A 144,179-nucleotide genomic window follows, 5' to 3' on the forward strand; every position below is an offset into this window, starting at 1 on the left:
TCAGAAATCGCATCGGAATTAAATACAAAAGGCACAATGCCGCCTGAAGTACAAGAATAGAGACTCTTCTTACAGTCGGTGCTTTGAGCATTCCCTGTGAGACCAGTATTAGTTTCCGCTACACCTCTGCAGGTTCAGATTATTCCTTGGACCTTCACATTGACGATGAAACACAGAAATGGCATCGGAAGTAAATACAAAAGGCACAATGCCGCCTTAAGTACGAGAATGGAGACTCTTCTTACCGTCGGTGCTTTGAGCATTCCCTGTGAGACCAGTATTAGTTTCCGCTACACCACTGCAGGTTCAGTTTATTCCTTAGACCTTCACATTGACGATGAAACACAGAAATGGCATCGGAATTAAATACAAAAGGCACAATTCCGCCTTAAGTACAAGAATGGAGACTCTTCTTACAGTCGGTGCTTTGAGCATTCCCTGTGAGACCCGTATTAGTTTCCGCTACACCTCTGCAGGTGCAGTTTATTCCTTGGACCTTCACATTGACGATGAAACACAGAAATGGCATCGGAATTAAATACAAAAGGCACAATGCCGCCGTAAGTACAAGAATAGAGACTCTTCTTACAGTCGGTGCTTTGAGCATTCCCTGTGAGACCAGTATTAGTTTCCGATACACCACTGCAGGTTCAATGTATTGCTTGGACCTTCGCATTGACGATGAAAGACAGAAATCGCATCGGAATTAAATACAAAAGGCACAATGCCGCCTTAAGTACAAGAATAGAGACTCATCTTACAGTCGGTGCTTTGAGCATTCCCTGTCAGACCAGTATTAGATTCCGATACTCCTCTGCAGGTTCAGTTTATTCCTTGGACCTTCACATTGACGATGAAACACAGAAATGGCATCGGAATTAAATACAAAACGCACAATGCCGCCTTAAGTACAAGAATAGAGCCTCTTCTTACAGTCGGTGCTTTGAGCATTCCCGGTGAGACCAGTATTAGTTTTCGATACACCACTGCAGGTTCAATGTATTCCTTGGACCTTCACATTGACGATGAAACACAGAAATCGCATCGGAATTAAATACAAAAGGCACAATGCCGCCTTAAGTACAAGAATAGAGACTCTTCTTACAGTCGGTGCTTTGAGCATTCCCTGTGAGACAAGTATTAGTTTCCGATACACCTCTGCAGGTTCAGATTATTCCTTGGACCTTCACATTGACGATGAAACACAGAAATGGCATCGGAAGTAAATACAAAAGGCACAATGCCGCCTTAAGTACAAGAATAGAGACTCTTCTTACCGTCGGTGCTTTGAACATTCCCTGTGAGACCAGTATTAGTTTCCGCTACACCACTGCAGGTTTAGTTTATTACTTAGACCTTCACATTGACGATGAAACACCGAAATGGCATCGGAATTAAATACAAAAGGCACAGTGCCGCCTTAAGTACAAGAATGGAGACTCTTCTTACAGTCGGTGCTTTGAGCATTCCCTGTGAGACCCGTATTAGTTTCCGCTACACCTCTGCAGGTGCAGTTTATTCCTTGGACCTTCACATTGACGATGAAACACAAAAATGGCATCGGAATTAAATACAAAAGGCACAATGCCGCCTTAAGTACAAGGATAGAGACTCTTCTTACAGTCGGTGCTTTGAGCATTCCCTGTGAGACCAGTATTAGTTTCCGATACACCACTGCAGGTTCAATGTATTCCTTGGAACTTCACACTGACGATGAAACACAGAAATCGCATCGGAATGAAATACAAAAAGCACAATGCCGCCTTAAGTACAAGAATAGAGACTTATCTTGCAGTCGGTGCTTTGAGCATTCCCTGTGAGACCAGTATTAGTTTCCGATACACCACTGCAGGTTCAATGTATTCCTTGGACCTTCACATTGCGATGAAACACAGAAATCGCATCGGAAATAAATACAAAACGCACAATGCCGCCTTATGTACAAGAATAGACTCTTCTTACAGTCGGTGCTTTGAGCATTCCCTGTGAGACCAGTATTAGTTACCGCTACACCTCTGCAGGTTCAATGTATTCCTTGGACCTTCACATTGACGATGATACACAGAAATCGCATCGGAAATAAGTACAAAAGGCACAATGCCGCCTTAAGTACAAGAATAGAGACTCTTCTTACAGTCGGTGCTTTGAACATTCCCTGTGAGACCAGTATTAGTTTCCGCTACACCTCTGCAGGTTCAATGCATTCCTTGGACCTTCACATTGACGATGAAACACAGAAATGGCATCGGAATTAAATACAAAAGGCACAATGCCGCCTTAAGTACAAGAATAGAGACTCTTCTTACAGTCGATGCTTTGAGCATTCCCTGTGAGACCAGTATTAGTTTCCGCTACACCTCTGCAGGTTCAGTTTATTCCTTGGACCTTCACATTGACGATGAAACACAGAAATGGCATCGGAATTAAATACAAAAGGCACAATGCCGCCTTAAGTACAAGAATGGAGACTCTTCTTACAGTCGGTGCTTTGAGCATTCCCTGTGAGACCCATATTAGTTTCCGCTACACCTCTGCAGGTGAAGTTTATTCCTTGGACCTTCACATTGACGATGAAACACAGAAATGGCATCGGAATTAAATACAAAAGGCACAATGCCGCCTTAAGTACAAGAATAGAGACTCTTCTTGCAGTCGGTGCTTTGAGCATTCCCTGTGAGACCAGTATTAGTTTCCGGTACACCTCTGCAGGCTCAGTTTATTCCTTGGACCTTCACATTGACGATGAAACACAGAAATGGCATCGGAATTAAATACAAAAGGCACAATGCCGCCTTAAGTACAAGAATAGAGACCCTTCTTACAGTCGGTGCTTTGAGCATTCCCTGTGAGACCAGTATTAGTTTCCGATACACCACTGCAGGTTCAATGTATTCCTTGGAACTTCACACTGACGATGAAACACAGAAATCGCATCGGAATCAAATACAAAAGGCGCAATGCCGCCTTAAGTACAAGAATAGAGACTCTTCTTGCAGTCGGTGCTTTGAGCATTCCCTGTGAGACCAGTATTAGTTTCCGATACACCACTGCAGGTTCAAAGTATTCCTTGGACCTTCACATTGAGGATGAAACACAGAAATCGCATCGGAATTAAATAGAAAACGCACAATGCCGCCTTATGTACAAGAATAGAGACTCTTCTTACAGTCGGTGCTTTGAGCATTCCCTGTGAGACCAGTATTAGTTACCGCTACACCTCTGCAGGTTCAATGTATTCCTTGGATCTTCACATTGACGATGATACACAGAAATCGCATCGGAATTAAGTACAAAAGGCACAATGCCGCCTTAAGTACAAGAATAGAGACTCTTCTTACAGTCGGTGCTTTGAGCATTCCCTGTGAGACCAGTATTAGTTTCCGCTACACCTCTGCAGGTTCAGTATATTCCTTGGATCTTCACATTGACGATGAAACACAGAAATCGCATCGGAATTAAATACAAAAGGCACAATGCTACCTTAAGTACCAGAATAGAGACTCTTCTTACAGTCGGTGCTTTGAGCATTCCCTGTGAGACCAGTATTAGATTCCGCTACACCTCTGCAGGTTCAATGAATTCCTTGGACCTTCACATTGACGATGAAACACAGAAATGGCATCGGAATTAAATACAAAAGGCACAATGCCGCCTTAAGTACAAGAATAGAGACTCTTCTTAGAGTCGGTGCTTTGAGCATTCCCTGTGAGACCAGTATTAGTTTCCGATCCACCACTGCAGGTTCAATGTATTCCTTGGACCTTCACATTGACGATGAAACACAGAAATGGCATCGGAATTAAATACAAAAGGCACAATGCCGCCTTAAGTACAAGAATAGGGACTCTTCTTACAGTCGGTGCTTTGAGCATTCCCTGTGAGACCAGTATTAGTTTCCGATACACCACTGCAGGTTCAGTTTATTCCTTAGACCTTCACATTGACGATGAAACACCGAAATGGCATCGGAATTAAATACAAAAGGCACAATGCCGCCTTAAGTACAAGAATGGAGACTCTTCTTACAGTCGGTGCTTTGAGCATTCCCTGTGAGACCCGTATTAGTTTCCGCTACACCTCTGCAGGTGCAGTTTATTCCTTGGACCTTCACATTGACGATGAAACACAGAAATGGCATCGGAATTAAATACAAAAGGCACAATGCCGCCTTAAGTACAAGAATAGAGACTCTTCTTACAGTCGGTGCTTTCAGCATTCCCTGTGAGACCAGTATTAGTTTCCGATACACCACTGCAGGTTCAATGTATTCCTTGGAACTTCACACTGACGATGAAACACAGAAATCGCATCGGAATCAAATACAAAAGGCGCAATGCCGCCTTAAGTACAAGAATAGAGACTCTTCTTGCAGTCGGTGCCTTGAGCATTCCCTGTGAGACCAGTATTAGTTTCCGATACACCACTGCAGTTTCAAAGTATTCCATGGACCTTCACATTGACGATGAAACACAGAAATCGCATCGGAATTAAATACAAAACGCACAATGCCGCCTTATGTACAAGAATAGAGACTCTTCTTACAGTCGGTGCTTTGAGCATTCCCTGTGAGACCAGTATTAGTTACCGCTACACCTCTGCAGGTTCAATGTATTCCTTGGATCTTCACATTGACGATGATACACAGAAATCGCATCGGAATTAAGTACAAAAGGCACAATGCCGCCTTAAGTACAAGAATAGAGACTCTTCTTACAGTCGGTGCTTTGAGCATTCCCTGTGAGACCAGTATTAGTTTCCGCTACACCTCTGCAGGTTCAGTATATTCCTTGGATCTTCACGTTGACGATGAAACACAGAAATCGCATCGGAATTAAATACAAAAGGCACAATGCCACCTTAAGTACAAGAGTAGAGACTCTTCTTACAGTCGGTGCTTTGAGCATTCCCTGAAAGTCCAGTATTAGTTTCCGCTACACCTCTGCAGGTTCAATGTATTCCTTGGACCTTCACATAGACGATGAAACACAGAAATGGCATCGGAATTAAATACAAAAGGCACAATGCCGCCTTAAGTTCAAGAATGGAGACTCTTCTTACAGTCAGTGCTTTGAGCATTCCCAGTGAGACCAGTATTAGTTTCCGATACACCACTGCAGGTTCAATGTATTCCTTGGACCTTCACATTGACGATGAAACACAGAAATGGCATCGGAATTAAATACAAAAGGCACAATGCCGCCTTAAGTACAAGAATAGAGACTCTTCCTACAGTCGGTGCTTTGAGCATTCCCTGTGAGACCAGTATTAGTTTCCGGTACACCTCTGCAGGTTCAGTTTATTCCTAGGACCTTCACATTGACGATAAAACACAGAAATGGCATCGGAATTAAATACAAAACGCACAATGCCGCCTTAAGTACAAGAATAGAGACTCGTCTTACAGTCGGTGCTTTGAGCATTCCCTGTGAGACCAGTATTAGTTTCCAATACACCACTGCAGGTTCAATGTATTCCTTGGACCTTCACATTGACGATGAAACTCAGTAATCGCATCGGAATTAAATACAAAAGGCACAATGCCGCCTTAAGTACAAGAATAGAGACTCATCTTACAGTCGGTGCATTGAGCATTCCCTGTGAGACCAGTATTAGTTTCCGCTACACCTCTGCAGGTTCAGATTATTCCTTGGACCTTCACATTGACGATGAAACACAGAAATGGCATCGGAAGTAAATACAAAAGGCACAATGCCGCCTTAAGTACAAGAATGGAGAATCTTCTTACCGTCGGTGCTTTGAGCATTCCCTGTGAGACCAGTATTAGTTTCCGCTACACCACTGCAGGTTCAGTTTATTCCTTAGACCTTCACATTGACGATGAAACACAGAAATCGCATCGGAATTAAAATACAAACCGCACAATGCCGCCTCATGTACTAGAATAGAGACTCTTCTTACAGTCGGTGCTTTGAGCATTCCCTGTGAGACCAGTATTAGTTACCGCTACACCTCTGCAGGTTCAATGTATTCCTTGGATCTTCACATTGACGATGATACACAGAAATCGCATCGGAATTAAGTACAAAAGGCACAATGCCGCCTTAAGTACAAGAATAGAGACTCTTCTTACAGTCGGTGCTTTGAGCATTCCCTGTGAGACCAGTATTAGTTTCCGCTACACCTCTGCAGGTTCAGTATATTCCTTGGATCTTCACATTGACGATGAAACACAGAAATCGCATCGAAATTAAATACAAAAGGCACAATGCCACCTTAAGTACAAGAATAGAGACTCTTCTTACAGTCGGTGCTTTGAGCATTCCCTGTGAGACCAGTATTAGTTTCCGCTACACCTCTGCAGGTTCAATGTATTCCTTGGACCTTCACATTGACGATGAAACACAGAAATGGCATCGGAATTAAATACAAAAGGCACAATGCCGCCTTAAGTACAAGAATAGAGACTCTTCTTACAGTCGGTGCTTTGAGCATTCCCTGTGAGACCAGTATTAGATTCCGCTACACCTCTGCAGGTGCAGTTTATACCTTGGACCTTCACATTGACGATGAAACACAGAAATGGCATCGGAATTAAATACAAAAGGCACAATGCCGCCTTAAGTACAAGAATAGAGACCCTTCTTACAGTCGGTGCTTTGAGCATTCCCTGTGAGACCAGTATTATTTTCCGATACACCACTGCAGGTTCAATGTATTCCTTGGAACTTCACACTGACGATGAAACACAGAAATCGCATCGGAATCAAATACAAAAGGCGCAATGCCGCCTTAAGTACAAGAATAGAGACTCTTCTTGCAGTCGGTGCTTTGAGCATTCCCTGTGAGACCAGTATTAGTTTCCGATACACCACTGCAGGTTCGAAGTATTCCTTGGACCTTCAAATTGACGATGAAACACAGAAATGGCATCGGAATTAAATACAAAAGGCACAATGCCGCCTTAAGTACAAGAATAGAGACTCTTCTTACAGTCGGTGCTTTGAGCATTCCCTGTGAGACCAGTATTAGTTTCCGGTACACCTCTGCAGGTTCAGTTTATTCCTAGGACCTTCACATTGACGATAAAACACAGAAATGGCATCGGAATTAAATACAAAACGCACAATGCCGCCTTAAGTACAAGAATAGAGACTCGTCTTACAGTCGGTGTTTTGAGCATTCCCTGTGAGACCAGTATTAGTTTCCAATACACCACTGCAGGTTCAATGTATTCCTTGGACCTTCCCATTGACGATGAAACTCAGAAATCGCATCGGAATTAAATACAAAAGGCACAATGCCGCCTTAAGTACAAGAATAGAGACTCATCTTACAGTCGGTGCATTGAGCATTCCCTGTGAGACCAGTATTAGTTTCCGCTACACCTCTGCAGGTTCAGATTATTCCTTGGATCTTCACATTGACGATGAAACACAGAAATGGCATCGGAAGTAAATACAAAAGGCACAATGCCGCCTTAAGTACAAGAATGGAGAATCTTCTTACCGTCGGTGATTTGAGCATTCCCTGTGAGACCAGTATTAGTTTCCGCTACACCACTGCAGGTTCAGTTTATTCCTTAGACCTTCACATTGACGATGAAACACCGAAATGGCATCGAAATTAAATACAAAAGGCACAATGCCGCCTTAAGTACAAGAATGGAGACTCTTCTTACAGTCGGTGCTTTGAGCATTCCCTGTGAGATTCGTATTAGTTTCCGCTACACCTCTGCAGGTGCAGTTTATTCCTTGGACCTTCATATTGACGATGAAACACAGAAATGGCATTGGAATTAAATACAAAAGGCACAATGCCGCCTTAAGTACAAGAATAGAGACCCTTCTTACAGTCGGTGCTTTGAGCATTCCCTGTGAGACCAGTATTAGTTTCCGATACACCACTGCAGGTTCAATGTATTCCTTGGAACTTCACACTGACGATGAAACACAGAAATCGCATCGGAATCAAATACAAAAGGCGCAATGCCGCCTTAAGTACAAGAATAGAGACTCTTCTTGCAGTCGGTGCTTTGAGCATTCCCTGTGAGACCAGTATTAGTTTCCGATACACCACTGCAGGTTCAAAGTATTCCTTGGACCTTCACATTGACGATGAAACACAGAAATCGCATCGGAATTAAATACAAAACGCACAATGCCGCCTTATGTACAAGAATAGAGACTCTTCTTACAGTCGGTGCTTTGAGCATTCCCTGTGAGACCAGTATTAGTTTCCGCTACACCTCTGCAGGTTCAGTATATTCCTTGGATCTTCACATTGACGATGAAACACAGAAATCGCATCGGAATTAAATACAAAAGGCACAATGCTACCTTAAGTACCAGAATAGAGACTCTTCTTACAGTCGGTGCTTTGAGCATTCCCTGTGAGACCAGTATTAGATTCCGCTACACCTCTGCAGGTTCAATGAATTCCTTGGACCTTCACATTGACGATGAAACACAGAAATGGCATCGGAATTAAATACAAAAGGCACAATGCCGCCTTAAGTACAAGAATAGAGACTCTTCTTAGAGTCGGTGCTTTGAGCATTCCCTGTGAGACCAGTATTAGTTTCCGATCCACCACTGCAGGTTCAATGTATTCCTTGGACCTACACATTGACGATGAAACACAGAAATGGCATCGGAATTAAATACAAAAGGCACAATGCCGCCTTAAGTACAAGAATAGAGACTCTTCTTACAGTCGGTGCTTTGAGCATTCCCTGTGAGACCAGTATTAGTTTCCGATACACCACTGCAGGTTCAGTTTATTCCTTAGACCTTCACATTGACGATGAAACACCGAAATGGCATCGGAATTAAATACAAAAGGCACAATGCCGCCTTAAGTACAAGAATGGAGACTCTTCTTACAGTCGGTGCTTTGAGCATTCCCTGTGAGACCCGTATTAGTTTCCGCTACACCTCTGCAGGTGCAGTTTATTCCTTGGACCTTCACATTGACGATGAAACACAGAAATGGCATCGGAATTAAATACAAAAGGCACAATGCCGCCTTAAGTACAAGAATAGAGACTCTTCTTACAGTCGGTGCTTTCAGCATTCCCTGTGAGACCAGTATTAGTTTCCGATACACCACTGCAGGTTCAATGTATTCCTTGGAACTTCACACTGACGATGAAACACAGAAATCGCATCGGAATCAAATACAAAACGCGCAATGCCGCCTTAAGTACAAGAATAGAGACTCTTCTTGCAGTCGGTGCTTTGAGCATTCCCTGTGAGACCAGTATTAGTTTCCGATACACCACTGCAGGTTCAAAGTATTCCATGGACCTTCACATTGACGATGAAACACAGAAATCGCATCGGAATTAAATACAAAACGCACAATGCCGCCTTATGTACAAGAATAGAGACTCTTCTTACAGTCGGTGCTTTGAGCATTCCCTGTGAGACCAGTATTAGTTACCGCTACACCTCTGCAGGTTCAATGTATTCCTTGGATCTTCACATTGACGATGATACACAGAAATCGCATCGGAATTAAGTACAAAAGGCACAATGCCGCCTTAAGTACAAGAATAGAGACTCTTCTTACAGTCGGTGCTTTGAGCATTCCCTGTGAGACCAGTATTAGTTTCCGCTACACCTCTGCAGGTTCAGTATATTCCTTGGATCTTCACGTTGACGATGAAACACAGAAATCGCATCGGAATTAAATACAAAAGGCACAATGCCACCTTAAGTACAAGAGTAGAGACTCTTCTTACAGTCGGTGCTTTGAGCATTCCCTGTGAGACCAGTATTAGTTTCCGCTACACCTCTGCAGGTTCAATGTATTCCTTGGACCTTCACATTGACGATGAAACACAGAAATGGCATCGGAATTAAATACAAAAGGCACAATGCCGCCTTAAGTTCAAGAATGGAGACTCTTCTTACAGTCGGTGCTTTGAGCATTCCCAGTGAGACCAGTATTAGTTTCCGATACACCACTGCAGGTTCAATGTATTCCTTGGACCTTCACATTGACGATGAAACACAGAAATGGCATCGGAATTAAATACAAAAGGCACAATGCCGCCTTAAGTACAAGAATAGAGACTCTTCCTACAGTCGGTGCTTTGAGCATTCCCTGTGAGACCAGTATTAGTTTCCGGTACACCTCTGCAGGTTCAGTTTATTCCTAGGACCTTCACATTGACGATAAAACACAGAAATGGCATCGGAATTAAATACAAAACGCACAATGCCGCCTTAAGTACAAGAATAGAGACTCGTCTTACAGTCGGTGCTTTGAGCATTCCCTGTGAGACCAGTATTAGTTTCCAATACACCACTGCAGGTTCAATGTATTCCTTGGACCTTCACATTGACGATGAAACTCAGTAATCGCATCGGAATTAAATACAAAAGGCACAATGCCGCCTTAAGTACAAGAATAGAGACTCATCTTACAGTCGGTGCATTGAGCATTCCCTGTGAGACCAGTATTAGTTTCCGCTACACCTCTGCAGGTTCAGATTATTCCTTGGACCTTCACATTGACGATGAAACACAGAAATGGCATCGGAAGTAAATACAAAAGGCACAATGCCGCCTTAAGTACAAGAATGGAGAATCTTCTTACCGTCGGTGCTTTGAGCATTCCCTGTGAGACCAGTATTAGTTTCCGCTACACCACTGCAGGTTTAGTTTATTCCTTAGACCTTCACATTGACGATGAAACACCGAAATGGCATCGGAATTAAATACAAAAGGCACAATGCCGCCTTAAGTACAAGAATGGAGACTCTTCTTACAGTCGGTGCTTTGAGCATTCCCTGTGAGACCCGTATTAGTTTCCGCTACACCTCTGCAGGTGCAGTTTATTCCTTGGACCTTCACATTGACGATGAAACACAGAAATGGCATCGGAATTAAATACAAAAGGCACAATGCCGCCTTAAGTACAAGAATAGAGACCCTTCTTACAGTCGGTGCTTTGGGCATTCCCTGTGAGACCAGTATTAGTTTCCGATACACCACTGCAGGTTCAATGTATTCCTTGGAACTTCACACTGACGATGAAACACAGAAATCGCATCGGAATCAAATACAAAAGGCGCAATGCCGCCTTAAGTACAAGAATAGAGACTCTTCTTGCAGTCGGTGCCTTGAGCATTCCCTATGAGACCAGTATTAGTTTCAGATACACCACAGCAGGTTCAAAGTATTCATTGGACCTTCACATTGACGATGAAACACAGAAATCGCATCGGAATTAAATACAAAACGCACAATGCCGCCTTATGTACAAGAATAGAGACTCTTCTTACAGTCGGTGCTTTGAGCATTCCCTGTGAGACCAGTATTAGTTACCGCTACACCTCTGCAGGTTCAATGTATTCCTTGGATCTTCACATTGACGATGATACACAGAAATCGCATCGGAATTAAGTACAAAAGGCACAATGCCGCCTTAAGTACAAGAATAGAGACTCTTCTTACAGTCGGTGCTTTGAGCATTCCCTGTGAGACCAGTATTAGTTTCCGCTACACCTCTGCAGGTTCAGTATATTCCTTGGATCTTCACATTGACGATGAAACACAGAAATCGCATCGGAATTAAATACAAAAGGCACAATGCCACCTTAAGTACAAGAATAGAGACTCTTCTTACAGTCGGTGCTTTGAGCATTCCCTGTGAGACCAGTATTAGTTTCCGCTACACCTCTGCAGGTTCAATGTATTCCTTGGACCTTCACATTGACGATGAAACACAGAAATGGCATCGGAATTAAATACAAAAGGCACAATGCCGCCTTAAGTACAAGAATGGAGACTCTTCTTACAGTCGGTGCTTTGAGCATTCCCTGTGAGACCAGTATTAGATTCCGCTACACCTCTGCAGGTGCAGTTTATACCTTGGACCTTCACATTGACGATGAAACACAGAAATGGCATCGGAATTAAATACAAAAGGCACAATGCCGCCTTAAGTACGAGAATAGAGACCCTTCTTACAGTCGGTGCTTTGAGCATTCCCTGTGAGACCAGTATTATTTTCCGATACACCACTGCAGGTTCAATGTATTCCTTGGAACTTCACACTGACGATGAAACACAGAAATCGCATTGGAATCAAATACAAAAGGCGCAATGCCGCCTTAAGTACAAGAATAGAGACTCTTCTTGCAGTCGGTGCTTTGAGCAATCCCTGTGAGACCAGTATTAGTTTCCGATACACCACTGCAGGTTCGAAGTATTCCTTGGACCTTCAAATTGACGATGAAACACAGAAATGGCATCGGAATTAAATACAAAAGGCACAATGCCGCCTTAAGTACAAGAATAGAGACTCTTCTTACAGTCGGTGCTTTGAGCATTCCCTGTGAGACCAGTATTAGTTTCCGGTACACCTCTGCAGTTTCAGTTTATTCCTAGGACCTTCACATTGACGATAAAACACAGAAATGGCATCGGAATTAAATACAAAACGCACAATGCCGCCTTAAGTACAAGAATAGAGACTCGTCTTACAGTCGGTGTTTTGAGCATTCCCTGTGAGACCAGTATTAGTTTCCAATACACCACTGCAGGTTCAATGTATTCCTTGGACCTTCACATTGACGATGAAACTCAGAAATCGCATCGGAATTAAATACAAAAGGCACAATGCCGCCTTAAGTACAAGAATAGAGACTCATCTTACAGTCGGTGCATTGAGCATTCCCTGTGAGACCAGTATTAGTTTCCGCTACACCTCTGCAGGTTCAGATTATTCCTTGGATCTTCACATTGACGATGAAACACAGAAATGGCATCGGAAGTAAATACAAAAGGCACAATGCCGCCTTAAGTACAAGAATGGAGAATCTTCTTACCGTCGGTGATTTGAGCATTCCCTGTGAGACCAGTATTAGTTTCCGCTACACCACTGCAGGTTCAGTTTATTCCTTAGACCTTCACATTGACGATGAAACACCGAAATGGCATCGAAATTAAATACAAAAGGCACAATGCCGCCTTAAGTACAAGAATGGAGACTCTTCTTACAGTCGGTGCTTTGAGCATTCCCTGTGAGATTCGTATTAGTTTCCGCTACACCTCTGCAGGTGCAGTTTATTCCTTGGACCTTCATATTGACGATGAAACACAGAAATGGCATCGGAATTAAATACAAAAGGCACAATGCCGCCTTAAGTACAAGAATAGAGACCCTTCTTACAGTCGGTGCTTTGAGCATTCCCTGTGAGACCAGTATTAGTTTCCGATACACCACTGCAGGTTCAATGTATTCCTTGGAACTTCACACTGACGATGAAACACAGAAATCGCATCGGAATCAAATACAAAAGGCGCAATGCCGCCTTAAGTACAAGAATAGAGACTCTTCTTGCAGTCGGTGCTTTGAGCATTCCCTGTGAGACCAGTATTAGTTTCCGATACACCACTGCAGGTTCAAAGTATTCCTTGGACCTTCACATTGACGATGAAACACAGAAATCGCATCGGAATTAAATACAAAACGCACAATGCCGCCTTATGTACAAGAATAGAGACTCTTCTTACAGTCGGTGCTTTGAGCATTCCCTGTGAGACCAGTATTAGTTACCGCTACACCTCTGCAGGTTCAATGTATTCCTTAGATCTTCACATTGACGATGATACACAGAAATCGCATCGGAATTAAGTACAAAAGGCACAATGCCGCCTTAAGTACAAGAATAGAGACTCTTCTTACAGTCGGTGCTTTGAGCATTCCCTGTGAGACCAGTATTAGTTTCCGCTACACCTCTGCAGGTTCAGTATATTCCTTGGATCTTCACATTGACGATGAAACACAGAACTCGCATCGGAATTAAATACAAAAGGCACAATGCCACCTTAAGTACAAGAATAGAGACTCTTCTTACAGTCGGTGCTTAGAGCATTCCCTGTAAGACCAGTATTAGTTTCCGCTACACCTCTGCAGGTTCAGATTATTCCTTGGATCTTCACATTGACGATGAAACACAGAAATGGCATCGGAAGTAAATACAAAAGGCACAATGCCGCCTTAAGTACAAGAATGGAGAATCTTCTTACCGTCGGTGATTTGAGCATTCCCTGTGAGACCAGTATTAGTTTCCGCTACACCACTGCAGGTTCAGTTTATTCCTTAGACCTTCACATTGACGATGAAACACCGAAATGGCATCGGAATTAAATACAAAAGGCACAATGCCGCCTTAAGTACAAGAATGGAGACTCTTCTTACAGTCGGTGCTTTGAGCATTCCCTGTGAGATTCGTATTAGTTTCCGCTACACCTCTGCAGGTGCAGTTTATTCCGTGGACCTTCATATTGACGATGAAACACACAAATGGCATCGGAATTAAATACAAAAGGCACAATGCCGCCTTAAGTACAAGAATAGAGACCCTTCTTACAGTCGGTGCTTTGAGCATTCCCTGTGAGACCAGTATTAGTTTCCGATACACCACTGCAGGTTCAATGTATTCCTTGGAACTTCACACTGACGATGAAACACAGAAATCGCATCGGAATCAAATACAAAAGGCGCAATGCCGCCTTAAGTACAAGAATAGAGACTCTTCTTGCAGTCGGTGCTTTGAGCATTCCCTGTGAGACCAGTATTAGCTTCCGATACACCACTGCAGGTTCAAAGTATTCCTTGGACCTTCACATTGACGATGAAACACAGAAATCGCATCGGAAGTAAATACAAAAGGCACAATGCCGCCTTAAGTACAAGAATGGAGAATCTTCTTACCGTCGGTGATTTGAGCATTCCCTGTGAGACCAGTATTAGTTTCCGCTACACCACTGCAGGTTCAGTTTATTCCTTAGACCTTCACATTGACGATGAAACACCGAAATGGCATCGGAATTAAATACAAAAGGCACAATGCCGCCTTAAGTACAAGAATGGAGACTCTTCTTACAGTCGGTGCTTTGAGCATTCCCTGTGAGACCAGTATTAGATTCCGCTACACCTCTGCAGGTGCAGTTTATTCCTTGGACCTTCACATTGACGATGAAACACAGAAATGGCATCGGAATTAAATACAAAAGGCACAATGCGCCTTAAGTACAAGAATAGAGACCCTTCTTACAGTCGGTGCCTTGAGCATTCCCTGTGAGACCAGTATTAGTTTCCGATACACCACTGCAGGTTCAATGTATTCCTTGGAACTTCACACTGACGATGAAACACAGAAATCGCATCGGAATCAAATACAAAAGGCGCAATGCCGCCTTAAGTACAAGAATAGAGACTCTTCTTACAGTCGGTGCTTTGAGCATTCCCTGTGAGACCAGTATTAGTTTCCGATACACCACTGCAGGTTCAGTTTATTCCTTAGACCTTCACATTGACGATGAAACACCGAAATGGCATCGGAATTAAATACAAAAGGCACAATGCCGCCTTAAGTACAAGAATGGAGACTCTTCTTACAGTCGTTGCTTTGAGCATTCCCTGTGAGACCCGTATTAGTTTCCGCTACACCTCTGCAGGTGCAGTTTATTCCTTGGACCTTCACATTGACGATGAAACACAGAAATGGCATCGGAATTAAATACAAAAGGCACAATGCCGCCTTAAGTACAAGAATAGAGACTCTTCTTACAGTCGGTGCTTTCAGCATTCCCTGTGAGACCAGTATTAGTTTCCGATACACCACTGCAGGTTCAATGTATTCCTTGGAACTTCACACTGACGATGAAACACAGAAATCGCATCGGAATCAAATACAAAAGGCGCAATGCCGCCTTAAGTACAAGAATAGAGACTCTTCTTGCAGTCGGTGCTTTGAGCATTCCCTGTGAGACCAGTATTAGTTTCCGATACACCACTGCAGATTCAAAGTATTCCATGGACCTTCACATTGACGATGAAACACAGAAATCGCATCGGAATTAAATACAAAACGCACAATGCTGCCTTATGTACAAGAATAGAGACTCTTCTTACAGTCGGTGCTTTGAGCATTCCCTGTGAGACCAGTATTAGTCACCGCTACACCTCTGCAGGTTCAATGTATTCCTTGGATCTTCACATTGACGATGATACACAGAAATCGCATCGGAATTAAGTACAAAAGGCACAATCCCGCCTTAAGTACAAGAATAGAGACTCTTCTTACAGTCGGTGCTTTGAGCATTCCCTGTGAGACCAGTATTAGTTTCCGCTACACCTCTGCAGGTTCAGTATATTCCTTGGATCTTCACGTTGACGATGAAACACAGAAATCGCATCGGAATTAAATACAAAAGGCACAATGCCACCTTAAGTACAAGAGTAGAGACTCTTCTTACAGTCGGTGCTTTGAGCATTCCCTGTGAGACCAGTATTAGTTTCCGCTACACCTCTGCAGGTTCAATGTATTCCTTGGACCTTCACATTGACGATGAAACACAGAAATGGCATCGGAATTAAATACAAAAGGCACAATGCCGCCTTATGTACAAGAATGGAGACTCTTCTTACAGTCGGTGCTTTGAGCATTCCCAGTGAGACCAGTATTAGTTTCCGATACACCACTGCAGGTTCAATGTATTCCTTGGACCTTCACATTGACGATGAAACACAGAAATGGCATCGGAATTAAATACAAAAGGCACAATGCCGCCTTAAGTACAAGAATAGAGACTCTTCTTACAGTCGGTGCTTTGAGCATTCCCTGTGAGACCAGTATTAGTTTCCGGTACACCTCTGCAGGTTCAGTTTATTCCTAGGACCTTCACATTGACGATAAAACACAGAAATGGCATCGGAATTAAATACAAAACGCACAATGCCGCCTTAAGTACAAGAATAGAGACTCGTCTTACAGTCGGTGCTTTGAGCATTCCCTGTGAGACCAGTATTAGTTTCCAATACACCACTGCAGGTTCAATGTATTCCTTGGACCTTCACATTGACGATGAAACTCAGAAATCGCATCGGAATTAAATACAAAAGGCACAATGCCGCCTTAAGTACAAGAATAGAGACTCATCTTACAGTCGGTGCATTGAGCATTCCCTGTGAGACCAGTATTAGTTTCCGCTACACCTCTGCAGGTTCAGATTATTCCTTGGACCTTCACATTGACGATGAAACACAGAAATGGCATCGGAAGTAAATACAAAAGGCACAATGCCGCCTTAAGTACAAGAATGGAGAATCTTCTTACCGTCGGTGCTTTGAGCATTCCCTGTGAGACCAGTATTAGTTTCCGCTACACCACTGCAGGTTCAGTTTATTCCTTAGACCTTCACATTGACGATGAAACACCGAAATGGCATCGGAATTAAATACAAAAGGCACAATGCCGCCTTAAGTACAAGAATGGAGACTCTTCTTACAGTCGGTGCTTTGAGCATTCCCTGTGAGACCCGTATTAGTTTCCGCTACACCTCTGCAGGTGCAGTTTATTCCTTGGACCTTCAAATTGACGATGAAACCCAGAAATGGCATCGGAATTAAATACAAAAGACACAATGCCGCCTTAAGTACAAGAATAGAGACCCTTCTTACAGTCGGTGCTTTGGGCATTCCCTGTGAGACCAGTATTAGTTTCCGATACACCACTGCAGGTTCAATGTATTCCTTGGAACTTCACACTGACGATGAAACACAGAAATCGCATCGGAATCAAATACAAAAGGCGCAATGCCGCCTTAAGTACAAGAATAGAGACTCTTCTTGCAGTCGGTGCTTTGAGCATTCCCTATGAGACCAGTATTAGTTTCCGATACACCACAGCAGGTTCAAAGTATTCATTGGACCTTCACATTGACGATGAAACACAGAAATCGCATCGGAATTAAATACAAAACGCACAATGCCGCCTTATGTACAAGAATAGAGACTCTTCTTACAGTCGGTGCTTTGAGCATTCCCTGTGAGACCAGTATTAGTTACCGCTACACCTCTGCAGGTTCAATGTATTCCTTGGATCTTCACATTGACGATGATACACAGAAATCGCATCGGAATTAAGTACAAAAGGCACAATGCCGCCTTAAGTACAAGAATAGAGACTCTTCTTACAGTCGGTGCTTTGAGCATTCCCTGTGAGACCAGTATTAGTTTCCGCTACACCTCTGCAGGTTCAGTATATTCCTTGGACCTTCACATTGACGATGAAACACAGAAATCGCATCGGAATTAAATACAAAAGGCACAATGCCATCTTAAATACAAGAATAGAGACTCTTCTTACAGTCGGTGCTTTGAGCATTCCCTGTGAGACCAGTATTAGTTTCCGCTACACCTCTGCAGGTTCAATGTATTCCTTGGACCTTCACATTGACGATGAAACACAGAAATGGCATCGGAATTAAATACAAAAGGCACAATGCCGCCTTAAGTACAAGAATGGAGACTCTTCTTACAGTCGGTGCTTTGAGCATTCCCTGTGAGACCAGTATTAGATTCCGCTACACCTCTGCAGGTGCAGTTTATTCCTTGGACCTTCACATTGACGATGAAACACAGAAATGGCATCGGAATTAAATACAAAAGGCACAATGCCGCCTTAAGTACAAGAATAGAGACCCTTCTTACAGTCGGTGCTTTGAGCATTCCCTGTGAGACCAGTATTATTTTCCGATACACCACTGCAGGTTCAATGTATTCCTTGGAACTTCTCACTGACGATGAAACACAGAAATCGCATCGGAATCAAATACAAAAGGCGCAATGCCGCCTTAAGTACAAGAATAGAGACTCTTCTTGCAGTCGGTGCTTTGAGCATTCCCTGTGAGACCAGTATTAGTTTCCGATACACCACTGCAGGTTCAAAGTATTCCTTGGACCTTCAAATTGACGATGAAACACAGAAATGGCATCGGAATTAAATACAAAAGGCACAATGCCGCCTTAAGTACAAGAATAGAGACTCTTCTTACAGTCGGTGCTTTGAGCATTCCCTGTGAGACCAGTATTAGTTTCCGGTACACCTCTGCAGGTTCAGTTTATTCCTAGGACCTTCACATTGACGATAAAACACAGAAATGGCATCGGAATTAAATACAAAACGCACAATGCCGCCTTAAGTACAAGAATAGAGACTCGTCTTACAGTCGGTGCTTTGAGCATTCCCTGTGAGACCAGTATTAGTTTCCAATACACCACTGCAGGTTCAATGTATTCCTTGGACCTTCACATTGACGATGAAACTCAGAAATCGCATCGGAATTAAATACAAAAGGCACAATGCCGCCTTAAGTACAAGAATAGAGACTCATCTTACAGTCGGTGCATTGAGCATTCCCTGTGAGACCAGTATTAGTTTCCGCTACACCTCTGCAGGTTCAGATTATTCCTTGGATCTTCACATTGACGATGAAACACAGAAATGGCATCGGAATTAAATACAAAAGGCACAATGCCGCCTTAAGTACAAGAATGGAGAATCTTCTTACCGTCGGTGATTTGAGCATTCCCTGTGAGACCAGTATTAGTTTCCGCTACACCACTGCAGGTTCAGTTTATTCCTTAGACCTTCACATTGACGATGAAACACCGAAATGGCATCGGAATTAAATACAAAAGGCACAATGCCGCCTTAAGTACAAGAATGGAGACTCTTCTTACAATCGGTGCTTTGAGCATTCCCTGTGAGATTCGTATTAGTTTCCGCTACACCTCTGCAGGTGCAGTTTATTCCTTGGACCTTCATATTGACGATGAAACACAGAAATGGCATCGGAATTAAATACAAAAGGCACAATGCCGCCTTAAGTACAAGAATAGAGACCCTTCTTACAGTCCGTGCTTTGAGCATTCCCTGTGAGACCAGTATTAGTTTCCGATACACCACTGCAGGTTCAATGTATTCCTTGGAACTTCACACTGACGATGAAACACAGAAATCGCATCGGAATCAAATACAAAAGGCGCAATGCCGCCTTAAGTACAAGAATAGAGACTCTTCTTGCAGTCGGTGCTTTGAGCATTCCCTGTGAGACCAGTATTAGTTTCCGATACACCACTGCAGGTTCAAAGTATTCCTTGGACCTTCACATTGACGATGAAACACAGAAATCGCATCGGAATTAAATACAAAACGCACAATGCCGCCTTATGTACAAGAATAGAGACTCTTCTTACAGTCGGTGCTTTGAGCATTCCCTGTGAGACCAGTATTAGTTACCGCTACACCTCTGCAGGTTCAATGTATTCCTTGGATCTTCACATTGACGATGATACACAGAAATCGCATCGGAATTAAGTACAAAAGGCACAATGCCGCCTTAAGTACAAGAATAGAGACTCTTCTTACAGTCGGTGCTTTGAGCATTCCCTGTGAGACCAGTATTAGTTTCCGCTACACCTCTGCAGGTTCAGTATATTCCTTGGATCTTCACATTGACGATGAAACACAGAACTCGCATCGGAATTAAATACAAAAGGCACAATGCCACCTTAAGTACAAGAATAGAGACTCTTCTTACAGTCGGTGCTTAGAGCATTCCCTGTAAGACCAGTATTAGTTTCCGCTACACCTCTGCAGGTTCAATGTATTCCTTGGACCTTCACATTGACGATGAAACACAGAAATGGCATCGGAATTAAATACAAAAAGCACAATGCCGCCTTAAGTACAAGAATGGAGACTCTTCTTACAGTCGGTGCTTTGAGCATTCCCTGTGAGACCAGTATTAGATTCCGCTACACCTCTGCAGGTGCAGTTTATTCCTTGGACCTTCACATTGACGATGAAACACAGAAATGGCATCGGAATTAAATACAAAAGGCACAATGCGCCTTAAGTACAAGAATAGAGACCCTTCTTACAGTCGGTGCTTTGAGCATTCCCTGTGAGACCAGTATTAGTTTCCGATACACCACTGCAGGTTCAATGTATTCCTTGGAACTTCACACTGACGATGAAACACAGAAATCGCATCGGAATCAAATACAAAAGGCGCAATGCCGCCTTAAGTACAAGAATAGAGACTCTTCTTGCAGTCGGTGCTTTGAGCATTCCCTGTGAGACCAGTATTAGTTTCCGATACACCACTGCAGGTTCAAAGTATTCCTTGGACCTTCAAATTGGCGATGAAACACAGAAATCGCTCGGAATTAAATACAAAAGCACAATGCCGATTTATGTACAAGAATAGAGAATCTTCTTACAGTCGGTGCTTTGAGCATTCCCTGTGAGACCAGTATTAGTTTCCGATACTCCTCTGCAGGTTCACTTTACTCCTTGGACCTTCACACTGACGATGAAACTCAGAAATGGCATCGGAATTAAATACAAATGTCACAATGCCGCCTTAAGTACAAGAATAGAGACTCATTTGACAGTCGGTGCTTTGAGCATTCCCTGTGAGACCAGTATTAGTTTCCCATACACCACAGCAGGTTCAATGTATTCCTTGGAACTTCACATTGACGATGAAACACAGAAATCGCATGGGAATCAAATACAAAAGGCACAATGCCGCCTAAAGTACAAGAATAGAGACTCTTCTTACAGTCGGTACTTTGAGCATTCCCTGTGAGACCAGTATTAGTTTCCGATACTCCTCTGCAGGTTCACTTTATTCCTTGGACCTTCAAATTGACGATGAAACACTGAAATGGCATCGGAATTAAATACAAACGCACAATGCCGCCTTAAGTACAAGAATAGAGCCTCTTCTTACAGTCGGTGCTTTGAGCATTCCCTGTGAGACCAGTATTAGTTTCCGATACACCACTGTAGGTTCAATGTATTCCTTGGACCTTCACATTGACGATGAAACACAGAAATCGCATCGGAATTAAATACAAAAGGCACAATGCAGCCTTAAGTACAAGAATAGAGACTCTTCTTACAGTCGGTGCTTTGAGCATTCCCTGTGAGACCAGTATTAGTTTCCGCTACACCTCTGCAGGTTCAGATTATTCCTTGGACCTTCACATTGACGATGAAACACAGAAATGGCATCGGAAGTAAATACAAAAGGCACAATGCCGCCTTAAGTTTAAGAATAGAGACTCTTCTTACCGTCGGTGCTTTGAGCATTCCCTGTGAGACCAGTATTAGTTTCCGCTACACCACTGCAGGTTCAGTTTATTCCTTAGACCTTCACATTGACGATGAAACACCGAAATGGCATCGTAATTAAATACAAAAGGCACAATGCCGCCTTAAGTACAAGAATGGAGACTCTTCTTACAGTCGGTGCTTTGAGCATTCCCTGTGAGACCCGTATAAGTTTCCGCTACACCTCTGCAGGTGCAGTTTATTCCTTGGACCTTCACATTGACGATGAAACACAGAAATGGCATCGGAATTAAATACAAAAGGCACAATGCCGCCTTAAGTACAAGAATAGAGACTCTTCTTACAGTCGGTGCTTTGAGCATTCCCTGTGAGACCAGTATTAGTTTCCGATACACCACTGCAGGTTCAATGTATTCCTTGGAACTTCACACTGACGATGAAACACAGAAATTGCATCGGAATCAAATACAAAAGGCACAATGCCGCCTTAAGTACAAGAATAGAGACTCTTCTTACAGTCGGTGCTTTGAGCATTCCCTGTGAGACCAGTATTAGTTTCCGATCCACCACTGCAGGTTCAGTGTATTCCTTGGACCTTCACATTGACGATGAAACACAGAAATCGCATCGGAATTAAAATACAAACCGCACAATGCCGCCTCATGTACTAGAATAGAGACTCTTCTTACAGTCGGTGCTTTGAGCATTCCCTGTGAGACCAGTATCAGTTTCCGCTACACCTTTGCAGGTTCAATCTATTCCTTGGACCTTCACATTGACGATGATACACAGAAATCGCATCGGAAATAAGTACAAAAGGCACAATGCCGCCTTAAGTACAATAATAGAGACTCTTCTTACAGCCGGTGCTTTGAGCATCCCCTGTGAGACCAGTATTAGTTTCCGATACACCACTGCAGGTTCAATGTATTCCTTGGACCTTCACATTGACGATGAAACACAGAAATGGCATCGGAATTAAATACAAAAGGCACAATGCCGCCTTAAGTACAAGAATAGAGACTAATCTTACAGTCGGTGCTTTGAGCATTCCCTGTGAGACCAGTATTAGTTTCCGATTCACCACTGCAGGTTCAATGTATTCCTTGGAACTTCACACTGACGATGAAACACAGAAATCGCATCGGAATCAAATACAAAAGGCACAATGCCGTCTTAAGTACAAGAATAGAGACTCTTCTTACAGTCGGTGCTTTGAGCATTCCCTGTGAGACCAGTATTAGTTTCCGATACACCTCTGCAGGTTCAGTTTATTCCTTGGACCTTCACATTGACGATGAAACACAGAAATCGCGTCGAAATTAAATACAAAAGGCACAATGCCGCCTTAAGTACAAGAATAGAGACTCTTATAAACAGTCGGTGCTTTCAGCATTCCCTGTGAGACCAGTATTAGTTTCCGATACACCACTGCAGGTTCAATGTATTCCCTGGACCTTCACATTGACGATGAAACACAGAAATGGCATCGGAATTAAATACAAAAGGCACAATGCCGCCTTAAGTACAAGAATAGAGACTCTTCTTACAGTCGGTGCTTTGGGCATTCCTTGTAAGACCAGTATTAGTCTCCGATACACCACTGCAGGTTCAATGTATTCCTTGGACTTTCACATTGACGATGAAACACAGAAATGGCATCGGAATTAAATACAAAAGACACAATACCGCCTTAAGTACAAGAATAGAGACTCTTCTTGCAGTCGGTTTTTTAAACATTCCATGTGAGACCAGTATTAGTTTCCGATACACCACTGCAGGTTCAATGTATTCTTTGGACCTTCGCATTGACGATGAAACACAGAAATCGCATCGGAATTAAATACAAAAGGCACAATGCCGCCTTAAGTACAAGAATAGAGACACATCTTACAGTCGGTGCTTTGAGCACTCCCTGTCAGACCAGTATTAGTTTCCGATACTCCTCTGCAGGTTCAGTTTATTCCTTGGACCTTCACATTGACGATGAAACACAGAAATGGCTTAGGAATTAAATACAAAACGCACAATGCCGCCTTAAGTACAAGAATGGAGCCTCTTCTTACAGTCGGTGCTTTGAGCATTCCCTGTGAGACCAGTATTAGTTTCCGATACACCACTGCAGGTTCAATGTATTCCTTGGACCTTCACATTGACGATGAAACACAGAAATCGCATCGGAATTAAATACAAAAGGCACAATGCCGCCTTAAGTACAAGAATAGAGACTCTTCTTACAGTCGGTGCTTTGAGCATTCCCTGTGAGACAAGTATTAGTTTCCGATACACCTCTGCAGGTTCAGATTATTCCTTTGACCTTCACATTGACGATGAAACACAGAAATGGCATCGGAAGTAAATACAAAAGGCACAATGCCGCCTTAAGTACAAGAATAGAGACTCTTCTTACCGTCGGTGCTTTGAACATTCCCTGTGAGACCAGTATTAGTTTCCGCTACACCACTGCAGGTTCAGTTTATTCCTTAGACCTTCACATTGACGATGAAACACAGAAATGGCATCGGAATTAAATGCAAAAGGCACAATGCCGCCTTAAGTACAAGAATAGAGACTCTTCTTACAGGCGATGCTTTGAGCATTCCCTGTGAGACCAGTATTAGTTTCCGCTACACTTCTGCAGGTTCAGTTTATTCCTTCTACCTTCACATTGACGATGAAACACAGAAATGGCATCGGAATTAAATACAAAAGGCACAATGCCGCCTTAAGTACAAGAATAGAGACTCTTCTTACAGTCGGTGCTTTGAGCATTCCCTGTGAGACCAGTATTAGTTTCCGATACACCACTGCAGGTTCCATGTATTCCTTGGAACTTCACACTGACGATGAAACACAGAAATCGCATCGGAATCAAATACAAAAGGCGCAATGCCGCCTTAAGTACTAGGATAGAGACTCTTCTTACAGTCGGTGCTTTGAGCATTCCCTGTGAGACCAGTATTAGTTTCCGATACACCACTGCAGGTTGAATGTATTCCTTGGAACTTCACACTGACGATGAAACACAAAATCGCATCGGAATGAAATACAAAAGGCACAATGCCGCCTTAAGTACAAGAATAGAGACTCTTCTTGCAGTCGGTGCTTTGAGCATTCCCTGTGAGACCAGTATTGGTTTCCGATACACCACTGCAGGTTCAATGTATTCCTTGGACCTTCACATTGACGATGAAACACAGAAATCGCATCGGAATTAAATACAAAACCCACAATGACGCCTTATGTACAAGAATAGAGACTCTTTTTTCAGTCGGTGCTTTGAGCATTCCCTGTGAGACCAGTATTAGTTACCGCTACACCTCTGCAGGTTCAATGTATTCCTTGGACCTTCACATTGACGATGATACACAGAAATCGCATCGGAAATAAGTACAAAAGGCACAATGCCGCCTTAAGTACAAGAATAGAGACTCTTCTTACAGTCGGTGCTTTGAGCATTCCCTGTCAGACCAGTATTAGATTCCGCTACACCTCTGCAGGTTCAGTATATTCCTTGGACCTTCACATTGACGATGAAACACAGAAATGGCATCGGAATTAAATACAAAAGGCACAATGCCGCCTTAAGTACAAGAATAGAGACTCTTCTTACAGTCGGTGCTTTGAGCATTCCCTGTGAGACCAGTATTAGTTTCCGATACACCACTGCAGGTTCAATGTATTCCTTGGAACTTCACACTGACGATGAAACACAGAAATCGCATCGGAATTAAATACAAACCGCACAATGCCGCCTTATGTACAAGAATAGAGACTCTTCTTACAGTCGGTGCTTTGAGCATTCCCTGTGAGACCAGTATTAGTTTCCGCTACACCTTTGCAGGTTCAATCTATTCCTTGGACCTTCACATTGACGATGATACACATAAATCGCATCGGAAATAGGTACAAAAGGCACAATGCCGCCTTAAGTACAATAATAGAGACTCTTCTTACAGCCGGTGCTTTGAGCATTCCCTGTGAGACCAGTATTAGTTTCCGATACACCACTGCAGGTTCAATGTATTCCTTGACCCTTCACATTGACGATGAAACACAGAAATGGCATCGGAATTAAATACAAAAGGCACAATGCCGCCTTAAGTACAAGAATAGAGACTCTTCTTACAGTCGGCGCTTTGAGCATTCCCTGTGAGACCAGTATTAGTTTCCGATACACCACTGCAGGTTCAATGTATTCCTTGGAACTTCACACTGACGATGAAACACAGAAATCGCATCGGAATCAAATACAAAAGGCACAATGCCGTCTTAAGTACAAGAATAGAGACTCTACTTACAGTCGGTGCTTTGAGCATTCCCTGTGAGACCAGTATTAGTTTCCGATACACCTCTGCAGGTTCAGTTTATTCCTTGGACCTTCACATTGACGATGAAACACAGAAATCGCATCGAAATTAAATACAAAAGGCACAATGCCGCCTTAAGTACAAGAATAGAGACTCTTCTTACAGTCGGTGCTTTCAGCATTCCCTGTGAGACCAGTATTAGTTTCCGATACACCACTGCAGGTTCAATGTATTCCTTGGACCTTCACATTGACGATGAAACACAGAAATCGCATCGGAATTAAATACAAAACGCACAATGCCGCCTTAAGTACAAGAATAGAGACTCTTCTTACAGTCGATGCTTTGAGCATTCCCTGTGAGACCAGTATTAGTTTCCGCTACACCTCTGCAGGTTCAATGTATTCCTTGGACCTTCACATTGACGATGATACACAGAAATCGCATCGGAATTAAGTACAAAAGGCACAATGCCGCCTTAAGTACAAGAATAGAGACTCTCCTTACAGTCGGTGCTTTGAGCATTCCCTGTGAGACCAGTATTAGTTTCCGCTACACCTCTGCAGGTTCAGTATTTTCCTTGGACCTTCACATTGACGATGAAACACAGAAATAGCATCGGAATTAAATACAAAAGGCACAATGCCACCTTAAGTACAAGAATAGAGACTCTTCTTACAGTCGGTGCTTTGAGCATTCCCTGTGAGACCAGTATTAGTTTCCGCTACACCTCTGCAGGTTCAATGTATTCCTTGGAACTTCACATTGACGATGAAACACAGAAATGGCATCGGAATTAAATACAAAAAGCACAATGAAGCCTTAAGTACAAGAATAGAGACTCTTCTAACAGTCGGTGCTTTGAGCATTCCCTGTGAGACCAGTATTAGTTTCCGATACACCACTGCAGGTTCAATGTATTCCTTGGACCTTCACATTGACAATGAAGCACAGAAATGGCATCGGAATTAAATACAAAAGGCACAATGCCGCCTTAAGTACAAGAATAGAGACTCTTCTTACAGTCGGTGCTTTGGTCATTCCTTGTAAGACCAGTATTAGTTTCCGATACACCACTGCAGGTTCAATGTATTCCTTGGACTTTCACATTGACGATGAAACACAGAAATGGCATCGGAATTAAATACAAAAGACACAATACCGCCTTAAGTACAAGAATAGAGACTCTTCTTGCAGTCGGTTTTTTAAACATTCCATGTGAGACCAGTATTAGTTTCCGATACACCACTGCAGGTTCAATGTATTCTTTGGACCTTCGCATTGACGATGAAACACAGAAATCGCATCGGAATTAAATACAAAAGGCACAATGCCGCCTTAAGTACAAGAATAGAGACTCATCTTACAGTCGGTGCTTTGAGCATTCCCTGTCAGACCAGTATTAGTTTCCGATACTCCTCTGCAGGTTCAGTTTATTCCTTGGACCTTCACATTGATGATGAAACACAGAAATGGCTTCGGAATTAAATACAAAACGCACAATGCCGCCTTAAGTACAAGAATAGAGACTCTTCTTACAGTCGGTGCTTTGAGCATTCCCTGTGAGACCAGTATTAGTTTCCGATACACCACTGCAGATTCAATGTATTCCTTGGACCTTCACATTGACGATGAAACACAGAAATCGCATCGGAATTAAATACAAAAGGCACAATGCCGCCTTAAGTACAAGAATAGAGACTCTTCATACAGTCGGTGCTTTGAGCATTCCCTGTGAGACAAGTATTAGTTTGCGATACACCTCTGCAGGTTCAGATTATTCCTTTGACCTTCACATTGACGATGAAACACAGAAATGGCATCGGAAGTAAATACAAAAGGCACAATGCCGCCTTAAGTACAAGAATAGAGACTCTTCTTACCGCCGGTGCTTTGAACATTCCCTGCGAGACCAGTATTAGTTTCCGCTACACCACTGCAGGTTCAGTTTATTCCTTAGACCTTCACATTGACGATGATACACAGAAATCGCATCGGAAATAAGTACAAAAGGCACAATGCGGCCTTAAGTACAAGAATAGAGACTCTTCTTACAGTCGGTGCCTTGAGCATTCCCTGTGAGACCAGTATTAGTTTACGCTACACCTCTGCAGGTTCAGTTTATTCCTTGGACCTTCACATTGACGATGAAACACAGAAATCGCATCAGAATTAAATACGAAAGGCACAATGCCGCCTTAAGTACAAGAATAGAGACTCTTCTTACAGTCGGTGCTTTGAGCATTCCCTGTGAGACCAGTATTAGTTTCCGCTACACCTCTGCAGGTTCAATTTATTCCTTGGACCTTCACATTGACGAAGAAACGCAGAAATCGCATCGGAATTAAATGCAAAAGGCACAATGCCGCCCTAAGTACAAGAATAGAGACTCTTCTTACAGTCGGTGCTTTGAGCATTCCCTGTGAGACCAGTATTAGTTTCCGCTACACCTCTGCAGGTTCAGTTTATTCCTTGGACCTTCACATTGACGATGAAACACAGAAATGGCATCGGAATTAAATAGAAAAGGCACAATGCCGCCTTAAGTACAAGAATAGAGACTCTTCTTACAGTCGGTGCTTTGAGCATTCCCTGTGAGACCAGTATTAGTTTCCGATACACCACTGCAGGTTCAATGTATTCCTTGGAACTTCACACTGACGATGAAACACAAAATCGCATCGGAATGAAATACAAAAGGCACAATGCCGCCTTAAGTACAAGAATAGAGACTCTTCTTGCAGTCGGTGCTTTGAGCATTCCCTGTGAGACCAGTATTAGTTTCCGATACACCACTGCAGGTTCAATGTATTCCTTGGACCATCACATTGACGATGAAACACAGAAATCGCATCGGAATTAAATACAAAACCCACAATGACGCCTTATGTACAAGAATAGAGACTCTTTTTTCAGTCGGTGCTTTGAGCATTCCCTGTGAGACCAGTATTAGTTACCGCTCCACCTCTGCAGGTTCAATGTATTCCTTGGACCTTCACATTGACGATGATACACAGAAATCGCATCGGAAATAAGTACAAAAGGCACAATGCCGCCTTAAGTACAAGAATAGAGACTCTTCTTACAGTCGGTGCTTTGAGCATTCCCTGTCAGACCAGTATTAGTTTCCGCTACACTTCTGCAGGTTCAGTATATTCCTTGGACCTTCACATTGACGATGAAACACAGAAATGGCATCGGAATTAAATACAAAATGCACAATGCCGCCTTAAGTACAAGAATAGAGACTCTTCTTACAGTCGATGCTTTGAGCATTCCCTGTGAGACCAGTATTAGTTTCCGCTACACCTCTGCAGGTTCAGTTTATTCCTTGGACCTTCACATTGACGATGAAACACAGAAATGGCATCGGAATTAAATACAAAAGGCACAATGCCGCCTTAAGTACAAGAATAGAGACTCTTCTTACAGTCGGTGCTTTGAGCATTCCCTGTGAGACCAGTATTAGTTTCCGATACACCACTGCAGGTTCAGTTTATTCCTTAGACCTTCACATTGTCGATGAAACACCGAAATGGCATCGGAATTAAATACAAAAGGCACAATGCCGCCTTAAGTACAAGAATGGAGACTCTTCTTACAGTCGGTGCTTTGAGCATTCCCTGTGAGACCCGTATTAGCTTCCGCTACACCTCTGCAGGTGCAGTTTATTCCTTGGACCTTCACATTGACGATGAAACACAGAAATGGCATCGGAATTAAATACAAAAGGCACAATGCCCCCTTAAGTACAAGAATAGAGACTCTTCTTACAGTCGGTGGTTTGAGCATTCCCTGTGAGACCAGTATTAGTTTCCGATACACCACTGCAGGTTCAATGTATTCCTTGGAACTTCACACTGACGATGAAACACAGAAATCGCATCGGAATCAAATACAAAAGGCGCAATGCCGCCTTAAGTACAAGAATAGAGACTTTTCTTGCAGTCGATGGTTTGAGCATTCCCTGTGAGACCAGTATTAGTTTCCGATACACCACTGCAGGTTCAAAGTATTCCTTGGACCTTCACATTGACGATGAAACAAAGAAATCGCATCGGATTTAAATACAAAACGCACAATGCCGCCTTATGTACAAGAATAGAGACTCTTCTTACAGTCGGTGCTTTGAGCATTCCTTGTGAGACCAGTATTAGTTACTGCTACACCTCTGCAGGTTCAATGTATTCCTTGGATCTTCAGATTGACGATGATATACAGAAATCGCATCGGAATTAAGTACAAAAGGCACAATGTCGCCTTAAGTACAAGAATAGAGACTCTTCTTACAGTCGGTGCTTTGAGCATTCCCTGTGAGACCAGTATTAGTTTCCGCTACACCTCTGCAGGTTCAGTATTTTCCTTGGATCTTCACGTTGACGATGAAACACAGAAATCGCATCGGAATGAAATACAAAAGGCACAATGCCACCTTAAGTACAAGAATAGAGACTCTTCTTACAGTCGGTGCTTTGAGCATTCCCTGTGAGACCAGTATTAGTTTCCGCTACACCTCTGCAGGTTCAATGTATTCCTTGGACCTTCACCTTGACGATGAAACACAGAAATGGCATCGGAATTAAATACAAAAGGCACAATGCCGCATTAAGTACAAGAATGGAGGCTCTTCTTACAGTCGGTGCTTTGAGCATTCCCAGTGAGACCAGTATTAGTTTCCGATACACCACTGCAGATTCAATGTATTCCTTGGACCTTCACATTGACGATGAAACACAGAAATGGCATCGGAATTAAATACAAAAGGCACAATGCCGCCTTAAGTACAAGAATAGAGACTCTTCTTACAGTCGGTGCTTTGAGCATTCCCTGTGAGACCAGTATTAGTTTCCGGTACACCTCTGCAGGTTCAGTTTATTCCTAGGACCTTCACATTGACGATAAAACACAGAAATGGCATCGGAATTAAATACAAAACGCACAATGCCGCCTTAAGTACAAGAATAGAGACTCGTCTTACAGCCGGTGCTTTGAGCATTCCCTGTGAGACCAGTATTAGTTTCCGATACACCACTGCAGTTCAATGTATTCCTTGGACCTTCACATTGACGAAGAAACTCAGAAATCGCATCGGAATTAACTACAAAAGGCACAATGCCGCCTTAAGTACATGAATAGAGACTCTTCTTACAGTCGGTGCTTTAAGCATTCCCTGTGAGACCAGTATTAGTTTCCGCTACACCTCTGCAGGTTCAGATTATTTCTTGGACCTTCACATTGACGATGAAACACAGAAATGGCATCGGAAGTAAATACAAAAGGCACAATGCCGCCTTAAGTACAAGAATGGAGAATCTTCTTACCGTCGGTGCTTTGAGCATTCCCTGTGAGACCAGTATTAGTTTCCGCTACACCACTGCATGTTCAGTTTATTCCTTAGACCTTCACATTGACGATGAAACACCGAAATGGCATCGGAATTAAATACAAAAGGCTCAATGCCGCCTTAAGTACAAGAATGGAGACTCTTCTTACAGTCGGTGCTTTGAGCATTCCCTGTGAGACCCGTATTAGTTTCCGCTACACCTCTGCAGGTGCAGTTTATTCCTTGGACCTTCACATTGACGATGAAACACAGAAATGGCATCGGAAGTAAATACAAAAGGCACAATGCCGCCTTACTTACAAGAATGGAGAATCTTCTTACCGTCGGTGCTTTGAGCATTCGCTGTGAGACCAGTATTAGTTTCCGATACACCACTGCAGGTTCAATGTATTCCTTGGAACTTCACACTGACGATGAAACACAGAAATCGCATCGCAATCAAATACAAAAGGCGCAATGCGCCTTAAGTACAAGAATAGAGACTCTTCTTGCAGTCGGTGCTTTGTGCATTCCCTGTGAGACCAGTATTAGTTTCCGATACACCACTGCAGGTTCACAGTATTCCTTGGACCTTCACATTGAGGATGAAACACAGAAATCGCATCGGAATTAAATACAAAACGCACAATGCCGCCTTATGTACAAGAATAGAGACTCTTCTTACAGTCGGTGCTTTGAGCATTCCCTGTGAGACCAGTATTAGTTACCGCTACACCTCTGCAGGTTCAATGTATTTCTTGGATCTTCACATTGACGATGATACACAGAAATCGCATCGGAATTAAGTACAAAAGGCACAATGCCGCCTTAAGTACAAGAATAGAGACTCTTCTTACAGTCGGTGCTTTGAGCATTCCCTGTGAGACCAGTATTAGTTTCCGCTACACCTCTGCAGGTTCAGTATATTCCTTGGATCTTCACATTGACGATGAAACACAGAAATCGCATCGGAATCAAATACAAAAGGCACAATGCCACCTTAAGTACAAGAATAGAGACTCTTCTCACAGTCGGTGCTTTGAGCATTCCTGTGAGACCAGTATTAGTTTCCGCTACACCTCTGCAGGTTCAATGTATTCCTTGGACCTTCACATTGACGATGAAACACAGAAATGGCATCGGATTTACATACAAAAGGCACAATGCCGCCTTAAGTACAAGAATGGAGACTCTTCTTACAGTTGGTGCTTTGAGCATTCCCTGTGAGACCAGTATTAGTTTCCGATACACCACTGCAGGTTCAATGTATTCCTTGGACCTTCACATTGACGATGAAACACAGAAATGGCATCGGAATTAAATACGAAAGGCACAATGCCGCCTTAAGTACAAGAATAGAGACTCTTCTTACAGTCGGTGCTTTGAGCATTCCCTGTGTGACCAGTATTAGTTTCCGATACACCACTGCAGGTTCAATGTATTCCTTGGACTTTCACATTAACGATGAAACACAGAAATGGCATCGGAATTAAATACAAAAGACACAATGCCGCCTTAAGTACAAGAATAGAGACTCTTCTTGCAGTCGGTGCTTTGAGCATTCCCTGTGAGACCAGTATTAGTTTCCGATACACCACTGCAGGTTCAATGTATGCCTTGGACCTTCACATTGACGATAAAACACAGAAATGGGATCGGAATTAAATACAAAACGCACAATGCTGCCTTATGTACAAGAATAGAGACTCTTCTTACAGTCGGTGCTTTGAGCATTCCCTGTGAGACCCGTATTAGTTTCCGCTACACCTCTGCAGGTGCAGTTTATTCCTTGGACCTTCACATTGACGATGAAACACAGAAATGACATCGGAATTAAATACAAAAGGCACAATGCCGCCTTAAGTACAAGAATAGAGACTCTTCTTACAGTCGGTGCTTTGAGCATTCCCTGTGAGACCAGTATTAGTTTCCGATACACCACTGCAGGTTCAATGTATTCCTTGGAACTTCACACTGACGATGAAACACAGAAATCGCATCGGAATCAAATACAAAAGGCGCAATGCCGCCTTAAGTACAAGAATAGAGACTCTTCTTGCAGTCGGTGCTTTGAGCATTCCCTGTGAGACCAGTATTAGTTTCCGATACACCACTGCAGGTTCAAAGTATTCCTTGGACCTTCACATTGAAGATGAAACACAGAAATCGCATCGGAATTAAATCCAAAAGCACAATGCCGCCTTATGTGCAAGAATAGAGACTCTTCTTACAGTCGGTGCTTTGAGCATTCCCTGTGAGACCAGTATTAGTTACCGCTACACCTCTGCAGGTTCAATGTATTCCTTGGATCTTCACACTGACGATGATACACAGAAATCGCATCGGAATTAAATACAAAAGGCACAATGCCGCCTTAAGTACAAGAATAGAGACTCTTCTTACAGTCGGTGCTTTGAGCATTCCCTGTGAGACCAGTATTAGTTTCCGGTACACCTCTGCAGGTTCAGTATATTCCTTGGATCTTCACGTTGACGATGAAACACAGAAATCGCATCGGAATTAAATACAAAAGGCACAATGCCACCTTAAGTACAAGAATACAGACTCTTCCTACAGTCGGTGCTTTAAGCATTCCCTGTGAGACCAGTATTAGTTTCCGCTACACCTCTGCAGGTTCAATGTATTCCTTGGACCTTCACATTGACGATGAAACACAGAAATGGCATCGGAATTAAATACAAAAGACACAATGCCGCCTTAAGTACAAGAATGGAGACTCTTCTTACAGTCGGTGCTTTGAGCATTCCCAGTGAGACCAGTATTAGTTTCCGATACACCACTGCAGGTTCAAAGTATTCCTTGGACCTTCACATTGACGATGAAACACAGAAATGGCACCGGAATTAAATACAAAAGGCACAATGCCGCCTTAAGTACAAGAATAGAGACTCTTCTTACAGTCGGTGCTTTGAGCATTCCCTGTGAGACCAGTATTAGTTTCCGGTACACCTCTGCAGGTTCAGTTTATTCCTAGGACCTTCACATTGACGATAAAACACAGAAATGGCATCGGAATTAAATACAAAACGCACAATGCCGCCTTAAGTACAAGAATAGAGACTCGTCTTACAGTCGGTGCTTTGAGCATTCCCTGTGAGACCAGTATTAGTTTCCGATACACCACTGCAGGTTCAATGTATTCCTTGGACCTTCACATTGACGATGAAACTCAGAAATCGCATCGGAATTAAATACAAAAGGCACAATGCCGCCTTAAGTACAAGAATAGAGACTCTTCTTACAGTCGGTGCTTTGAGCATTCCCTGTGAGACCAGTATTATTTTCCGCTACACCTCTGCAGGTTCAGATTATTCCTTGGACCTTCACATTGACGATGAAACACAGAAATGGCATCGGAAGTAAATACAAAAGGCACAATGCCGCCTTATGTGCAAGAATAGAGACTCTTCTTACAGTCGGTGCTTTGAGCATTCCCTGTGAGACCAGTATTAGTTACCGCTACACCTCTGCAGGTTCAATGTATTCCTTGGATCTTCACACTGACGATGATACACAGAAATCGCATCGGAATCAAATACAAAAGGCGCAATGCCGCCTTAAGTACAAGAATAGAGACTCTTCTTGCAGTCGGTGCTTTGAGCATTCCCTGTGAGACCAGTATTAGTTTCCGATACACCACTGCAGGTTCAAAGTATTCCTTGGACCTTCACATTGAAGATGAAACACAGAAATCGCATCGGAATTAAATCCAAAAGCACAATGCCGCCTTATGTGCAAGAATAGAGACTCTTCTTACAGTCGGTGCTTTGAGCATTCCCTGTGAGACCAGTATTAGTTACCGCTACACCTCTGCAGGTTCAATGTATTCCTTGGATCTTCACACTGACGATGATACACAGAAATCGCATCGGAATTAAATACAAAAGGCACAATGCCGCCTTAAGTACAAGAATAGAGACTCTTCTTACAGTCGGTGCTTTGAGCATTCCCTGTGAGACCAGTATTAGTTTCCGGTACACCTCTGCAGGTTCAGTATATTCCTTGGATCTTCACGTTGACGATGAAACACAGAAATCGCATCGGAATTAAATACAAAAGGCACAATGCCACCTTAAGTACAAGAATACAGACTCTTCCTACAGTCGGTGCTTTAAGCATTCCCTGTGAGACCAGTATTAGTTTCCGCTACACCTCTGCAGGTTCAATGTATTCCTTGGACCTTCACATTGACGATGAAACATAGAAATGGCATCGGAATTAAATACAAAAGACACAATGCCGCCTTAAGTACAAGAATGGAGACTCTTCTTACAGTCGGTGCTTTGAGCATTCCCAGTGAGACCAGTATTAGTTTCCGATACACCACTGCAGGTTCAAAGTATTCCTTGGACCTTCACAGTGACGATGAAACACAGAAATGGCACCGGAATTAAATACAAAAGGCACAATGCCGCCTTAAGTACAAGAATAGAGACTCTTCTTACAGTCGGTGCTTTGAGCATTCCCTGTGAGACCAGTATTAGTTTCCGGTACACCTCTGCAGGTTCAGTTTATTCCTAGGACCTTCACATTGACGATAAAACACAGAAATGGCATCGGAATTAAATACAAAACGCACAATGCCGCCTTAAGTACAAGAATAGAGACTCGTCTTACAGTCGGTGCTTTGAGCATTCCCTGTGAGACCAGTATTAGTTTCCGATACACCACTGCAGGTTCAATGTATTCCTTGGACCTTCACATTGACGATGAAACTCAGAAATCGCATCGGAATTAAATACAAAAGGCACAATGCCGCCTTAAGTACAAGAATAGAGACTCTTCTTACAGTCGGTGCATTGAGCATTCCCTGTGAGACCAGTATTATTTTCCGCTACACCTCTGCAGGTTCAGATTATTCCTTGGACCTTCACATTGACGATGAAACACAGAAATGGCATCGGAAGTAAATACAAAAGGCACAATGCCGCCTTATGTACAAGATTGGAGAATCTTCTTACCGTCGGTGCTTTGAGCATTCCCTGTGAGACCAGTATTAGTTTCCGCTACACCACTGCAGGTTCAGTTTAATCCTTAGACCTTCACATTGACGATGAAACACCGAAATGGCATCGGAATTAAATACAAAAGGCACAATGCCGCCTTAAGTACAAGAATGGAGACTCTTCTTACAGTCGGTGCTTTGAGCATTCCCTGTGAGACCCGTATTAGTTTCCGCTACACCTCTGCAGGTGCAGTTTATTCCTTGGACCTTCACATTGACGATGAAACACAGAAATGGCATCGGAATTAAATACAAAAGGCACAATGCCGCCTTAAGTACAAGAATAGAGACCCTTCTTACAGTCGGTGCTTTGAGCATTCCCTGTGAGACCAGTATTAGTTTCCGATACACCACTGCAGGTTCATTGTATTCCTTGGAACTTCACACTGACGATGAAGCACAGAAATCGCATCGGAATCAAATACAAAAGGCGCAATGCCGCCTTAAGTACAAGAATAGAATCTCTTCTTGCAGTCGGTGCTTTGAGCATTCCCTGTGAGACCAGTATTAGTTTCCGATACACCACTGCAGGTTCAAAGTATTCCTTGGACCTTCACATTGACGATGAAACACAGAAATCGCATCGGAATTAAATACAAAACGCACAATGCCGCCTTATGTACAAGAATAGAGGCTCTTCTTACAGTCGGTGCTTTGAGCATTCCCTGTGAGACCAGTATTAGTTACCGCTACTCCTCTGCAGGTTCAATGTATTCCTTGGATCTTCACATTGACGATGATACACAGAAATCGCATCGGAATTAAGTACAAAAAGCACAATGCCGCCTTAAGTACAAGAATAGAGACTCTTCTTACAGTCGGTGCTTTGAGCATTCCCTGTGAGACCAGTATTAGTTTCCGCTACACCTCTGCAGGTTCAGTATATTCCTTGGATCCTCACATTGACGATGAAACACAGAAATGGCATCGGAATTAAATACAAAAGGCACAATGCCACCTTAAGTACAAGAATAGAGACTCTTCTTATAGTCGGTGCTTTGAGCATTCCCTGTGAGACCAGTATTAGTTTCCGCTACACCTCTGCAGGTTCAATGTATTCCTTGGACCTTCACATTGACGATGAAACACAGAAATGGCATCGGAATTAAATACAAAAGGCACAATGCCGCCTTAAGTACAAGAATGGAGACTCTTCTTACAGTCGGTGCTTTGAGCATTCCCTGTGAGACCAGTATTAGTTTCCGATACACCACTGCAGGTTCATTGTATTCCTTGGACCTTCACATTGACGATGAAACACAGAAATGGCATGGGAACTAAATACAAAAGGCACAATGCCGCCTTAAGTACAAGAATAGAGACTCTTCTTACAGTCGGTGCTTTGAGCATTCCCTGTGAGGCCAGTACTAGTTTCCGATACACCACTGCAGGTTCAATGTATTCCTTGGACTTTCACATTAACGATGAAACACAGAAATGGCATCTGAACTAAATACAAAAGTCACAATGCCGCCTTAAGTACAAGAATAGAGACTCTTCTTACAGTCGGTGCTTTGAGCATTCCCTGTGAGACCAGTATTAGTTTCCGCTACACCTCTGCAGGTTCAGTTTATTCCTTGGACCTTCACATTGACGATGAAACCTAGAAGTCGCATCGGAATTAAATACAAAAGGCACGATGCCGCCTTAAATACAAGAATAGAGACTCTTCTTACAGTCGGTGCTTTGAGCATTCCCTGCGAGACCAGTATTAGTTTCCGCTACACCTCTGCACGTTCAGTTTCTTCCTTGGACCTTCACATTGACGATGAAACACAGAAATGGCATCGGAATTAAATACAAAACAAACAATGCCGCCTTAAGTACAAGAATAGAGACTCTTCTTACAGTCGGTGCTTTGAGCATTTCCTGTGAGACCAGTATTAGTTTCCGATACACCACTGCAGGTTCAATGTATGCCTTGGACCTTCACATTGACGATAAAACACAGAAATGGCATCGGAATTAAATACAAAACGCACAATGCCGCATTAAGTACAAGAATAGAGACTCTTCTTACAGTCGGTGCTTTGAGCACTCCCTGTGAGACCAGTATTAGTTTCCGCTACACCTCTGCAGGTTCAGTTTATTCTTTGGACCTTCACATTGACGATGAAACACAGAAATGGCAACGGAATTAAATACAAAAGGCACAATGCAGCCTTATGTACAAGTATAGAGACTCTTCTTGCAGTCGGTGCTTTGAGCAATCCCTGTGAGACCAGTATTAGTTTCCGAAACACCACTGCAGGTTCAATGTATTCCTTGGACCTTCACATTGACGATGAAACACTGAAATCGCATCGGAATTAAATACAAAACGCACAATGCTGCCTTATGTACAAGAATAGAGACTCTTCTTACAGTCGGTGCTTTGAGCATTCCCTGTGAGACCATTATTAGTTACCGCTACACCTCTGCAGGTTCAATGTATTCCTTGGATCTTCACATTGACGATGATACACAGAAATCGCATCGGAATTAAGTACAAAAGGCACAATGCCGCCTTAAGTACAAGAATAGAGACTCTTCTTACAGTCGGTGCTTTGAGCATTCCCTGTGAGACCAGTATTAGTTTCCGCCACACCTCTGCAGGTTCAGTATATTCCTTGGATCTTCACACTGACGATGAAACACAGCAATCGCTTCGGAATTAAATACAAAGGGCACAATGCTACCTTAAGTACAAGAATAGAGGCTCTTCTTACAGTCGGTGCTTTGAGCATTCCCTGTGAGACCAGTATTAGTTTCCGCTACACCTCTGTAGGTTCAATGTATTCCTTGGACCTTCACATTGACGATGAAACACAGAAATGGCATCGGAATTAAATACAAAAGGCACAATGCCGCCTTAAGTACAAGAATAGAGACTCTTCTTACAGTCGGTGTTTGAGCATTCCCTGTGAGACCAGTATTAGTTTCCGATACACCACTGCAGGTTCAATGTATTCCTTGGACCTTCACATTGACGATGAAACACAGAAATGGCATCGGAATTAAATACAAAAGGCACAATGCCGCCTTAAGTACAAGAATTGAGACTCTTCTTACAGACGGTGCTTTGAGCATTCCCTGTGAGACCAGTATTAGTTTCCGATACACCACTGCAGGTTCAATGTATTCCTTGGACTTTCACATTGACGATGAAACACAGAAATGGCATCGGAATTAAATACAAAAGACACAATGCCGCCTTAAATACAAGAATAGAGACTCTTCTTACAGTCGGTGCTTTGAGCATTCCCTGTGAGACCAGTATTAGTTTCCGATACACCACTGCAGGTTCAATGTATGCCTTGGACCTTCGCATTGACGATGAAACACAGAAATCGCATCGAAATTAAATACAAAAGGCACAATGCCGCCTTAAGTACAAGAATAGAGACTCTTCTTACAGTCGGTGCTTTGAGCATTCCCTGTGAGACCAGTATTAGTTTCCGCTACGCCTCTGCAGGTTCGGTTTATTCCTAGGACCTTCACATTGACGATAAAACACAGAAATGGCATCGGAATTAAATACAAAACGCACAATGCCGCCTTAAGTACAAGAATAGTGACTCTTCTTACAGTCGGTGCTTTGAGCACTCCCTGTGAGACCAGTATTAGCTTCCGCTACACCTCTGGAGGTTCAGTTTATTCTTTGGACCTTCACATTGACGATGAAACACAGAAATGGCATCGGAATTAAATACAAAAGGCACAATGCCGCCTTAAGTACAAGAATAGAAACTCTTCTTACAGTAGGTGCTTTGAGCATTCCCTGTCAGACCAGTATTAGTTTCCGATACACCACTGCAGGTTCAATGTATTCCTTGGAACTTCACATTGACGATGAAACACAGAAATCGCATCGGAATTAAACACAAAAGGCACAATGCCGCCTTAAGTACAAGAATAGAGAATCTTCTTACAGTCGGTGCTTTGAGCATTCCCTGTGAGACCAGTATTAGTTTCCGGTACACCTCTGCAGTTTCAGTTTATTCCTTGGACCTTCACATTGACGATGAAACACAGAAATGGCATCGGAATTAAATACAAATGGCACAATGCCGCCTTAAGTACAAGAATAGAGACTCTTCTTACAGTCGGTGCTTTGAGCATTCCCTGTGAGACCAGTATTAGTTTCCGATACACCACTGCAGGTTCAATGTATTCCTTGGAACATCACATTGACGATGAAACACATAAATCGCATCGGAATTAAATTCAAACGGCACAATGCCGCCTTAAGTACAAGAATAGAGACTCTTCTTACAGTCGGTGCTTTGAGCATTCCCTGTGAGACCAGTGTTAGTTTCCGCTACACCTCTGCAGGTTCAGTTTATTCCTTGGACCTTCACATTGACGATGAAACACAGAAATCGCATCGAAAATAAATACAGAAGGCACAATGCCGCCTTAAGTACAAGAATAGAGACTCTTATTACAGTCGGTGAATTGAGCATTCCCTGTAAGACCAGTATTAGTTCCCGCTACACCTCTGCAGGTTCGATGTATTCCTTGGACCTTCACATTGACGATGATACACAGAAATCGCATCGGAATTAAATACAAAAGGCACAATGCCGCCTTAAGTACAAGAATACAGACTCTTCTTACAGTCGGTGCTTTGAGCATTCCCTGTGAGACCAGTATTAGTTTCCGATGCACCACTGCAGGTTCAATGTATTCCTTGGACCTTCACATTGACGATGAAACACAGAAATCGCATCGGAATTAAATACAAAAGGCACAATGCCGCCTTAAGTACAAGAATAGAGACTCTTCCTACAGTCGGTGCTTTGAGCATTCCCTGTGAGACCAGTATTAGTTTCCGATACACCACTGCAGGTTCAATGTATTCCTTGGAACTTCACATTGACGATGAAACACAGAAATCGCATGGGAATCAAATACAAAAGGCACAATGCCGCCTTAAGTACAAGAATAGGGACTCTTCTTACAGTCGGTGCTTTGAGCATTCCCTGTGAGACCAGTATTAGCTTCCGATACTCCTCTGCAGGTTCAGTTTATCCTTGGACCTTCACATTGACGATGAAACACACAAACGGCATCGGAATTAAATACAAAAGGCACAATGCCGCCTTAAGTACAAGAACAGAGCCTCTTCTTACAGTCGGTGCTTTGAACATTCCCTGTGAGTCCAGTATTAGTTTCCGATACACCACTGCGGGTTCAATGTATTCCTTGGACCTTCAAATTGACGATGAAACACAGAAATCGCATCGGAATTAAATACAAAAGTCACAATGCCGCCTTAAGTACAAGAATAGAGACTCTTCTTACAGTCGGTGCTATGAGCATTCCCTGTGAGACCAGTATTAGTTTCCGCTACACCTCTGCGGGTTCAGATTATTCCTTGGACCTTCACATTGACGATGAAACACAGATATGGCATCGGAAGTAAATACAAAATGCACAATGCCGCCTTAAGTACAAGAGTAGAGACTCTTCTTACCGTCGGTCATTTGAGCATTCCCTGTGAGACCAGTATTAGTTTCCGATACACCGCTGCAGGTTCAATGTATTCCTTGGACCTTCACATTGACGATGAAACACAGAAATCGCATCGGAATTAAATACAAAAGGCACAATGCCACCTTCAGTACAAAAATAGAGACTCTTCTTACAGTCGGTGCTTTGAGCATTCCCTGCGAGACCAGTATTAGATTCCGGTACACCTCTGCAGGTTCAGTTTATTCCTTGGACCTTCACATTGACGATGAAACACAGAAATGGCATCGGAATTAAATACAAAAGGCACAATGCCGCCTTAAGTACAAGAATGGAGACTCTTCTTACAGTCGGTGCTTTGAGCATTCCCTGTGAGACCAGTATTAGTTTCCGATACACCACTGCAGGTTCATTGTATTCCTTGGAACTTCACATTGACGATGAAACACAGAAATGGCATCTGAATTAAATACAAAAGACACAATGCCGCCTTAAGTACAAGAATAGAGACTCTTCTTACAGTCGGTGCTTTGAGCATTCCCTGTGAGACCAGTATTAGTTTCCGCTACACCTCTGCAGGTTCAGTTTATTCCTTGGACCTTCACATTGACGATGAAACACAGAAATGGCAACGGAATTAAATACAAAAGGCACAATGCCGCCTTAAGTACAAGTATAGAGACTCTTCTTGCAGTCGGTGCTTTGAGAAATCCCTGTGAGACCAGTATTAGTTTCCGAAACACCACTGCAGGTTCAATGTATTCCTTGGACCTTCACATTGACGATGAAACACAGAAATCGCATCGGAATTAAATACAAAACGCACAATGCTGCCTTATGTACAAGAATAGAGACTCTTCTTACAGTCGGTGCTTTGAGCATTCCCTGTGAGACCATTATTAGTTACCGCTACAGCTCTGCAGGTTCAATGTATTCCTTGGACCTTCACATTGACGATGAAACACAGAAATGGCATCGGAATTAAATACAAAAGGCACAATGCCGCCTTAAGTACAAGAATAGAGACTCTTCTTACAGTCGGTGCTTTGAGCATTCCCTGTGAGACCAGTATTAGTTTCCGATACACCACTGCAGGTTCAATGTATTCCTTGGACCTTCACATTGACGTTGAAACACAGAAATGGCATCGGAATTAAATACAAAAGGCACAATGCCGCCTTAAGTACAAGAATTGAGACTCTTCTTACAGACGGTGCTTTGAGCATTCCCTGTGAGACCAGTATTAGTTTCCGATACACCACTGCAGGTTCAATGTATTCCTTGGACTTTCACATTGACGATGAAACACAGAAATGGCATCGGAATTAAATACAAAAGACACAATGCCGCCTTAAATACAAGAATAGAGACTCTTCTTACAGTCGGTGCTTTGAGCATTCCCTGTGAGACCAGTATTAGTTTCCGATACACCACTGCAGGTTCAATGTATGCCTTGGACCTTCGCATTGACGATGAAACACAGAAATCGCATCGAAATTAAATACAAAAGGCACAATGCCGCCTTAAGTACAAGAATAGAGACTCTTCTTACAGTCGGTGCTTTGAGCATTCCCTGTGAGACCAGTATTAGTTTCCGCTACGCCTCTGCAGGTTCAGTTTATTCCTAGGACCTTCACATTGACGATAAAACACAGAAATGGCATCGGAATTAAATACAAAACGCACAATGCCGCCTTAAGTACAAGAATAGTGACTCTTCTTACAGTCGGTGCTTTGAGCACTCCCTGTGAGAACAGTATTAGCTTCCCCAACATCTCTGGCGGTTCAGTTTATTCTTTGGACCTTCACATTGACGATGAAACACAGAAATGGCATCGGAATTAAATACAAAAGGCACAATGCCGCCTTAAGTACAAGAATAGAAACTCTTCTTACAGTCGGTGCTTTGAGCATTCCCTGTCAGACCAGTATTAGTTTCCGATACACCACTGCAGGTTCAATGTATTCCTTGGAACTTCACATTGACGATGAAACACAGAAATCGCATCGGAATTAAACACAAAAGGCACTATGCCGCCTTAAGTACAAGAATAGAGAATCTTCATACAGTCGGTGCTTTGAGCATTCCCTGTGAGACCAGTATTAGTTTCCGGTACACCTCTGCAGTTTCAGTTTATTCCTTGGACCTTCACATTGACGATGAAACACAGAAATGGCATCGGAATTAAATACAAATGGCACAATGCCGCCTTAAGTACAAGAATAGAGACTCTTCTTACAGTCGGTGCTTTGAGCATTCCCTGTGAGACCAGTATTAGTTTCCGATACACCACTGCAGGTTCAATGTATTCCTTGGAACATCACATTGACGATGAAACACATAAATCGCATCGGAATTAAATTCAAAGGGCACAATGCCGCCTTAAGTACAAGAATAGAGACTCTTCTTACAGTCGGTGCTTTGAGCATTCCCTGTGAGACCAGTATTAGTTTCCGCTACACCTCTGCAGGTTCAGTTTATTCCTTGGACCTTCACATTGACGATGAAACACAGAAATGGCATCGAAAATAAATACAGAAGGCACAATGCCGCCTTAAGTACAAGAATAGAGACTCTTATTACAGTCGGTGATTTGAGCATTCCCTGTAAGACCAGTATTAGTTCCCGCTACACCTCTGCAGGTTCGATGTATTCCTTGGACCTTCACATTGACGATGATACACAGAAATCGCATCGGAATTAAATACAAAAGGCACAATGCCGCCTTAAGTACAAGAATACAGACTCTTCTTACAGTCGGTGCTTTGAGCATTCCCTGTGAGACCAGTATTAGTTTCCGATGCACCACTGCAGGTTCAATGTATTCCTTGGACCTTCACATTGACGATGAAACACAGAAATCGCATCGGAATTAAATACAAAAGGCACAATGCCGCCTTAAGTACAAGAATAGAGACTCTTCCTGCAGTCGGTGCTTTGAGCATTCCCTGTGAGACCAGTATTAGTTTCCGATACTCCTCTGCAGGTTCAGATTATTCCTTGGACCTTCACATTGACGATGAAACACAGATATGGCATCGGAAGTAAATACAAAATGCACAATGCCGCCTTAAGTACAAGAGTAGAGACTCTTCTTACCGTCGGTCATTTGAGCATTCCCTGTGAGACCAGCATTAGTTTCCGATACACCGCTGCAGGTTCAATGTATTCCTTGGACCTTCACATTGACGATGAAACACAGAAATCGCATCGGAATTAAATACAAAAGGCACAATGCCACCTTCAGTACAAGAATAGAGACTCTTCAAACAGTCGGTGCTTTGAGCATTCCCTGTAAGACCAGTATTAGTTTCCGCTACATCTCTGCAGGTTCAATGTATTCCTTGGACCTTCACATTGACGATGAAACACAGAAATGGCATCGGAATTAAATACAAAAGGCACAATGCCGCCTTAAGTACAAGAATAGAGACTCTTCTTACAGTCGGTGCTTTGTGCATTCCCTGCGAGACCAGTATTAGATTCCGGTACACCTCTGCAGGTTCAGTTTATTCCTTGGACCTTCACATTGACGATGAAACACAGAAATGGCATCGGAATTAAATACAAATGGCACAATGCCTCCTTAAGTACAAGAATGGAGACTCTTCTTACAGTCGGTGCTTTGAGCATTCCCTGTGAGACCATTATTAGTTTCCGATACACCACTGCAGGTTCAATGTATTCCTTGGAACATCACATTGACGATGAAACACATAAATCGCATCTGAATTAAATACAAAAGGCACAATGCCGCCTTAAGTACAAGAATAGAGACTCTTCTTACAGTCGGTGCTTTGAGCATTCCCTGTGAGACCAGTATTAGTTTCCGCTACACCTCTGCAGGATCCGTATATTCCTTGGACCTTCACATTGACGATGAAACACAGAAATGGCATAGGAATTAAATACAAAAGGCACAATGCCGCCTTAAGTACAAGAATAGAGACTCTTCTTACAGTCGGTGCTTTGAGCATTCCCTGTGAGACCAGTATTAGCTTCCGCTACACCTCTGCAGGTTCAGTTTATTCCTTGGACCTTCACATTGACGATGAAACCTAGAAGTCGCATCGGAATTAAATACAAAAGGCACGATGCCGCCTTAAGTACAAGAATAGAGACTCTTCTTACAGTCGGTGCTTTGAGCATTCCCTGTGAGACCAGTATTAGTTTCCGCTACACCTCTGCACGTTCAGTTTCTTCCTTGGACCTTCACATTGACGATGAAACACAGAAATGGCATCGGAATTAAATACAAAACAAACAATGCCGCCTTAAGTACAAGAATAGAGACTCTTCTTACAGTCGGTGCTTTGAGCATTTCCTGTGAGACCAGTATTAGTTTCCGATACGCCACTGCAGGTTCAATGTATTCCTTGGACCTTCACATTGAGAGTGAAACACAGAAATCGCATCGGAATTAAAGACAAAAGGCACAATGCCGCCTTAAGTACAAGAATAGAGACTCATCTTACAGTCGGTGCTTTGAGCATTCCCTGTGAGACCAGTATTAGTTTCCGCTACACCTCTGCAGGTTCGATGTATTCCTTGGACCTTCACATTGACGATGATACACAGAAATCGCATCGGAATTAAACACAAAAGGCACAATGCCGCCTTAAGTACAAGTATACAGACTCTTCTTACAGTCGGTGCTTTGAGCATTCCCTGTGAGACCAGTATTAGTTTCCGATGCACCACTGCAGGTTCAATGTATTCCTTGGACCTTCACATTGACCATGAAACACAGAAATCGCATCGGAATTAAATACAAAAGGCACAATGCCACCTTAAGTACAAGAATAGAGACTCTTCTAACAGTCGGTGCTTTGAGCATTCTCTGTAAGACCAGTATTAGTTTCCGTTACATCTCTGCAGGTTCAATGTATTCCTTGGACCTTCACATTGACGATGAAACACAGAAATCGCATCGGAATTAAATACAAAAGGCACAATGCCGCCTTAAGTACAAGAATAGAGACTCTTCTTCCTGTCGGTGCTTTGAGCATTCCCTGTGAGACCAGTATTAGTTTCCGATACACCACTGCAGGTTCAATGTACTCCTTGGACTTTCACATTGACGATGAAACACAGAAATGGCATCGGAATTAAATACAAAAGGCACAATGCCGCCTTAAGTACAAGAATAAAGACTCTTCTTACAGCCGGTGCTTTGAGCATTCCCTGTGAGACCAGTATTAGTTTCCGGTACACCTCTGCAGGTTCAGTTTATTCCTTGGACCTTCACATCGACGATGAAACACAGAAATGGCATCGGAATTAAATACAAATCGCACAATGCCTCCTTAAGTACAAGAATAGAGACTCTTCTTACAGTCGGTGCTTTGAGCATTCCCTGTGAGACCATTATTAGTTTCCGATACACCACTGCAGGTTCAATGTATTCCTTGGAACATCACATTGACGATGAAACACATAAATCGCATCGGAATTAAATACAAAAGGCACAATGCCGCCTTAAGTACAAGAATAGAGACTGTTCTTACAGTCGGTGCTTTGAGCATTCCCTGTGAGACCAGTATTAGTTTCCGCTACACCTCTGCAGGTTCAGTATATTCCTTGGACCTTCACATTGACGATGAAACACAGAAATGGCATCGGAATTAAATACAAAAGGCACAATGCCGCCTTAAGTACAAGAATTCAGACTCTTCTTACAGTCGGTGCTTTGAGCATTCCCTGTGAGACCAGTATTAGTTTCCGATGCACCACTGCAGGTTCAATGTATTCCTTGGACCTTCACATTGACGATGAAACACAGAAATCGCATCGGAATTAAATACAAAAGGTACAATGCCGCCATAAGTACAAGAATAGAGACTCTTCCTACAGTCGGTGCTTTGAGCATTCCCTGTGAGACCTGTATTAGTTTCCGATACACCACTGCAGGTTCAATGTATTCCTTGGAACTTCGCATTGACGATGAAACACAGAAATCGCATGGGAATCAAATACAAAAGGCACAATGCCGCCTTAAGTACAAGAATAGAGACTCTTCTTACAGTCGGTGCTTTGAGCATTCCCTGTGAGACCAGTATTAGCTTCCGATACTCCTCTGCAGGTTCAGTTTATTCCTTTTACCTTCACATTGACGATGAAACACAGAAATGGCATCGGAATTAAATACAAAAGGCACAATGCCGCCTTAAGTACAAGAATAGAGCCTCTTCTTACAGTCGGTGCTTTGAACATTCGCTGTGAGACCAGTATTAGTTTCCGATACACCACTGCTGGTTCAGATTTTTCCTTGGACCTTTACATTGACGATGAAACACAGATATGGCATCGGAAGTAAATACAAAAGGCACAATGCCGCCTTAAGTACAAGAATAGAGACTCTTCTTACCGTCGGTGTTTTGAGCATTCCCTGTGAGACCAGTATTAGTTTCCGATACACCACTGCAGGTTCAATGTATTCCTTGGACCTTCACATTGACGATGAAACACAGAAATCGCATCGGAATTAAAAACAAAAGGCACAATGCCACCTTAAGTACAAGAATAGAGACTCTTCTAACAGTCGGTGCTTTGAGCATTCCCTGTGAGACCAGTATTAGTTTCCGCTACATCTCTGCAGGTTCAATGTACTCCTTGGACCTTCACATTGACGATGAAACACAGAAATGGCATCGGAATTAAATACAAAAGGCACAATGCCGCCTTAAGTACAAGAATAGAGACTCTTCTTCCAGTCGGTGCTTTGAGCATTCCCTGTGTGACCAGTATTAGTTTCCGATACACCACTGCAGGTTCAATGTATTCCTTGGACCTTCACATTGACGATGAAACACAGAAATCCCATCGGAATTAAATACAAAAGGCACAATGCCGCCATAAGTACAAGAATAGAGACTCATCTTACAGTCGGTGCTTTGAGCATTCCCTGTGAGCCAGTTTTAGTTTCCGCTACACCTCTGCAGGTTCAGTTTATTCCTTGGACCTTCACATTGACGATGAACACAGAAATGGCATCGGAATTAAATACAAATGGCACAATGCCGCCTTAAGTACAGGAATAGAGACTCTTCTTACAGTCGGTGCTTTGAGCATTCCCTGTGAGACCAGTATTAGTTTCCGATACACCACTGCAGGTTCAATGTATTCCTTGGACCTTCACATTGACGATGAAACACAGAAATGGCATCGGAATTAAATACAAAAGGCACAATGCCACCTTCAGTACAAGAATAGAGACTCTTCTTACAGTCGGTGCTTTGAGCATTCCCTGTGAGACCAGTATTAGTTTCCGATACACCACTGCAGGTTCAATGTATTCCTTGAACCTTCACTTTGACGATGAAACACAGAAATGGCATCGGAATTAAATACAAAAGCCACAATGCCGCCTTAAGTACAAGAATAGAGACTCTTCTTACAGTCGGTTTTTTGAGCATTCCCTGTGAGACCAGTATTAGTTTCCGATACACCACCGCAGGTTCAATGTATTTCTTGGACCTTCACATTGACCATGAAACACAGAAATTGCATCGGAATTAAATCCAAAACGCACAATGCCGCCTTAAGTACAAGAAGACAGACTCTACTTACAGTCGGTGCTTTGAGCATTCCCTGTGAGACCAGTATTAGTTTCCGATACACCACTGCAGGTTCAATGTATTCCTTGGACCTTCACATCGACGATGAAATACAGAAATGGCATCGGAATTAAATCCAAAACCACAATGCCGCCTTAAGTACAAGAATAAAGGCTCCTCTTACCGTCGGTGCTTTGAGCATTCCCTGTGAGACCAGTATTAGTTTCCGCTACACCTCTGCAGGTTCCGTTTATTCCTTGGACCATCACAGTGACGATGAAACACAGAAATGACATCGGAATTAAATACAAAAGGCAAAATGCCGCCTTAAGTACGAGAATAGAGACTCTTCTTACAGTCGGTGCTTTGAGCATTCCCTTTGAGACCAGTATTAGTTTCCGATACACCACTGCAGGTTCAATGTATTCCTTGGACCTTCACATTGACGATGAAACACAGAAATCGAATCGGAATGAAATCCAAAACGCACAATGCCGCCTTAAGTATAAGAATAGAGACTCTACTTATAGTCGGTGCTTTGAGCATTCCCTGTGAGACCAGTATTAGTTTCCAATACTCCACTGCAGGTTCAATGTATTCCTTGGACCTTCACATTGACGATGAAATACAGAAATCGCATCGGAATCAAATACATAAGGCACAATGCCGCCTTAAGTACAAGAATAGAGACTCTTCTTACTGTCGGTGCTTTGAGCATTCCCTGTGAGACCAGTAATAGTATCCGATACACCACTGCAGGTTCAATCTATTCCTTGGACATACACATTGACGATGAAACACTGAAATTACATCGGAATTAAGTACAAAAGGAACAATGCCGCCTCAAGTACAAGAATAGAGACTCCTCATACCGTCGGTGCTTTGAGCATTTCCTGTGAGACCAGTATTCGTTTCCGATACACCACTGGAAGTTCAATAAATTCCTTGGACATTCACATTGACGATGAAACACTAAAATTACATCGGAATTAAATACAAAAGGTACAATTCCGCCTTAAGTACCAGAATAGAGACTCTTCTTACCGTCGGTGCTTTGAGCATTCCCTGTGAGACCAGTATTAGTTTCCGCTACACCTCTGCAAGTTCAGTTTATTCCTTGGACCTTCAAATTGACGTAGAAACACAGAAATGGCATCGGAATTAAATACAAAAGGCACAATGCCGCCTTAAGTACGAGAATAGACACTCTTCATACAGTCGGTGCTTTCAGCATTCCCTGTGAGACCAGTATTAGTTTCCGATACACCACTGCAGGTTCAATGTATTCCTTGGACCTTCACATTGAGAGTGAAACACAGAAATCGCATCGGAATTAAATACAAAAGGCACAATGCCGCCTTAAGTACAAGAATAGAGACTCTTCTTACAGTCGGCGCTTTGAGCATTCCCTGTGAGACAAGTATTAGTTTCCGCTACACCTCTGCAGGTTCAGTTTATTCCTTGGACCTTCACATTGACGATGAAACACAGAAATCGCATCGGAATTAAATACAGAAGGCACAATGCCGCCTTAAGTACAAGAATAGAGACTCTTCTTACAGTCGGTGCTTTGAGCATTCCCTGTAAGACCAGTATTAGTTCCCGCTACACCTCTGCAGGTTCGATGTATTCCTTGGACCTTCACATTGACGATGATACACAGAAGTCGCATCGGAATTAAATACAAAAGGCACAATGCCGCCTTAAGTACAAGAATACAGACTCTTCTTACAGTCGGTGTTTTGAGGATTCCCTGTGAGACCAGTATTAGTTTCCGATGCACCACTGCAGGTTCAATGTATTCCTTGGACCTTCACATTGACGATGAAACACAGAAATCGCATCGGAATTAAATACAAAAGGTACAATGCCGCCATAAGTACAAGAATAGAGACTCTTCCTACAGTCGGTGCTTTGAGCATTCCCTGTGAGACCTGTATTAGTTTCCGATACACCACTGCAGGTTCAATGTATTCCTTGGAACTTCACATTGACGATGAAACACAGAAATCGCATGGGAATCAAATACAAAAGGCACAATGCCGCCTTAAGTACAAGAATAGAGACTCTTCTTACAGTCGGTGCTTTGAGCATTCCCTGTGAGACCAGTATTAGCTTCCGATACTCCTCTGCAGGTTCAGTTTATTCCTTCGACCTTCACATTGACGATGAAACACAGAAATGGCATCGGAATTAAATACAAAAGGCACAATGCCGCCTTAAGTACAAGAATAGAGCCTCTTCTTACAGTCGGTGCTTTGAACATTCCCTGTGAGACCAGTATTAGTTTCCGATACACCACTGCTGGTTCAGATTTTTCCTTGGACCTTTACATTGACGATGAAACACAGATATGGCATCGGAAGTAAATACAAAAGGCACAATGCCGCCTTAAGTACAAGAATAGAGACTCTTCTTACCGCCGGTGTTTTGAGCATTCCCTGTGAGACCAGTATTAGTTTCCGATACACCACTGCAGGTTCAATGTATTCCTTGGACCTTCACATTGACGATGAAACACAGAAATCCCATCGGAATTAAATACAAAAGGCACAATGCCGCCATAAGTACAAGAATAGAGACTCTTCTTACAGTCGGTTTTTTGAGCATTCCCTGTGAGACCAGTATTAGTTTCCGATACACCACCGCAGGTTCAATGTATTTCTTGGACCTTCACATTGACCATGAAACACAGAAATTGCATCGGAATTAAATCCAAAACGCACAATGCCGCCTTAAGTACAAGAAGACAGACTCTACTTACAGTCGGTGCTTTGAGCATTCCCTGTGAGACCAGTATTAGTTTCCGATACACCACTGCAGGTTCAATGTATTCCTTGGACCTTCACATCGACGATGAAATACAGAAATGGCATCGGAATTAAATCCAAAACCACAATGCCGCCTTAAGTACAAGAATAAAGGCTCCTCTTACCGTCGGTGCTTTGAGCATTCCCTGTGAGACCAGTATTAGTTTCCGCTACACCTCTGCAGGTTCCGTTTATTCCTTGGACCATCACAGTGACGATGAAACACAGAAATGACATCGGAATTAAATACAAAAGGCAAAATGCCGCCTTAAGTACGAGAATAGACACTCTTCATACAGTCGGTGCTTTCAGCATTCCCTGTGAGACCAGTATTAGTTTCCGATACACCACTGCAGGTTCAATGTATTCCTTGGACCTTCACATTGAGAGTGAAACACAGAAATCGCATCGGAAGTAAATACAAAAGGCACAATGCCGCCTTAAGTACAAGAATAGAGACTCCTCATACCGTCGGTGCTTTGAGCATTTCCTGTGAGACCAGTATTCGTTTCCGATACACCACTGGAAGTTCAATAAATTCCTTGGACATTCACATTGACGATGAAACACTAAAATTACATCGGAATTAAATACAAAAGGTACAATTCCGCCTTAAGTACCAGAATAGAGACTCTTCTTACCGTCGGTGCTTTGAGCATTCCCTGTGAGACCAGTATTAGTTTCCGCTACACCTCTGCAAGTTCAGTTTATTCCTTGGACCTTCAAATTGACGTAGAAACACAGAAATGGCATCGGAATTAAATACAAAAGGCACAATGCCGCCTTAAGTACGAGAATAGACACTCTTCATACAGTCGGTGCTTTCAGCATTCCCTGTGAGACCAGTATTAGTTTCCGATACACCACTGCAGGTTCAATGTATTCCTTGGACCTTCACATTGAGAGTGAAACACAGAAATCGCATCGGAATTAAATACAAAAGGCACAATGCCGCCTTAAGTACAAGAATAGAGACTCTTCTTACAGTCGGCGCTTTGAGCATTCCCTGTGAGACAAGTATTAGTTTCCGCTACACCTCTGCAGGTTCAGTTTATTCCTTGGACCTTCACATTGACGATGAAACACAGAAATCGCATCGGAATTAAATACAGAAGGCACAATGCCGCCTTAAGTACAAGAATAGAGACTCTTCTTACAGTCGGTGCTTTGAGCATTCCCTGTAAGACCAGTATTAGTTCCCGCTACACCTCTGCAGGTTCGATGTATTCCTTGGACCTTCACATTGACGATGATACACAGAAATCGCATCGGAATTAAATACAAAAGGCACAATGCCGCCTTAAGTACAAGAATACAGACTCTTCTTACAGTCGGTGTTTTGAGGATTCCCTGTGAGACCAGTATTAGTTTCCGATGCACCACTGCAGGTTCAATGTATTCCTTGGACCTTCACATTGACGATGAAACACAGAAATCGCATCGGAATTAAATACAAAAGGTACAATGCCGCCATAAGTACAAGAATAGAGACTCTTCCTACAGTCGGTGCTTTGAGCATTCCCTGTGAGACCTGTATTAGTTTCCGATACACCACTGCAGGTTCAATGTATTCCTTGGAACTTCACATTGACGATGAAACACAGAAATCGCATGGGAATCAAATACAAAAGGCACAATGCCGCCTTAAGTACAAGAATAGAGACTCTTCTTACAGTCGGTGCTTTGAGCATTCCCTGTGAGACCAGTATTAGCTTCCGATACTCCTCTGCAGGTTCAGTTTATTCCTTCGACCTTCACATTGACGATGAAACACAGAAATGGCATCGGAATTAAATACAAAAGGCACAATGCCGCCTTAAGTACAAGAATAGAGCCTCTTCTTACAGTCGGTGCTTTGAACATTCCCTGTGAGACCAGTATTAGTTTCCGATACACCACTGCTGGTTCAGATTTTTCCTTGGACCTTTACATTGACGATGAAACACAGATATGGCATCGGAAGTAAATACAAAAGGCACAATGCCGCCTTAAGTACAAGAATAGAGACTCTTCTTACCGCCGGTGTTTTGAGCATTCCCTGTGAGACCAGTATTAGTTTCCGATACACCACTGCAGGTTCAATGTATTCCTTTTACCTTCACATTGACGATGAAACACAGAAATGGCATCGGAATTAAATACAAAAGGCACAATGCCGCCTTAAGTACAAGAATAGAGCCTCTTCTTACAGTCGGTGCTTTGAACATTCGCTGTGAGACCAGTATTAGTTTCCGATACACCACTGCTGGTTCAGATTTTTCCTTGGACCTTTACATTGACGATGAAACACAGATATGGCATCGGAAGTAAATACAAAAGGCACAATGCCGCCTTAAGTACAAGAATAGAGACTCTTCTTACCGTCGGTGTTTTGAGCATTCCCTGTGAGACCAGTATTAGTTTCCGATACACCACTGCAGGTTCAATGTATTCCTTGGACCTTCGCATTGACGATGAAACACAGAAATCGCATCGGAATTAAAAACAAAAGGCACAATGCCACCTTAAGTACAAGAATAGAGACTCTTCTAACAGTCGGTGCTTTGAGCATTCCCTGTGAGACCAGTATTAGTTTCCGCTACATCTCTGCAGGTTCAATGTACTCCTTGGACCTTCACATTGACGATGAAACACAGAAATGGCATCGGAATTAAATACAAAAGGCACAATGCCGCCTTAAGTACAAGAATAGAGACTCTTCTTCCAGTCGGTGCTTTGAGCATTCCCTGTGTGACCAGTATTAGTTTCCGATACACCACTGCAGGTTCAATGTATTCCTTGGACCTTCACATTGACGATGAAACACAGAAATCCCATCGGAATTAAATACAAAAGGCACAATGCCGCCATAAGTACAAGAATAGAGACTCATCTTACAGTCGGTGCTTTGAGCATTCCCTGTGAGCCAGTTTTAGTTTCCGCTACACCTCTGCAGGTTCAGTTTATTCCTTGGACCTTCACATTGACGATGAACACAGAAATGGCATCGGAATTAAATACAAATGGCACAATGCCGCCTTAAGTACAGGAATAGAGACTCTTCTTACAGTCGGTGCTTTGAGCATTCCCTGTGAGACCAGTATTAGTTTCCGATACACCACTGCAGGTTCAATGTATTCCTTGGACCTTCACATTGACGATGAAACACAGAAATGGCATCGGAATTAAATACAAAAGGCACAATGCCACCTTCAGTACAAGAATAGAGACTCTTCTTACAGTCGGTGCTTTGAGCATTCCCTGTGAGACCAGTATTAGTTTCCGATACACCACTGCAGGTTCAATGTATTCCTTGAACCTTCACTTTGACGATGAAACACAGAAATGGCATCGGAATTAAATACAAAAGCCACAATGCCGCCTTAAGTACAAGAATAGAGACTCTTCTTACAGTCGGTTTTTTGAGCATTCCCTGTGAGACCAGTATTAGTTTCCGATACACCACCGCAGGTTCAATGTATTTCTTGGACCTTCACATTGACCATGAAACACAGAAATTGCATCGGAATTAAATCCAAAACGCACAATGCCGCCTTAAGTACAAGAAGACAGACTCTACTTACAGTCGGTGCTTTGAGCATTCCCTGTGAGACCAGTATTAGTTTCCGATACACCACTGCAGGTTCAATGTATTCCTTGGACCTTCACATCGACGATGAAATACAGAAATGGCATCGGAATTAAATCCAAAACCACAATGCCGCCTTAAGTACAAGAATAAAGGCTCCTCTTACCGTCGGTGCTTTGAGCATTCCCTGTGAGACCAGTATTAGTTTCCGCTACACCTCTGCAGGTTCCGTTTATTCCTTGGACCATCACAGTGACGATGAAACACAGAAATGACATCGGAATTAAATACAAAAGGCAAAATGCCGCCTTAAGTACGAGAATAGAGACTCTTCTTACAGTCGGTGCTTTGAGCATTCCCTGTGAGACCAGTATTAGTTTCCGATACACCACTGCAGGTTCAATGTATTCCTTGGACCTTCACATTGACGATGAAACACAGAAATCGAATCGGAATGAAATCCAAAACGCACAATGCCGCCTTAAGTATAAGAATAGAGACTCTACTTATAGTCGGTGCTTTGAGCATTCCCTGTGAGACCAGTATTAGTTTCCAATACTCCACTGCAGGTTCAATGTATTCCTTGGACCTTCACATTGACGATGAAATACAGAAATCGCATCGGAATCAAATACATAAGGCACAATGCCGCCTTAAGTACAAGAATAGAGACTCTTCTTACTGTCGGTGCTTTGAGCATTCCCTGTGAGACCAGTAATAGTATCCGATACACCACTGCAGGTTCAATCTATTCCTTGGACATACACATTGACGATGAAACACTGAAATTACATCGGAATTAAGTACAAAAGGAACAATGCCGCCTCAAGTACAAGAATAGAGACTCCTCATACCGTCGGTGCTTTGAGCATTTCCTGTGAGACCAGTATTCGTTTCCGATACACCACTGGAAGTTCAATAAATTCCTTGGACATTCACATTGACGATGAAACACTAAAATTACATCGGAATTAAATACAAAAGGTACAATTCCGCCTTAAGTACCAGAATAGAGACTCTTCTTACCGTCGGTGCTTTGAGCATTCCCTGTGAGACCAGTATTAGTTTCCGCTACACCTCTGCAAGTTCAGTTTATTCCTTGGACCTTCAAATTGACGTAGAAACACAGAAATGGCATCGGAATTAAATACAAAAGGCACAATGCCGCCTTAAGTACGAGAATAGACACTCTTCATACAGTCGGTGCTTTCAGCATTCCCTGTGAGACCAGTATTAGTTTCCGATACACCACTGCAGGTTCAATGTATTCCTTGGACCTTCACATTGAGAGTGAAACACAGAAATCGCATCGGAATTAAATACAAAAGGCACAATGCCGCCTTAAGTACAAGAATAGAGACTCTTCTTACAGTCGGCGCTTTGAGCATTCCCTGTGAGACAAGTATTAGTTTCCGCTACACCTCTGCAGGTTCAGTTTATTCCTTGGACCTTCACATTGACGATGAAACACAGAAATCGCATCGGAATTAAATACAGAAGGCACAATGCCGCCTTAAGTACAAGAATAGAGACTCTTCTTACAGTCGGTGCTTTGAGCATTCCCTGTAAGACCAGTATTAGTTCCCGCTACACCTCTGCAGGTTCGATGTATTCCTTGGACCTTCACATTGACGATGATACACAGAAATCGCATCGGAATTAAATACAAAAGGCACAATGCCGCCTTAAGTACAAGAATACAGACTCTTCTTACAGTCGGTGTTTTGAGGATTCCCTGTGAGACCAGTATTAGTTTCCGATGCACCACTGCAGGTTCAATGTATTCCTTGGACCTTCACATTGACGATGAAACACAGAAATCGCATCGGAATTAAATACAAAAGGTACAATGCCGCCATAAGTACAAGAATAGAGACTCTTCCTACAGTCGGTGCTTTGAGCATTCCCTGTGAGACCTGTATTAGTTTCCGATACACCACTGCAGGTTCAATGTATTCCTTGGAACTTCACATTGACGATGAAACACAGAAATCGCATGGGAATCAAATACAAAAGGCACAATGCCGCCTTAAGTACAAGAATAGAGACTCTTCTTACAGTCGGTGCTTTGAGCATTCCCTGTGAGACCAGTATTAGCTTCCGATACTCCTCTGCAGGTTCAGTTTATTCCTTCGACCTTCACATTGACGATGAAACACAGAAATGGCATCGGAATTAAATACAAAAGGCACAATGCCGCCTTAAGTACAAGAATAGAGCCTCTTCTTACAGTCGGTGCTTTGAACATTCCCTGTGAGACCAGTATTAGTTTCCGATACACCACTGCTGGTTCAGATTTTTCCTTGGACCTTTACATTGACGATGAAACACAGATATGGCATCGGAAGTAAATACAAAAGGCACAATGCCGCCTTAAGTACAAGAATAGAGACTCTTCTTACCGCCGGTGTTTTGAGCATTCCCTGTGAGACCAGTATTAGTTTCCGATACACCACTGCAGGTTCAATGTATTCCTTGGACCTTCACATTGACGATGAAACACAGAAATCGCATCGGAATTAAAAACAAAAGGCACAATGCCACCTTAAGTACAAGAATAGAGACTCTTCTAACAGTCGGTGCTTTGAGCATTCCCTGTGAGAAATAGTATTAGTTTCCGCTACATCTCTGCAGGTTCAATGTATTCCTTGGACCTTCACATTGACGATGAAACACAGAAATGGCATCGGAATTAAATACAAAAGGCACAATGCCGCCTTAAGTACAAGAATAGAGACTCTTCTTCCAGTCGGTGCTTTGAGCATTCTCTGTGTGACCAGTATTAGTTTCCGATACACCACTGCAGGTTCAATGTATTCCTTTTACCTTCACATTGACGATGAAACACAGAAATCCCATCGGAATTAAATACAAAAGGCACAATGCCGCCATAAGTACAAGAATAGAGACTCATCTTACAGTCGGTGCTTTGAGCATTCCCTGTGAGACCAGTATTAGTTTCCGCTACACCTCTGCAGGTTCAGTTTATTCCTTGGACCTTCACATTGACGATGAACACAGAAATGGCATCGGAATTAAATACAAATGGCACAATGCCGCCTTAAGTACAGGAATAGAGACTCTTCTTACAGTCGGTGCTTTGAGCATTCCCTGTGAGACCAGTATTAGTTTCCGATACACCACTGCAGGTTCAATGTATTCCTTGGACCTTCACATTGACGATGAAACACAGAAATGGCATCGGAATGAAATACAAAAGGCACAATGCCGCCTTAAGTACAAGAATAGAGACTCTTCTTACAGTCGGTGCTTTGAGCATTAGCTGTGAGACCAGTATTAGTTTCCGATACACCACTGAAGGTTCAATGTATTCCTTGAACCTTCACTTTGACGATGAAACACAGAAATGGCATCGGAATTAAATACAAAAGCCACAATGCCGCCTTAAGTACAAGAATAGAGACTCTTCTTACAGTCGGTTTTTTGAGCATTCCCTGTGAGACCAGTATTAGTTTCCGATACACCACCGCAGGTTCAATGTATTTCTTGGACCTTCACATTGACCATGAAACACAGAAATCGCATCGGAATTAAATCCAAAACGCACAATGCCGCCTTAAGTACAAGAAGACAGACTCTACTTACAGTCGGTGCTTTGAGCATTCCCTGTGAGACCAGTATTAGTTTCCGATACACCACTGCAGGTTCAATGTATTCCTTGGACCTTCACATTGACGATGAAATACAGAAATGGCATCGGAATTAAATCCAAAACCACAATGCCGCCTTAAGTACAAGAATAAAGGCTCCTCTTACCGTCGGTGCTTTGAGCATTCCCTGTGAGACCAGTATTAGTTTCCGCTACACCTCTGCAGGTTCCGTTTATTCCTTGGACCATCACAGTGACGATGAAACACAGAAATGACATCGGAATTAAATACAAAAGGCAAAATGCCGCCTTAAGTACGAGAATAGAGACTCTTCTTACTGTCGGTGCTTTGAGCATTCCCTGTGAGACCAGTAATAGTATCCGATACACCACTGCAGGTTCAATCTATTCCTTGGACATACACATTGACGATGAAACACTGAAATTACATCGGAATTAAATACAAAAGGAACAATGCCGCCTCAAGTACAAGAATAGAGACTCCTCATACCGTCGGTGCTTTGAGCATTTCCTGTGAGACCAGTATTCGTTTCCGATACACCACTGGAAGTTCAATAAATTCCTTGGACATTCACATTGACGATGAAACACTGAAATTACATCGGAATTAAATACAAAAGGTACAATGCCGCCTTAAGTACAAGAATAGAGACTCTTCATACCGTCGGTGCTTTAAGCATTCCCTGTGAGACCAGTATTAGTTTCCGCTACACCTCTGCAGGTTCGGTTTATTCCTTGGACCTTCACATTGACGATGAAACACAGAAATGGCATCGGAATTAAATACAAAAGGCACAATGCCGCCTTAAGTACAAGAATAGAGACTCTGTTTACAGTCGGTGCCTTGAGCATTCCCTGTGAGACCAGTATTAGTTTACGCTACACCTCTGCAGGTTCAGTTTATTCCTTGTACCTTCACATTGAGGATGAAACACAGAAATCGCATCAGAATTAAATACGAAACTCACAATGCCGCCTTAAGTACAAGAATAGAGACTCTTCTTACTGTCGGTGCTTTGAGCATTCCCTGTGAGACCAGTATTAGTATCCGATACACCACTGCAGGTTCAATCTATTCCTTGGACATACACATTGACGATGAAACACTGAAATTGCATCGGAATTAAATACAAAAGGAACAACGCCGCCTCAAGTACAAGATTAGAGACTCCTCATACCGTCGGTGCTTTGAGCATTTCCTGTGAGACCAGTATTCGTTTCCGATACACCACTGGAGGTTCAATAAATTCCTTGGACATTCACATTGACGATGAAACACTGAAATTACATCGGAATTAAATACAAAAGGTACAATTCCGCCTTAAGTACCAGAATAGAGACTCTTCTTACCGTCGGTGCTTTGAGCATTCCCTGTGAGACCAGTATTAGTTTCCGCTACACCTCTGCAAGTACAGTTTATTCCTTGGACCTTCACATTGACGTAGAAACACAGAAATGGCATCGGAATTAAATACAAAAGGCACAATGCCGCCTTAAGTACGAGAATAGACACTCTTCTTACAGTCGGTGCTTTTAGCATTACCTGTGTGACCAGTATTAGTTTCCGATACACCACTGCAGGTTCAATGTATTCCTTGGACCTTCACATTGACGATGAAACACAGAAATGGCATCGGAATTAAATACAAAAGGCACAATGCCGCCTTAAGTACCAGAATAGGGACTCTTCTTACAGTCGGTGCTTTCAGCATTCCCTGTGAGACCAGTATTAGTTTCCGATACACCACTGCAGGTTCAATGTATTCCTTGGACCTTCACATTGACGATGAAACACAGATATCGCATCGGAATTAAATACAAAACGCACAATGCCGCCTTAAGTACAAGAATACAGACTCTACTTACAGTCGGTGCTTTGAGCATTCCCTGTGGGACCAGTATTAGTTTCCGATACACCACTGCAGGTTCAATGTATTCCTTGGACCTTCACATTGACGATGAAATACCGAAATCGCATCGGAATCAAATACAAAAGGCACAATGCCGCCTTAAGTACAAGAGTAGAGACTCTTCTTACAGTCGGTGCTTTGAGCATTCCCTGTGAGTCCAGTAATAGTATCCTATACACCACTGCAGGATCAATCTATTCCTTGGACATACACATTGACGATGAAACACTGAAATTACATCGGAATAAAATACAAAAGGTACAATGCCGTCTTAAGTACAAGAATAGAGACTCTTCATACCGTCGGTGCTTTGAGCATTCCCTGTGAGACCAGTATTAGTTTCCGCTACACCTCTGCAGGTTCGGTTTATTCCTTGGACCTTCACATTGACGATAAAACACAGAAATGGCATCGGAATTAAATACAAAAGGCACAATGCCGCCTTATGTACAAGAATAGAGACTCTGTTTACAGTCGGTGCCTTGAGCATTCCCTGTGAGACCAGTATTAGTTTACGCTACACCTCTGCAGGTTCAGTTTATTCCTTGGACCTTCGCATTGAGGATGAAACACAGAAATCGCATCAGAATTAAATACGAAAGGCACAATGCCGCCTTAAGTACAAGAATAGAGACTCTTCTTACAGTCGGTGCTTTGAGCATTCCCTGTGAGACCAGTATTAGTTTCCGCTACACCTCTGCAGGTTCAATTTATTCCTTGGACCTTCACATTGACGATGAAACGCAGAAATCGCATCGGAATTAAATGCAAAAGGCACAATGCCGCCCTAAGTACAAGAATAGAGACTCTTCTTACAGTCGGTGCTTTGAGCATTCCCTGTGAGACCAGTATTAGTTTCCGCTACACCTCTGCAGGTTCAGTTTATTCCTTGGACCTTCACATTGACGATGAAACACAGAAATGGCATCGGAATTAAATAGAAAAGGCACAATGCCGCCTTAAGTACAAGAATAGAGACTCTTCTTACAGTCGGTGCTTTGAGCATTCCCTGTGAGACCAGTATTAGTTTCCGATACACCACTGCAAGTTCAATGTATTCCTTGGACCTTCACATTGACGATGAAACACAGAAATCGCATCGTAATTAAATCCAAAACGCACAATGCCGCCTTAAGTACAAGAATACAGACTCTACTTACAGTCGGTGTTTTGAGCATTCCCTGTGAGACCAGTATTAGTTTCCGATACACCACTGCAAGTTCAATCTATTCCTTGGACATACATATTGACGATGAATCACTGAAATTACATCGGAATTAAATACAAAAGGAACAATGCCGCCTTAAGTACAAGAATATAGACTCTTCTTACCGTCGGTGCTTTGAGCATTCCCTGTGAGACCAGTATTAGTTTCCGATACACCTCTGCAGGTTCAATGTATTCCTTGGACCTTCACATTGACGATGAAACGCAGAAATCGCATCGGAATTAAATACAAAAGGCACAATGCCGCCTTAAGTACAACAATAGATACTCTTCTTACAGTCGGTGCTTTAAACATTCCCTGTGAGAGCAGTATTAGTTTCCGATACGCCACTGCCGGGTCAATGTATTCCTTGGACCTTCGAATTGACGATGATACAAAGAAATCGCATCGGAATTAAATACAAATGGCACAATTCCGCCTCAAGTACATGAATAGACACTCATCTTACAGTCGATGCTTTGAGCATTCCCTGTGAGACCAGTATTAGTTTCCGATACACCACTCCAGGTTCAATGTATTCCTTGGACCTTCAAATTGACGATGATACACAGAAATCGCATCGGAATTAAATACAAAGGGCACAATGCCGCCTTAAGTACAAGAATAGAGACTCTTCTTACTGTCGGTGCTTTGAGCATTCCCTGTGAGACCAGTATTAGTTTCCGATACACCACTGCAGTTTCAATGTATTCCTTGGACCTTCAAATTGACGATGATACACAGAAATCGCATCGGAATTAAATACAAAAGGCACAAAGCCGCCTTAAATACAAGAATAGAGACTCTTCTTACAGTCGGTGCTTTGAGCATTCCCTGTGAGACCAGTATTAGTTTCTGATACGCCACTGCAGGTTCAGTGTATTCCTAGGACCTTCAAAGTGACGATGATACACAGAAATCGCATCGGAACTAAATACAAAAGGCACAATGCCGCCTTAAGTACTAGAATAGAGACTCTTCTTACAGTTGGTGCGTTGAACATTCCCTGTGTGACCAGTAATAGTATACGATACACCCCTGCAGGTTCAATCTATTCCTTGGACATACATATTGACGATGAAACACTGAAATTACATCGGAATTAAATACAAAAGGAACAATGCCGCCTTAAGTACAAGAATATAGACTCTTCTTACCGTCGGTGCTTTGAGCATTCCCTGTGAGACCAGTATTAGTTTCCGATACACCTCTGCAGGTTCAATGTATTCCTTGGACCTTCACATTGACCATGAAACGCAGAAATCGCATCGGAATTAAATACAAAAGGCACAATGCCGCCTTAAGTACAACAATAGATACTCTTCTTACAGTCGGTGCTTTAAACATTCCCTGTGAGAGCAGTATTAGTTTCCGATACGCCACTGCCGGGTCAATGTATTCCTTGGACCTTCGAATTGACGATGATACAAAGAAATCGCATCGGAATTAAATACAAATGGCACAATTCCGCCTCAAGTACATGAATAGACACTCATCTTACAGTCGACGCTTTGAGCATTCCCTGTGAGACCAGTATTAGTTTCCGATACACCACTCCAGGTTCAATGTATTTCTTGGACCTTCAAATTGACGATGATACACAGAAATCGCATCGGAATTAAATACAAAGGGCACAATGCCGCCTTAAGTACAAGAATAGAGACTCTTCTTACTGTCGGTGTTTTGAGCATTCCCTGTGAGACCAGTATTAGTTTCCGATACACCACTGCAGTTTCAATGTATTCCTTGGACCTTCAAATTGACGATGATACACAGAAATCGCATCGGAATTAAATACAAAAGGCACAATGCCGCCTTAAATACAAGAATAGAGACTCTTCTTACAGTCGGTGCTTTGAGCATTCCCTGTGAGACCAGTATTAGTTTCTGATACGCCACTGCAGGTTCAGTGTATTCCTAGGACCTTCAAATTGACGATGATACACAGAAATCGCATCGGAACTAAATACAAAAGGCACAATGCCGCCTTAAGTACTAGAATAGAGACTCTTCTTACAGTCGGTGCTTTGAGCATTCCCTGTGAGACCAGTATTAGTTTCCGCTACACCTCTGCAGGTTCAGTTTATTCCTTGGACCTTTACATTGACGATGAAACACAGAAATGGCATCGGCATTAAATACAAAAGGCACAATGCCGCCTTAAGTACAAGAATAGAGACTCTTCTTACAGTCGGTGCTTTGAGCATTCCCTGTGAGACCAGTAATAGTAACCGATACACCACTGCAGGTTCAATGTATTCCTTGGACCTTCACATTGACGATGAAACACAGAAATGGCATCGGAATTAAATACAAAAGGCACAATGCCGCCTCAAGTACAAGAATAGAGACTCTTCTTACAGTCGGTGCTTTGAGAATTCCCTGTGAGACCAGTATTAGTTTCCGCTACACCCCTGTAGGTTCAGTTTATTCCTTGGACCTTCACATTGACGATGAAACACAAAAATGGCATCGGAATTAAATACAAAAGGCACAATGCCGCCATAAGTACAAGAATAGAGACTCTTCTTGCAGTCGGTGCTTTGAGCATTCCCTGTGATACTAGTAATAGTATCCGATACACCACTGCAGGTTCAATGTATTCCTTGGACCTTCACATTGACGATGAAACATAGAAATCGCATCGGAATTAAATACAAAAGGCACAATGCCGCCTTAAGTACAAGAATAGGGACTCTTCTTACAGTCGGAGCTTTGAGCATTCCCTGTGAGACCAGTAATAGTAACCGATACACCACTGCAGGTTCAATGTATTCCTTGGACTTTCACATTGACGATGAAACACAGAAATGGCTTCGGAATTAAATACAAAAGGCACAATGCCGCCTTAAGTACAAGAATAGAGACTCTTCTTACAGTCGGTGCTTTGAGAATTCCCTGTGAGACCAGTATTAGTTTCCGCTACACCCCTGCAGGTTCAGTTTATTCCTTGGACCTTCACATTGACGATGAAACACAAAAATGGCATCGGAATTAAATACAAAAGGCACAATGCCGCCTTAAGTACAAGAATAGAGACTCTTCTTACAGTCGGTGCTTTGAGCATTCCCTGTGAGACCAGTATTAGTTTCCGATACACCACTGCAAGTTCAATGTATTCCTTGGACCTTCACATTGACGATGAACTACAGAAATCGCATCGGAATCAAATACAAAAAGCACAATGCCGCCTTAAGTACAAGAATAGAGACTCTTCTTACAGTTGGTGCTTTGAACTTTCCCTGTGTGACCAGTAATAGTATCCGATACACCACTGCAGGTTCAATCTATTCATTGGACATACACATTGACGATGAAACACTGAAATTACATCGGAATTAAATACAAAAGGAACAATGCCGCCTTAAGTACAAGAATATAGACTCTTCTTACCGTCGGTGCTTTGAGCATTCCCTGTGAGACCAGTATTAGTTTCCGATACACCTCTGCAGGTTCAATGTATACCTTGGATCTTCACATTGACGATGAAACGCAGAAATCGCATCGGAATTAAATACAAAAGGCACAATGCCGCCTTAAGTACAAGAATAGAGACTCTTCTTACAGTTGGTGCTTTGAACATTCCCTGTGAGACCAGTAATAGTATCCGATACACCACTGCAGGTTCAATCTATTCCTTGGACATACACATTGACGATGAAACACTGAAATTACATCAGAATTAAATACAAAAGGAACAATGCCGCCTTAAGTACAAGAATATAGACTCTTCTTACCGTCGGTGTTTTGAGCATTCCCTGCGAGACCAGTATTAGCTTCCGATACACCTCTGCAGGTTCAATGTATTCCTTGGACCTTCACATTGACGATGAAACGCAGAAATCGCATCGGAATTAAATACAAAAGGCACAATGCCGCCTTAAGTACAAGAATAGAGACTCTTCTTATAGTCGGTGCTTTAAACATTCCCTGTGAGAGCAGTATTAGTTTCCGATACGCCACTGCCGGGTCAATGTATTCCTTGGACCTTCGAATTGACGATGATACAAAGAAATCGCATCGGAATTAAATCCAAGTGGCACAATTCCGCCTTAAGTACATGAATAGACACTCATCTTACAGTCGATGCTTTGAGCATTCCCTGTGAGACCAGTATTAGTTTCCGATACACCACTGCAGGTTCAATGTATTACTTGGACCTTCACATTGACGATGAAACACAGAAATCGCATCGGAATTAAATACAAAAGGCACAATGCCGCCTTAAGTACAAGAATAGAGACTCTTCTTACAGTCGGTGCTTTGAGCGTTCCCTGTGAGACCAGTATTAGTTTCCGATACACCACTGCAGGTTCAATGTATTCCTTGGACCTTCAAATTGGCGATGATACACAGAAATCGCATCGGAATTAAATACAAAAGGCACAATGCCGCCTTATGTACAAGAATAGAGACTCTTCTTACAGTCGGTGCTTTGAGCATTCCCTGTGAGACCAGTATTAGTTTCCGATACGCCACTGCAGGTTCAGTGTATTCCTAGGACCTTCAAATTGACGATGATACACAGAAATCGCATCGGAACTAAATACATAAGGCACAATGCCGCCTTATGTACTAGAATAGAGACTCTTCTTACAGTCGGTGCTTTGAGCATTCCCTGTGAGACCAGTATTAGTTTCCGTTACACCTCTGCAGGTTCAGTTTATTCCTTGGATGTTTACATTGACGATGAAACACAGAAATGGCATCGGCATTAAATACAAAGGGCACAATGCCGCCTTAAGTACAAGAATAGAGACTCTTCTTACAGTCGGTGCTTTGAGCATTCCCTGTGAGACCAGTAATAGTAACCGATACACCACTGCAGGTTCAATGTATTCCTTGGACCTTCACATTGACGATGAAACTCAGAAATGGCATCGGAATTAAATTCAAAATGCACAATGCCGCCTTAAGTACAAGAATAGAGCCTCTTCTTACAGTCGGTGCTTTGAGAATTCCCTGTGAGACCAGTATTAGTTTCCGCTACACCCCTGCAGGTTCAGTTTATTCCTTGGACCTTCACATTGACGATGAAACACAAAAATGGCATCGGAATTAAATACAAAAGGCACAATGCCGCCTTAAGTACAAGAATAGAGACTCTTCTTACAGTCGGTGCTTTGAGCATTCCCTGTGAGACCAGTAATAGTATCCGATACACCACTGCAGGTTCAATGTATTCCTTGGACCTTCACATTGACGATGAAACATAGAAATCGCATCGGAATTAAATACAAAAGGCACACTGCCGCCTTAAGTACAAGAATAGAGACTCTTCTTACAGTCGGAGCTTTGAGCATTCCCTGTGAGACCAGTAATAGTAACCGATACACCACTGCAGGTTCAATGTATTCCTTGGACTTTCACATTGACGATGAAACGCAAAAATGGCAACGGAATTAAATACAAAAGGCACAATGCCGCCTTAAGTACAAGAATAGAGACTCTTCTTACAGTCGGTGCTTTGAGAATTCCCTGTGAGACCAGTATTAGTTTCCGCTACACACCTGCAGGTTCAGTTTATTCCTTGGACCTTCACATTGACGATGAAACACAAAAATGGCATCGGAATTAAATACAAAAGGCACAATGCCGCCTTAAGTACAAGAATAGAGACTCTTCTTACAGTCGGTGCTTTGAGCATTCCCTGTGAGACCAGTAATAGTATCCGGTACAACCACTGCAGGTTCAGTTTATTCCTTGGACATACACATTGACGATGAAACACAGAAATTACATCGGAATTAAATACAAAAGGAACAATGCCGCCTTAAGTACAAGAATAGAGACTCTTCTTACAGTCGGTGCTTTGAGCATTCCCTGTGAGACCAGTATTAGTTTCCGCTACACCTCTGCAGGTTCAGTTTTTTCGTTGGACCTTCACATTGACGATGAAACACAGAAATGGCATCGGAATTAAATACAAAAGGCACAATGCTGCCTTAAGTACAAGAATAGAGACTCTTCTTACAGTCGGTGCTTTGAGCATTCCCTGTGAGACAAGTAATAGTATCCGATACACCACTGCAGGTTCAATGTATTCCTTGGACCTTCACATTGACGATGAAACACAGAAACCGCATCGGAATCAAATACAAAATGCAGAATGCCGCCTTAAGTACAAGAATAGAGACTCTTCTTACAGTCGGTGCTTTGAGCATTCCCTGTGAGACCAGTAATAGTATCCGATACACCACTGCAGGTTCTATCTATTCCTTGGACAACACATTGACGATGAAACACAGAAATTACATCGGAATTAAATACAAAAGGAACAATGCGGCCTTAAGTACAAGAATAGAGACTCTTCTTACAGTCGGTGCTTTGAGCATTCCCTGTGAGACCAGTATTAGTTTCCGCTACACCTCTGCAGGTTCAGTTTATTCCTTGGACCTTTACATTGACGATGAGACACAGAAATGGCATCGGCATTAAATACAAAAGGCACAATGCCGCCTTAAGTACAAGAATAGAGACTCTTCTTACAGTCGGTGCTTTGAGCATTCCCTGTGAGACCAGTAATAATATCCGATACACCACTGCAGGTTCAATGTATTCCTTGGACCTTCACATTGACGATGAAACATAGAAATCGCATCGGAATTAAATACAAAAGGCACAATGCCGCCTTAAGTACAAGAATAGAGACTCTTCTTACAGTCGGTGCTTTGAGCATTCCCTGTGAGACCAGTAATAGTAACCGATACACCACTGCAGGTTCAATGTATTCCTTGGACCTTCACATTGACGATGAAACACAGAAATGGCATCGGAATTAAATACAAAAGGCACAATGCCGCCTTAAGTACAAGAATAGAGACTCTTCTTACAGTCGGTGCTTTGAGAATTCCCTGTGAGACCAGGATTAGTTTCCGCTACACCCCTGCAGGTTCAGTTTATTCCTTGGACCTTCACATTGACGATGAAACACAAAAATGGCATCGGAATTAAATACAAAAGGCACAATGCCGCCTTAAGTACAAGAATAGAGACTCTTCTTACAGTCGGTGCTTTGAGCATTCCCTGTGAGACCAGTAATAGTATCCGGTACAACCACTGCAGGTTCAGTTTATTCCTTGGACATACACATTGACGATGAAACACAGAAATTACATCGGAATTAAATACAAAAGGAACAATGCCGCCTTAAGTACAAGAATAGAGACTCTTCTTACAGTCGGTGCTTTGAGCATTCCCTGTGAGACCAGTATTAGTTTCCGCTACACCTCTGCAGGTTCAGTTTTTTCGTTGGACCTTCACATTGACGATGAAACACAGAAATGGCATCGGAATTAAATACAAAAGGCACAATGCTGCCTTAAGTACAAGAATAGAGACTCTTCTTACAGTCGGTGCTTTGAGCATTCCCTGTGAGACAAGTAATAGTATCCGATACACCACTGCAGGTTCAATGTATTCCTTGGACCTTCACATTGACGATGAAACACAGAAACCGCATCGGAATCAAATACAAAATGCAGAATGCCGCCTTAAGTACAAGAATAGAGACTCTTCTTACAGTCGGTGCTTTGAGCATTCCCTGTGAGACCAGTAATAGTATCCGATACACCACTGCAGGTTCTATCTATTCCTTGGACAACACATTGACGATGAAACACAGAAATTACATCGGAATTAAATACAAAAGGAACAATGCGGCCTTAAGTACAAGAATAGAGACTCTTCTTACAGTCGGTGCTTTGAGCATTCCCTGTGAGACCAGTATTAGTTTCCGCTACACCTCTGCAGGTTCAGTTTATTCCTTGGACCTTTACATTGACGATGAGACACAGAAATGGCATCGGCATTAAATACAAAAGGCACAATGCCGCCTTAAGTACAAGAATAGAGACTCTTCTTACAGTCGGTGCTTTGAGCATTCCCTGTGAGACCAGTAATAATATCCGATACACCACTGCAGGTTCAATGTATTCCTTGGACCTTCACATTGACGATGAAACATAGAAATCGCATCGGAATTAAATACAAAAGGCACAATGCCGCCTTAAGTACAAGAATAGAGACTCTTCTTACAGTCGGTGCTTTGAGCATTCCCTGTGAGACCAGTAATAGTAACCGATACACCACTGCAGGTTCAATGTATTCCTTGGACCTTCACATTGACGATGAAACACAGAAATGGCATCGGAATTAAATACAAAAGGCACAATGCCGCCTTAAGTACAAGAATAGAGACTCTTCTTACAGTCGGTGCTTTGAGAATTCCCTGTGAGACCAGGATTAGTTTCCGCTACACCCCTGCAGGTTCAGTTTATTCCTTGGACCTTCACATTGACGATGAAACACAAAAATGGCATCGGAATTAAATACAAAAGGCACAATGCCGCCTTAAGTACAAGAATAGAGACTCTTCTTACAGTCGGAGCTTTGAGCATTCCCTGTGAGACCAGTAATAGTAACCGATACACCACTGCAGGTTCAATGAATTCCTTGGACTTTCACATTGACGATGAAACACAGAAATGGCTTCGGAATTAATTACAAAAGGCACAATGCCGCCTTAAGTACAAGAATAGAGACTCTTCTTACAGTCGGTGCTTTGAGCATTCCCTGTGAGACCAGTATTAGTTTCCGCTACACCTCTGCAGGTTCAGTTTTTTCCTTGGACTTTCACATTGACGATGAAACACAGAAATGGCTTCGGAATTAAATACAAAAGGCACAGTGCCGCCTTAAGTACAAGAATAGAGACTCTTCTTACAGTCGGAGCTTTGAGCATTCCCTGTGAGACCAGTAATAGTAACCGATACACCACTGCAGGTTCAATCTATTCCTTTGACATACACATTGACTATGAAATACAGAAATTACATCGGAATTAAATACAAAAGGAACAATGCAGCCATAAGTACAAGAATAGAGACTCTTCTTACCGTCGGTGCTTTGAGCATTCCCTGTGAGACCACTATTAGTTTCCGCTACACCTCTGCAGGTTCAGTTTATTCCTGGGACCTTCACATTGACGATGAAACACAGAAATGGCATCGGAATTAAATACAAAACGCACAATGTCGCCTTAAGTACAAGAATAGAGACTCTTATTACAGTCGGTGCTTTGAGCATTCCCTGTGAGACCAGTATTAGTTTCCGATACACCACTGCAGGTTCAATGTATTCCTTGGACTTCACATTGACGATGAAACACAGAAATGGCATCGGAATTAAATCCAAAACGCACAATGCCGCCTTAAGTACAAGAATAGAGACTCTTCTTACAGTCGGTGCTTTGAGCATTCCCTGTGAGACCAGTAATAGTATCCGATACACCACTGCAGGTTCAATGTATTCCTTGGACACACACATTGACGATGAAACACAGAAATTACATCGGAATTAAATATAAAAGGAACAACGCCGCCTTAAGTACAAGAATAGAGACTCTTCTTACAGTCGGTGCTTTGAGCATTCCCTGTGAGTCCAGTATTAGTTTCCGCTACACCTCTGCAGGTTCGGTTTATTCCTTGGACGTTCACATTGACGATGAAACACAGAAATGGCATCGGAATTAAATCCAAAGGGCACAATGCCGCCTTAAGTACAAGAATAGAGACACATCTTACAGTCGGTGCTATAAGCATTCCCTGTGAGAAGAGTAATATTATCCGATACACCACTGCAGGTTCAATGTATTCCTTGGACCTTCACATTAACGATGAAACACAGAAATCCCATCGGAATTAAATACAAAAGGCACAATGCCGTCTTAAGTACAAGAATAGACACTCTTCTTACAGTCGGTGCTTTGAGCATTCCCTGTGAGACGAGTATTAGTTTCCGATACACCACTGCATGTTCAATGTATTCCTTGGACCTTCACATTGACGATGAAACACAGAAATGGCGTCGGAATTAATTCCAAAACGCACAATGCCGCATTAAGTACAAGAATAGAGACTCTTCTTACCGTCGGTGCTTTGAGCATTCCCTGTGAGACCATTATTAGTTTCCGCTACACCTCTGCGGGTTCAGTTTATTCCTTGGACCTTCACATTGACGATGAAACACAGAAATCGCATCGGAATTAAATACAAAAGGCAAAATGCCGCCTTAAGTACAAGAATAGAGACTCTTATTACAGTCCGTGGTTAGAGCATTCCCTGTGAGACCAGTAATAGTATCCGATACACCACTGCAGGTTCATTCTATTCCTTGGACATACACATTGACGATGAAACACAGAAATTACATCGGAATTAAATACAAAAGGAACAATGCCGCCTTAAGTACAAGAATAGAGACTCTTCTTACCGTCGGTGCTTTGAGCATTCCCTGTGAGACCAGTATTAGTTTCCGATACACCACTGGAAGTTCAATGAATTCCTTGGACATTCACATTGACGATGAAGCACTGAAATTACATCGGAATTAAATACAAACGGTACAATGCCGCCTTAAGTACAAGAATAGAGACTCTTCTTACAGTCGGTGCTTTGAGCATTCCCTGTGAGACCAGTAATAGTATTCGATACACCACTGCAGGTTCAATCTATTCCTTGGACATACACATTGACAATGAAACACAGAAATTACATCGGAGTTAAATACAAAAGGAACAATGCCGCCTTAAGTACAAGAATAGAGACTCTTCTTACCGTCGGTGCTTTGAGCATTCCCTGTGCGACCAGTAATAGTATCCGATACACCACTGCAGGTTGAATGTATTACTTGGACCTTCACATTGACGATGAAACATAGAAATCGCATCGGAATTAAATACAAAAGGCACAATGCCGCCTTAAGTACCAGAATAGAGACTCCTCTTACAGTCGGAGATTTGAGCATTCCCTGTGAGACCAGTAATAGTAACCGATACACCACTGCAGGTTCAATGTATTCCTTGGGCTTTCACATTGTCGATGAAACACAGAAATGGCATCGGAATTAAATACAAAAGGCACAATGCCGCCTTAAGTACAAGAATAGAGACTCTTCTTACAGTCGGTGCTTTGTGAATTCCCTGTGAGACCAGTATTAGTTTCCGCTACACCCCTGCAGGTTCAGTTTAGTCCTTGGACCTTCACATTGACGATGAAACACAAAAATGGCATCGGAATTAAATACAAAAGGCAGAATGCCGCCTTAAGTACAAGAATAGAGACTCTTCTTACAGTCGGTGCTTTGAGCATTCCCTGTGAGACCAGTAATAGTATCCAATACACCACTGCAGGTTCAATCTATTCCTTGGACATACACATTGACGATGCAACACAGAAATTACATCGGAATTAAATACAAAAGGAACAATGACGCCTTAAGTACAAGAATAGAGACTCTTCTTACAGTCGGTGCTTTGAGCATTCCCTTTGAGACCAGTATTAGTTTCCGCTACACCTCTGCAAGTTCAGTTTTTTCCTTGGACCATCACATTGACGATGAAACACAGAAATGGCATCGGAATTAAATACAAAAGGCACAATGCCGCCTTATGAACAAGAATAGATACTCTTCTTACAGACGGTGCTTTGAGCATTCCCTGTGAGACCAGTAATAGTATCCGATACACCACTGCAGGTTCAGTGTATTCCATGGACCTTCACGTTGACGATGAAACACATAGATCGCATCGGAATCAAATACAAAAGGCACAATGCCGCCTTAAGTACAAGAATAGAGACTCTTCTTACAGTCGGTGCTTTGAGCATTCCCTGTGAGACCAGTAATAGTATCCGATACACCACTGCAGGTTCAATCTATTCCTTGGACATACACATTGACGATGAAACACAGAAATTACATAGGAATTAAATACAAAAGGAACAATGCCGCCTTTAGTACAAGAATAGAGACTCTTCTTACCGTCGGTGCTTTGAGCATTCCCTGTGACACCAGTTTTAGTTTCCGATACACCACTGGAGGTTCAATGTATTCCCTGGACATTCACATTGACGATGAAACACTGAAATTACATCGGAATTTAATACAAAAGGCACAATCCCGACTTAAGTACAAGAATAGAGACCCTTCTTACCGTCGGTGCTTTGAGCATTCCGTGTGAGACCAGTATTAGTTTCCGATACACCACTGCAGGTTCAATCTATTCCTTTGACATACACATTGACGATGAAATACAGAAATTACAACGGAATTAAATACAAATGGAACAATGCAGCCTTAAGTACAAGAATAGAGACTCTTCTTACCGTCGGTGCTTTGAGCATTCCCTGTGAGACCACTATTAGTTTCCGCTACACCTCTGCAGGTTCAGTTTATTCCTTGGACCTTCACATTGACGATGAAACACAGAAATGGCATCGGAATTAAATACAAAACGCACAATGCCGCCTTAAGTACAAGAATAGAGACTCTTATTACAGTCGGTGCTTTTAACATTCCCAGTGAGACCAGTAATAGTATCCGATACACCACTGCAGATTCAATGTATTCCTTGGACACACAAATTGACGATGAAACACAGAAATTACATCGGAATTAAATACAAGAGGAACAATGCCGCCTTAAGTACAAGAATAGAGACTATTCTTACCGTCGGTGCTTTGAGCATTCCCTGTGAGAGCAGTATTAGTTTCCGATACACCACTGGAGGTTCAATGAATTCCTTGGACATTCACATTGACGATGAAACACTGAAATAACATCGGAATTAAATACAAACGGCACAATGCCGCCTTAAGTACAAGAATAGAGACTCTTCTTACAGTCGGTGCTTTGAGCATTCCCTGTGAGACCAGTAATAGTATTCGATACACCACTGCAGGTTCAATCTATTCCTTCGACATACACATTGACGATGAAACACAGAAATTACATCGGAATTAAATACAAGAGGAACAATGCCGCCTTAAGTACAAGAATAGAGACTCTTCTTACCGTCGGTGCTTTGAGCATACCCTGTGAGACCAGTATTAGTTTCCGATACACCACTGCAAATTCAATGTATTCCTTGGACCTTCACATTGACGATGAAACACTGAAATTACATCGGAATTAAATACAAAAGCACAATGCCGCCTTAAGTACAAGAATAGAGACTCTTCTTACCGTCGGTGCTTTAAGCATTCCCTGTGAGACCAGTATTAGTTTCTGCTACACCTCTGTAGGTTCAGTTTATTCCTTGGACCTTCACATTGACGATGAAACACAGAAATCGCATCGGAATTGAATACAAAAGGCACAGTGCCGCCTTAAGTACAAGAATGGAGACTCTTCTTACAGTCGGTGCTTTGAGCATTCCCTGTGAGACCAGTATTAGTTTCCGATACACCACTGCAGGTTCAATGTATTCCCTGGACCTTCACATTGACGATGAAACACAGAAATGGCATCGGAAGTAAATACAAAAGGCACAATGCCCCCATAAGTACAAGAATAGAGACTCTTCTTACAGTCGGAGCTTTGAGCATTCCCTGTGAGACCAGTAATAGTTTCCGCTACACCTCTGCAGGTTCAATGTATTCCTTGGACCTGCCCATTGACGATGAAACGCAGAAAACGCATCGGAATTAAATACAAAAGGCACAATGCCGCCTTAAGTACAAGAATAGAGACTCTTCTTACAGTCGGTGCTTTAATCATTTCCTGTGAGACCAGTATTAGTTTCCGATACGCCACTGCTGGTTCAATGTATTCCTTGGATCTTCAAATTGACGATGATACACAGAAATCGGATAGGAATAAAATACAAAAGGCACAATGCCGCCTTAAGTACAAGAATAGAGACTCTTCTTACTGTCGGTGCTTTGAGCATTCCCTGTGAGGCCAGTATTAGTTTCCGATACACCACCGCAGGTTCAATGTATTCCTTGGACCTTCACATTGACGATGAAACAAATAAATCGCATCGGAATTAAATACAAAAGGCACAATGCCGCCTTAAGTACAAGAATAGAGACTCTTCTTACAGTCGGTGCTTTGAGCAATCCCTGTGAGACCAGCATTAGTTTCCGCTACACCTCTGCAGGTTCAGTTTATTCCTTGGACCTTCACATTGACGATGAAACACAGAAATGGCATCGGAATTAAATACAAAAGGCACAATGCCGCCTTAAGGACAAGAATAGAGACTCTTCTTACAGTCGGTGCTTTGAGCATTCCCTGTGAGACCAGTATTATTTTCCGATACACCACTGCAGGTTCAATGTATTCCTTGGACCTTCACATAGACGATGAAACACAGAAATGGCATCGGAATTAAATACAAAAGGCACAATGCCGCCTTATGAACAAGAATAGATACTCTTCTTACAGACGGTGCTTTGAGCATTCCCTGTGAGACCAGTAATAGTATCCGATACACCACTGCAGGTTCAGTGTATTCCATGGACCTTCACGTTGACGATGAAACACAGAGATCGCATCGGAATCAAATACAAAAGGCACAATGCCGCCTTAAGTACAAGAATAGAGACTCTTCTTACAGTCGCTGCTTTGAGCATTCCCTGTGAGACCAGTAATAGTATCCGATACACCACTGCAGGTTCAATCTATTCCTTGGACACACACATTGACGATGAAACACAGAAATTACATAGGAATTAAATACAAAAGGAACAATGCCGCCTTTAGTACAAGAATAGAGACTCTTCTTACCGTCGGTGCTTTGAGCATTCCCTGTGACACCAGTTTTAGTTTCCGATACACCACTGGAGGTTCAATGTATTCCCTGGACATTCACATTGACGATGAAACACTGAAATTACATCGGAATTTAATACAAAAGGCACAATCCCGACTTAAGTAAAAGAATAGAGACCCTTCTTACCGTCGGTGCTTTGAGCATTCCGTGTGAGACCAGTATTAGTTTCCGATACACCACTGCGGGTTCAATCTATTCCTTTGACATACACATTGACGATGAAATACAGAAATTACAACGGAATTAAATACAAATGGAACAATGCAGCCTTAAGTACAAGAATAGAGACTCTTCTTACCGTCGGTGCTTTGAGCATTCCCTGTGAGACCACTATTAGTTTCCGCTACACCTCTGCAGGTTCAGTTTATTCCTTGGACCTTCACATTGACGATGAAACACAGAAATGGCATCGGAATTAAATACAAAACGCACAATGCCGCCTTAAGTACAAGAATAGAGACTCTTATTACAGTCGGTGCTTTTAACATTCCCAGTGAGACCAGTAATAGTATCCGATACACCACTGCAGGTTCAATGTATTCCTTGGACACACAAATTGACGATGAAACACAGAAATTACATCGGAATTAAATACAAGAGGAACAATGCCGCCTTAAGTACAAGAATAGAGACTATTCTTACCGTCGGTGCTTTGAGCATTCCCTGTGAGAGCAGTATTAGTTTCCGATACACCACTGGAGGTTCAATGAATTCCTTGGACATTCACATTGACGATGAAACACTGAAATAACATCGGAATTAAATACAAACGGCACAATGCCGCCTTAAGTACAAGAATAGAGACTCTTCTTACAGTCGGTGCTTTGAGCATTCCCTGTGAGACCAGTAATAGTATTCGATACACCACTGCAGGTTCAATCTATTCCTTCGACATACACATTGACGATGAAACACAAAAATTACATCGGAATTAAATACAAGAGGAACAATGCCGCCTTAAGTACAAGAATAGAGACTCTTCTTACCGTCGGTGCTTTGAGCATACCCTGTGAGACCAGTATTAGTTTCCGATACACCACTGCAAATTCAATGTATTCCTTGGACCTTCACATTGACGATGAAACACTGAAATTACATCGGAATTAAATACAAAAGCACAATGCCGCCTTAAGTACAAGAATAGAGACTCTTCTTACCGTCGGTGCTTTAAGCATTCCCTGTGAGACCAGTATTAGTTTCTGCTACACCTCTGTAGGTTCAGTTTATTCCTTGGACCTTCACATTGACGATGAAACACAGAAATCGCATCGGAATTAAATACAAAAGGCACAGTGCCGCCTTAAGTACAAGAATGGAGACTCTTCTTACAGTCGGTGCTTTGAGCATTCCCTGTGAGACCAGTATTAGTTTCCGATACACCACTGCAGGTTCAATGTATTCCCTGGACCTTCACATTGACGATGAAACACAGAAATGGCATCGGAAGTAAATACAAAAGGCACAATGCCCCCATAAGTACAAGAATAGAGACTCTTCTTACAGTCGGAGCTTTGAGCATTCCCTGTGAGACCAGTAATAGTTTCCGCTACACCTCTGCAGGTTCAATGTATTCCTTGGACCTGCCCATTGACGATGAAACGCAGAAAACGCATCGGAATTAAATACAAAAGGCACAATGCCGCCTTAAGTACAAGAATAGAGACTCTTCTTACAGTCGGTGCTTTAAACATTTCCTGTGAGACCAGTATTAGTTTCCGATACGCCACTGCTGGTTCAATGTATTCCTTGGATCTTCAAATTGACGATGATACGTAGAAATCGGATAGGAATAAAATACAAAAGGCACAATGCCGCCTTAAGTACAAGAATAGAGACTCTTCTTACTGTCGGTGCTTTGAGCATTCCCTGTGAGGCCAGTATTAGTTTCCGATACACCACCGCAGGTTCAATGTATTCCTTGGACCTTCACATTGACGATGAAACAAATAAATCGCATCGGAATTAAATACAAAAGGCACAATGCCGCCTTAAGTACAAGAATAGAGACTCTTCTTACAGTCGGTGCTTTGAGCAATCCCTGTGAGACCAGCATTAGTTTCCGCTACACCTCTGCAGGTTCAGTTTATTCCTTGGACCTTCACATTGACGATGAAACACAGAAATGGCATCGGAATTAAATACAAAAGGCACAATGCCGCCTTAAGGACAAGAATAGAGACTCTTCTTACAGTCGGTGCTTTGAGCATTCCCTGTGAGACCAGTATTATTTTCCGATACACCACTGCAGGTTCAATGTATTCCTTGGACCTTCACATTGACGATGAAACACAGAAATGGCATCGGAATTAAATACAAAAGGCACAATGCCGCCTTAAGTACAAGAATACAGACTCTACTTACAGTCGGTGCTTTGAGCATTCCCTGTGAGACCAGTATTAGTTTCCGATACACCACTGCAGGTTCGGTTTATTCCTTGGACCTTCACATTGACGATGAAACACGAAATGGCATCGGAATTAAATCCAAAGGGCACAATGCCGCCTTAGGTACAAGAATAGAGACTCTTCTTACAGTCGGTGCTTTGAGCATTCCCTGTGAGACCAGTAATAGTATCCGATACACCACTGCAGGTTCAATCTATTCCTTGGACATACACATTGACGACGAAACACAGAGATTACATCGGAATTAAATACAAAAGGAACAATGCCGCCTTAAGTACAAGAATAAAAACGATTCTTACCGTCGGTGCTTTGAGAATTCCCTGTGAGACCAGTATTAGTTTCCGATACACCACTGGAGGTTCATTGAATTCCCTGGACCTTGACATTGACGATGAAACACTGAAATTACATCGGAATTAAATACAAAAGGCACAATGCCGCCTTAAGTACAAGAAAGAGACTCTTCTTACAGTCTGTGCTGTGAGCATTCCCTGTGAGACCAGTAATAGTATCCGATACACCACAGCCGTTTCAATCTATTCCTTGGACATACACACTGACGATGAAACACATAAATCAGATCGGAATTAAATACAAAAGGAACAATGCCGCCTTAAGTACAAGAATTGAGACTCTTCTTACAGTCGGTACTTTGAGCATTCCCTGTGAGACCAGTATTAGTTTCCGATACACCACTGGAGGTTCAATGAATACCTTGGACCTTCACATTGACGATGAAACACTGAAATTACATCGGAATTAAATACAAAAGGCACAATGCCGCCTTAAGTACAAGAATAGAGACACTTCTTACAGTCGGTGCTTTAAGCATTCCCTGTGAGACCAGTAATAGTATCCGATACACCACTGCAGGTTCAATGTATTCCTTGGACCTTCACATTGACGATGAAACACAGAAATCGCATCGGAATTAAATACAAAAGGCACAATGCTGCCTTAAGTACAAGAATAGAGACTCTTCTTACAGTCGGTGCTTTGAGCATTCCCTGTGAGACGAGTATTAGTTTCCGATACACCACTGCAGGTTCAATGTATTCCTTGGACTTTCACATTGACGATGAAACACAGAAATGGCGTCGGAATTAAATCCAAAACGCACAATGCCGCCTTAAGTACAAGAATACAGACTCTTCTTACAGTCGGTGGTTAGAGCATTCCCTGTGAGACCAGTAATAGTATCCGATACACCACAGCAGGTTCATTCTATTCCTGGGACATACACATTGACGATGAAACACAGAAATTACATCGGAATTAAATACAAAAGGAACAATGCCGCCTTAAGTACAAGAATTGAGACTCTTCTTACCGTCGGTGCTTTGAGCATTCCCTGTGAGACCAGTATTAGTTTCCGATACACCACTGGAGGTTCAATGAATTCCTGGGACATTCACATTGACGATGATACACTGAAATTACATCGGAATTAAATACAAATGGCACAATGCCGCCTTAAGTACAAGAATAGAGACTCTTCATACAGTCGGTGGTTTGAGCATTCCCTGTGAGGCCAGTAATAGTATTCGATACACCACTGCAGGTTCAACCTATTCCTTCGACATACACATTGACGATGAAACACAGAAATTACATCGGAATTAATTACAAAAGGAACAATGCCGCCTTAAGTACAAGAATAGAGACTCTTCTTACCGTCGGTGCTTTGAGCATTCCCTGTGAGACCAGTATTAGTTTCCGATACACCACTGCAAATTCAATGTATTCCTTGGACCTTCACATTGACGATGAAACACTGAAATTACATCGGAATTAAATACAAAAGGCACAATGCCGCCTTAAGTACAAGAATAGGGACTCTTCTTACCGTCGGTGCTTTGAGCATTCCCTGTGAGACCAGTATTAGTTTCCGCTACACTTCTGCAGGTTCAGTTTATTTCTTGGACCTTCACATTGACGATGAAACACAGAAATAGCATCGGAAGTAAATACTAAAGGCACAATGCCCCCATAAGTACAAGAATAGAGACTCTTCATACAGTCGGAGCTTTGAGCATTCCCTGTGAGACCAGTAATAGTTTCCGCTACGCCTCTGCAGGTTCAATGTATTCCTTGGACCTGCCCATTGACGATGAAACGCAGGAATCGCATCGGAATTAAATACAAAAGGCACAATGCCGCCTTAAGTACAAGAATAGAGACTCTTCTTACAGTCGGTGCTCTAAACATTCCCTGTGAGACCAGTATTAGTTTCCGATACGCCACTGCAGGTTCAATGTATTCCTTGGATCTTCAAATTGACGATGATACACAGAAATCGGATAGGAATGAAATACAAAAGGCACAATGCCGCCTTAAGTACAAGAATAGAGACTCTTCTTACAGTCGGTGCTTTGAGCATTCCCTGTGAGACCAGTATTAGTTTCCGCTACACCTCTGCAGGTTCAGTTTATTCCTTGGACCTTCACATTGACGATGAAACACAGAAATGGCATCGGAATTAAATACAAAAGGCACAATGCCGCCTTAAGTACAGGAATAGAGACTCCTCTTATAGTCGGTGCTTTGAGCATTCCCTGTGAGACCAGTATTATTTTCCGATACACCACTGCAGGTTCAATGTATTCCATGGACCTTCACATTGACGATGAAACACAGAAATCGCATCGGAATTAAATCCAAAACGCACAATGCTGGCATAAGTACAAGAATACAGACTCTACTTACAGTCGGTGCTTTGAGCATTCCCTGTGAGACCAGTATTAGTTTCCGATACACCACTGCAGGTTCAATGTATTCCTTGGACCTTCACATTGACGATGAAATACAGAAATCGCATCGGAATCAAATACAAAAGGCACAATGCCGCCTAAAGTACAAGAATAGAGACTCTTCTTACAGTCGGTGCTTTGAGCATTCCCTGTGAGATCAGTAATAGTATCCGATACACCACTGCTGGTTCAATCTATTCCTTGGACATACACATTGACGATGAAACACTGAAATTACATAGGAATTAAATACAAAAGGAACAATGCCGCCTTAAGTACAAGAATAGAGACTCATCTTACCGTCGATGCTTTGAGCATTCCCTGTAAGGCCATTATTAGTTTCCGATACATCACTGGAGGTTCAATTAATTCCTTGGACATTCACAATGACGATGAAACACTGAAATTACATCGGAATTAAATACAAAAGGCACAATGCCGCCTTAAGTACAAGAATACAGACTCTACTTACAGTCGGTGCTTTGAGCATTCCCTGTGAGACCAGTATTAGTTTCCGATACACCACTGCAGGTTCGGTTTATTCCTTGGACCTTCACATTGACGATGAAACACGAAATGGCATCGGAATTAAATCCAAAGGGCACAATGCCGCCTTAGGTACAAGAATAGAGACTCTTCTTACAGTCGATACTTTGAGGATTCCCTGTGAGACCAGTAATATTATCCGATACACCACTGCAGGTTCAATCTATTCCTTGGACATACACATTGACGACGAAACACAGAGATTACATCGGAATTAAATACAAAAGGAACAATGCCGCCTTAAGTACAAGAATAAAAACGATTCTTACCGTCGGTGCTTTGAGAATTCCCTGTGAGACCAGTTTTAGTTTCCGATACACCACTGGAGGTTCATTGAATTCCTTGGACCTTGACATTGACGATGAAACACTGAAATTACATCGGAATTAAATACAAAAGGCACAATGCCGCCTTAAGTACAAGAAAGAGACTCTTCTTACTGTCTGTGCTGTGAGCATTCCCTGTGAGACCAGTAATGGTATCCGATACACCACAGCCGTTTCAATCTATTCCTTGGACATACACACTGACGATGAAACACAGAAATCAGATCGGAATTAAATACAAAAGGAACAATGCCGCCTTAAGTACAAGAATTGAGACTCTTCTTACAGTCGGTGCTTTGAGCATTCCCTGTGAGACCAGTATTAGTTTCCGATACACCACTGGAGGTTCAATGAATACCTTGGACCTTCACATTGACGATGAAACACTGAAATTACATCGGAATTAAATACAAAAGGCACAATGCCGCCTTAAGTACAAGAATAGAGACACTTCTTACAGTCGGTGCTTTAAGCATTCCCTGTGAGACCAGTAATATTATCCGATACACCACTGCAGGTTCAATGTATTCCTTGGACCTTCACATTGACGATGAAACACAGAAATCGCATCGGAATTAAATACAAAAGGCACAATGCTGCCTTAAGTACAAGAATAGAGACTCTTCTTACAGTCGGTGCTTTGAGCATTCCCTGTGAGACGAGTATTAGTTTCCGATACACCACTGCAAGTTCAATGTATTCCTTGGACTTTCACATTAACGATGAAACACAGAAATGGCGTCGGAATTAAATCCAAAACGCACAATGCCGCCTTAAGTACAAGAATAGAGACTCTTCTTACCGTCGGTGCTTTGAGCATTCCCTGTGAGACCAGTATTAGTTTCCGCTACACCTCTGCGGGTTCAGTTTATTCCTTGGACCTTCACATTGACGATGAAACACAGAAATCGCATCGGAATTAAATACAAAAGGCACAATGCCGCCTTAAGTACAAGAATAGTGACTCTTCTTACAGTCGGTGGTTAGAGCATTCGCTGTGAGACCAGTAATAGTATCCGATACACCACAGCAGGTTCATTCTATTCCTTGGACATACACATTGACGATGAAACACAGAAATTACATCGGAATTAAATACAAAAGGAACAATGCCGCCTTAAGTACAAGAATAGAGACTCTTCTTACCGTCGGTGCTTTGAGCATTCCCTGTGAGACCAGTATTAGTTTCCGATACACCACTGGAGGTTCAATGAATTCCTGGGACATTCACATTGACGATGAAACACTGAAATTACATCGGAATTAAATACAAATGGCACAATGCCGCCTTAAGTACAAGAATAGAGACTCTTCATACAGTCGGTGCTTTGAGCATTCCCTGTGAGACCAGTAATAGTATTCGATACACCACTGCAGGTTCAATCTATTCCTTCGACATACACATTGACGATGAAACACAGAAATTACATCGGAATTAAATACAAAAGGAACAATGCCGCCTTAAGTACAAGAATAGAGACTCTTCTTACCGTCGGTGCTTTGAGCATTCCCTGTGAGACCAGTATTAGTTTCCGATACACCACTGCAAATTCAATGTATTCCTTGGACCTTCACATTGACGATGAAACACTGAAATTACATCGGAATTAAATACAAAAGGCACAATGCCGCCTTAAGTACAAGAATAGAGACTTTTCTTACCGTCGGTGCTTTGAGCATTCCCTGTGAGACCAGTATTAGTTTCCGCTACACTTCTGCAGGTTCAGTTTATTTCTTGGACCTTCACATTGACGATGAAATACAGAAATCGCATCGGAATTAAATACAAAAGGCACAATGCCGCCTTAAGTACAAGAATAGAGACTCTTCTTACAGTCGGTGCTTTGAGCATTCCCTGTGAGACCAGTATTAGTTTCCGATACACCATTGCAGGTACAATGTATTCCCTGGACCTTCACATTGACGATGAAACACAGAAATGGCATCGGAAGTCAATACTAAAGGCACAATGCCCCCATAAGTACAAGAATAGAGACTCTTCATACAGTCGGAGCTTTGAGCATTCCCTGTGAGACCAGTAATAGTTTCCGCTACACCTCTGCAGGTTCAATGTATTCCTTGGACCTGCCCATTGACGATGAAACGCAGGAATCGCATCGGAATTAAATACAAAAGGCACAATGCCGCCTTAAGTACAAGAATAGAGACTCTTCTTACAGTCGGTGCTTTAAACATTCCCTGTGAGACCAGTATTAGTTTCCGATACGCCACTGCAGGTTCAATGTATTCCTTGGATCTTCAAATTGACGATGATACACAGAAATCGGATAGGAATGAAATACAAAAAGCACAATGCCGCCTTAAGTACAAGAATAGAGACTCTTCTTACAGTCGGTGCTTTGAGCATTCCCTGTGAGACCAGTATTAGTTTCCGCTACACCTCTGTAGGTTCAGTTTATTCCTTGGACTTTCACATTGACGATGAAACACAGAAATGGCATCGGAATTAAATACAAAAGGCACAATGCCGCCTTAAGTACAGGAATAGAGACTCTTCTTATAGTCGGTGCTTTGAGCATTCCCTGTGAGACCAGTATTATTATCCGATACACCACTGCAAGTTCAATGTATCCCTTGGACCTTCACATTGACGATGAAACACAGAAATCGCATCGGAATTAAATCCAAAACGCACAATGCTGGCATAAGTACAAGAATACAGACTCTACTTACAGTCGGTGCTTTGAGCATTCCCTGTGAGACCAGTATTAGTTTCCGATACACCACTGCAGGTTCAATGTATTCCTTGGACCTTCACATTGACGATGAAATACAGAAATCGCATCGGAATCAAATACAAAAGGCACAATGCCGCCTAAAGTACAAGAATAGAGACTCTTCTTACAGTCGGTGCTTTGAGCATTCCCTGTGAGATCAGTAATAGTATCCGATACACCACTGCTGGTTCAATCTATTCCTTCGACATACACATTGACGATGAAACACTGAAATTACATAGGAATTAAATACAAAAGGAACAATGCCGCCTTAAGTACAAGAATAGAGACTCATCTTACCGTCGATGCTTTGAGCATTCCCTGTAAGGCCATTATTAGTTTCCGATACATCACTGGAGGTTCAATTAATTCCTTGGACATTCACAATGACGATGAAACACTGAAATTACATCGGAATTAAATACAAAAGGTACAATGCCGCCTTAAGTACAAGAATAGAGACTCTTCTTACCGTCGGTGCTTTGAGCATTCCCTGTGAGACCAGTATTAGTTTCCGCTACACCTCTGCACGTTCAGATTATTCCTTGGACCTTCACATTGACGATGAAACACAGAAATGGAATCGGAATTAAATACAAATGGCACAATGCCGCCTTAGGTACAAGAATAGAGACTCTTCTTACAGTCGGTGCTTTGGGCATTCCCTGTGAGACCAGTATTAGTTTCCGCTACACCTCTGCAGGTTCAGTTTATTCCTTGGACCTTCACGTTGACGATGAAACACGGAAATCGCATCGCAATTAAATACAAAAGGCACAATGCCGCCTTAAGTACAAGAATAGAGACTCTTCTTACAGTCGGTGCTTTGAGCATTCCCTGTGAGACCAGTATTAGTTTCCGATAAACCACTGGAGGTTCAATGAATTCCTTGGGCATTCACATTGACGATGAAACACTGAAATTACATCGGAATTAAATACAAAGGGCACAATGCCGCCTTAAGTACAAGAATAGAGACTCTTCTTACAGTCGGTGCTTTGAGCATTCCCTGTGAGACCAGTAATAGTATTCGATACACCACTGTAGGTTCAATCTATTCCTTGGACATACACATTGACGATGAAACACAGAAATTACATCGGAATTAAATACAAAAGGAACAATGCCGCCTTAAGTACAAGAATAGAGACTCTTCTTACCGTCGGTGCTTTGAGCATTCCCTGTGAGACCAGTAATCGTATCCGATACACCACTGCAGGTTCAATGTATTCCTTGGACCTTCACATTGACGATGAAACATAGAAATCGCATCGGAATTAAATACAAAAGTCACAGTGCCGCCATAAGTACAAGAATAGAGACTCTTCTTATAGTTGGAGCTTTGAGCATTCCCTGTGAGACCAGTAATAGTAACCGATACACCACTGTTGGTTCAATGTATTCCTTGGACTTTCACATTGACGATGAAACACAGAAATGGCATCGGAATTAAATACAAAAGGCACAATGCCGCCTAAAGTACAAGAATAGAGACTCTTTTTACAGTCGGTGCTTTGAGCCTTCCCTGTGAGACCAGTATTAGTTTCCGCTACACCTCTGCAGGTTCAGTTTTTTCCTTGGACCTTCACATTGACGATGAAACACAGAAATCGCATCGGAATTAAATACAAAAGGCACAATGCCGCCTTAAGTACAAGAATAGAGACTCTTCCTACAGTCGGTGCTTTGAGCATTCCCTGTGAGACCAGTAATAGTATCCGATACACCACTGCAGGTTCAATGTATTCCTTGGACCTTCACGTTGACGATGAAATACAGAGATCGCATCGGAATCAAATACAAAAGGCACAATGCCGCCTTAAGTACAAGAATAGAGGCTCTTCTTACAGTCGGTGCTTTGAGCATTCCCTGTGAGACCAGTATTAGTTTCCGCTACACCTCTGCAGGTTCAGTTTATTCCTTGGACCTTCACATTGACGATGAAACACAGAAATGGCATCGGAATTAAATACAAAAGGCACAATGCCGCCTTAAGTACAAGAATAGAGACTCTGCTTACAGTCGGTGCTTTGAGCATTCCCTGTGAGACCAGTAATAGTATCCGATACACCACTGCAGGTTCAATCTATTCCTTGGACATACACATTGACGTTGAAACACAGAAATTACATCGGAATTAAATACAAAAGGAACAATGCCGCCTTAAGTACAAGAATAGAGACTCTTCATACCGTCTGTGCTTTGAGCATTCCGTGTGAGACCTGTATTAGTTTCCGATACATAACTGCAGGTTCAATCTATTCCTTTGACATACACATTGGCGATGATATACAGAAATTACATCGGAATTAAATACAAAAGGAACAATGCAGCCTTAAGTACAAGAATAGAGACTCATCTTACCGTCGGTGCTTTGAGCATTCCCTGTGAGACCAGTATTAGTTTCCGCTACACCTCTGCAGGTTCGGTTTATTCCTTGGACCTTCACATTGACGATGAAACACAGAAATGGCATCGGAATTAAATCCAAAGGGCACAATGCCGCCTTATGTACAAGAATAGAGACTCTTCTTACAGTCGGTGCTTTGAGCATTCCCTGCGAGACCAGTAATAGTATCCGATACACCACTGCAGGTTTAATCTATTCCTTGGACATACACATTGACGACGAAACACAAAGATTACATCGTAATTAAATACAAAAGGAACAATGCCGTCTTATATACAAGAATAAAAACCATTCTTACCGCCGGTGCTTTGAGAATTCCCTGTGAGACCAGTATTAGTTTCCGATACACCACTGGAGGTTCAATGAATTCCTTGGACCTTCACATTGACGATGAAACACTGAAATTACATCGGAAATAAATACAAAAGGCACAATGCCGCCTTAAGTACAAGAATAGAGACTCTTCTTACAGTCGGTGCTTTGAGCATTCCCTGTGAGACAAGTATTAGTTTCCGCTACACCTCTGCAGGTTCAGTTTATTCCTTGGACCTTCACATTGACGATAAAACACAGAAATCGCATCGGAATTAAATACAAAAGGCACAATGCTGCCTTAAGTACAAGAATAGAGACTCTTCTTACAGTCGGTGCTTTGAGCATTCCCTGTGAGACCAGTATTAGTTTCCGCTACACCTCTGCAGGTTCAGTTTATTCCTTGGACCTTAACATTGACGATGAAACACAGAAATGGCATCGGAATTAAGTACAAAAGGCACAATGCCGCCTTAAGTACAAGAATAGAGCCTCTTCTTACAGTCGGTGCTTTGAGCATTCCCTGTGAGACCAGTATTAGTTTCCGATACACCACTGCAGGTTCAATGTATTCCCTGGACCTTCACATTGACCATGAAACACAGAAATGGCATCGGAAGTAAATACAAAAATCACAATGCCCCCATAAGTACAAGAATAGAGACTCTTCTTACAGTCGGTGCTTTGAGCATTCCCTGTGAGACCAGTAATAGTTTCCGCTACACCTCTGCAGGTTCAATGTATTCCTTGGACCTGCCCATTGACGATGAAACGCAGAAATCGCATCGGAATTAAATACAAAAGGCACAATGCCGCCTTAAGCACAAGAGTAGAGGCTCTTCTTACAGTCGGTGCTTTAAACATTCCCTGTGAGACCAGTATTAGTTTCCGATACACCACTGCAGGTTCAATGTATTCCTTGGATCTTCAAATTGACGATGATACACAGAAATCGGATTGGAATGAAATACAAAAGGCACAATGCCGCCTTAAGTACAAGAATAGAGACTCTTCTTACAGTCGGTGCTTTGAGCATTCGCTGTGAGACCAGTATTAGTTTCCGCTACACCTCTGCAGGTTCAGTTTATTCCTTGGACCTTCACATTGACGATGAAACACAGAAAAGGCATCGGAATTAAATACAAAAGGCACAATGCCGCCTTAAGTACAAGAATAGAGACTCTTCTTACAGTCAGTGCTTTGAGCATTCCCTGTGAGACCAGTATTATTTTCCGAAACACCACTGCAGGTTCAATGTATTCCTTGGACCTTCACATTGACGATGAAACACAGAAATCGCATCGGAATTAAATCCAAAACGCACAATGCCGGCATAAGTACAAGAATACAGACTCTACTTACAGTCGGTGCTTTGAGCATTCCCTGTGAGACCAGTATTAGTTTCCGATACAGCACTGCAGGTTCAATGTATTCCTTGGACCTTCACATTGACGATGAAATACAGAAATCGCATCGGAATCAAATACAAAAGGCACAATGCCGCCTAAAGTACAAGAATAGAGACTCTTCTTACAGTCGGTGCTTTGAGCATTCCCTGTGAGATCAGTAATAGTGTCCGATACACCACTGCAGGTTCAATCTATTCCTTGGACATACACATTGACGATGAAACACTGAAATTACATAGGAATTAAATACAAAAGGAACAATGCCGCCTTAAGTACAAGAATAGAGACTCTTCTTACCGTCGGTGCTTTGAGCATTCCCTGTAAGACCATTATTAGTTTCCGATACACCACTGAAGGTTCAATTAATTCCTTGGACATTCACAATGACGATGAAACACTGAAATTACATCGGAATGAAATACAAAAGGTACAATGCCGCCTTAAGTACAAGAATAGAGACTCTTCTTACCGTCGGTGCTTTGAGCATTCCCTGTGAGACCAGTATTAGTTTCCGCTACACCTCTGCACGTTCAGTTTATTCCTTGGACCTACACATTGACGATGAAACACAGAAATGGCATCGGAATTAAATACAAAAGGCACAATGCGCCTTAAGTTCAAGAATAGAGACTCTTCTTACAGTCGGTGCTTTGAGCATTCCCTGTGAGACCAGTATTAGTTTCCGCTACACCACTGCAGGTTCAGTTTATTCCTTGGGCCTTCACGTTGACGATGAAACACGGAAATCGCATCGGAATTAAATACAAAAGGCACAATGCCGCCTTAAGTACAAGAATAGAGACTCTTCTTACAGTCGGTGCTTTGAGCATTCCCTGTGAGACCAGTATTAGTTTCCGCTCCACCTCTGCAGTTCTAATTTATTCCTTGGACCTTTACATTGACGATGAAACTCAGAAATCGAATCGGAATTAAATAAAAAAGGCACAATGTGGAACTAAGTACAAGAATAGAGAATCTTCTTACAGTCGGTGCTTCAAACATTCCCTGTGGGACCAGTATTAGTTTCCGATACGCCACTGCAGGTTCAATGTATTCCTTGGACCTTCAAATTGACGATGATACACAGAAATCGCATAGGAATTAAATACAAAAGGCACAAGGCCGCCTTAAGTACAAGAATAGAGACTCTTCTTACAGTCGGTGCTTTGAGCATTCCCTGTGAGACCAGTATTAGTGTCCGATACACCACTGCAGGTTCAATGATTTCCTTGGACCTTCACATTGACGATGAAACACTGAAATTACATCGGAATTAAATACAAAAGGCACAATGCCGCCTTAAGTACAAGAAAGAGACTCTTCTTACAGTCGGTGCTGTGAGCATTCCCTGTGAGACCAGTAATAGTATCCGATACACCACTGCAGGTTCAATCTATTCCTTGGACATACACATTGACGATGTAACACAGAAATTACATCGGAATTAAATACAAAAGGAACAATGCCGCCTTAAGTACAAGAATAGAGACTCTTCTTACCGTCGGTGCTTTGAGCATTCCCTGTGAGACCAGTATTAGATTCCGATACACCACTGGAGGTTCAATGAATTCCTTGGACCTTCACATTGACGATGAAACACTGAAATTACATAGGAATTAAATACAAAAGGCACAATGCCGCCTTAAGTACAAGAATATAGACACTCATTACAGTCAGTGCTTTAAGCATTTCCTGTGAGAAGAGTAATAGTATCCGATACACCACTGCAGGTTCAATGTATTCCTTGGACCTTCACATTGACGATGAAACATAGAAATCGCATCGGAATTAAATACAAAAGGCACAATGCCGCCTTAAGTACAAGAATAGAGTCTCTTCTTACAGTCGTTGCTTTGAGCATTCCCTGTGAGACCAGTAATAGTATCCGATACACCACTGCAGGTTCATTCTATTCCTTGGACATACACATTGACGATGAAACACAGAAATTACATCGGAATTAAATACAAAAGGAACAATGCCGCCTTATGTACAAGAATAGAGACTCTTCTTACCGTCGGTGCTTTGAGCATTCCCTGTGAGACCAGTATTAGTTTCCGATACACCACTGGAGGTTCAATGAATTCCTTGGACCTTCAAATTGACGATGATACACAGAAATCGCATAGGAATTAAATACAAAAGGCACAAGGCCGCCTTAAGTACAAGAATAGAGACTCTTCTTACAGTCGGTGCTTTGAGCATTCCCTGTGAGACCAGTAATAGTATTCGATACACCACTGCAGGTTCATTCTATTCCTTGGACATACACATTGACAATGAAACACAGATTTTACATCGGAATTAAATACAAAAGAAGATTGCAGCCTTAAGTACAAGAATAGAGACTCTTCTTACCGTCGGTGCTTTGAGCATTCCCTGTGAGACCAGTAATAGTATCCGATACACCACTGCAGGTTCAATGTATTCCTTGGACCTTCACATTGACAATGAAACACAGAAATCGCATCGGAATTAAATCCAAAACGCACAATTCCGGCATAAGTACAAGAATACAGACTCTACTTACAGTCGGTGCTTTGAGCATTCCCTGTGAGACCAGTATTAATTTCCGATACACCACTGCAGGTTCAATGTATTCCTTGGACCTTCACATTGACGATGAAATACAGAAATCGCATCGGAATCAAATACAAAAGGCACAATGCCGCCTAAAGTACAAGAATAGAGACTCTTCTTACAGTCGGTGCTTTGAGCATTCCCTGTGAGACCAGTAATATTATCCGATACAACACTGCAGGTTCATTCTATTCCTTTTACATACACATTGACGATGAAACACAGAAATTACATCGGAATTAAATACAAAAGGAACAATGCCGCCTTTTGTACAAGAATAGAGACTCTTCTTACCGTCGGTGCTTTGAGCATTCCCTGTGAGACCAGTATTAGTTTCCGATACACCACTGGAGGTTCAATGAATTCCTTGGACATTCACATTGACGATGAAACACTGAAATTACATCGGAATTAAATACAAACGGCACAATGCCGCCTTAAGTACAAGAATAGAGACTCTTCTTACAGTCGGTGCTTTGAGCATTCCCTGTGAGACCAGTAATAGTATTCGATACACCACTGCAGGTTCAATCTATTCCTTGGACATACACATTGACAATGAAACACAGATATTACATCGGAATTAAATACAAAAGAAGATTGCAGCCTTAAGTACAAGAGTAGAGACTCTTCCTACCGTCGGTGCTTTGAGCATTCCCTGTGAGACCAGTAATAGTATCCGATACACCACTGCAGGTTCAATGTATTCCTTGGACCTTCACATTGACAATGAAACACAGAAATCGCATCGGAATTAAATCCAAAACGCACAATTCCGGCATAAGTACAAGAATACAGACTCTACTTACAGTCGGTGCTTTGAGCATTCCCTGTGAGACCAGTATTAATTTCCGATACACCACTGCAGGTTCAATGTATTCCTTGGACCTTCACATTGACGATGAAATACAGAAATCGCATCGGAATCAAATACAAAAGGCACAATGCCGCCTAAAGTACAAGAATAGAGACTCTTCTTACAGTCGGTGCTTTGAGCATTCCCTGTGAGATCAGTAATAGTATCCGATACACCACTGCAGGTTCAATCTATTCCTTGGACATACACATTGACGATGAAACACTGAAATTACATAGGAATTAAATACAAAAGGAACAATGCCGCCTTAAGTACAAGAATAGAGACTCTTCTAACCGTCGGTGCTTTGAGCATTCCCTGTAAGACCATTATTAGTTTCCGATACACCACTGAAGGTTCAATTAATTCCTTGGACATTCACAATGACGATGAAACACTGAAATTACATCGGAATTAAATACAAAAGGTACAATGCCGCCTTAAGTACAAGAATAGAGACTCTTCTTACCGTCGGTGCTTTGAGCATTCCCTGTGAGACCAGTATTAGTTTCCGCTACACCTCTGCAGTTCTAATTTATTCCTTGGACCTTTACATTGACGATGAAACGCAGAAATCGAATCGGAATTAAATACAAAAGGCACAATGCGGCCTTAAGTACAAGAATAGAGAATCTTCTTATAGTCGGTGCTTTAAACATTCCCTGTGGGACCAGTATTAGTTTCCGATACGCCACTACAGGTTCAAAGTATTCCTTGGACCTTCAAATTGACGATGATACACAGAAATCGCATAGGAATTAAACACAAAAGGCACAAGGCCGCCTTAAGTACAAGAATAGAGACTCTTCTTACAGTCGGTGCTTTGAGCATTCCCTGTGAGACCAGTATTAGTTTCCGCTACACCTCTGCAGGTTCAGTTTATTCCTTGGACCTTCACATTGATGATGAAACACAGAAATCGCATCGGAATTAAGTACAAATGGCACAATGCTGCCTTAAGTACAAGAATAGAGACTCTTCTTACAGTCGGTGCTTTGAGCATTCCCTGTGAGACCAGTATTAGTTTCCGCTACACCTCTGCAGGTTCAGTTTATTCCTTGGACCTTCACATTGACGATGAAACACAGAAATGGCATCGGAATTAAATACAAAAGGCACAATGCCGCCTTAAGTACAAGAATAGAGACTCTTCTTACAGTCGGTGCTTTGAGCATTCCCTGTGAGACCAGTATTAGTTTCCGATACACCACTGCAGGTTCAATGTATTCCCTGGACCTTCACATTGACGATGAAACACAGAAATTGCATCGGAAGTAAATACAAAAATCACAATGCCCCCATAAGTACAAGAATAGAGACTCTTCTTACAGTCGGTGCTTTGAGCATTCCCTGTGAGACCAGTAATAGTTTTCGCTACACCTCTGCAGGTTCAATGTATTTCTTGGACCTGCCCATTGACGATGAAACGCAGAAATCGCATCGGAATTAAATACAAAAGGCACAATGCCGCCTTAAGTACAAGAATAGAGACTCTTCTTACAGTCGGTGCTTTAAACATTCCCTGTGAGACCAGTATTAGTTTCCGATACACCACTGCAGGTTCAATGTATTCCTTGGATCTTCAAATTGACGATGATACACAGAAATCGGATAGGAATGAAATACAAAAGGCACAGTGCCGCCTTAAGTACAAGAGTAGAGACTCTTCTTACAGTCGGTGCTTTGAGCATTCCCTGTGAGACCAGTATTAGTTTCCGCTACACCTCTGCAGGTTCAGTTTATTCCTTGGACCTTCACATTGCCGATGAAACACAGAAATGGCATCGGAATTAAATACAAAAGGCACAATGCCGCCTTAAGTACAAGAATAGAGACTCTTCTTACAGTCGGTGCTTTGAGCATTCCCTGTGAGACCAGTAATATTTTCCGATACACCACTGCAGGTTCAATGTATTCCTTGGACCTTCACATTGACGATGAAACACAGAAATCGCATCGGAATTAAATCCAAAACGCACAATGCCGGCATAAGTACAAGAATACAGACTCTACTTACAGTCGGTGCTTTGAGCATTCCCTGTGAGACCAGTATTAGTTTCCGATACACCACTGCAGGTTCAATGTATTCCTTGGACCTTCACATTGACGATGAAATACAGAAATCGCATCGGAATCAAATACAAAAGGTACAATGCCGCCTTAAGTACAAGAATAGAGACTCTTCCTACCATCGGTGCTTTGAGCATTCCCTGTGAGACCAGTATTAGTTTCCGCTACACCTCTGCACGGTTAGTTTATTCCTTGGACCTACACATTGACGATGAAACACAGAAATGGCATCGGAATTAAATACAAAAGGCACAATGCGCCTTAAGTACAAGAATAGAGACTCTTCTTACAGTCGGTGCTTTGAGCATTCCCTGTGAGACCAGTATTAGTTTCCGCTACACCTCTGCAGGTTCAGTTTATTCCTTGGACCTTCACGTTGACGATGAAACACGGAAATCGCATCGGAATTAAATACAAAAGGCACAATGCCGCCTTAAGTACAAGAATATAGACACTTCTTACAGTCGGTGTTTTAAGCATTCCCTGTGAGAAGAGTAATAGTATCCGATACACCACTGCAGGTTCAATGTATTCCTTGGACCTTCACATTGACGATGAAACATAGAAATCGCATCGGAATTAAATACAAAAGGCACAATGCCGCCTTAAGTACAAGAATAGAGACTCTTCTTACAGTCGGTGCTTTGAGCATTCCCTGTGAGACCAGTAATAGTATCCGATACACCACTGCAGGTTCATTCAATTCCTTGGACATACACATTGACGATGAAACACAGAAATTACAACGGAATTAAATACAAAAGGAACAATGCCGCCTTAAGTACAAGAATAGAGACTCTTCTTACCGTCGGTGCTTTGAGCATTCCCTGTGAGACCAGTATTAGTTTCCGATACACCACTGGAGGTTCAATAAATTCCTTGGACATTCACATTGACGATGAAACACTGAAATTACATCGGAATTAAATACAAACGGCACAATGCCGCCTTAAGTACAAGAATAGAGACTCTTCTTACAGTCGGTGCTTTGAGCATTCCCTGTGAGACCAGTAATAGTATTCGATACACCACTGCAGGTTCAATCTATTCCTTGGACATACACATTGACAATGAAACACAGAAATTACATCGGAATTAAATACAAAAGGAACAATGCCGCCTTAAGTACAAGAATAGAGACTCTTCTTACCGTCGGTGCTTTGAGCATTCCCTGTGAGACCAGTAATAGTATCCGATACACCACTGCAGGTTCAATGTATTCCTTGGACCTTCACATTGACGATGAAACATAGAAATCGCATCGGAATTAAATACAAAAGGCACAATGCCGCCTTAAGTACAAGATTAGAGACTCCTCTTACTGTCGGAGCTTTGAGCATTCCCTGTGAGACCAGTAATAGTAACCGATACACCACTGCTGGTTCAATGCATTCCTTGGACTTTCACATTGACGATGAAACCCAGAAATGGCATCGGAATTAAATACAAAAGGCACAATGCCGCCTAAAGTACAAGAATAGAGACTCTTCTTACAGTCGGTGCTTTGAGAATTCCCTGTGAGACCAGTATTAGTTTCCGCTACACCCCTGCAGGTTCAGTTTATTCCTTGGACCTTCACATTGACGATGAAACACAAAAATGGCATCGGAATTAAATACAAAAGGCACAATGCCGCCTTAAGTACAAGAATAGTGACTCTTCTTACAGTCGGTGCTTTGAGCATTCCCTGTGAGACCAGTAATAGTATCCGATACACCACTGCAGGTTCAATCTATTCCTTGGACATACTCATTGACGATGAAACACAGAAATTACATCGCAATTAAATACAAAAGGAACAATGCCGCCTTAAGTACAAGAATAGAGACTCTTCTTACAGTCGGTGCTTTGAGCATTCCCTGTGAGACCAGTATTAGTTTCCGCTACACCTCTGCAGGTTCAGATTTTTCCTTGGACCATCACATTGACGATGAAACACAGAAATGGCATCGGAATTAAATACAAAAGGCACAATTCCGCCTTAAGTACAAGAATAGAGACTCTTCTTACAGTCGGTGCTTTGAGCATTCCCTGTGAGACCAGTAATAGTATCCGATACACCACTGCAGGTTCAATGTATTCCTTGGACTTTCACGTTGACGATGAAACACAGAGATCGCATCGGAATCAAATACAAAAGGCACAATGCCGCCTGAAGTACAAGAATAGAGACTCTTCTTACAGTCGGTGCTTTGAGCATTCCCTGTGAGACCAGTAATAGTATCCGATACACCACTGCAGGTTCATTCTATTCCTTGGACATACACATTGACGATGAAACACAGAAATTACATCGGAATTAAATACAAAAGGAACAATGCCGCCTTTAGTACAAGAATAGAGACTCTTCATACCGTCGGTGCTTTGAGCATTCCGTGTGAGACCAGTATTAGTTTCCGATACACCACTGCAGGTTCAATCTATTCCTTTGACATACAGATTGACGATGAAATACAGAAATTACATCGGAATTAAATACAAAAGGAACAATGCAGCCTTAAGTACAAGAATAGAGACTCTTCTTACCGTCGGTGCTTTGAGCATTCCCTGTGAGACCACTATTAGTTTCCGCTACACCTCTGCAGGTTCAGTTTATTCCTTGGACCTTCACATTGACGATGAAACACAGAAATGGCATCGGAATTAAATACAAAACGCACAATGCCGCCTTAAGTACAAGAATAGAGACTCTTATTACAGTCGGTGCTTTGAGCATTCCCTGTGAGACCAGTATTAGTTTCCGATACACCACTGCAGGTTCAATGTATTCCTTGGACCTTCAAATTGACGATGAAACACAGAAATGGCATCGGAATTAAATCCAAAACGCACAATGACGCCTTAAGTACAAGAATAGAGACTCTTCTTACAGTCGGTGCTTTGAGCATTCCCTGTGAGACCAGTAATAGTATCCGATACACCACTGCAGGTTCAATCTATTCCTTGGACACACTCATTGACGATGAAACACAGAAATTACATCGGAATTAAATACAAAAGGAACAACGCCGCCTTAAGTACAAGAATAGAGACTCTTCTTACAGTCGGTGGTTTGAGCATTCCCTGTGAGACCAGTATTAGTTTCCGCTACACCTCTGCAGGTTCGGTTTATTCCTTGTACCTTCACATTGACGATGAAACACAGAACTGGCATCGGAATTAATTCCAAACGGCACAATGCCGCCTTAGGTACAAGAATAGAGACTCTTCTTACAGTCGGTGCTTTGAGCATTCCCTGTGAGACCAGTAATAGTATCCGATACACCACTGTAGGTTCAATCTATTTCTTGGACATACACATTGACGACGAAACACAGAGATTACATCGGAATTAAATACAAAAGGAACAATGCCGCCATAAGTACTAGAATAAAAACCATTCTTACCGTCGGTGCTTTGAGAATTCCCTGTGAGACCAGTATTAGTTTCCGATACACCACTGGAGGTTCAATGAATTCCTTGGACCTTCACATTGACGATGAAACACTGAAATTACATCGGAATTAAATACAAAAGGCACAATGCCGCCCTAAGTACAAGAAAGAGACTCTTCTTACAGTCGGTGCTGTGAGCATTCCCTGTGAGACCAGTAATAGTATCCGATACACCACTGCAGTTTCTATCTATTCCTTGGACATATACATTGACGATGAAACACAGAAATTACATCGGAATTAAATACAAAAGGAACAATGCCGCCTTAAGTACAAGAATTGAGACTCTTCTTACCGTCGGTGCTTTGAGCATTCCCTGTGAGACCAGTATTAGTTTCCGATACACCACTGGAGGTTCAATGAATTCCTTGGACCTTCACATTGACGATGAAACACTGAAATTACGTCGGAATTAAATACAAAAGGCACAATGCTGCCTTAAGTACAAGAATAGAGACTCTTCTTACAGTCGGTGCTTTGAGCATTCCCTGTGAGACGAGTATTAGTTTCCGGTACACCACTGCAGGTTCAATGTATTCCTTGGACCTTCACATTGACGATGAAACACAGAAATGGCGTCGGAATTAAATCCAAAACGCACAATGCCGCCTTAAGTACAAGAATAGAGACTCTTCTTACCGTCAAAGATTTGAGCATTCCCTGTGAGACCAGAACTAGTTTCCGCTACACCTCTGCGGGTTCAGTTTATTCCTTGGACCTTCACATTGACGATGAAACACAGAAATCGCATCGGAATTAAATACAAAAAGCACAATGCCGCCTTATGTACAAGAATAGAGACTCTTCTTACAGTCGGTGGTTAGAGCATTCCCTGTGAGACCAGTAATAGTATCCGATACACCACTGCAGGGTCATTCTATTCCTTGGACATACACATTGACGATGAAACACAGAAATTACATCGGAATTAAATACAAAAGGAACATTGCCGCCTTAAGTACAAGAATAGAGACTCTTCTTACCGTTGGTGCTTTGAGCATTCCCTGTGAGACCACTATTAGTTTCCGATACACCACTGGAGGTTCAATGAATTCCTTGGACATTCACATTGACGATGAAACACTGAAATTACATCGGAATTAAATACAAAAGGCACAATGCCGCCTTATGTACAAGAATACAGATTCTTCTTACCGTCGGTGCTTTGAGCATTCCCTGTGAGACCAGTATTAGTTTCCGCTACACCTCTGCAGGTTCAGTTTATTCCTTGGACCTTCACATTGACGATGAAACACAGAAATCGCTTCGGAATTAAATACAAAAGGCACAATGCCGCCTTAAGTACAAGAATAGAGACTCTTCTTACAGTCGGTGCTTTGAGCATTCCCTGTGTGACCAGTATTAGATTCCGATACACCACTGCAGGTTCAATGTATTCCCTGGACCTTCACATTGACGATGAAACACAGAAATGGCATCGGAAGTAAATACAAAAGGCACAATGCCCCCATAAGTACAAGAATTGAGACTCTTCTTACAGTCGGTGCTTTGAGCATTCCCTGTGAGACCAGTAATAGTTTCCGCTACACCTCTGCAGGTTTAATGTATTCCTTGGACCTGCCCATTGACGATGAAACGCAGAAATTGCATCGGAATTAAATACAAAAGGCACAATGCCGCCTTAAGTACAAGAATAGAGACTCTTCTTACAGTCGGTGCTTTAAACATTCCCTGAGAGACCAGTATTAGTTTCCGATACCCCACTGCAGGTTCAATGTATTCCTAGGATCTACAAATTGACGATGATACACAGAAATCGGATAGGAATGAAATACAAAAGGCACAATGCCGCCTTAAGTACAAGAATAGAGACTCTTCTTACAGTCGGTGCTTTGAGCATTCCCTGTGAGACCAGTATTAGTTTCCGATACACCACCGCTGGTTCAATGTATTCCTTTGACCTTCACATTGACGATGAAACCCAGAAATGGCATCGGAATTAAATACAAAAGGCACAATGCCGCCTAAAGTACAAGAATAGAGACTCTTCTTACAGTCGGTGCTTTGAGAATTCCCTGTGAGACCAGTATTAGTTTCCGCTACACCCCTGCAGGTTCAGTTTATTCCTTGGACCTTCACATTGACGATGAAACACAAAAATGGCATCGGAATTAAATACAAAAGGCACAATGCCGCCTTAAGTACAAGAATAGTGACTCTTCTTACAGTCGGTGCTTTGAGCATTCCCTGTGAGACCAGTAATAGTATCCGATACACCACTGCAGGTTCAATCTATTCCTTGGACATACTCATTGACGATGAAACACAGAAATTACATCGCAATTAAATACAAAAGGAACAATGCCGCCTTAAGTACAAGAATAGAGACTCTTCTTACAGTCGGTGCTTTGAGCATTCCCTGTGAGACCAGTATTAGTTTCCGCTACACCTCTGCAGGTTCAGATTTTTCCTTGGACCATCACATTGACGATGAAACACAGAAATGGCATCGGAATTAAATACAAAAGGCACAATTCCGCCTTAAGTACAAGAATAGAGACTCTTCTTACAGTCGGTGCTTTGAGCATTCCCTGTGAGACCAGTAATAGTATCCGATACACCACTGCAGGTTCAATGTATTCCTTGGACTTTCACGTTGACGATGAAACACAGAGATCGCATCGGAATCAAATACAAAAGGCACAATGCCGCCTGAAGTACAAGAATAGAGACTCTTCTTACAGTCGGTGCTTTGAGCATTCCCTGTGAGACCAGTAATAGTATCCGATACACCACTGCAGGTTCATTCTATTCCTTGGACATACACATTGACGATGAAACACAGAAATTACATCGGAATTAAATACAAAAGGAACAATGCCGCCTTTAGTACAAGAATAGAGACTCTTCATACCGTCGGTGCTTTGTGCATTCCGTGTGAGACCAGTATTAGTTTCCGATACACCACTGCAGGTTCAATCTATTCCTTTGACATACAGATTGACGATGAAATACAGAAATTACATCGGAATTAAATACAAAAGGAACAATGCAGCCTTAAGTACAAGAATAGAGACTCTTCTTACCGTCGGTGCTTTGAGCATTCCCTGTGAGACCACTATTAGTTTCCGCTACACCTCTGCAGGTTCAGTTTATTCCTTGGACCTTCACATTGACGATGAAACACAGAAATGGCATCGGAATTAAATACAAAACGCACAATGCCGCCTTAAGTACAAGAATAGAGACTCTTATTACAGTCGGTGCTTTGAGCATTCCCTGTGAGACCAGTAATAGTATCCGATACACCACTGCAGGTTCAATCTATTCCTTGGACACACTCATTGACGATGAAACACAGAAATTACATCGGAATTAAATACAAAAGGAACAACGCCGCCTTAAGTACAAGAATAGAGACTCTTCTTACAGTCGGTGGTTTGAGCATTCCCTGTGAGACCAGTATTAGTTTCCGCTACACCTCTGCAGGTTCGGTTTATTCCTTGTACCTTCACATTGACGATGAAACACAGAACTGGCATCGGAATTAATTCCAAACGGCACAATGCCGCCTTAGGTACAAGAATAGAGACTCTTCTTACAGTCGGTGCTTTGAGCATTCCCTGTGAGACGAGTATTAGTTTCCGGTACACCACTGCAGGTTCAATGTATTCCTTGGACCTTCACATTGACGATGAAACACAGAAATGGCGTCGGAATTAAATCCAAAACGCACAATGCCGCCTTAAGTACAAGAATAGAGACTCTTCTTACCGTCAAAGATTTGAGCATTCCCTGTGAGACCAGAACTAGTTTCCGCTACACCTCTGCGGGTTCAGTTTATTCCTTGGACCTTCACATTGACGATGAAACACAGAAATCGCATCGGAATTAAATACAAAAAGCACAATGCCGCCTTATGTACAAGAATAGAGACTTCTTACAGTCGGTGGTTAGAGCATTCCCTGTGAGACCAGTAATAGTATCCGATACACCACTGCAGGGTCATTCTATTCCTTGGACATACACATTGACGATGAAACACAGAAATTACATCGGAATTAAATACAAAAGGAACATTGCCGCCTTAAGTACAAGAATAGAGACTCTTCTTACCGTTGGTGCTTTGAGCATTCCCTGTGAGACCAGTATTAGTTTCCGATACACCACTGGAGGTTCAATGAATTCCTTGGACATTCACATTGACGATGAAACACTGAAATTACATCGGAATTAAATACAAAAGGCACAATGCCGCCTTATGTACAAGAATACAGATTCTTCTTACCGTCGGTGCTTTGAGCATTCCCTGTGAGACCAGTATTAGTTTCCGCTACACCTCTGCAGGTTCAGTTTATTCCTTGGACCTTCACATTGACGATGAAACACAGAAATCGCTTCGGAATTAAATACAAAAGGCACAATGCCGCCTTAAGTACAAGAATAGAGACTCTTCTTACAGTCGGTGCTTTGAGCATTCCCTGTGTGACCAGTATTAGATTCCGATACACCACTGCAGGTTCAATGTATTCCCTGGACCTTCACATTGACGATGAAACACAGAAATGGCATCGGAAGTAAATACAAAAGGCACAATGCCCCCATAAGTACAAGAATTGAGACTCTTCTTACAGTCGGTGCTTTGAGCATTCCCTGTGAGACCAGTAATAGTTTCCGCTACACCTCTGCAGGTTTAATGTATTCCTTGGACCTGCCCATTGACGATGAAACGCAGAAATTGCATCGGAATTAAATACAAAAGGCACAATGCCGCCTTAAGTACAAGAATAGAGACTCTTCTTACAGTCGGTGCTTTAAACATTCCCTGAGAGACCAGTATTAGTTTCCGATACCCCACTGCAGGTTCAATGTATTCCTAGGATCTACAAATTGACGATGATACACAGAAATCGGATAGGAATGAAATACAAAAGGCACAATGCCGCCTTAAGTACAAGAATAGAGACTCTTCTTACAGTCGGTGCTTTGAGCATTCCCTGTGAGACCAGTATTAGTTTCCGATACACCACCGCTGGTTCAATGTATTCCTTTGACCTTCACATTGACGATGAAACATAGAAATCGCATCGGAATTAAATACAAAAGGCACAATGCCGCCTTAAGTACAAGAATAGAGACTCTTCTTACAGTCGGTGCTTTGAGCATTCCCTGTGAGACCAGTATTATTTTCCGATACACCACTGCAGGTTCAATGTATTCCTTGGACCTCCACATTGACGATGAAACACAGAAATCGCATCGGAATTGAATCCAAAACGCACAATGCCGGCATATGTACAAGAATACAGACTCTACTTACAGTCTCTGCTTTGAGCATTCCCTGTGAGACCAGTATTAGTTTCCGATACACCACTGCAGGTTCAATGTATTCCTTGGACCTTCACATTGACGATGAAATACAGAAATCGCATCGGAATCAAATACAAATGGCACAATGCCGCCTAAAGTACAAGAATAGAGACACTTCTTACAGTCGGTGCTTTGAGCATTCCCTGTGAGATCAGTAATAGTATCCGATACACCACTGCAGGTTCAATCTATTCCTTGGACATACACATTGACGATGAAACACAGAAATTACATCGGAATTAAATACAAAAGGAACAATGCCGCCTTTAGTACAAGAATAGAGACTCTTCATACCGTCGGTGGTTTGAGCATTCCGTGTGAGACCAGTATTAGTTTCCGATACACCACTGCAGGTTCAATCTATTCCTTTGACATACAGATTGACGATGAAATACAGAAATTACATCGGAATTAAATACAAAAGGAACAATGCAGCCTTAAGTACAAGAATAGAGACTCTTCTTACCGTCGGTGCTTTGAGCATTCCCTGTGAGACCACTATTAGTTTCCGCTACACCTCTGCAGGTTCAGTTTATTCCTTATACCTTCACATTGACGATGAAACACAGAAATGGCATCGGAATTAAATACAAAACGCACAATGCCGCCTTAAGTACAAGAATAGAGACTCTTATTACAGTCGGTGCTTTGAGCATTCCCTGTGAGACCAGTATTAGTTTCCGATACACCACTGCAGGTTCAATGTATTCCTTGGACCTTCAAATTGACGATGAAACACAGAAATGGCATCGGAATTAAATCCAAAACGCACAATGACGCCTTAAGTACAAGAATAGAGACTCTTCTTACAGTCGGTGCTTTGAGCATTCCCTGTGAGACCAGTAATAGTATCCGATACACCACTGCAGGTTCAATCTATTCCTTGGACACACTCATTGACGATGAAACACAGAAATTACATCGGAATTAAATACAAAAGGAACAACGCCGCCTTAAGTACAAGAATAGAGACTCTTCTTACAGTCGGTGGTTTGAGCATTCCCTGTGAGACCAGTATTAGTTTCCGCTACACCTCTGCAGGTTCGGTTTATTCCTTGTACCTTCACATTGACGATGAAACACAGAACTGGCATCGGAATTAATTCCAAACGGCACAATGCCGCCTTAGGTACAAGAATAGAGACTCTTCTTACAGTCGGTGCTTTGAGCATTCCCTGTGAGACCAGTAATAGTATCCGATACACCACTGTAGGTTCAATCTATTTCTTGGACATACACATTGACGACGAAACACAGAGATTACATCGGAATTAAATACAAAAGGAACAATGCCGCCATAAGTACTAGAATAAAAACCATTCTTACCGTCGGTGCTTTGAGAATTCCCTGTGAGACCAGTATTAGTTTCCGATACACCACTGGAGGTTCAATGAATTCCTTGGACCTTCACATTGACGATGAAACACTGAAATTACATCGGAATTAAATACAAAAGGCACAATGCCGCCCTAAGTACAAGAAAGAGACTCTTCTTACAGTCGGTGCTGTGAGCATTCCCTGTGAGACCAGTAATAGTATCCGATACACCACTGCAGTTTCTATCTATTCCTTGGACATATACATTGACGATGAAACACAGAAATTACATCGGAATTAAATACAAAAGGAACAATGCCGCCTTAAGTACAAGAATTGAGACTCTTCTTACCGTCGGTGCTTTGAGCATTCCCTGTGAGACCAGTATTAGTTTCCGATACACCACTGGAGGTTCAATGAATTCCTTGGACCTTCACATTGACGATGAAACACTGAAATTACGTCGGAATTAAATACAAAAGGCACAATGCTGCCTTAAGTACAAGAATAGAGACTCTTCTTACAGTCGGTGCTTTGAGCATTCCCTGTGAGACGAGTATTAGTTTCCGGTACACCACTGCAGGTTCAATGTATTCCTTGGACCTTCACATTGACGATGAAACACAGAAATGGCGTCGGAATTAAATCCAAAACGCACAATGCCGCCTTAAGTACAAGAATAGAGACTCTTCTTACCGTCAAAGATTTGAGCATTCCCTGTGAGACCAGAACTAGTTTCCGCTACACCTCTGCGGGTTCAGTTTATTCCTTGGACCTTCACATTGACGATGAAACACAGAAATCGCATCGGAATTAAATACAAAAAGCACAATGCCGCCTTATGTACAAGAATAGAGACTCTTCTTACAGTCGGTGGTTAGAGCATTCCCTGTGAGACCAGTAATAGTATCCGATACACCACTGCAGGGTCATTCTATTCCTTGGACATACACATTGACGATGAAACACAGAAATTACATCGGAATTAAATACAAAAGGAACATTGCCGCCTTAAGTACAAGAATAGAGACTCTTCTTACCGTTGGTGCTTTGAGCATTCCCTGTGAGACCAGTATTAGTTTCCGATACACCACTGGAGGTTCAATGAATTCCTTGGACATTCACATTGACGATGAAACACTGAAATTACATCGGAATTAAATACAAAAGGCACAATGCCGCCTTATGTACAAGAATACAGATTCTTCTTACCGTCGGTGCTTTGAGCATTCCCTGTGAGACCAGTATTAGTTTCCGCTACACCTCTGCAGGTTCAGTTTATTCCTTGGACCTTCACATTGACGATGAAACACAGAAATCGCTTCGGAATTAAATACAAAAGGCACAATGCCGCCTTAAGTACAAGAATAGAGACTCTTCTTACAGTCGGTGCTTTGAGCATTCCCTGTGTGACCAGTATTAGATTCCGATACACCACTGCAGGTTCAATGTATTCCCTGGACCTTCACATTGACGATGAAACACAGAAATGGCATCGGAAGTAAATACAAAAGGCACAATGCCCCCATAAGTACAAGAATTGAGACTCTTCTTACAGTCGGTGGTTTGAGCATTCCCTGTGAGACCAGTAATAGTTTCCGCTACACCTCTGCAGGTTTAATGTATTCCTTGGACCTGCCCATTGACGATGAAACGCAGAAATTGCATCGGAATTAAATACAAAAGGCACAATGCCGCCTTAAGTACAAGAATAGAGACTCTTCTTACAGTCGGTGCTTTAAACATTCCCTGAGAGACCAGTATTAGTTTCCGATACCCCACTGCAGGTTCAATGTATTCCTAGGATCTACAAATTGACGATGATACACAGAAATCGGATAGGAATGAAATACAAAAGGTACAATGCCGCCTTAAGTACAAGAATAGAGACTCTTCTTACAGTCGGTGCTTTGAGCATTCCCTGTGAGACCAGTATTATTTTCCGATACACCACTGCAGGTTCAATGTATTCCTTGGACCTCCACATTGACGATGAAACACAGAAATCGCATCGGAATTGAATCCAAAACGCACAATGCCGGCATATGTACAAGAATACAGACTCTACTTACAGTCTCTGCTTTGAGCATTCCCTGTGAGACCAGTATTAGTTTCCGATACACCACTGCAGGTTCAATGTATTCCTTGGACCTTCACATTGACGATGAAATACAGAAATCGCATCGGAATCAAATACAAATGGCACAATGCCGCCTAAAGTACAAGAATAGAGACACTTCTTACAGTCGGTGCTTTGAGCATTCCCTGTGAGGTCAGTAATAGTATCCGATACACCACTGCAGGTTCAATCTATTCCTTGGACATACACATTGACGATGAAACACTGAAATTACATGGGAATTAATTACAAAAGGAACAATGCCGCCTTAAGTACAAGAATAGAGACTCTTCTTACCGTCGGTGCTTTGAGCATTCCCTGTAAGACCATTATTAGTTTCCGATACACCAATGGAGGTTCAATTAATTCCTTGGACATTCACAATGACGATGAAACACTGAAATTACATCGGAATTAAATACAAAAGGTACAATGCCGCCTTAAGTACAAGAATAGAGACTCTTCTTTTCGTCGGTGCTTTGAGCATTCCCTGTGAGACCAGTATTAGTTTCCGCTACACCTCTGCACGTTCAGTTTATTCCTTGGACCTTCACATTGACGATGAAACACAGAAATGGCATCGGAATTAAATACAAAAGGCACAATGCCGCCTTACGTACAAGAATAGAGACTCTTCTTACAGTCGGTGCTTTGAGCATTCCATGTGAGACCAGTATTAGTTTCCGCTACACCTCTGCAGGTTCAGTTTATTCCTTGGACCTTCACGGTGACGATGAAACACGGAAATCGCATCGCAATTAAATACAATAGGCACAATGCCGCCTTAAGTATAAGAATAGAGACTCTTCTTACAGTCGGTGCTTTGAGCATTCCCTGTGAGACCAGTATTAGTTTCCGCTACACCTCTGCAGTTTTAATTTTTTTCCTTGGACCTTCTCATTGACGATGAAACGCAGAAATCCCATCGGAATTAAATACAAAAGGCACAATGCGGCCTTAAGTACAAGAATAGAGACTCTTCTTACAGTCGGTGCTTTTAGCATTCCCTGTGAGACCAATATAAGTTTCCGATACACCACTGCATTTACAATGTATTCATTGGTCCTTCAAATTGACGATGATACACAGAAATCGCATCGGAATTAAGTACAAAGGGCACAATGCCGCCTTAAGTATGAGAATAGAGACTCTTCTTACAGTCGGCGCTTTGAGCATTCCCTGTGAGACCAGTAATAGTATCCGATACACCACTGCAGGTTCAATGTATTCCCTGGACCTTCGCATTGACGATGAAACACAGAAATGGCATCGGAATTAAATACAAAAGGCACAATGCCGCCTTAAGTACAAGAAAGAGACTCTTCTTACAGTCGGTGCTTTGAGCATTCCCTGTGAGACCAGTTTTAGTTTCCGCTACACCTCTGCAGGTTCGGTTTATTCCTTGGCCCTTCACATTGACGATGAAACACAGAAATGGCATCCGAATTATATCCAAAGGGCATAATGCCGCCTTAAGTACAAGAATAGAGCCTCTTTTTACAGTCGGTGCTTTGAGCACTCCCTGTGAGACCAGTAATAGTATCCGATACACCACTGCAGGTTCAATCTATTCCTTGGACATACACAATGACGACGAAACACAGAGATTGCATCGGAATTAAATACAAAAGGAATAATGCCGCCTTAAGTACGAGAATAAAAACCATTCTTACCGTCGGTGCTTTGAGAATTCCCTGTGAGACCAGTATTAGTTTCCGATAAACCACTGGAGGTTCAATGAATTCCTTGGACCTTCACATTGACGATGAAACACTGAAATTACATCGGAATTAAATACAAAAGGCACAATGCCGCCTTAAGTACAAGAAAGAGACTCTTCTTACAGTCGGTGCTGTGAGCATTCCCTGGGAGACCAGTAATAGTATCCGATACACCACTGCAGGTTCAATCTATTCCTTGGACATACACATTGACGATGAAGCACAGTAATTTCATCGGAATTAAATACAAAAGGAACAATGCCGCCTTAAGTACAAGTATAGAGACTCTTCTTACCGTCGGTGCTTTGAGCATTCCCTGTGCGACCAGTATTAGTTTCCGATACACCACTGGAGGTTCAATGAATTCCTTGGACCTTCCCATTGACGATGAAACACTGAAATTACATCGGAATTAAATACAAAAGGCACAATGCCGCCTTAAGTACAAGAATAGAGACTCTTCTTACCGTCGGTGCTTTGAGCATTCCCTGTGAGACCAGTATTAGATTCCGCTACACCACCGCGGGTTCAGTTTATTCCTTGGACCTTCACTTTGACGATGAAACACAGAAATCGCATCGGAATTAAATACAAAAGGCACAATGCCGCCTTAAGTACAAGAATAGAGACTCTTCTTACAGTCGGTGGTTAGAGCATTCCCTGTGAGACCAGTAATAGTATCCGATACACCACTGCAGGTTCATTCTATTCCTTGGACATACACATTGACGTGAAACACAGAAATTACATCGGAATTAAATACAAAAGGTACAATGCAGCCTTAAGTACAAGAATAGAGACTCTTCTTACCGTCGGTGCTTTGAGCATTCCCTGTGAGACCAGTATTAGTTTCCGATACACCACTGGAGGTTCAATGAATTCCTTGGACATTCACATTGACGATGAAACACTGAAATTACATCGGAATTAAATACAAACGGCACAATGCCGCCTTAAGTACAAGAATAGAGACTCTTCTTACATTCGGTGCTTTGAGCATTCCCTGTGAGACCAGTAATAGTATTCGATACACCACTGCAGGTTCAATCTATTCCTTGGACATACACATTGACGATGAAACACAGAAATTACATCGGAATTAAATACAAAAGGAACAATGCCGCCTTTAGTAAAAGAATAGAGACTATTCCTACCGTCGGTGCTTTGAGCATTCCCTGTGTGACTAGTAATACTATCCGATACACCACTGCAGGTTCAATGTATTCCTTGGACCTTCACATTGACGATGAAACATAGAAATCGCATCGGAATTAAATACAAAAGGCACAATGCCGCCTTAAGTAGAAGAATAGAGACTCTTCTTACAGTCGGAGATTTGAGCATTCCCTGTGAGACCAGTAATAGTAACCGATACACCACTGCTGGATCAATGTATTCCTCGGACTTTCACATTGACGATGGAACACAGAAATGGCATCGGAATTAAATACAAAAGGCACAATGCCGCCTTAAGTACAAGAATAGTGACTCTTCTTACAGTCGGTGATTTGAGAATTCCCTGTGAGACCAGTATTAGTTTCCGCTAAACCCCTGCAGGTTCAGTTTATTCCTTGGACCTTCACATTGACGATGAAACACAAAAATGGCATCGGAATTAAATACAAAAAGCACAATGCCGCCTTAAGTACAAGAATAGAGACTCTTCTTACCGTCGGTGCTTTGAGCATTCCCTGTGAGACCAGTAATAGTATCCGATACACCACTGCAAGTTCAATGTATTCCTTGGATCTACAAATTGACGATGATACACAGAAATCGGATAGGAATGAAATACAAAAGGCACAATGCGGCCTTAAGTACAAGAATAGAGACTCTTCTTACAGTCGGTGCTTTGAGCATTCCCTGTGAGACCAGTATTAGTTTCCGATACACCACCGCAGGTTCAATGTATTCCTTGGACCTTCACATTGACGATGAAACATAGAAATCGCATCGGAATTAAATACAAAAGGCACAATGCCGCCTTAAGTACAAGAATAGAGACTCTTCTTACAGTCGGTGCTTTGAGCATTCACTGTGAGACCAGTATTAGTTTCCGCTACACCTCTGCAGGTTCAGTTTATTCCTTGGACCTGCACATTGACGATGAAACACAGAAATGGCATCGGAATTAAATACAAAAGGCACAATGCCGCCTTAAGTACAAGAATAGAGACTCTTCTTACAGTCGGTGCTTTGAGCATTCCCTGTGAGACCAGTATTATTTTCCGATACGCCACTGTAGGTTCAATGTATTCCTTGGACCTCCACATTGACGATGAAACACAGAAATCGCATCGGAAGTAAATCCAAAACGCACAATGCCGGCATATGTACAAGAATACAGACTCTACTTACAGTCGGTGCTTTGAGCATTCCCTGTGAGACCAGTATTAGTTTCCGATACACCACTGCAGGTTCAATGTATTCCTTGGACCTTCACATTGACGATGAAATACAGAAATCGCATCGGAATCAAATACAAATGGCACAATGCCGCCTAAAGTACAAGAATAGAGACTCTTCTTACAGTCGGTGCTTTGAGCATTCCCTGTGAGATCAGTAATAGTATCCGATACACCACTGCAGGTTCAATCTATTCCTTGGACATACACATTGACGATGAAACACTGAAATTACATGGGAATTAATTACAAAAGGAACAATGCCGCCTTAAGTACAAGAATAGAGACTCTTCTTACCGTCGGTGCTTTGAACATTCCCTGTAAGACCATTATTAGTTTCCGATACACCACTGCAGGTTCAATCTATTCCTTGGACATACACATTGACGATGAAACACAGAAATTACATCGGAATTAAATACAAAAGAACAATGCCGCCTTTAGTAAAAGAATAGAGACTCTTCTTACCGTCGGTGCTTTGAGCATTCCTTGTGTGACTAGTAATACTATCCGATACACCACTGCAGGTTCAATGTATTCCTTGGACCTTCACATTGACGATGAAACACAGAAATGGCATCGGAATTAAATACAAAAGGCACAATGCCGCCTTAAGTACAAGAATAGAGACTCTTCTTACAGTCGGTGCTTTGAGCATTCCCTGTGAGACCAGTATTAGTTTCCGCTACACCTCTGCAGGTTCAGTTTATTCCTTGGACCTTCACGTTGACGCTGAAACACGGAAATGGCATCGCAATTAAATACAAAAGGCACAATGCCGCCTTAAGTATAAGAATAGAGACTCTTCTTACAGTCGGTGCTTTGAGCATTCCCTGTGAGACCAGTATTAGTTTCCGCTACACCTCTGCAGTTTTAATTTTTTTCCTTGGACCTTCACATTGACGATGAAACGCAGAAATCGCATCGGAATTAAATACAAAAGGCACAATGCGGCCTTAAGTACAAGAATAGAGACTCTTCTTACAGTCGGTGCTTTTAGCATTCCCTGTGAGACCAGTATAAGTTTCCGATACACCACTGCATTTACAATGTATTCATTGGTCCTTCAAATTGACGATGATACACAGAAATCGCATCGGAATTAAGTACAAAAGGCACAATGCCGCCTTAAGTATGAGAATAGAGACTCTTCTTACAGTCGGTGCTTTGAGCATTCCCTGTGAGACCAGTAATAGTATCCGATACACCACTGCAGGTTCATTCTATTCCTTGGACATACACATTGACGTGAAACACAGAAATTACATCGGAATTAAATACAAAAGGAACAATGCAGCCTTAAGTACAAGAATAGAGACTCTTCTTACCGTCGGTGCTTTGAGCATTCCCTGTGAGACCAGTAATAGTATCCGATACACCACTGCAGGTTCAATGTATTCCTTGGATCTACAAATTGACGATGATACACAGAAATCGGATAGGAATGAAATACAAAAGGCACAATGCCGCCTTAAGTACAAGAATAGAGACACTTCTTACAGTCGGTGCTTTGAGCATTCCCTGTGAGACCAGTATTAGTTTCCGATACACCACCGCAGGTTCAATGTATTCCTTGGACCTTCACATTGACGATGAAACATAGAAATCGCATCGGAATTAAATACAAAAGGCACAATGCCGCCTTAAGTACAAGAATAGAGACTCTTCTTACAGTCGGTGCTTTGAGCATTCACTGTGAGACCAGTATTAGTTTCCGCTACACCTCTGCAGGTTCAGTTTATTCCTTGGACCTTCACATTGACGATGAGACACAAAAATTACATCGGAATTAAATACAAAAGGCACAATGCCGCCTTAAGTACAAGAATAGAGACTCTTCTTACCGTCGGTGCTTTGAGCATTCCCTGTGAGACCAGTATTAGTTTCCGCTACACCACCGCGGGTTCAGTTTATTCCTTGGACCTTCACATTGACGATGAAACACAGAAATCGCATCGGAATTAAATACAAAAGGCACAATGCCGCCTTAAGTACAAGAATAGAGACTCTTCTTACAGTCGGTGGTTAGAGCATTCCCTGTGAGACCAGTAATAGTATCCGATACACCACTGCAGGTTCATTCTATTCCTTGGACATACACATTGACGTGAAACACAGAAATTACATCGGAATTAAATACAAAAGGAACAATGCAGCCTTAAGTACAAGAATAGAGACTCTTCTTACCGTCGGTGCTTTGAGCATTCCCTGTGAGACCAGTATTAGTTTCCGATACACCACTGGAGGTTCAATGAATTACTTGGACATTCACATTGACGATGAAACACTGAAATTACATCGGAATTAAATACAAACGGCACAATGCCGCCTTAAGTACAAGAATAGAGACTCTTCTTACATTCGGTGCTTTGACCATTCCCTGTGAGACCAGTAATAGTATTCGATACACCACTGCAGGTTCAATCTATTCCTTGGACATACACATTGACGATGAAACACAGAAATTACATCGGAATTAAATACAAAAGAACAATGCCGCCTTTAGTAAAAGAATAGAGACTCTTCTTACCGTCGGTGCTTTGAGCATTCCTTGTGTGACTAGTAATACTATCCGATACACCACTGCAGGTTCAATGTATTCCTTGGACCTTCACATTGACGATGAAACATAGAAATCGCATCGGAATTAAATACAAAAGGCACAATGCCACCTTAAGTACAAGAATAGAGACTCTTCTTACAGTCGGAGCTTTGAGCATTCCCTGTGAGACCAGTAATAGTAACCGATACACCACTGCTGGATCAATGTATTCCTTGGACTTTCACATTGACGATGGAACACAGAAATGGCATCGGAATTAAATACAAAAGGCACAATGCCGCCTTAAGTACAAGAATAGTGACTCTTCTTACAGTCGGTGATTTGAGAATTCCCTGTGAGACCAGTATTAGTTTCCGCTAAACCCCTGCAGGTTCAGTTTATTCCTTGGACCTTCACATTGACGATGAAACACAAAAATGGCATCGGAATTAAATACAAAAGGCACAATGCCGCCTTAAGTACAAGAATAGAGACTCTTCTTACCGTCGGTGCTTTGAGCATTCCCTGTGAGACCAGTAATAGTATCCGATACACCACTGCAGGTTCAATGTATTCCTTGGATCTACAAATTGACAATGATACACAGAAATCGGATAGGAATGAAATACAAAAGGCACAATGCCGCCTTAAGTACAAGAATAGAGACTCTTCTTACAGTCGGTGCTTTGAGCATTCCCTGTGAGACCAGTATTAGTTTCCGATACACCACCGCAGGTTCAATGTATTCCTTGGACCTTCACATTGACGATGAAACATAGAAATCGCATCGGAATTAAATACAAAAGGCACAATGCCGCCTTAAGTACAAGAATAGAGACTCTTCTTACAGTCGGTGCTTTGAGCATTCACTGTGAGACCAGTATTAGTTTCCGCTACACCTCTGCAGGTTCAGTTTATTCCTTGGACCTTCACATTGACGATGAAACACAGAAATGGCATCGGAATTAAATACAAAAGGCACAATGCCGCCTTAAGTACAAGAATAGAGACTCTTCTTACAGTCGGTGCTTTGAGCATTCCCTGTGAGACCAGTATTATTTTCCGATACGCCACTGTAGGTTCAATGTATTCCTTGGACCTCCACATTGACGATGAAACACAGAAATCGCATCGGAATTAAATCCAAAACGCACAATGCCGGCATATGTACAAGAATACAGACTCTACTTACAGTCGGTGCTTTGAGCATTCCCTGTGAGACCAGTATTAGTTTCCGATACACCACTGCAGGTTCAATGTATTCCTTGGACCTTCACATTGACGATGAAATACAGAAATCGCATCGGAATCAAATACAAATGGCACAATGTCGCCTAAAGTACAAAAACAGAGACTCTTCTTACAGTCGGTCCTTTGTGCATTCCCTGTGAGATCAGTAATAGTATCCGATACACCACTGCAGGTTCAATCTATTCCTTGGACATACACATTGACGATGAAACACTGAAATTACATGGGAATTAATTACAAAAGGAACAATGCCGCCTTAAGTACAAGAATAGAGACTCTTCTTACCGTCGGTGCTTTGAGCATTCCCTGTAAGACCATTATTAGTTTCCGATACACCAATGGAGGTTCAATTAATTCCTTGGACATTCACAATGATGATGAAACACTGAAATTACATCGGAATTAAATACAAAAGGTACAATGCCACCTTAAGTACAAGAATAGAGACTCTTCTTTCCGTCGGTGCTTTGAGCATTCCCTGTGAGACCAGTATTAGTTTCCGCTACACCTCTGCACGTTCACTTTATTCCTTGGACCTTCACATTGACGATGAAACACAGAAATGGCATCGGAATTAAATACAAAAGGCACAATGCCGCCTTAAGTACAAGAATAGAGACTCTTCTTACAGTCGGTGCTTTGAGCATTCCCTGTGAGACCAGTATTAGTTTCCGCTACACCTCTGCAGGTTCTGTTTATTCCTTGGACCTTCACGTTGACGATGAAACACGGAAATCGCATCGCAATTAAATACAAAAGGCACAATGCCGCCTTAAGTATAAGAATAGAGACTCTTCTTACAGTCGGTGCTTTGAGCATTCCCTGTGAGACCAGTATTAGTTTCCGCTACACCTCTGCAGTTTTAATTTTTTTCCTTGGACCTTCACATTGACGATGAAACGCAGAAATCGCATCGGAATTAAATACAAAAGGCACAATGCGGCCTTAAGTACAAGAATAGAGACTCTTCTTACAGTCGGTGCTTTTAGCATTCCCTGTGAGACCAGTATAAGTTTCCGATACACCACTGCATTTACAATGTATTCATTGGTCCTTCAAATTGACGATGATACACAGAAATCGCATCGGAATTAAGTACAAAAGGCACAATGCCGCCTTAAGTATGAGAATAGAGACTCTTCTTACAGTCGGTGCTTTGAGCATTCCCTGTGAGACCAGTAATAGTATCCGATACACCACTGCAGGTTCAATGTATTCCCTGGACCTTCGCATTGACGATGAAACACAGAAATGGCATCGGAATTAAATACAAAAGGCACAATGCCGCCTTAAGTACAAGAAAGAGACTCTTCTTACAGTCGGTGCTGTGTGCATTCCCTGGGAGACCAGTAATAGTATCCAATACACCACTGCAGGTTCAATCTATTCCTTGGACATACACATTGACGATGAAACACAGTAATTTCATCGGAATTAAATACAAAAGGAACAATGCCGCCTTAAGTACAAGTATAGAGACTCTTCTTACCGTCGGTGCTTTGAGCATTCCCTGTGCGACCAGTATTAGTTTCCGATACACCACTGGAGGTTCAATGAATTCCTTGGACCTTCCCATTGACGATGAAACACTGAAATTACATCGGAATTAAATACAAAAGGCACAATGCCGCCTTAAGTACAAGAATAGAGACTCTTCTTATCGTCGGTGCTTTGAGCATTCCCTGTGAGACCAGTATTAGTTTCCGCTACACCACCGCGGGTTCAGTTTATTCCTTGGACCTTCACATTGACGATGAAACTCAGAAATCGCATCGGAATTAAATACAAAAGGCACAATGCCGCCTTAAGTACAAGAATAGAGACTCTTCTTACAGTCGGTGGTTAGAGCATTCCCTGTGAGACCAGTAATAGTATCCGATACACCACTGCAGGTTCATTCTATTCCTTGGACATACACATTGACGTGAAACACAGAAATTACATCGGAATTAAATACAAAAGGAACAATGCAGCCTTAAGTACAAGAATAGAGACTCTTCTTACCGTCGGTGCTTTGAGCATTCCCTGTGAGACCAGTATTAGTTTCCGATACACCACTGGAGGTTCAATGAATTCCTTGGACATTCACATTGACGATGAAACACTGAAATTACATCGGAATTAAATACAAACGGCACAATGCCGCCTTAAGTACAAGAATAGAGACTCTTCTTACATTCGGTGCTTTGAGCATTCCCTGTGAGACCAGTAATAGTATTCGATACACCACTGCAGGTTCAATCTATTCCTTGGACATACACATTGACGATGAAACACAGAAATTACATCGGAATTAAATACAAAAGGAACAATGCCGCCTTTAGTAAAAGAATAGAGACTCTTCTTACCGTCGGTGCTTTGAGCATTCCCTGTGTGACTAGTAATACTATCCGATACACCACTGCAGGTTCAATGTATTCCTTGGACCTTCACATTGACGATGAAACATAGAAATCGCATCGGAATTAAATACAAAAGGCACAATGCCGCCTTAAGTACAAGAATAGAGACTCTTCTTACAGTCGGAGCTTTGAGCATTCCCTGTGAGACCAGTAATAGTAACCGATACACCACTGCTGGATGAATGTATTCCTTGGACTTTCACATTGACGATGGAACACAGAAATGGCATCGGAATTAAATACAAGAGGCACAATGCCGCCTTAAGTACAAGAATAGTGACTCTTCTTACAGTCGGTGATTTGAGAATTCCCTGTGAGACCAGTATTAGTTTCCGCTAATCCCCTGCAGGTTCAGTTTATTCCTTGGACCTTCACATTGACGATGAAACACAAAAATGGCATCGGAATTAAATACAAAAGGCACAATGCCGCCTTAAGTACAAGAATAGAGACTCTTCTTACCGTCGGTGCTTTGAGCATTCCCTGTGAGACCAGTAATAGTATCCGATACACCACTGCAGGTTCAATGTATTCCTTGGATCTACAAATTGACGATGATACACAGAAATCGGATAGGAATGAAATACAAAAGGCACAATGCCGCCTTAAGTACAAGAATAGAGACACTTCTTACAGTCGGTGCTTTGAGCATTCCCTGTGAGACCAGTATTAGTTTCCGATACACCACCGCAGGTTCAATGTATTCCTTGGACCTTCACATTGACGATGAAACATAGAAATCGCATCGGAATTAAATACAAAAGGCACAATGCCGCCTTAAGTACAAGAATAGAGACTCTTCTTACAGTCGGTGCTTTGAGCATTCACTGTGAGACCAGTATTAGTTTCCGCTACACCTCTGCAGGTTCAGTTTATTCCTTGGACCTTCACATTGACGATGAAACACAGAAATGGCATCGGAATTAAATACAAAAGGCACAATGCCGCCTTAAGTACAAGAATAGAGACTCTTCTTACAGTCGGTGCTTTGAGCATTCCCTGTGAGACCAGTATTATTTTCCGATACGCCACTGTAGGTTCAATGTATTCCTTGGACCTCCACATTGACGATGAAACACAGAAATCGCATCGGAATTAAATCCAAAACGCACAATGCCGGCATATGTACAAGAATACAGACTCTACTTACAGTCGGTGCTTTGAGCATTCCCTGTGAGACCAGTATTAGTTTCCGATACACCACTGCAGGTTCAATGTATTCCTTGGTCCTTCACATTGACGATGAAATACAGAAATCGCATCGGAATCAAATACAAATGGCACAATGCCGCCTAAAGTACAAGAATAGAGACTCTTCTTACAGTCGGTGCTTTGAGCATTCCCTGTGAGATCAGTAATAGTATCCGATACACCACTGCAGGTTCAATCTATTCCTTGGACATACACATTGTCGATGAAACACTGAAATTACATGGGAATTAATTACAAAAGGAACAATGCCGCCTTAAGTACAAGAATAGAGACTCTTCTTACCGTCGGTGCTTTGAGCATTCCCTGTAAGACCATTATTAGTTTCCGATACACCAATGGAGGTTCAATTAATTCCTTGGACATTCACAATGATGATGAAACACTGAAATTACATCGGAATTAAATACAAAAGGTACAATGCCACCTTAAGTACAAGAATAGAGACTCTTCTTTCCGTCGGTGCTTTGAGCATTCCCTGTGAGACCAGTATTAGTTTCCGCTACACCTCTGCACGTTCAGTTTATTCCTTGGACCTTCACATTGACGATGAAACACAGAAATGGCATCGGAATTAAATACAAAAGGCACAATGCCGCCTTAAGTACAAGAATAGAGACTCTTCTTACAGTCGGTGCTTTGAGCATTCCCTGTGAGACCAGTATTAGTTTCCGCTACACCTCTGCAGGTTCAGTTTATTCCTTGGACCTTCACGTTGACGATGAAACACGGAAATCGCATCGCAATTAAATACAAAAGGCACAATGCCGCCTTAAGTATAAGAATAGAGACTCTTCTTACAGTCGGTGATTTGAGCATTCCCTGTGAGACCAGTATTAGTTTCCGCTACACCTCTGCAGTTTTAATTTTTTTCCTTGGACCTTCACATTGACGATGAAACGCAGAAATCGCATCGGAATTAAATACAAAAGGCACAATGCGGCCTTAAGTACAAGAATAGAGACTCTTCTTACAGTCGGTGCTTTTAGCATTCCCTGTGAGACCAGTATAAGTTTCCGATACACCACTGCATTTACAATGTATTCATTGGTCCTTCAAATTGACGATGATACACAGAAATCGCATCGGAATTAAGTACAAAAGGCTCAATGCCGCCTTAAGTATGAGAATAGAGACTCTTCTTACAGTCGGTGCTTTGAGCATTCCCTGTGAGACCAGTAATAGTATCCGATACACCACTGCAGGTTCAATGTATTCCCTGGACCTTCGCATTGACGATGAAACACAGAAATGGCATCGGAATTAAATACAAAAGGCACAATGCCGCCTTAAGTACAAGAAAGAGTTTCTTCTTACAGTCGGTGCTTTGAGCATTCCCTGTGAGACCAGTTTTAGTTTCCGCTACACCTCTGCAGGTTCGGTTTATTCCTTGGCCCTTCACATTGACGATGAAACACAGAAATGGCATCGGAATTAAATCCAAAGGGCATAATGCCGCCTTAAGTACAAGAATAGAGCCTCTTTTTACAGTCGGTGCTTTGAGCACTCCCTGTGAGACCAGTAATAGTATCCGATACACCACTGCAGGTTCAATCAATTCCTTGGACATACACATTGACGACGAAACACAGAGATTGCATCGGAATTAAAAGCAAAAGGAACAATGCCGCCTTAAGTACAAGAATAAAAACCATTCTTACCGTCGGTGCTTTGAGAATTCCCTGTGAGACCAGTATTAGTTTCCGATACACCACTGGAGGTTCAATGAATTCCTTGGACCTTCACATTGACGATGAAACACTGAAATTACATCGGAATTAAATACAAAAGGCACAATGCCGCCTTAAGTACAAGAAAGAGATTCTTCTTACAGTCGGTGCTGTGAGCATTCCCTGTGAGACCAGTATTAGTTTCCGATACGCCACTGTAGGTTCAATGTATTCCTTGGACCTCCACATTGACGATGAAACACAGAAATCGCATCTGAATTAAATCCAAAACGCACAATGCCGGCATATGTACAAGAATACAGACTCTACTTACAGTCGGTGCTTTGAGCATTCCCTGTGAGACCAGTATTAGTTTCCGATACACCACTGCAGGTTCAATGTATTCCTTGGACCTTCACATTGACGATGAAATACAGAAATCGCATCGGAATCAAATACAAATGGCACAATGCCGCCTAAAGTACAAGAATAGAGACTCATCTTACAGTCGTTGCTTTGAGCATTCCCTGTGAGATCAGTAATAGTATCCGATACACCACTGCAGGTTCAATCTATTCCTTGGACATACACATTGACGATGAAACACTGAAATTACATGGGAATTAATTACAAAAGGAACAATGCCGCCTTAAGTACAAGAATAGAGACTCTTCTTACCGTCGGTGCTTTGAGCATTCCCTGTAAGACCATTATTAGTTTCCGATACACCAATGGAGGTTCAATTAATTCCTTGGACATTCACAATGATGATGAAACACTGAAATTACATCGGAATTAAATACAAAAGGTACAATGCCACCTTAAGTACAAGAATAGAGACTCTTCTTTCCGTCGGTGCTTTGAGCATTCCCTGTGAGACCAGTATTAGTTTCCGCTACACCTCTGCACGTTCAGTTTATTCCTTGGACCTTCACATTGACGATGAAACACAGAAATGGCATCGGAATTAAATACAAAAGGCACAATGCCGCCTTAAGTACAAGAATAGAGACTCTTCTTACAGTCGGTGCTTTGAGCATTCCCTGTGAGACCAGTATTAGTTTCCGCTACACCTCTGCAGGTTCAGTTTATTCCTTGGACCTTCACGTTGACGATGAAACACGGAAATCGCATCGCAATTAAATACAAAAGGCACAATGCCGCCTTAAGTATAAGAATAGAGACTCTTCTTACAGTCGGTGCTTTGAGCATTCCCTGTGAGACCAGTATTAGTTTCCGCTACACCTCTGCAGTTTTAATTTTTTTCCTTGGACCTTCACATTGACGATGAAACGCAGAAATCGCATCGGAATTAAATACAAAAGGCACAATGCGGCCTTAAGTACAAGAATAGAGACTCTTCTTACAGTCGGTGCTTTTAGCATTCCCTGTGAGACCAGTATAAGTTTCCGATACACCACTGCATTTACAATGTATTCATTGGTCCTTCAAATTGACGATGATACACAGAAATCGCATCGGAATTAAGTACAAAAGGCACAATGCCGCCTTAAGTATGAGAATAGAGACTCTTCTTACAGTCGGTGCTTTGAGCATTCCCTGTGAGACCAGTAATAGTATCCGATACACCACTGCAGGTTCAATGTATTCCCTGGACCTTCGCATTGACGATGAAACACAGAAATGGCATCGGAATTAAATACAAAAGGCACAATGCCGCCTTAAGTACCAGAAAGAGACTCTTCTTACAGTCGGTGCTTTGAGCATTCCCTGTGAGACCAGTTTTAGTTTCCGCTACACCTCTGCAGGTTCGGTTTATTCCTTGGCCCTTCACATTGACGATGAAACACAGAAATGGCATCGGAATTAAATCCAAAGGGCATAATGCCGCCTTAAGTACAAGACTAGAGACTCTTTTTACAGTCGGTGCTTTGAGCACTCCCTGTGAGACCAGTAATAGTATCCGATACACCACTGCAGGTTCAATCTATTCCTTGGACATACACATTGACGACGAAACACAGAGATTGCATCGGAATTAAATACAAAAGGAACAATGCCGCCTTAAGTACAAGAATAAAAACCATTCTTACCGTCGGTGCTTTGAGCATTCCCTGTGAGACCAGTATTAGTTTCCGATACACCACTGGAGGTTCAATGAATTCCTTGGACCTTCTCATTGACGATGAAACACTGAAATTACATCGGAATTAAATACAAAAGGCACAATGCCGCCTTAAGTACAAGAATAGAGACTCTTCTTACCGTCGGTGCTTTGAGCATTCCCTGTGTGACTAGTAATAGTATCCGATACACCACTGCAGGTTCAATGTATTCCTTGGACCTTCACATTGACGATGAAACATAGAAATCGCATCGGGATTAAATACAAAAGGCACAATGCCGCCTTAAGTACAAGAATAGAGACTCTTCTTACAGTCGGAGATTTGAGCATTCCCTGTGAGACCAGTAATAGTAACCGATACACCACTGCTGGATCAATGTATTCCTTGGACTTTCACATTGACGATGAAACACAGAAATGGCATCGGAATTAAATACAAAATGCACAATGCCGCCTTAAGTACAAGAATAGTGACTCTTCTTACAGTCGGTGATTTGAGAATTCCCTGTGAGACCAGTATTAGTTTCCGCTAAACCCCTGCAGGTTCAGTTTTTTCCTTGGACCTTCACATTGACGATGAAACACAAAAATGGCATCGGAATTAAATACAAAAGGCACAATGCCGCCTTAAGTACAAGGATAGAGACTCTTCTTACCGTCGGTGCTTTGAGCATTCCCTGTGAGACCAGTAATAGTATACGATACACCACTGCAGGTTCAATCTATTCCTTGGACATACACATTGACGAAGAAACACAGAAATTACATCGGAATTAAATACCAAAGGAACAATGCCGCCTTAAGTACAAGAATAGAGACTCTTCTTACAGTCGGTGCTTTGAGCATTCCCTGTGAGACCAGTATTAGTTTCCGCTACACCTCTGCAGGTTCAGTTTTTTCCCTGGACCTTCACATTGACGATGAAACACAGAAATGACATCGGAATTAAATACAAAAGGCACAGTGCCGCCTTAAGTACAAGAATAGAGACTCTTCTTACAGTCGGTGCTTTGAGCATTCCCTGTGAGACCAGTAATAGTACCCGATACACCACTGCAGGTTCAATGTATTCCATGGACCTTCACGTTGACGATGAAACACAGAGATCGCATCGGAATCAAATACAAAAGGCACAATGCCGCCTTAAGTACAAGAATAGAGACACTTCTTACAGTCGGTGCTTTGAGCATTCCCTGTGAGACCAGTAATAGTATCCGATACACCACTGCAGGTTCAATCTATTCCTTGGACATACACATTGACGATGAAACACAGAAATTACATCGGAATTAAATACCAAAGGAACAATGCCGCCTTAAGTACAAGAATAGAGACTCTTCTTACAGTCGGTGCTTTGAGCATTCCCTGTGAGACCAGTATTAGTTTCCGCTACACCTCTACAGGTTCAGTTTTTTCCCTGGACCTTCACATTGACGATGAAACACAGAAATGGCATCGGAATTAAATACAAAAGGCACAATGCCGCCTTAAGTACAAGAATAGAGACTCTTCTTACAGTCGGTGCTTTGAGCATTCCCTGTGAGACCAGTATTAGTTTCCGCTACACCTCTGCAGGTTCAGTTTATTCCTTGGACCTTCACGTTGACGATGAAACACGGAAATCGCATCGCAATTAAATACAAAAGGCACAATGCCGCCTTAAGTATAAGAATAGAGACTCTTCTTACAGTCGGTGCTTTGAGCATTCCCTGTGAGACCAGTATTAGTTTCCGCTACACCTCTGCAGTTTTAATTTTTTTCCTTGGACCTTCACATTGACGATGAAACGCAGAAATCGCATCGGAATTAAATACAAAAGGCACAATGCGGCCTTAAGTACAAGAATAGAGACTCTTCTTACAGTCGGTGCTTTTAGCATTCCCTGTGAGACCAGTATAAGTTTCCGATACACCACTGCATTTACAATGTATTCATTGGTCCTTTAAATTGACGATGATACACAGAAATCGCATCGGAATTAAGTACAAAAGGCACAATGCCGCCTTAAGTATGAGAATAGAGACTCTTCTTACAGTCGGTGCTTTGAGCATTCCCTGTGAGACCAGTAATAGTATCCGATACACCTCTGCAGGTTCAATGTATTCCCTGGACCTTCGCATTGACGATGAAACACAGAAATGGCATCGGAATTAAATACAAAAGGCACAATGCCGCCTTAAGTACAAGAAAGAGACTCTTCTTACAGTCGGTGCTTTGAGCATTCCCTGTGAGACCAGTTTTAGTTTCCGCTACACCTCTGCAGGGTCGGTTTATTCCTTGGCCCTTCACATTGACGATGAAACACAGAAATGGCATCGGAATTAAATCCAAAGGGCTTAATGCCGCCTTAAGTACAAGAATAGAGCCTCTTTTTACAGTCGGTGCTTTGAGCACTCCCTGTGAGACCAGTAATAGTATCCGATACACCACTGCAGGTTCAATCTATTCCTTGGACATACACATTGACGACGAAACACAGAGATTGCATCGGAATTAAATACAAAAGGAACAATGCCGCCTTAAGTACAAGAATAAAAACCATTCTTACCGTCGGTGCTTTGAGAATTCCCTGTGAGACCAGTATTAGTTTCCGATACACCACTGGAGGTTCAATGAATTCCTTGGACCTTCACATTGACGATGAAACACTGAAATTACATCGGAATTAAATACAAAAGGCACAATGCCGCCTTAAGTACAAGAAAGAGACTCTTCTTACAGTCGGTGCTGTGAGCATTCCCTGTGAGACCAGTATTATTTTCCGATACGCCACTGTAGGTTCAATGTATTCCTTGGACCTCCACATTGACGATGAAACACAGAAATCGCATCTGAATTAAATCCAAAACGCACAATGCCGGCATATGTACAAGAATACAGACTCTTCTTACAGTCGGTGCTTTGAGCATTCCCTGTGAGACCAGTATTAGTTTCCGATACACCACTGCAGGTTCAATGTATTCCTTGGACCTTCACATTGACGATGAAATACAGAAATCGCATCGGAATCAAATACAAATGGCACAATGCCGCCTAAAGTACAAGAATAGAGACTCTTCTTACAGTCGGTGCTTTGAGCATTCCCTGTGAGATCAGTAATAGTATCCGATACACCACTGCAGGTTCAATCTATTCCTTGGACATACACATTGACGATGAAACACTGAAATTACATGGGAATTAATTACAAAAGGAACAATGCCGCCTTAAGTACAAGAATAGAGACTCTTCTTACCGTCGGTGCTTTGAGCATTCCCTGTAAGACCATTATTAGTTTCCGATACACCAATGGAGGTTCAATTAATTCCTTGGACATTCATAATGATGATGAAACACTGAAATTACATCGGAATTAAATACAAAAGGTACAATGCCACCTTAAGTACAAGAATAGAGACTCTTCTTTCCGTCGGTGCTTTGAGCATTCCCTGTGAGACCAGTATTAGTTTCCGATACACCTCTGCACGTTCAGTTTATTCCTTGGACCTTCACATTGACGATGAAACACAGAAATGGCATCGGAATTAAATACAAAAGGCACAATGCCGCCTTAAGTACAAGAATAGAGACTCTTCTTACAGTCGGTGCTTTGAGCATTCCCTGTGAGACCAGTATTAGTTTCCGCTTCACCTCTGCAGGTTCAGTTTATTCCTTGGACCTTCACGTTGACGATGAAACACGAAAATCGCATCGCAATTAAATACAAAAGGCACAATGCCGCCTTAAGTATAAGAATAGAGACTCTTCTTACAGTCGGTGCTTTGAGCATTCCCTGTGAGACCAGTATTAGTTTCCGCTACACCTCTGCAGTTTTAATTTTTTTCCTTGGACCTTCACATTGACGATGAAACGCAGAAATCGCATCGGAATTAAATACAAAAGGCACAATGCGGCCTTAAGTACAAGAATAGAGACTCTTCTTACAGTCGGTGCTTTTAGCATTCCCTGTGAGACCAGTATAAGTTTCCGATACACCACTGCATTTACAATGTATTCATTGGTCCTTCAAATTGACGATGATACACAGAAATCGCATCGGAATTAAGTACAAAAGGCACAATGCCGCCTTAAGTATGAGAATAGAGACTCTTCTTACAGTCGGTGCTTTGAGCATTCCCTGTGAGACCAGTAATAGTATCCGATACACCACTGCAGGTTCAATGTATTCCCTGGACCTTCGCATTGACGATGAAACACAGAAATGGCATCGGAATTAAATACAAAAGGCACAATGCCGCCTTAAGTACAAGAAAGAGACTCTTCTTACAGTCGGTGCTTTGAGCATTCCCTGTGAGACCAGTTTTAGTTTCCGCTACACCTCTGCAGGTTCGGTTTATTCCTTGGCCCTTCACATTGACGATGAAACACAGAAATGGCATCGGAATTAAATCCAAAGGGCATAATGCCGCCTTAAGTACAAGAATAGAGCCTCTTTTTACAGTCGGTGCTTTGAGCACTCCCTGTGAGACCAGTAATAGTATCCGATACACCACTGCAGGTTCAATCTATTCCTTGGACATACACATTGACGACGAAACACAGAGATTGCATCGGAATTAAATACAAAAGGAACAATGCCGCCTTAAGTACAAGAATAAAAACCATTCTTACCGTCGGTGCTTTGAGAACTTCCTGTGAGACCAGTATTAGTTTCCGATACACCACTGGAGGTTCAATGAATTCCTTGGACCTTCACATTGACGATGAAACACTGAAATTACATCGGAATTAAATACAAAAGGCACAATGCCGCCTTAAGTACAAGAAAGGGACTCTTCTTACAGTCGGTGCTGTGAGCATTCCCTGGGAGACCAGTAATAGTATACGATACACCACTGCAGGTTCAATCTTTTCCTTGGACATACACATTGACGATGAAACACAGTAATTTCATCGGAATTAAATACAAAAGGAACAATGCCGCCTTAAGTACAAGTATAGAGACTCTTCTTACCGTCGGTGCTTTGAGCATTCCCTGTGAGACCAGTATTAGTTTCCGATACACCACTGGAGGTTCAATGAATTCCTTGGACCTTCCCATTGACGATGAAACACTGAAATTACATCGGAATTAAATACAAAAGGCACAATGCCGCCTTAAGTACAAGAATAGAGACTCTTCTTACCGTCGGTGCTTTGAGCATTCCCTGTGTGACTAGTAATAGTATCCGATACACCACTGCAGGTTCAATGTATTCCTTGGACCTTCACATTGACGATGAAACATAGAAATCGCATCGGAATTACATACAAAAGGCACAATGCCGCCTTAAGTACAAGAATAGAGACTCTTCTTACAGTCGGAGCTTTGAGCATTCCCTGTGAGACCAGTAATAGTAACCGATACACCACTGCTGGATCAATGTATTCCTTGGACATTCACATTGACGATGAAACACAGAAATGGCATCGGAATTAAATACAAAAGGCACAATGCCGCCTTAAGTACAAGAATAGTGACTCTTCTTACAGTCGGTGATTTGAGAATTCCCTGTGAGACCAGTATTAGTTTCCGCTAAACCCCTGCAGGTTCAGTTTTTTCCTTGGACCTTCACATTGACGATGAAACAAAAAAATTGCATCGGAATTAAATACAAAAGGCACAATGCCGCCTTAAGTACAAGGATAGAGACTCTTCTTACCGTCGGTGCTTTGAGCATTCCCTGTGAGACCAGTAATAGTATCCGATACACCACTGCAGGTTCAATCTATTCCTTGGACATACACATTGACGATGAAACACAGAAATTACATCGGAATTAAATACCAAAGGAACAATGCCGCCTTAAGTACAAGAATAGAGACTCTTCTTACAGTCGGTGCTTTGAGCATTCCCTGTGAGACCAGTATTAGTTTCCGCTACACCTCTGTAGGTTCAGTTTTTTCCCTGGACCTTCACATTGACGATGAAACACAGAAATGACATCGGAATTAAATACAAAAGGCACAATGCCGCCTTAAGTACAAGAATAGAGACTCTTCTTACAGTCGGTGCTTTGAGCATTCCCTGTGAGACCAGTAATAGTACCCGATACACCACTGCAGGTTCAATGTATTCCATGGACCTCCACGTTGACGATGAAACACAGAGATCGCATCGGAATCAAATACAAAAGGCACAATGCCGCCTTAAGTACAAGAATAGAGACTCTTCTTACAGTCGGTGCTTTGAGCATTCCCTGTGAGACCAGTAATAGTATCCGATACACCACTGCAGGTTCAATCTATTCCTTGGACATACACATTGACGATGAAACACAGAAATTACATCGGAATTAAATACCAAAGGAACAATGCCGCCTTAAGTACAAGAATAGAGACTCTTCTTACAGTCGGTGCTTTGAGCATTCCCTGTGAGACCAGTATTAGTTTCCGCTACACCTCTACAGGTTCAGTTTTTTCCCTGGACCTTCACATTGACGATGAAACACAGAAATGGCATCGGAATTAAATACAAAAGGCACAATGCCGCCTTAAGTACAAGAATAGAGAGTCTTCTTACAGTCGGTGCTTTGAGCATTCCCTGTGAGACCAGTAATAGTACCCGATACACCACTGCAGGTTCAATGTATTCCATGGACCTTCACGTTGACGATGAAACACAGAGATCGCATCGGAATCAAATACAAAAGGCACAATGCCGCCTTAAGTACAAGAATAGAGACTCTTCTTACTGTCGGTGCTTTGAGCACTCCCTGTGAGACCAGTATTAGTCTCCGCTACACCTCTGCAGTTTCAGTTAATTCCTTTGAGCTTCACATTGACGATGAAACACAGAAATGGCATCGGAATTAAATACAAAAGGCACAATGCCGCCTTAAGTACAAGAATAGAGACTCTTCTTACAGTCGGTGATTTGAGAATTCCCTGTGAGACTAGTATTAGTTCCCGCTACACCCCTGCAGGTTCCGTTTATTCCTTGGACCATCACATTGACAATGAAACACAAAAATGGCATCGGAATTAAATCCAAAACGCACAATGCCGCCTTAAGCAGAAGAACAGAGACTCTTCTTACAGTCGGTGCTTTGAGCATTCCCTGTGAGACCAGTAATAGTATCCGATACACCACTGCAGGTTCAATGTATTCCTTGGACACACACATTGACGATGAAACACAGAAATTACATCGGAATTAAATACAAAAGTAACAACGCCGCCTTAAGTACAAGAATAGAGACTCTTCTTACAGTCGGTGCTTTGAGCATTCCCTGTGAGACCAGCATTAGTTTCCGCTACACCTCTGCAGGTTCGGTTTATTCTTTGGACCTTCACATTGACGATGAAACACAGAAATGGCATCGGAATTAAATCCAAAGGGCACAATGCCGCCTTAAGTACAAGAATAGAGACTCTTCTTACAGTCGGTGCTTTGAGCATTCCCTGTGAGACCAGTAATAGTATCCGATACACCACTGCAGTTTTAATCTATTCCTTGGACATACACATTGACGACGAAACACAGAGATTACATCGGAATTAAATACAAAAGGAACAATGCCGCCTTAAGTACAAGAATAAAAACCATTCTTACCGTCGATGCTTTGAGAATTCCCTGTGAGACCAGTATTAGTTTCCGATACACCACTGGAGGTTCAATGAATTCCTTGGACGTTCACATTGACGATGAAACACTGAAATTACATCGGAATTAAATACAAAAGGCACAATGACGCCTTAAGTACAAGAAAGAGGCTCTTCTTACAGTCGGTGCTGTGAGCATTCCCTGTGAGACCAGTAATAGTATCCGATACACCACTGCAGGTTCAATCTATTCCTTGGACATACACATTGACGATGAAACACAGAAATTACATCGGAATTAAATACAAAACGAACAATGCCGCCTTAAGTACAAGAATAGAGACTCTTCCTACCGTCGGTGCTTTGAGCATTCCCTGTGAGACCAGTATTAGTTTCCGATACACCACTGGAGGTTCAATGAATTCCTTGGACCTTCACATTGACGATGAAACACTAAAATTACATCGGAATTAAATACAAAAGGCACAATGCCGCCTTAAGTACAAGAATAGAGACACTTCTTACAGTCGGTGCTTTAAGCATTCCCTGTGAGACCAGTAATAGTATCCGATACACCACTGCAGGTTCAATGTATTCCTTGGACCTTCACATTGACGATGAAACACAGAAATCGCATCGGAATTAAATACAAAAGGCACAATGCCGCCTTAAGTACAAGAATAGAGACACTTCTTACCGTCGGTGCTTTGAGCATTCCCTGTGAGACCAGTATTAGATTCCGATAGACCACTGCAGGTTCAATGTATTCCTTGGACCTTCACATTGACGATGTAATACTGAAATTACATCGGAATTATATACAAAAGGAACAATGCCGCCTTAAGTACAAGAATAGAGACTCTTCTTACCGTCGGTGCTTTGAGCATTCCCTGTGAGACCAGTATTATTTTCCGATACACCACTGGAGGTTCAATGAATTCCTTGGACATTCACATTGACGATTAAACACTGAAATTACATCGGAATTAAATACAAACGGCACAATGCCGCCATAAGTACAAGAATAGAGACTCTTCTTACAGTCGGTGCTTTGAGCATTCCCTGTGAGACCAGTAATAGTATTCGATACACCACTGCAGGTTCAATCTATTCCTTGGACATACACATAGACGATGAAACACAGAAATTACATCGGAATTAAATACAAAAGGAACAATGCCGCCTTAAGTACAAGAATAGAGACTCTTCTTACCGTCGGTGCTTTGAGCATTACCTGTGAGACCAGTATTAGTTTCCGATACACCACTGCAGGTTCAATGTATTCCTTGGACCTTCACATTGACGATGAAACACTGAAATTACATCGGAATTGTACAAAAGGCACAATGCCGCCTTAAGTACAAGAATAGAGACTCTTCTTACCGTCGGTGCTTTGATCATTCCCTGTGAGACCAGTATTAGTTTCTGATACACCTCTGCAGGTTCAGTTTATTCCTTGGACCTTCACATTGACGATGAAACACAGAAATCTCATCGGAATTAAATACAAAAGGCACAATGCCGCCTTAAGTACAAGAATAGAGACTCTTCTTACAGTCGGTGCTTTGAGCATTCCCTGTGAGACCAGTAGTAGTTTCCGCTACACCTCTGCAGGTTTAGTTTATTCCTTGGACCTTCACATTGACGATGAAACACAGAAATGGCATCGGAATTAAATACAAAAGGCACAATGCCGCCTTAAGTACAAGAATAGAGACACTTCTTACAGTCGGTGGTTAGAGCATTCCCTGTGAGACCAGTAATAGTATCCGATACACCACTGCAGGTTCATTCTATTCCTTGGACATACACATTGACGATGAAACACAGAAATTACATCGGAATTAAATACAAACGGCACAATGCCGCCTTAAGTACAAGAATAGAGACTCTTCTTACCGTCGGTGCTTTGAGCATTCCCTGTGAGACCAGTATTAGTTTCCGATACACCACTGCAGGTTCAACGTATTCCTTGGACCTTCACATTGACGATGAAACACTGAAATTACATCGGAATTAAATACAAAAGGCACAATGCCGCCTTAAGTACAAGAATAGAGACTCTTCTTACCGTCGGTGGTTTGAGCATTCCCTGTGAGACCAGTATTATTTTCCGATACACCACTGGAGGTTCAATGAATTCCTTGGACATTCACATTGACGATGAAACACTGAAATTACATCGGAATTAAATACAAACGGCACAATGCCGCCATAAGTACAAGAATAGAGACTCTTCTTACAGTCGGTGCTTTGAGCTTTCCCTGTGAGACCAGTAATAGTATTCGATACACCACTGCAGGTTCAATCTATTCCTTGGACATACACATTGACGATGAACACAGAAATTACATCGGAATTAAATACAAAAGGAACAATGCCGCCTTAAGTACAAGAATAGAGACTCTTCTTACCGTCGGTGCTTTGAGCATTCCCTGTGAGACCAGTATTAGTTTCCGATACACCACTGCAGGTTCAAAGTATTCCTTGGACCTTCACATTGACGATGAAACACTGAAATTACATCGGAATTAAATACAAAAGGCACAATGCCGCCTGAAGTACAAGAATAGAGACTCTTCTTACCGTCGGTGCTTTGATCATTCCCTGTGAGACCAGTATTAGTTTCCGATACACCTCTGCAGCTTCAGTTTATTCCTTGGACCTACACATTGACGATGAAACACAGAAATCTCATCGGAATTAAATACAAAAGGCACAATGCCGCCTTAAGTACAAGAATAGAGACTCGTCTTACAGTCGGTGCTTTGAGCTTTCCCTGTGAGACCAGTAGTAGTTTCCGCTACACCTCTGCAGGTTCAGTTTATTCCTTGGACCTTCACATTGACGATGAAACACAGAAATGGCATCGGAATTAAATACAAAAGTCACAATGCCGCCTTAAGTACAAGAATAGAGACTCTTCTTACAGTCGGTGCTTTGAGCACTCCCTGTGGGACCAGTATTAGTTTCCAATACACCACTGCAGGTTCAATGTATTCCGTGGACCTTCACATTGACGATGAAACACAGAAATGGCATCCGAAGTAAATACAAAAGGCACAATGCCCCCATAAGTACAAGAATAGAGACTCTTCTTACAGTCTGTGCTTTGAGCATTCCCTGTGAGACCAGTAATAGTTTCCGCTACACCTCTGCAGGTTTAATGTATTCCTTGGACCTGCCCATTGACGATGAAACGCAGAAATCGCATCGGAATTAAATACAAAAGGCACAATGCCGCCCTAAGTACAAGAATAGAGACTCTTTTTACAGTCGGTGCTTTAAACATTCCCTGTGAGACCAGTATTAGTTTCCGATACACCACTGCAGGTTCAATGTAATCCTTGGATCTTCAAATTGACGTTGATACACAGAAATCGGATAGGAATGAAATACAAAAGGCACAATGCCGCCTTAAGTACAAGAATAGAGACTCTTCTTACCGTCGGTGGTTTGAGCATTCCCTGTGAGACCAGTATTATTTTCCGATACACCACTGGAGGTTCAATGAATTCCTTGGACATTCACATTGACGATGAAACACTGAAATTACATCGGAATTAAATACAAACGGCACAATGCCGCCATAAGTACAAGAATAGAGACTCTTCTTACAGTCGGTGCTTTGAGCTTTCCCTGTGAGACCAGTAATAGTATTCGATACACCACTGCAGGTTCAATCTATTCCTTGGACATACACATTGACGATGAAACACAGAAATTACATCGGAATTAAATACAAAAGGAACAATGCCGCCTTAAGTACAAGAATAGAGACTCTTCTTACCGTCGGTGCTTTGAGCATTCCCTGTGAGACCAGTATTAGTTTCCGATACCCCACTGCAGGTTAAAAGTATTCCTTGGACCTTCACATTGACGATGAAACACTGAAATTACATCGGAATTAAATACAAAAGGCACAATGCCGCCTGAAGTACAAGAATAGAGACTCTTCTTACCGTCGGTGCTTTGATCATTCCCTGTGAGACCAGTATTAGTTTCCGATACACCTCTGCAGCTTCAGTTTATTCCTTGGACCTACACATTGACGATGAAACACAGAAATCTCATCGGAATTAAATACAAAAGGCACAATGCCGCCTTAAGTACAAGAATAGAGACTCTTCTTACAGTCGGTGCTTTGAGCATTCCCTGTGAGACCAGTAGTAGTTTCCGCTACACCTCTGGAGGTTCAGTTTATTCCTTGGACCTTCACATTGACGATGAAACACAGAAATGGCATCGGAATTAAATACAAAAGGCACAATGCCGCCTTAAGTACAAGAATAGAGACTCTTCTTACAGTCGGTGCTTTGAGCACTCCCTGTGGGACCAGTATTAGTTTCCAATACACCACTGCAGGTTCAATGTATTCCGTGGACCTTCACATTGACGATGAAACACAGAAATGGCATCCGAAGTAAATACAAAAGGCACAATGCCCCCATAAGTACAAGAATAGAGACTCTTCTTACAGTCTGTGCTTTGAGCATTCCCTGTGAGACCAGTAATAGTTTCCGCTACACCTGTGCAGGTTCAATGTATTCCTTGGACCTGCCCATTGACGATGAAACGCAGAAATCGCATCGGAATTAAATACAAAAGGCACAATGCCGCCCTAAGTACAAGAATAGAGACTCTTTTTACAGTCGGTGCTTTAAACATTCCCTGTGAGACCAGTATTAGTTTCCGATACACCACTTATAAAGGCACATTTGCATGCCGAGCGTGAGTTTCCTCGGAAACGCGAGATATTAATTAAATAAATAATCAGTGACAAATAAATAAAGCCTATGGCACACAACTGCAGCGCTGTGTCGCTGATAAAACAAAAGCAGAATTACGTTATTCGTATGTTCGATTAAGAAAAGAGAGCTCTCGTTGAAGTGGTGCGAGAAGCACGTATTTTAGTTTATTGTCTGGCACACCGCCATATTTCATGATATAGAAAATTACTGCGAGTTGCAACCATACTAGGCACTCGATTCCGTAAAGAATTTATATTTATAAAAGTAAGTAGGATTATGAACTGTAGGCTTATTCATTGAATATATCTGATTTAACTAACTGTGTAATTTTTTTGTTTAGTAGACAATCACCTCTGTACGACGTTTTGGCATGGCTGGCAAATTATTGTAATATTGAGATTTAGATTATGAGTCCGCACCTACCGCAGCAGTCTTTGGAAACGATTTAATTACGAAGTCCGATTATTTCAGTTTTATTTCACGGTCAACTACGAGTAACATTGCCTTTACGAAAAAGCCATTGTCAAGCGTCTGATACCGAATAATCAAAACCTGACGACTCATAGGAGAGCCAATCAGACAGATAAAAATAATTAATATTTAATTTTATTTTATTTTATTTTATTTATTTTATATTGGCGACTGCGTGTCGGACTTGTTATTTTGTCATTTGTTACATTGTTCTCTTTGTTTCATGTGAAAAATCAACCTTCTGGTCCTGGACTTGACTATATGAGAAATAAAAAAAAAAATCAGAAGATATTTGCCAATTATAAAATTTTGCGGGAAGACGCAAAGAAGCTTCCAGCAAAATAAGGTAAGACGCAGCATCTTTGCATTAGCAGGCTGACCAGACGTATAATTCAGTGTATTAGCTTTTCAGTAAAATTCTGTAGTGTTTCTTTTCCGCATAACAGTTTCAGTGATAAATTCCATTCTCAGTATTTTTCCTTAAACAATAACGTATGCAACAATACCAATACACGAGTGTACAATATGGCCGACTTCTGTACGATATCATGTAACATGGCCAGCAGCCATTACCAATAATCTCAAATTCAGTTTATATTTTTAAATTAACAGACAGCCATTGTTGCTACGACCGATTCATGCTCAACTGCATTTTATTTTAAAACCAGTGTCAAACATTAATTTCTTGAAATATATAGCACGTGTGGCATGGTAATAACTAGAAAACAATACGCAAAAATGGAACAGCAAAGACGTACTATTCAGACGCAATCCGACTCGGACGAGAGACAAATGTTAGAAAATGACTTTACGACAGCAACCGGTAGTGACGATACATCAAATATTGACGCAAGTGTCAACGGAAATTTTGACAATAGGCCGTCCACCACAAAAATTTCAAAGGCTCAGTCAGAGCCCATGTTAATACATGACGTCACGTCTAATGACGCGGCGGGGGCAGAGACCTTGCAAACAGTAAACATTGCCAACATGTTACAAATGCTAATGAAACAAAACGCAGAAAATATGGCAACCTTAAGGATGCAGAACGCGCAAAACATGGCAACCTTAAAGACACAAAATGACGAAATTAAATCTGATCTCATAGCAATCAAGGCATGTAATGACACTTTGTGTAAACGTGTGGAACTTATAGACGCCACACTGACCGAACAGATGACTGAACTCAGTACGAAATTTTCCAAGCTTAATACGAGACAAGAAAAGACTACAAATGACGTAGCACTTTTACAGAAACAATTAAAAAACCTTAATGTCACGTGTGAAGCTCTTACTGAACAAATTCAAACATATCCTTCAGTACACGACAACCTTGAAAAACGAATTACTGACGTGCAGAATAAATTTGACGATGTTGAACAACACCTGACTGACATCTTACAATCTGATGCCACAGCTCATTTTCAAAATATTAATAAAGAATTTCATGATTGGGTAGAGAACAAAGACAAACATTTTGATAGATGCATACGTGAAAATTTACCAACAATTGTGCACGACTCCGTAGCGGAATACATCACTAATAACAAACAGCTGATTAGTGACGCAGTACAATCCGTCACTGCACCCATGAGACAATTCACCGATCAACTACAGTCTGAATGTAACGAAAATATCAGTCAAAATGTACAGTTCAGAAACCAATATACATTCGAGTATGACGCACACATACCGCACACCACAAACACACAAGAACAAAACACACCACGACTACAACACATACCACGACGTGCAACCACAAACACAAGCTATTATCATGGTAAACCACAGCAACATTATCGTAATTACTCGCCAGCTGAGCATTGCAGTAATTACAGTGGAACAAATCCATATCATAATGCAAAGGAAGAAGAAAGTTTAATAAAACACAGGCAATTTCAGGCTTTTATCCCAGAGAAACGAACCATTCATCCGGTGATTTTTCTTAAATCTTTTAGTAACGCATTTCCACGCACTTGGAGTGACCGGAAAAAGATTTCATATATTGTCGGTTACATCCAAGGCGATGCAGCTGTCTGGGCATACAGTCAAGCTGACGTATGTACCACGTACAGTGAGTTTGAGCGTGCCTTTCTGAACAAATTCTGGTCGCAATCCGTCCAGGAGCGACTCAGGAGACAAATTTTAGAACCTGAAACTTTTAACAGTAAAAATGGTAACTTACGCAGATATTTTGAAAAATACTTGAACATGGGACATTTTTTAGACGAACCAGTCGCAACACGTGATATACTCCGAGCGTTGAAGGCCAAATTGCCTTTCAACATTAAGGAAAAACTTCTACATATCCCGGATGACGATTCAGATTATTTTTTAACAGCTTTAGATTCGGTTGACATGTTACTTGAAGATCAGCGCTTCGCGCGGCAAAACAGCAGCCACAATGTTTACACTAGTGGTATGCAAAACATGCAGGCTTGCCAACACAATTCTGGCGTGCCCACAGTTGGATACGCGGTACAACAAAAACAGCAAACTCACATGCCGTCTCAGTACGGAAATCAAAATCAACACGCGTATTCCAATACGAACAATAGTTACAACAGTAATAACATTTCATGCGGCAATCCATACAAAAGGCACCGCGGTAATAACTACAACGGTAACAACGGATACAAAGGTAATAACAAAAACACAAACAGAAATAGAAATAATAATAACTACGAGCCAAGACAGCATCAAGGTTGGACTCGTAACGATCAGTACTTTCATTCAAACTCTGCTTTACCACAGCAGCCACCAGGTCAAAATTGGAGCATACCTTACGACCGACAGGTAAGTTATAATGCGCAACAGCAACAACAACCGCAAAAGTTTGGAGATCATAATAGGCAATATCCGAATGTGAATATAATAGAAATGACACCTGATGCACAACCTCAATCTGTGTCAGTACCTAGTACAAATGCTAATCCAACAAACTAGAAACAGTCACTACTTTGCCCCAGGTCGTGGCTGAAGAATCCTTGGGGGGCGGCTTCAATGTTAATCAGTTATTTGACACCACACTTGAACAACAGAATAATGATATGCCGAGTAACTCTAAACAAAAACTACCTGTTTTATTTATAAGATACAACCACAATAACAATATATCAGATGAACTTTTACAAGACAGTACACAATGTCGTTTAAACACAAATGAAATTGTTTTAGCATCCACTACTGGTGTAGTAGGTGGGATTCCAACTACTATTATCCTAGATACAGGTGCAGCTGTGAGCGTTTTATCTTTTAATTTTTATAAAAAGATGTGTGAATTGGAACCTGTGCCTGAGTTTCCTGCCCAAAACTGTAAAATAACTACTGCACTAGGTAATAAGTCATGTAGGGTTACGAAGCAAGTTTTTGTAAACGTTAAAATAGGTAATGGAACCGTACAATGGCCATTCCTGGTTGTACAAAACCTTGTGACAAATTGCATATTAGGAATAGATATTATGAGCGAGAAGGACTGCATTATAGACTTCTCCAAAGGTAAATGTATTTTAAATGATAAAGGCAGTGTAATTATTATTGATTTGGACAGGAGAACTCTAAAGCATGACAAACACTGTACAGGGTACAAGGTACAGTTAGTACTTGACAAAGACATTCAAGACATGCAAACACACTCATCTGACAGAGAGCTAATGGACTTGAAAACATTGCTTGATCATAAGATAAGTGAAGCTACAGCTCTCAGTGTACATGAACGTATAAAACTACAGGAAGTGTTATCCAAATATTTACAAGTTTTTACCAAACGATTAGGTGTTATCAACACGTATGTGTACAAGATTGAAGTTAAGCCTCACAAGATCTTCTACCATAAGACATATAACGTACCGTTATCTCAACGACCTGCTGTGTGGCAAGAATTAAAACAAATGTTAGACTGGAAGGTCATTGAACCATCCACCTCACCTTATTGTAGTCCTCTACTTGTTGTCAAAAAATCAAATGGAGGCATTAGGTTAGTGTTAGACGCACGAGCTATTAATGAAATAATTTTACCGGTTCACACAAAACCTGAAAATTTAGAAGAGCAATTACAGAAATTTCTAGATGCAAAATATTTTTCCACAATAGATCTCGCTAATTCGTTTTGGCAGGTGGGTATCACTCCTGATTCTCGGAAATATACTGCATTTATGTTCGGGGGGCGAACCTATCAGTTTTGTGTTCTACCCTTCGGACTGAATGTCAGCTCTGGGGTATTCATTACAGCCCTGGATACCGTGCTTGGCGACGATTTAGTTGAGACAGTCACACACTATGTAGATGATATACTGATAGCTACACAATCCTGGAATGAACACGTTGACACACTTCAAAGAATTTTAGAAAAATTTGCACAAGCTGGAGTCACAGCCAACCTAAGAAAATCAAAATTTGGTTGCAGTGAGATAAAGTATTTAGGACATATCATTAATTCACAGGGCATACGTCCGGATCCCAGTAAATTAGATGCTATCAGAAACTTTCCTAGCCCTCGAACTAAAAAGCAGTTAAAATCATTCCTTGGGCTATGTTCATTTTTCAGACGTTTTTTGCCACAACCACTTTTGAACAGTAAACATCTGCTAAATCTACTCAGAAGGAATCAAGTTTGGATCTGGTCGGAACAGTGCCAGAATGACTTTAATACAATTAAACATGCTTTAGTGAATGCTAACATTTTGAGCCATCCAGATTTCAATTTAGATTTTTGTATGACTTGTGACGCTTCACGTACTGGCTTGGGCTGTTGCTTATTTCAAGTTGTAAAGAATAAAGAGGAGGAACAGATAAGAATTATTGGGTTTGCGAGTCGCACTCTAACTGAATGTGAGCGTACATACTCCACTACTGAGTTAGAAACACTTTCCATAGTATGGGCATTCAAGAAATTCAATTATTATTTATTTGGAAAACATACGGTAATTTACACCGATCACCAGGCCCTGACATTTTTGTTAACTTGTAAACTTGTACATCCTAGACTATCACGATGGGCAGTTACACTTCAGAACTACTCTTTTGAAATTAAGTACATAAGAGGTAAGGACAACACCATTGCAGACACTTTGTCTAGACTTCCACAAGGTATGAATGATACCAACAGTGACTTAGAAAATATAAATGACTACAGGATTCTCTTAATGCAAGACAAGCAGTATCACCAATATTATATTGATATGTGCAGAAACATGGCTGAATTACAAAAATCTGATCCTCACTGGTATAAGATAATAACATTACTGGTAGAAAAACACAACCATCCTTTGACTCAGTATTACAAGTTACACAATGATGTGTTATTTTACCGCCGACATCCAAATGCTACTAACTGGTGTGTATGCATTCCCAAAGAGTCTGAACGTAATCTAATTTGGCACACACACTTAGTTTGGGGTCATTATGGGACGAAAAAGTGTTTGGCAAAGCTCAGTACATACTGTTATTTTAGCAATATGAGAAGAAAAATTTACAGGGAACTAAAAACATGTGTCATATGTCAAAAATCAAAACCTCAGAATTTATCCACAAAAACAGATTTACATTCTATTTTACCTGGTAGACCCCTGGAAATTCTGTGTACTGACATTAGTGGACCGCATCCAGCAAGCTCTGGAGGCGTCAAATATATCTTAGCTTTTTACGATATATTTTCTAAACACGTAAAACTTTATGCTTTAAAATCCGCCACTGCAAATGCTATAATACGAAGATTCTCAAGTGATTACCTGACGCACGTGGGAAAACCTAAAGCAATTCTGTCAGATAATGCAGCATACTACTCTGGGTACAAATGGAGAAATTTCTTGAAGGACAATAACATTAAAAGTATATTTATTTCGAGGTTTAGTCCACAATGTAACGCGACTGAGAGACTTTTCCGAGAATTAAATCGATTCATGAGGACCTATATTTCATCAAAACATACTAATTGGGTGTCCTACCTAAGTCTTTTCGAAGACGTACACAATAACTTAAATATTTACGATACAAATTACACACCTAACGAGATCATGTTCAATTGCAAACAGAACGATCAGTGGATAGAACCATTACCTAAGTTGTCAGACAAGGAAATCACACCTGAACAGAAAATAAAAGAAGTATTGACTACGCTGACACATCACGCACAGATACGAAACAAACATCACAGAAACATAATAAAAAGAAAACAAAAATTCGAGGTAGGAATGCTTGTACTACTTCGTACTCATCATAAATCTGTTGCACTCAAACGACGCAACGCTAAGTGGCGTCTGCTATATGAAGGACCTTATATAATTGTTAACATACCGCACCCTGGTGCGTATCTGTTACAACATCGTAGAACTAACAAAATTATTGGGCTATACGCACACCGAGATCTTAGAGCATTTCATGCTGAATAATGTAAAAGTCATACCCATCAAAATATTGCTAAGCAACTCGAAAAACTCTGTTGCTACAACACAGATAATAAGTAGTATAGAAATTTTCATTTCAGCGTTCCAGAGTCGCAGTTGAAGACAGAAGAACTTTTCTTTCAACGCCGCGGTTCCACCGAGAAGACTGAATATTAAAGTAAAATTTATGATTACGTAGCAGTGAATGATATATAAATTTTTCACGGAACATTTGTGACTGTAGGTACCACTGACTTGCTATGACACCTGACGAACCGACAGACGTCATCTGTGAAGCGATCTTTTACTTCGAGAAATAGATTAGACGCACATCTCTCAGCAAGAAAAGCATCTACCAGTAGTCAAGGCCACACAGACACACTACACACACGCACAAAACGCGAGGAATCGAACATTTTCTCTCTCTTACTATTTTGAATATTTATTGAGTAGTGAAAACGCCTGGTCTTGCCTACTGATGTAATGAATGTTGTGTCTAACCTATCTTAATTTCAGATGACATCACAAAAAACATCGATAATATCCCAGCAAAACCGCTAAAGAGGATGTAAATATCTGCAATTCATGTAATCAAATATGACACAATGTAATAACCTATAGCTATGTAATGATGATGTAAACATGTTTATGTGCAACTGTATTATGTTTATGCTAAGAAAATATGTGACGTGTGTATGTATTATTACTTATGTTTTTTTTAAACTGATGTATAATGTAACTGTTACTGCGTGAAAATTTGAACGATAACGAGTGCCAAAATGTGAAAACCTTTTTAAAAAAAAAAAAAAAATGCGTAGTGAACCGCTGTTCACGGACATTAACGTACATTACTAAGTCTGCAACTACGCAGAAACCTATGTGAAAGAAACTGTTAATGACATTCATGATGCATCGTACCTTTGTTAACGCGATGAACGATTTCTTCGATGAGTAACCACGAACATTTAGGTGAGCTATATTTAAAAAAAAAAAAAAAAAACTGAATATGTGAAGTGCATAATTCGTGCATCGTCTAGCGACATTACTACAGTACCCAACTTCAAGATGTTAACTGGATTAAATGGACACAAAGTGCCTGTCCAGAAAACAACACGACGGATGGAAGAATTTTGGTTGGAACTTCAGGGAATGAAATGTTCTCGAAATGTGACGGACACGCTTACCTGGACTGTCCAAGGATCGACGCCAGCTATGTGCCGTCCGAGGTTCTGCAACCAAGCTTCCACGGAATATCGAAAACGAACTGCATATGGACTAATTACTCGACGGGTCACGTCTGATCTGTAATAAACAATGCTTTTTGTCACAACGAACTGCATCACAACGACTATAATGGAAATAGGAAATGGACATGCTTATGTATCAATCACGTTGTTATACAACGATGTTACTGTGATCAAAAAAACTTTACCACGACGATACTAACCTGTAAAAAAATTATTGTGCAGCAGATGAATATGAACTGTGATAACGACACCATGTGTATAGGTCAACGCACCTGAAAAATACGGACATTTTTCTTTGAAGCATTTCATTGCAATGCTATGTAACTAAGAACATTCAACAATCTAAAGTTGTATTGTATTATAACAAATATTGTAATTTTAAAACTAAGTTACCTGTCATAGAATGTAGTCTTCATATGTAATCTTGGTGGAATATTTTCTTTGTGCAACGACTAAGAAATGCGCGCGCACACGAACAATATGAACTGCAATACTGTGCCGCGTGATCTAAATTTACGAAATAACGGCAGTGCCGCAGTTACACAGACGCTTCAGACATGCGCGCACTCTATCTGCCAACATAAGAACTTT

This window comes from Schistocerca americana, chromosome 5, assembly GCF_021461395.2.
Source record: "Schistocerca americana isolate TAMUIC-IGC-003095 chromosome 5, iqSchAmer2.1, whole genome shotgun sequence".
Lineage (NCBI taxonomy): Eukaryota > Metazoa > Arthropoda > Insecta > Orthoptera > Acrididae > Schistocerca > Schistocerca americana.